Source organism: Phocoena sinus, chromosome 5 (genome assembly GCF_008692025.1).
Source record: "Phocoena sinus isolate mPhoSin1 chromosome 5, mPhoSin1.pri, whole genome shotgun sequence".
Classification (NCBI taxonomy): domain Eukaryota; kingdom Metazoa; phylum Chordata; class Mammalia; order Artiodactyla; family Phocoenidae; genus Phocoena; species Phocoena sinus.
In genome coordinates, this window is record NC_045767.1 from 106,838,306 (window position 1) to 106,965,664 (window position 127,359).

General features: G+C 40.9%; 3 protein-coding genes across 4 annotated transcripts; 2 read left to right on the forward strand and 1 right to left on the reverse strand.

Annotated features, from left to right (window-relative positions):
• The first annotated feature begins 20,107 nt into the window (after positions 1-20,107).
• Positions 20,108-101,038, forward strand: RNF175 (ring finger protein 175). The gene is given in 11 exon segments (XM_032632003.1): positions 20,108-20,275; positions 28,490-28,527; positions 31,266-31,404; positions 57,902-57,948; positions 63,711-63,818; positions 76,654-76,761; positions 81,089-81,212; positions 85,596-85,726; positions 88,957-89,058; positions 96,903-96,909; positions 100,892-101,038. Coding segments are annotated over 11 exon segments (1,092 nt in total). The 3' UTR covers positions 101,012-101,038.
• Positions 101,039-105,040: 4,002 nt separating this feature from the next.
• Positions 105,041-114,669, reverse strand: TLR2 (toll like receptor 2). Of its 2 annotated transcripts, none has more exons than XM_032632591.1 (2): positions 114,571-114,669; positions 105,041-108,042 (listed from the first exon to the last, which is right to left on the reverse strand). In XM_032632591.1, the coding sequence occupies exon 2, from the start codon at positions 108,024-108,026 to the stop codon at positions 105,669-105,671; it is 2,358 nt and encodes a 785-aa protein (XP_032488482.1). In that variant the 5' UTR covers positions 108,027-108,042; positions 114,571-114,669; the 3' UTR covers positions 105,041-105,668. The 2 variants fall into 2 exon arrangements, with proteins under 2 accessions (XP_032488482.1, XP_032488481.1); XM_032632590.1 differs by having other exon boundaries at positions 114,158-114,669.
• A 566-nt stretch (positions 114,670-115,235) lies between these two features.
• LOC116753994 lies at positions 115,236-117,499 on the forward strand. Its single transcript, XM_032632004.1, has 2 exons — positions 115,236-115,239; positions 116,655-117,499. The coding sequence occupies exons 1-2, from the start codon at positions 115,236-115,238 to the stop codon at positions 117,497-117,499; spliced, it is 849 nt and encodes a 282-aa protein (XP_032487895.1).
• The last annotated feature ends 9,860 nt before the right edge of the window (positions 117,500-127,359 follow it).

A 127,359-nucleotide genomic window follows, 5' to 3' on the forward strand; every position in this document is an offset into this window, starting at 1 on the left:
AAAATCTAAACCTTACACGGTATACAAAAACTAACACAAAATGGATCATGAACTTAAATGTAAAATGTAAAACTATAAAAGTTTTTGAAAAAACAGAAGATAAATTTATTATTTCAAGACCTAGGACCTGGTAAAGAGTTCTTAACTTTGATACCAAAAGCACAATCCATAAAAGGAAAACCTGATAAATGGAACCTCTTCAAACTGTAAAACTTCTGCTATTCAAGAAAACCCTATTAAATGTATATCAAATCATCACATTGTACACTTTCAATATTGTACGATTTTGTTTGTCAATCATACCTCAACATAGGGGTGGTGGGAGACCCCATTAGAAAATGAAAAGATAAATTACAGATTAAGTACTTGCAAACCACATATTTGACAAAAGACCTGTATCTAGAATATATAAAGAACTCTCAGAAGTCAAAAGTAAAAAAATCAAACAATGCATTTAGAAAATGTGTAAAGACATTAACAGACATTCAGTGCAAGAGGATATACATGTGGCCTTGATGGTATCTACCATGGGCTTGGGAGGAGGGAGTGGTAGCCACACCCCAGATGCTTGCTACCCAGGCCCTAGCGGGCAAAGGAGACTTGCAGTGCTTGATTCTATGGTGGGCAACACATTGTGTTTAGCGTGCCAGTAAAGCAGGCGTTCTAAAAACAGGACAATTGGGGGAAAAGCATTTGATTTTGGTTTTTGATTTTTTTTAAAAGCATCAACATAGTCACCATAGAAGAAAACCAAACCATTGTATGCTTACTTATACCTTTTTAAATAAGCTAGTGGGTTTTTTTGTTTTGGGGGGTTTTTCTGTTTGTTTTCAGAATGAAAATATGGGGGTGATGTGGGGAGGTCATAACAATATTTTTAGTGTTTTGGACTTCTAACAATCTGAACACTGACTTACTGCTGATATGGAAAGGGGAGAGGTTCTGACTGTACCATGGTCCCTTCATGCTTCCTGACCTAGCTCCTTTAAATTCTTGTCCTTCGGGGGATTAGAATGTGCACACTGGCCTGTGATGAAAGACTAGAAAATAAAATTTAAACTAAAACCAACCCAAACCAGTAAAGTTACCCCCTGCTTAGCAGATCCAGACCCAAAACCTGAATCCTGAATGACTGTTTATGGTATGAAAAGGAGTTATCTAGGCAAAGGAGAAAGTGGGAGGGGACAAAGTGGACGGACAACTCAACAATAATAGAAGCTTCAAAACCCACTTTCAGCAAGGGAGTGAACAAATAGCTGGAAGATCAAAAGCAAACAGAAGACTCCAACACACTATAGGCCAACCAGACAAACAAATGTCTATAGAAGTTTCCATCAAACAACCGCAGAATACACATTTTTCTCAAATTGTTCTATAAGTGACCCCTGTATATTGGCCCTCATGTTGTTTACTTTTTCACAAGAAGTTGGCACCATCAACCCAAAGCCAAACTCAAACTCTTACATATCCAATTGCTTTAAAATATATCCAAAGTAAACATATTTTTAGCCTTTAGAGCCTGCCTGCTTTGTACACCCTGCAAAACTGCACCCAATATCTGCAAGCCATAGAGAAGACAAACCCTGTAGGTGTAAAGGACCCGGAACCACTGCTGCCCCTCAGAGCTCTCTGACTCAGAAACCCCCCTACCTTGCTGCTGAGTGACATCACCTTGACACATAAGTCCCCTCTCCATTTCCCTCTTCTCTGGGAGTTCACTTACCTTCTTCCCCTTTTGGATGGTGGCCCCTGTCTCTGGAAGATCTTCTGCTGTGAGGCTCTTCCCCTCTCATGCAGCCCTGTCCAAATACTGCCCAATAAGCTCACTGTGCACCACAGCCATCTCATGCTCCGGTCTTTCCTTGATCAGCCCCAAAATCCTCAAGCTCAACACACAAGTGAATGCACACGGGACATTCTCCAGGATGGACCATATGTTAGGCCATATAAGAAAGCTCAGTATATTTAAAAGGGCCAAAACCATGTCAAGAATGTTCTCCAATCACAAAAGAATGAAATTAGAAATAAATAACAGAAGGAAATTTGGGAAATTCACAAATATGTGAAAATTAAACATCACATTTCTAAGTGTGTTTGAAATTTAGTTGAATGAAAATGAAAACTCAATATACCAAAACATGTAAGATGCAGTTAAAGCAACACTCAGAGAGAAATAGATGTAAATGCCTATATTAAAAAAGAAGAAAGATTTCAAACCAACAACCTAATCTTCCACCTTAAAAAACAAAAAGAGCAAACTAAGCCCAAAGTGAGCAGAAGAAAGTAAGTTACACAGATTGGAGAAAAAATTGATAAAATTGAGAATAGAAAAACAATGGAAAAAATAAATGAAAATAAAGTCGATTGTTTAAAGAACTCTACAAAACTGACAAAATTTTAGCTAGACTGACCAAAATAAAAAGAGATAAGACCCACATTACTAAAATCAGGAATGAAAGAGGGACATTACTGCCAACCTCACAGAAGTTATAAGGGAATACTGTGAACAATTTTAACCCAATAAATTAGATAATGTTAACACACATTAAAGAAGAACAAACACCATTCATTCACAAATTCATCCCAAAAAATAGAACAGGAAGGAACACTTCTCAACTCATACTATGAGGCCAATATCACCCTGATACCACAATGAAACAAAGAAATCCCAAGAAAATAGACTTCCAGCCAATATTCCTTATGAATATAGATGCAAAAAGCCTCAACAATCTAGCAACATATTGAAAGGATTATGCACCATGACCAAGTGGAGCTCATTCTAGGAATGCTAGCTTGGTTTAACATACAAAGATCAATCAATGTAATACACTATATTAATATAATGAAGGACAAAAACAACATGATCATATCAATAGTTGCAGAAAAACACTTGACAAAATTCAGCACCCTTTTGGGTAAAAACACTTAATTAACTAGGAATAAAAGGGAACTTCTTCAACCTGATAAAGCCATCTACAATTAACATCATACTTAATAGTGAAAACAATAAATGCTTTCTCTTTAGGATCGGGGGAAAAAAGAGTAATATCCACCCTAAGCACTCTTACTCAACATATTACTGAAAATTCTAGCCAGCAGGACAAGGAAAAAAGGACAGCAAAAAAAAGAAGAGGAAGAGAGGAGGGGGACAGAAGGAAGGAAGGCGAAAGGTGGAAGGGAGGGAAGGGAAAAGAAGAGAGTGAAAGAGCACAAAAATCCAGATCAGAAGGGAAGAATAAAACAACTACCTCTATTAGCAGATAACAAGACCCTGTACACAGAAAATCCTAAGAAATCCACTAAAAAACTATCAGAACTAACAAGTGAGTGCAACAAGGCTATAAAATACAAGATCGATATCCAAAAATCTATTGTAATTCTGTACTCTAGCATTGAACAATCCAAAAATGAAATTAAGACAACAATTCCATTTACCATAGAATTAAAAAGAAGAAAATATTTAGGAATAAGTTTAACAAATGAAGTGCAAGATATCTATACTGAATTTGATAAAACATCATTGAAACAAATGAAAGAACTAAATACATGAAAAGACATCCACATTCATGAATTAGAAGGCTTAATATTGCTAATATGGCAATACTCCCCCAAATTGGTCTACAGATTCAATATATATTATCTATATTCCAGCTACTTTTTGCAGAAATTGACAAGCTGATTCTAAAATTCTCATGAAAATGCAAGAGACCAAAAATAACTAAGACAATCTTGGAAAAAAAGAAGAAAATTCGAGGACTCACACTTCCCAATTTAAAAGCCTAATACAAAACTACAGTAATCAAGACAGTGTGGTACTGGCATAAGGACAGAAGAATAAAACTGTAGGTCAAAAGAATAGAACTGAGAGTCCAGAAATAAACTATTATATTTATGGTCTATTTATTTATTTATTATTTTTTTTGTGGTACGTGGGTCTCTCACTGTTGTGGCCTCTCCCATTGCAGAGCACAGGATCCAGATGCGCAGGCCCAGTGGCCATGGCTCATGGGCCTAGCCGCTCTGCGGCATGTGGGATCTTACCGTACCGGGTCACGAACCCGTGTCCCCTGCATCGGCAGGCGGACTCTCAACCACTGCGCCACCAGGGAAGCCCTGGTCTATTTATTTTTGACAAGGGTGCCAAGACAATGATTCAATGGGGAAAGAATAGTCTCCGACAAATGGTACCTGGAACACTGCACATCTGCATGCAAAAAAAATAAAGTTGGACCACTACCTCACACTATGCACAAAAATTAACTTTAAATGAATCAAAGGCTTAAATATAAGAACTAAAATTATAAAACTCTTAGAAGAAAACACAGGAGTAAACTTTTACAATCTGAGATTAGGCAATGATTTCTTAGATATGATACCAAAAACATGGTACAAAAGAAAAAACGGTAAATTTTAAAACTTTTGCACTTCACAGCATACCATCAAAATAATTAAAAGGCAACTCACAGAATGGGAGAAAATATTTGCAAATCATATATCTACTAAAGGAGTGATATCCAGAATATATAAAGAACTCTTAAAACTCAACAATAAAAAGACTAATGACCCAATTTAAAAATGGGCAAGGAAAGACATTTCTCCAAAGAAGATGTACAAATGGCCAATGATCACATGAAAATATATTTGACATTATTAGTCATTAGGGAAATACAAATCAAAATCACAGTGAGATACCACTTCACACCCACCATGGCTAGAATGGCTAGAAATAGAAAGTTAGAGGATGTAGAGAAATCAGAACCCTCATGCTTTGCTGGTGGGATTGTGAAATGGTACTGCTAACTTGAAAAGCAGTTTGGCGGTTTCTTAAAATCTTAAACATAGAGTTACCATATGACAGAGCAATTGTACTACTAGATGTTATAATCAAGAGAACTGAGAACATATATCCACAAAACAAAAACACTTGTATCTGAATTTTTTATAGCAGCATCAGTCATAGAGCCAAAAAGTAGAAACAACCCAGAAGTCCATCAGTTACTGAGTGGATAGCAAAATGTGGTCTAACTGTATAATGGAATATTATTTGGCCATGAAAAGAAATGAAGTACTGTTACATGTTACAACCTAAAACATTATGCTAAATGAAAACATTATACACAAAAGGTCACATATTGTATGATTTCATTTATATGAAACGTCCAGAACAGGCAAAGCTGTATGGACAGAAGGTAGATTAGTGGTTGCTAATGGGTGGAAGAAGGGGGAAATGGGCAGTGACATCTAACGAATATGGGTTTTCTTTTGGGGGTGATGAAAATGTACTGAAATTATATAGTGGTGATAGTTGCACTGCTGAATCATATACTTTAAGAGGGTGAATTGTATAGTATGTGAATTATATCTCAAGTCTATTATTAAAAAAAATGTCAGGTATCCCAAGACTTAAAGTGACACAGTGTGTATGTTGTAAGTGACACCTGCAGCTTGTTTGATTCTGAAACTCACTGTCTTAACTATCAACTATACTCCTGGGCTGCCTTCTTTTTTCACATTGACTTTCAAGACAATGCCATTCATTCTATAGAGTGAATTTGGCCAACACCAGACCTCTATCTCTATCCCTTATTTTTCTCCTGAGTGGACTTTCTCTCACTGTGGACTACTCTGCCTGCGTGTCCTAGAGAGACCTGAGTGGACTTTCTCTCCTGAGTGGACTTTCTCTCACTGTGGACTATTCTGCCTGCGTGGCCTAGAGAGACCTCAAAATCAACACGTGTTAAATTAACTAAAGTCTGTATGAAGGGCAGACACTCAATCCATAAGACCTTAAATAAAATACCTAAAATATATCCTCAATTTATGCATCTGTAAAATTGGAACAAGCATTTCTTAATCCATTTCACAGAATTACTGCTATAAATATGCAAAGATACAAATGACTATAAATAATTAATTATCTGAAATTCCTAACTCAATGTATAACATATCAATGCAATCAGTGACTTGATTTTTATTATTGTTATCATTTTATTCAATGTATGTCTTACCATGATCTGCCTTCGACATCTTTTTCCAGTTATTTCAACTTATGTATTCAGATGTCAATAAAATGATACTGAACATACTTGAAAAAAAAATCAACATGTGTTAAACCAAATTTAACTTCACCTTCCACAACCTTATCTTCCTTTTATGAATAGCTCTCACTGGGAGTTATTCCTAGTTGGCTGCTGTCCTTTCCATTCCTCAGCTATTTGGAAAGCAAAGATAATTAACTTCCCCCAAGTCCAGTAAATGATCAAGTTTTTCAGGCTCATGTTACCAGCTCTGACCATTCTCTTTCCTGACTCTTCACCCAGACGACATATTCCCAAGAGATTTTTCATCCTTATTTCACATTAATAATGCCGTAGGATATGAACACAATAGCAACTAAGGGGAAATGATAAAGACCCTGTCTCCAAAACTTCTAGAGAGCCAGTAGTGGAAGTAGGACCTGGACTCAAGTCTTGCTGTGCACTGGGATCACACACACTTGTCTCCACATGAAACTTCCTTTGAGTTTTTCTCTTAAAGTCATCCCCAAGACTACGGTCATTCTGGCGGATATCTTAAGGAAAATCTTAAACTGGTAAAGTCAAACTATTCCCTGAGTTATACACTAACTATTGTATCTAGGATAGCTTCTAAAATTTTCCTTCTTTTGAGACCTAGCAAAATATGTTTGCTATAAAAATTAAACATACATAAGTAATTTTATGCCAAGATATTAAAATTTAAAAATAGCCATAATTAGACAACATGCCCAGCACCGAAGTTTTGTTTATAACCATTTAGTTACTTGGAATAATTGAAATCCTTCATCCTCCCCCGCAAAAAAGGTGAAATCAACAACAACCAACCAAAGACACTAATATTCCATTTCTCTCATACTCTAAAATAATATAAATATGTGTTTTATTTCCATCCATGCACTATTCCAACTATTATATGATGTGCTAGGATTACTGCATTTATGGAATAAATTAGGAAAGCAACTATGTCATCAACACTCATGTGCCACATATTTTCAGCAGTTATGTGGCTGAACACCAAAATTTATGTTCCTTCAACACAAGGATAAAATAACAAGGAGAATGGAACAGACTCAAGCCTTAACCAGGCACGGCTTTCCTTCTCCCAATCCCATGTCAGCATCTCTAAGTGATGGCAAAAGTATGTCCCTGCCCTGGTGAACAATGCCACATCATAAAGCAAGTAGTATACCCACATTCTGAACTGGATGGATTTATGTTCAGGGCACAGTTTAGGCCTCTTATTTTAAGTCCGTATCGATGTACAGAATTCTCAATTGTTCTGTAGTGGGTAGATAGCAAAAGTCTGTGTTCACAGTGACAGCAGCTCCGTCCCCTTCCTGAAGGAAGTTCTGCAGGCTATGGGCTAAGGGAAAACATCCATCCTATATATACACTACCAAATGTAAAATAGATAGCTAGTGGGAAGCAGCCACATAGCACAGGGAGATCAGCTCCGTGCTTTGTGACCACCTAGAGGGGTGGGATAGGGAGGGTGGGAGGGAGATGCAAGAGGGAGGAGATATGGGGATATACGTATAGGTATAGCTGATTCACTTTGTTATAAAGCAGAAACTAACACACAATTTTAAAGCAATTATACTCCAATAAAGATGTTAAAAAAAGAAAAAAAAAAGAAAATATCCGTCCTGGGAATGTGACCACACTACTAATTCCATTTGGCTCCAGGCCAGGCATCGTGCTAGATGCAGAGGTGGAATAAAGATGAGAATGGGTCTCTGCTCGCCAAGCCTTTGCAGTTGGTGGCTGACAGAGACATATGTGCCAGCACCTTGAACACAAAACAGTCTGGAATAGAGAGGCAAATGCAAAAAGCTGTGGGAGCACAGGATTGAGAGAGATGTGTTCCCACCTGGGATCTGGGAAAGCCTGGTGAGAGACTAAAGTTGTCCAGGTCCTTGGCTGAGGGGTGGGACTTGGGAAGATCCAAATGAGGACAGGAAAGGGCATTATAAGCAGAGAGGATGGCCCAGAAGCCCTTATTTGTCCTTAATTGTAAGTAATGGTAAGAATAGTACACCTACCTCATAGGGTGGTTTTGAGGATTGAGTGTATGTAAAGTACCTGGCACTGGTAGGCACTAGAAAAAGTCTTAGCTTTTATGGCAGGCAGGGAGCAAAGTAAGTAAGGCCAGAAAGGCACAGTGGAAGGCTTTTTACTCCAGAAAATAATAACTGTGTCCTCTTGGCATTGCTTTTATAACTGATCTTGTTCCAAGCCCCCAAGTAGGACAAATATCTAAAGTCAAGAGAAAATAGGAATGTTAGTACTTCTCTTTCACGAGAATGTGACTTTTGTGGAACAAAGGTGCAACGTGATCTTGGCAATTAACCTGAGGTAGAGGAATTACGACGGCAAGTCCTTGGTCTTAACTAGAAATGACAAATACAACTTCCACACCAGGACGGGGTTTCCCGGGGGCACCCCCATGAAGCAGGGGACCTCCCACCCCACCCAGGGATTAGGGCACTAGTGGGGCAGTGTCTCAGCTCAGCATTCTTAGATGAAACAATTACCCTCTTCTAACGTATATGGCTTCATCTGCAAAATGGAGATGCTGATTCCTGTCACTGGGGGTCATTTTGAGGATTAAATGATATTAGACATGTAGCCTGCTTAGCCCAAAGCATGGCATGCTGTAGGTGTTTGATAAGTATTAACTCTTTTGATAGGACAGGGGAGAGGCTGGCTTGCCTGGGACAGGATGTCTGGCTTCTAACTTAGTAAAGATGAGACTTCTTAGAGGAGGCACCAGGAAAGGAAAACAAGGAGAGGGGAGAGGGAAGAACCCCCATCAAGGATTTAAATGTGGTTTTTCCCCCTGCTGAGAGGGCCCCTGTACTCAATAAACCGAAATGACCCAGGTTGAACTTTCAGGCTTCAAAGTATAGTTGGTTTTTAAAAGGAGGTCTTCTTTTTCAAGATCAGTTATTCAGCAGAACTGGAAAGCTTGCCCTCAGAAGAGGCTTAGTCCTAAAACCTGCAGAGAAAACCATGAAGAGTGGGGATGTGCCATCTCTATATAGGAAGCGGGAGCCCCATACATGCTATTGTTTGATCACTGAGACTCTGCTGCCACCTCGATTTTAAATTAACCAGAAAACTGAGAACCTGAAAGCTGAGCTCCAGCTAACATTATTTAAATGAACCAGCTGTTACATGAACTTTAAACCACATGTCATTTGGTAGTGGGGCTGCCCTGGGCCAAGAGACATCAGTACAGAGAGTTCCAAGCTCACAAGTGGATTGTGTTCCAAATGTGCGTTTGGAAGGCTGTGGTTTGAAAGGCTGTGGTTTGAAAGGCAGAATACACTTTCCCAAAGCAGCGATGTTATAAATGGTGATTAGGGCCACACGCCAGCTCACAAAACTCCATGTAACCATAATATAGCTAAATACTGAACACTTTAGCCAAAAAAAGTAGAAGTCAATAATGTTACAATACTAATAATTAAAGGATGAGATAATAAAGTTGAGCATCTTTCATTTGTCTTGAGTACTACTAAGCAAAAGCAGATTTAATTAAAGGAAAATGCAAAGGTCTACCCCGTGAGGCTGAGGGGCCTGGGAACACTGCTACTGTAGTCAGGAGCCCAGGCAGTCGGAAATCAGACGAGCTTGCGTGATTTCTGCCAGTGTCTACACCTGAAGACTAACCTATCATCCAGAGGCAGATGGGGGGATGGGGCTTGAAGTGCTGGGATGGAAAGTCAGCCTAATTATCTCTATGCAGTCACTCCATCTTCCAAGGTAGAACCTGGCTTTGGGGTCGCTTTCCTTTAAGGGATGACTGCCCCCATCAATGACCCAGGCTGCCCCTGACCCCAAGAATCACTGAGTGCAGAACTTTTGGCGGCTCTTTTAATACTGATTTTTGAGACCAGGCAAGCAGTTGATTACTCACATTGCCTGGATGGTTTTGAACTTGACCCCCCTGCCCCATTTAGACTGAATCTGCCATTGCCAGCCCTTCACAGAGGAGAGGCCCCGCTAGGCTCCTAGACTCCCTCCCTCCAGCTTCCTACTCCACGTGACCGGCACTGCACCTGGCTGAAGGCATCCTGAATCACCCATTTTAGCTGTAATGATGAGGATGAAATACAAATTTTATCTATCACTATGAAAAGGGTATGAGAAAGAGGAAAGGGGCACAGGGAAAAAGAAAGTTACTTGAAAAAGATCATTTATAAAGCAATATAGTGGTCTTTTGCAAGATCAAACAATTAGGGGACACCATCAGCCATCAGCAGTTCGGTTGTTCTCAGCAGAGAATGGGGAAAGTAATAGATGGTCGGAATGGGTGGGAAGGTGGAAGGGACGCACTTTGCCTTCAGTAATTTAACATATACAAGGCATTTCCGTGAAGCATGCACTTTAGATTAACTCTTATATACATAAATGCAGTAATTAATTCTCTTTAAATTACAAAAACATCTCATAACTATTTCTTCCAATTGGTTTACATCCCTTGACCTTTTCTAATGATTCAGTTTTTTGAAAAAAATTATTTCTAACAGTTCTGTTTATTCTGACCACTGATCCTTTGACAGCTAGATAAATGCAAATATATTCTCTTAGTCCAAGGTTTGCTTCTTTTTATTTTTTTATTTGTGTGTGTGTGTGTGTGCGTGTATACCACATCTTTTTTCTTTGAATTTTATTTTATTTTTTTATAGAGCAGGTTCTTATTAATCATCAATTTTATGCACATCAGTGTGTACGTGTCAATCCCAATTGCCCAATTCAGCACACCCACACCTCCACCCCCCACAGCTTTTCCCGCTTTGTGTCCATACGTTTATTCTCTACACCTGTGCCTCAATTTCTGCCCTGCAAACTGGTTCATTTGTACCATTTTTCTAGGTTCCACATATATGCGTTAATACACAATATTCGTTTTTCTCTTTCTGACTTACTTCACTCTGTATGACAGTCTCTAGATCCATCCACGTCTCAACAAATGACTCAATTTTGTTCCTTTTTATAGCTGAGTAATATTCCATTGTATATATGTACCATCTTCTTTATCCATTCGTCTGTTGATGGGCATTTAGGTTGCTTCCATGACCTAGCTATTGTGAATAGTGCTACAAGGAACACTGGGGTGCATGTGTCTTTTTGAATTATGGCTTTTTCTGGGTATATGCCCATAGTGGGATTGCTGGGTCATATGGTAATTCTATTTTTAGTTTTTAAAGGAACCTCCATACTGTTCTCCATAGTGGCTGTATCAATTTACATTCCCACCAATAGTGCAAGAGGGTTCCCTTTTCTCCACAGCCTCTCCAGCTTTTGTTGTTTGTAGATTTTCTGATGATGCCCATTCTAACCGGTGTGAGGTCATACCTTATTGCAGTTTTGATTTGCATTTCTCTAATAATTAGTGATGTTGAGCAGCTTTTCATATGCTTCTTGGCGATCTGTATGTCTTCTTTGGAGAAATGTCTATTTAGGTCTTCTGCCCATTTTTGGATTGGGTTGTTTGTTTCTTTAATATTGAGCTGCATGTGTTGTTTATATATTTTGGAGATTAATCCTTTGTCCATTGATTAGTTTGCAAATATGTTCTCCCATTCTGAGGGTTGTCTTTTCGTCTTGTTTATGGTTTCCTTTGCTGTGCAAAAGTTTTGAGGTTTCATTAGGTCCCATTTGTCTATTTTTGTTTTTATTTCCATTACTCTAGGAGGTGGATCAAAAAAGATCTTGCTGTGGTTTATGTCAAAGAGTGTTCTTCCTATGTTTTCCTCTAAGAGTTTTATAGTGTCTGGTCTTACATTTAGGTCTCGAATCCATTCTGAGTTTATTTTTGTGTATGGTGTTAGGGAGTGTTCTAATTTCATTCTTTTACATGTAGTTGTCCAGTTTTCCCAGCACCACTTATTGAATAGACTGTCTTTTCTCTATTGTATATCTTTGCCTCCTTTGTCATAGATTAGTTGACCATAGGTGCGTGGGTTATCTCTCGGCTTTCTATCTTGTTCCATTGATCTATGTTTCTGTTTTTGTGCCAGTACCATATTGTCTTGATTACTGTAGCGTTGTAGTATAGTCTGAAGTCAGGGAGTCTGATTCCTCCAGCTCCGTTTTTTTCCCTCAAGACTGCTTTGGCAGGGTCTTTTGTGTCTCCATACAAATTTTAAGATGATTTGTTCTAGTTCTGTAAAAAATGCCATTGGTAACTTGATAGGGATTGCACTGATTCTGTAGATTGCTTTGGGCAGTATAGTCATTTTCACAATATTGATTCTTCCAATCCAAGAACATGGTATATCTCTCCATCTGTTTGTATCAGCTTTAATTTCTTTCATCAGTGTCTTATATTTTTCTGCATACAGGTCTTTTGTCTCCCTAGGTAGGTTTATTCCTAGGTATTTTATTCTTTTTGTTGCAATGCTAAATGGGAGTGTTTCCATAATTTTTCTTTCAGATTTTTCATCATTAGTGTATAGGAATGCAAGAGATTTCTGTGCATTAATTTTGTATCCTGCTACTTTACCAAATTCATTGATTAGCTCTAGTAGTTTTCTGGTGGCATCTTTAGGATTCTCTATGTATAGTATCATGTCATCTGCAAACAGTGACAGTTTTACTTCTTTTCCAATTTGTATTCTTTTTATTTCTTTTTCTTCTCTGATTGCTGTGGCTAGGACTTCCAAAACTATGTTGAATAATAGTGGTGAGAGTGGACATCCTTGTCTCGCTCCTGATCCTAGAGGAAATGCTTTCAGTTTTTCACCATTGAGATTGATGTTTGCTGTGGGTTTGTCACATATGGCCTTTATTATGTTGAGGTAGGTTCCCTCTATGGCCACTTTCTGGAGACTTTTTATCATAAGTGGGTGTTGAATTTTGTTAAAAGCTTTTTCTGCATCTATTGAGATGATCATATGGTTTTTATTCTTCAATTTGTTAATATCGTGTATCACATTGATTGATTTGCATATATTGAAGAATCCGTGCATCCCAGGGATAAATCCCACTTGATCATGGTGTATGATCCTTTTAATGTGTTGTTGGCTTGTGCTTGCTAGTATTTTGTTGAGGATTTTTGCATCTATATTCATCAGTGATATTGGTCTGTAATTTTCTTTTTATGTAGTATCTTTGTCTGATTTTGGTATTGGGGTGATGGTGGCCTCATAGAATGAGTTTGGGGATGTTCCTTCCTCTGCAATTTTTTGGAAGAGTTTGAGAAGGATGGGTGTGAGCTCTTCTCTAAATGTTTGATAGAATTCACCTGTGAAGCTATCTGGTCCTGGACTTTTGTTTGTTGGAAGACTTTTAATCACAGTTTCAATTTCATTACTTGTGATTGGTCTGTTCATATTTTTCTATTTCTTCCTGGTTCAGTCTTGGAAGGTTATATCTTTCTAAGAATTTGTCCATTTCTTCCAGATTGTCCATTTTATTGGCATAGAGTTGCTTGTAGTAGTCTCTTAGGATGCTTTGTATTTCTGCAGTGTTTGATGTAACTTCTCCTTTTTCATTTCTAATTTTATTGATTTGAGTCATCTCCCTCTTTTTCTTGATGAGTCTCACTAATGGGTTATCAATTTTGTTTATCTTCTCAAAGAACCAGCTTTTAGTTTTATTGATCTTTGCTATTGTTTTCTTTGTTTCTATTTCATTTATTTCTGCTCTGATCTTTATGATTTCTTTCCTTCTGCTAACTTTTGGTTTTGTTTGTTCTTCTTTCTCTAGTTCCTTCAGGTGTAATGTTAGATTGTTTATTTGAGATTTTTCTTGTTTCTTGAGGAAGGCTTGTATAGCTATAAACTTCCCTCTTAGAACTTCTTTTACTGCATCCCATAGGTTTTGGATCATCCTGTTTTCATTGTCATTTGTCTCTAGGTATGTTTTGATTTCCTCTTTGATTTCTTCAGTGATCTCTTGGTTATTTAGTAACGTATTGTTTAGCCTCCATGTGTTTGTGTTTTCCACGCTTTTTTCCCTGTAATTCATTTCTAATCTCATAGTGTTGTGGTCAGAAAAGGTGCTTGATATGATTTCAATTTTCTTAAATTTACTGAGGCTTGATTTGTGACCCAAGATGTGATCTATCCTGGAGAATGTTCCATGTACACTTGAGAAGAAAGTGTAATCTGCTGTTTTGGGATGGAATGTCCTATAAATATCAATTAAATCTATCTGGTCTACTGTGTCATTTAAAGCTTCTGTTTCCTTATTCATTTTCATTTTGGATGATCTTTCCATTGGCGTAAGTGAGGTGTTAAAGTCCCCCACTATTATTGTGTTATTGTAGATTTCCTCTTTTATAGCTGTTAACAGTTGCCTTATGTATTGAGGTGCTCCTATGTTGGGTGCATATATGTTTGTAATTGTTATATCTTCTTCTTGGACTGATCCCCTGATCATTATGTAGTGTCCTCTTTGTCTCTGTAACACTCTTTATTTTCAAGTCTGTTTTATCTGATATGAGTATTGCTACTCCAGCTTTCTTTTGATTTCCATTTGCATGGAATATCTTTTTCCAACTCCTCACTTTCAGTCTGAATGTGTCCCTAGGTCTGAAGTGGGTCTCTTGTAGACAGCATATATATGGTTCTTGTTTTGGTATCCATTCAGTGAGCCTGTGTCTTTTGGTTGGAACATTTAATCCATTCACGTTTAAGGTAATTATCAATATGTATGTTTCTATTACCATTTTCTTAATTGTTCTGGGGTTTTTTTGTAGGTCCTTTTCTTCTCTTGTGTTTCCCACTTAGAGAAGTTCCTTTAGCATTTGTTGTAGAGCTGGTTTGGTGGTGCTGAATTCTCTTAGCTTTTGCTTGTCTGTAAAGCTTTTGATTTCTCCATTGAATCTGAATGAGATCCTTGCCGGGTAGAGTAATCTTGGTTGTAGTTTCTTCCCTTTCATCACTTTAAGTATATCATGCCACTCCCTTTCGGCTTGTAGAGTTTCTGCTGAGAAATCAGCTGTTAACCTTATGGGAATTCCCTTGTATATTTTTTGTCATTTTTCCCTTGTTGCTTTTAATAATTTTTCTTTGTCTTCGATTTTTGCCAATTTGATTACTATGTGTCTCGGTGTGTTTCTCCTTGGGTTTATCCTGTATGGGACTCTCTGCACTTCCTAGACTTGGGTGGCTATTTCCTTTCCCATGTTAGGGAAATTTTCAACTATAATCTCTTCAAACATCTTCTCTGGTCCTTTCTCTCTCTCTTCTCCTTCTGGGACCCCTATATTGTGAATGTTGTTGCATTTAATGTTGTCCCAGAGGTCTCTTAGGCGGTCTTCATTTCTTTTTTTTTTTTGTGGTACACGGGCCTCTCACTGTTGTGGCCTATCCCATTGCAGAGCACAGGCTCTGGATGCACAGGCTCAGCAGCCATGGCTTATGGGCCCAGCTGCTCTGCGGTATGTGGGATCTTCCCAGACTGGGGCACAAACCCATGTCCCCTTCATTGGCAGGCTGACTCTCAACCACTGCGCCACCAGGGAAGCCTGTCTTCATTTCTTTCCATTCTTTTTTCTTTATTCTGTTCTGCAGCAGTGAATTCCACCATTCTGTCTTCCAGGTCACTTATCCATTCTTCTGCCTCAGTTATTCTTCTACTGATTCCTTCTAGTGTAGTTTTCATTTCAGTTATTGCATTGTTCATCTCTGTTTTTTTGTTCTTTAATTCTTCTAGGTCTTTGTTAAACATTTCTTGCATCTTCTCGATCTTTGCCTCCATTCTTTTTCCGAGGTCCTGGATCATGTTCCCTATCACTATCTTGAATTCTTTTTCTGGAAGGTTGCCTATCTCCACTTCATTTAGTTGTTTTTCTGGGGTTTTATCTTGTTCCTTCATCTGGTACATAGCCCTCTGCCTTTTCATCTTGTCTATCTTTCTGTGAATGTGATTTTTGTTCCACAGGCTGCAGGATTGTAGTTCTTCTTGCTTCTGCTGTCTCTCCTCTCAGCTTGCTTCTTTTTAATGGCAACTTTCCATTGTACAGAAATTTTACTTTTGTGTGTGTGTGTGTGTGGTATGTGGGCCTCTCACTGTTGTGACCTCTCCCATTGCAGAGCACAGGCTCCGGATGCGCAGGCTCAGTGGCCATGGCTCATGGGCTCAGCCACTCTGTGGCATGTGGGATCTTCCTGGACCAGGGCACGAGCCCATGTCCCCTGCATCAGCAGGTGGACTCCCAACCACTGCACCATCAGGGAAGCCCAGAAATTTTACATTTTAATGTAGACTAACTTATGAATCTTTTCCTTCATGGTTTGTTCTTCTTGACTTTTGTTTAATATATCTTTACTATATAGATATGACAAAGATATTCTTTTAAATTGTCTTCTTAAAGTTTTGCTTTTTAAACCATGTTTGTCTTGTTATGCTGTAACTTTTTTCACATGGATAAGCTAATTACTACCCAGTCTATCCTTTCCCTGCTGATTTGCCATTCTTCTCATAAAAATAGTTCCTGTCAATGCATGTGTCCATTTGGAGACTTTCTCCTCCAACCCATGGGTCTATTTCTCTCTTCCTGTACAATATACCATATTTTCCTATCTAGGCTTGATTCCACCTTGTTTTTCAAGCACCTTTATGACATTATCTCATTTCTTCTCTTACATCATTGCAATCACCTCGGGGCTCTAGACCAGGAGAGGATGGGGTCAGCAGACTGAGGCTAACATGCTGAAGAAATTACCGCTAAACAACAGAACTAAAGTTCATCTTTTCCACATTGATGATGGAGTCAGCTGCCAACCATTCAATTTGGGAAACAAAGTTGCAAATTACATGGGCTGGACCCAGAAGACAAGACTTCAAGTGATGTCTCAGGGGAAGGCCCAGGTCCTGGAGGAGCACATTGGTGAAGGGGCTCTGCATTCTCCCACAGTGGAGTTTCCCTCCTTTGCCATCTGTGGAGGGGCCGATGGGACTCTACCAGGGAGCTGTCCCACCTGACTGAGGCTGAAGATAACTGAGGAAGAAGGGGTAGGGGGCTGGGCAGGCAGCAGAGGGTCAGTCTCTGGGCATATGGACCATCACCTGAACTCTTGTCTTCTGATAAACACTTCTGAGGGAGAGAACTGAGGAGAAAATGACCTCACTCGTCCTCGCTCCTCTCTCATCTCCACTGCTCACTCTTAGACTCCCTACATCTTATCCTTCCTGTAGCCTGGTAACAGAGCCGCTGGGTCCAGCCCAGAGCACGGGAAGTGGGGTGTGGGGGGGGGTGGCACAGGACGTTTCACTAGTGAAGGCGGCTGATGGAATGGCTACACCACAGAGGGCCCCGAGACCCTGAGAGTCTCCTCAGTGGTGATGGTGACCATCATGAGCGTCCCTGCTCTGCAGGAGGCTCCCCGTGCTGGTACCAGGACCGCACTGCCCGGGGCTGGGCATCTGGGCAGCCCCCGCCCGCAGACTCGGAGACCCTCGGCAGCAGCTGTGTGCGCTGGAGGTATGGCCACGTGGGCAACACGGGGGCTGGAGGCGCCCCCCCAGCACGAGCAAGTACCGGGTGTGGGGCGCGGGCATGGGGGAACACCGGGCTGGGGTCCCAAGGCCTGCACAGGGGCTGGGAGGCCACACAGATAGGTCTCCAGGGTCCCCTGCCAGCACCCGGTGTGAACTGGCTGGGGATGGAGGGAGGGATGACCTTCTGGAAGATGCTGTCTCTTCACCCCGCCCCACCCCACCCCAGGAGGCCGAGCTCCTCTCCATTTCCCTCTCTGCCTCTTTCCTTTTCTTCTCCCCTTCCCCTCTTTTCCTCTCTCCTCCTTCCCTCCATGTCTCCCCACCCACTCTGTCTCTTCCAGCATGAGCCTTCTACTCAGCCCTATCCATTCCCTGCCCTCCGTGCTGGCTGCACCCCTCTCTCTCCTCCTTGCTCCCTGGCGGAACCGGGTGAAGGCCAAGGCACTGGAGGAGGGCAGCTGAGGAATGAAGGATGTACATCAGGCTCAACTCTATGGTTCTCACTCTGGAGCAAGCATCAGAGCCACTTGGAGGGCTGGTTAAAAAGTAGATGTAGATCAATTGCTGGGCTCTGCCTCCAGGGTCTCCAAGCCTCACCTCTGGGGTAGGGCCTGACCATTTGCAATCTAACCAGTTCCCAGGGGGTGCTACTGCTTGAGCTTTGAGAATCACTGGGCTAGCACGTTCTTCCTCCTGCTGGTGGTGATTTCAAACCCAATCGTTCATTTATTTTTCATTCATAGGACAATTCTTAGGTCATGACCAGGTACTGGGAACTGGGGTAGGGAGTGGAGGAAGAATACGATTAGAGGTGGGCCTTTCCTCTCGCAGCTCACATCCTGGAAGGAAAGTAGAACTAGGACACAGCTCATTGAGAGGAGGAAGAAATTACTGAACCAAAAACAGGTTCAAGTGAAGCTTTGTAGGATTTCTAAGAAGCAAGGAATTGCTCCTGGCAGGGGGGATGGGCAAGGCTGGTGGGGGGCATGGCATTTGAGCTGGGCCTTGGAGGATGGGTGAGATCTGACCTTGTGGCCATGAGGGGAATGGAAATTCTAAACGGATGGAACAGCAGTACCAAATTGCTTGGAGGTGAAGAACATTGTTGGGGGATGGAGACCCTGGGGAAAGGGGAGAAGGAGCAGTACTCACTGTGACCCTGGTAGAAATCCAGGGTTCATGAAGGCTTGTAGTGAAAGATAAGGGAGAGAGCTAGGCTGCTGTAGGCCTCGTGTCCCGCACTATGCATTTGGGAGTTCGTCTCCAAAATGGAAAAGCTCTAAGGAAACTCCATGGCTTCCTTGCTGGTTCCAAACCCGGATCATCCAGAGAGAGTTATGGACGAAGACCTCTGCACACCAGGAGGGCCAGAAGACTGGCAAGGGTCACTTTTGCTGCTGCTGTTTGCTCTCCCTTAAGGCTGACATCACTGTCTTGCCGTCGCCCTCAGGAGGCACGGTCCCTCTGTTAACTGGGAGGGACCCACAGCTTTCCCCTTAGCCCCAAAGGCAGAGCTGTGTGGTCCAGGGACCAGAAGCCAAGGTGTCACCCGAGAGTTATTTAGAAGTGAGAGTCTGAGTCCCCACCCCAGACGTACTGAATTAAAATCTGCATTTTAACCAGACCCCTGGGTGACTGCATATCAAAGTTTGAGAGGTGCTGGTTTAAACCAGACTTTACAAGAGCCGGGGAAAACAAAAGAAAAATAGATAGGGTTACTGAGCACCCAGTAAAAATTTACTAACCTCCCTATATATTATGTCACCCTCTCACTCTGAACCTCACCCTGTTTTATTTTCCTTCATCGCCATTGCCACCTGAAGTAGTCTATTTGTGTATTTGTTTCTCTAAGAGCCTCCATCACCTCCCAAGGTCCAAGAGAGCAGGCACTTCATCTGCTTTACTAGCTACTAGGTTTCCAGCATTGAAAAAAGTCTGGCAAATGGCAGGATGTCAAGAAATATTCACTGAAAGAATGAAGAATGAGCAAACAACCCCATGACCTGGGACACAGTCTGCGCAGCTCCCAGCCAACCTCTCTGTGGCAGAGGTCCTCCCCATTCCCCACCATCCTCCTCCCCCCAGCTCAGCGGCACCCCTGGGTTCTGCTGAGCCAGCTAGCCTCATGTGCTTTTGAGACGCCTCAAAGTTGGAGTGCAAGAGAGCAGAGAGTGTGGATTCATGTGTTCCCTCCTCTGCTTGACTGAGGTCTGCTTTGCAGGCTCTATCGTCCCCCGAGAAGACCCACCTCTGCCCCAAAACTGCTCTCTGCCTCACAGCCCTCCCCTTCCCTCTATGCACAGGAATTTTGTCCTCCTCCCGTAACATGAATTCCTTATCGCTGGACGCAGCCCTCCAAACCTAATACCCTTTCCTCCGGCTCACATGTGCCCTAGGGACATCAGTAGTTTGAGTTCACTGTTCTGCTTTTGCCACTCGTTTTAGCAAGATTCCTCTATCAGATGGATTGTCATGAGGGAAGAGTTGAAAGGGAAAGGTAGCAGCTGGGGTGAGAAAGGATGAGAACTGGCACCAGTGGGGGTTCAGTGGTGGCGGGGGGGTGGCCCAGCCCTGCCCTCCTGCAGATTCAGACATGGAAATAGTCATCAATGACGGTGCAGTGTGGCAACAGTGTTCACGGGCCAAACCTGAAGGGCTTCCTGGAGGAAGTGGGTCCAGGGCAACCCACAGGGAGGCTGGCGGTGCAGAAAAAGCATTCAGGAGACAGAAGGTTCTGCTTAGTTGGAGCAGAGGGTGTGCAGGGGCAGTGGACGGAGGTGAGGCCAGAAAGAGACACAAGGCCTCATGAGGGACATTAACAAGGGTGGTCAGGGGGATGTTAATGTGATCAGTTGGCTTTTGATAAGATCACCTCACTGTTTGAAGAGGGGAAAGGCGAAGGCAAGGGCCCCAGGAGGAGGGGAGCACCCTGGTGCCTGGCTCCATCTCCATCTCTCCTGGCTCAGAAAGCCTTCCCCGCCCCCCATCTAGAGTCAGGACCCCTCCCCCAGCACCGGTTATGCTTTATCACACATTGTGTTTATTTTCTTCTAGGATTTACTCCATTAGGTAATTGTTTTGTTTATTTGTTTATTGTCTACCCTTTCTGTCGCACACAAGGCTCTATTCATGAGAACACAACCTCGTCTGTCTTATTCTCCACTGTATGCCAGCCCCACTCAGTGCCTGCCACACAGGAGGTGGTCAATAAATATTTGTTGAATGAATGAAAACATGGATGGTATAGAGGCCATAGAGGTGGAAAGAAGTGGTTTGCGAGGTCTTTAGAGGTAGTGTCAACGGGAGCGTGACAGGCTGGAGGCGGAGGGTTAGATCAACAATGGTGCCCCAGGTTTCTGCTTTAAGCGATTGGGTAGATGGGATGTGGGGCTATTGGGGGAGGTGGGGGGCGCAGAAATGGGAGCAGTTCTGGTGAAATTAATGTATTCGGTTTGGGGCAGGTTGAGTTCGTGTGCCTGAGGGACATCCAGGTGGATTTGTGTAAGAGTCACTTCATTAGAAGAATCTAGAACTCAAAAGTGAGATTTGGCTTACAAGGAGAAGAGAGGTCGATTGGAATGATGATGCAGGGATAGGAAGAAAAGGGCTTGGCAACTGACAGACAAGGAGAAGGGGCAAGGAGAGGACCAAGTAAACACGACTGCTTGATTTCTTTTAAGTGACGTGTTCATGTAGAATATATTCAGTATAGACGAATATAAAAAAAGAAGTAAATATCCCAAGATCCAGCACCACCCACGGGTCATGGCTACGTTTTGGTAACTCTTCTGGATCTCTCTCTCTTCTGGATGTCCCTGTTCTTCATTCTATATAACTGCACATTGACACTGATAGGTTCATATTATACACAGCTGTTTTTGGAGCATGCATTTTTTCTTAACCATACATCATGGAAATATTTCTGCGTTGATAGGTATGGCTCTGCACCATCATTCTAAAGAGCTACATGGATTTGCTTTGCAGAGAGATACCATAACTCAGTAACTGATCCCTCACACACTGACACATAGATTGTTGCCAGTTTTGCGATATTATAAATAAAATTACATGAACACTTGTGTCGTCCTTCCTTGTCTCTTCATTTCCTTAGAGAATACTCCTAGAACATTCTACACTAGAATAGACAAACACTTACAGTTTTGATATGGGTTGCCAACTTTCTCTCCAGAGAAACTGTCTTGATGTACACCCACATGTGACATGTGTGAGAGGGCTATATTCTCCCTTGTCATTCTTTTCGGTGAAAATTATACCTTGTTGTTATGGGAACTTTTTCTTTTTATTGCTAATTTTTATTAAAGTTTTGTACATCCCAAATTTAAAGACTCATACATAATTCTGTAAGACTTAAAACAAACCAAAAAAGCATTCTCACTTTCACTCACCTTTCTCCATTCCTGATTTCCACTCCCCAGAGGCAACAATTTTCAACCCTTCCACCCATTTTTTCTGGTATGTGTTCCATGTCTTCAATAACACGATCACGCAGCATTTCTTGATTTTTAGTCACTGGTGTTATCTGATTGATTCCCTACTGTGGATGATGAGAACTATACTCTCTCCCACCAGCCTGTCCACCCGACCCCCACTGCTTTCCTTTCTTCCATCCTCTCTATTTAGTTACATCACACATTTTGGCTAAGTCTTCACTCACTGCCCACGTTAGCGACTCAAGTGAGTACTAGTCACTCCCAGCCGGGTCACTACACATGCACTCTGTACTATTCTGCTTTCCCTTGAGTTTCATGTTCTGGTTTCCTTAGTTTTCTGTGTACCAGTCACCCGTTCATCCCCAAACCCACTCCTTGAATTGTATGGATCTTCTCAACATGCCAGAAAACACTGGCTGATCTCTCGACTTCATCTTTTTCTTGGAGATGCACTTGGTGAAAACCCCCATGCCTGGTCCAGTCTAGGCTGGCCGCATCCCCAGTCTGAGGCCCAGACACCAGTCCTGGATGCCCCTCCACCGTCCTCCTGGGGCATCCCTTCACCTGGAGGGGACTCTGCTGGTTGCACCCCTCTTTCCTGGAAATCCAGTTTTTCTCTTTCTCACTTTACTCTGTTGTTTCAGTCGAGCGTCCTGAGACAGGACACATGGGAGATGAATGTTTTTGAAATGTTGCATGTCCATAAATATCTTCATTCTGCTTCCAGACTTGATTGGTAGTTTGTCTATAGAAGTAATTTTCCCTTGGAAGTTTGAACACTTTGTTCTGCTCTCTTTGTAACTTGTGGAGATGGTGTTCAGGGGTCAGTGCCATCCTGAGTTTTGATCCTTTACATTTGACCTGCGTTTTTTCTCTGGATAGGCTCTTCCTTCTGAGCCACAATTTTCAAATTTCCAACCGGTGTGACTTGACGTGGCTCTTTTTTCATTTATTGTGCTGGGCACCTGGGAGTCCTTTCATTTGAAAACAGGTGTCTTTCAATCCTTGGGAATTTTCTTGTAGAATTTCTCTTAAATTTCTTACTTTCAGCTATCTTGTTGTCTTGTTCTGGAACTACTCTATTTTGGATTTGAGATTTCCTGGCCAGATCCTCTCATTTTCATATATTTTCTTTCTTCTTTTCCATCTCCTTTGGTGGTTTTTGGTTATTCTTTCTGAGGGAGTTTCATAATTTATCTTCAACTTTTCCATTAGATTTTCAATTTCTGTTCTCAAATTTTTCATTTCTAAGAGCTTTTGTTTGTTTCCATTTTTAAAGCCTGGGGTCCTTGTCATCATTGCAGAACCCTTTCCTGACTCAAGGACTTGGTGATCTTTGGCCATCTGTTTATATTTAAGGGGAGACACTAAAACACTGTTCAGAAGCTCCCGTAAGCAGAGAGAACTTGTTGACAGGCAGGAGCTGGAAGGGGACCTACCTGGGCCTTTTCATGGGAAGAATGATGACGGTCCATGTCTGTAAGACTTTTCTCTTGTCCTGGATGGTTTTACAAAGAGTCCTCTGGTCTTCTATGTGCTGTCTGGCAGCCAGCATCCCCAGCCAAGTGTCAGGCCCGCATCTGATAGGCCGAGGGCAAGAGTACAAATAAAGTCCCACATGCCACATGTCTAAAGACTATAAGCCAAGCTGCTCTGCCAGGCCTGCCTGCAGGGTCCACCCGGGACCTGTGCAGCCTACTTGACCCAGAGCTTACAGGGGTCATGCGCTCCCCACCCGCCCCGCTGCTTGCAAACCGGAGTGTATAAAGACCTGCTGGGGCTGGACATGCGTGTATCCATTTCCCGGAGCTGCCATAACAATAGAAATTTTACTGGAGAGATAAATTGGGAGATTCAGATGACATACCAACACTACTATATATAAAATAGATAACTAATAAGGACCTAGTGCATAGCACAGGGAACTCTACTCAGTACTCTGTAATGGCCTATATGGGAAAAGAACCTGAAAAAGAATAGATACATGTATATGTATGACTGAATCACCGTGCTGTACACCTGAAACTAACACAACATTGTAAATCAACTGTACTCTATAAAAATTATTTTAAAAATACAGAAAATAAAAGAAATATTGATAGAAAAAGGGAAAAAAAATTAGGAATTTACTCTTTCACAGTTCTGGAGGCCAGAAGTCCAAAACCTGCGTATAGGCTGGGCCATGATCCCTCCAAAGACTCTAGGGTGAATCCTTCTTTGCCTCTTCCAGCCTCGGGGAACTCCAAGTGTCTTTGGCTTATAGCTGCTTATCTCCAGTCTCTGCCTCTGTCTTCACGTGGCCTCTTCCTGCGTGTTTATCCTCTGTGCTTATGTGTCTCTGGGTGTCAAATCTCCCTCTGACTTTCTCTTATACGGACACCAGCCATTGGCTTTAAGGCCCACTGTAAATCCTGGATGATCCCATCCCAAGATCCTTAACTTGATCACATCTGCAAAGACTCTATTTCCAAATAAGATAACGGTCATGGGTACCAGAGGTTAAGAATTGTCCATATCTTTGTTGGGGGGTGGGGGGGCGTGGAGGGACATAGTTCAACCCACTGCAGCACGGAAACCAGGGAGGAGGACTGGTGCCATCAGACGCCCCAAGGACCCGGGGTAGGAAGGCCCCCCCCGCACACCTTACCTTCTCACTTCTCAGACTTAGGATTTCCAGGCTGTTCCTAGCTCCTTCCAAACGACCCCACCGCAGTGGAGGGAGAGAGGCAGTGCAGTTACAAGGGGGACCCCATCTGCTTAGACACCAGCTTCGGATGGCCTGGGGGGGTGGACAAATTAAAAACTCTATCTCTGATTTCCCAGGGCTGGAGCTGTTCTTTATTTCCACCCTTCTCCCTCAACCCACCTGAGGGCCTCCACCCTACACCAGCCCTCTTCTGTCAATTTCAACTCAACCAGCGACAAAACTTTCAAAATATTTTCTTAAGAGTTAGAAAAGACAAAAAAAAAAGTTTTTGTGTTTCCAGGTTAGAGATGCACAGGGCCCTGCAGAGCAAGGCAAAGCCCGTGGGGCCTGATTGAGGACAGGGCTGGGATCCCTCCTCCAGACACAGGCTTTCAATGCCTCCGCCCTCCCTCCCAGCTCCTGGCCCTCGGAGCCCCGTCCAATTGCCCTAGGGGTGGGGTGCAGGGGAGAAGGACAACAAAGCCTCCCACCACTCTTAACTGAACCTTCTGTTTTCACCCAGCTGCACCCACACTTCCAGAAGTGCTAGGACCCCTCCACCCCGCAGCCTTCCCAAGGGTCTTCTTTCACAAAGGCTTTTCCAAAGTTTTTACTAGTGAGTTGAAACATCTTTTCATAAATGAGCCATTTGTATTTCCTCTTTTATGAAGTTCTTGTTCACGTGCCTTGCCCTTTGGCAATGTTTTTTCTCTTTTGGATTAAATTGTAAAAGCTCTTTTTCTATTCAAGTTATTCACTTCTTGCCTTCACATATGTTGTATCTTCTCCAGTTTAATTTGTCTTTCAAATATCGGTGATTTTAACGTATTTGATTTTTATGTCCTCAAAATTCATCAATTCTTTTACTTTACAGTTTCTGGGCTCCACGTCATACCTAGAAATGCCTTCTTCACTGCGTGATTATTAAAATATTTACCCATATTTACTTCTAGCCCTTTTAAGATTTTCCTTTTTACATTTAAATATTTGATCCTTCTGAAGCCGGGTATGGATCTGGCTTTACATTTTTCCCAAATGACCAGCTAATGGTCTCAGCACCATTTATTGAACAATCCATTTCTTTCTCACTGATTTCTCACTGCTTATCATAGGGAGTTGGGTCTGTCCCTGGCCTCTGTGTTCTGTTCACTCATCTGTCTTCTTTTTCCTGGGCCAGTAATGCTTTCAATTAATTTCTGTGGCTGTATTGTAGATGTCAGTGGCTCATAGGCCAAGTCTTTAACTCTTCTTCTGAATTTTCCTGGCTATCCGTATGCTTCTCCTTCAGATAAGCATAAGTCTTAGTGTCATTTCAATCTCCAAAATAAATCCTCTTAAGATCCCAGATGGGCTTACATACCAGAAAAGAATTGTCCAAAAGTAGATTCCACCCTAGAAAAAATTATTGTACTATAGGCAACTATTACTAGGAAAGAGATGTCTCCAAGCACATCATTATCATTATCATAATGTGCTTGTTCCCTAGGAAATAAGAATATTGTTTCAATATCACTTGATCTAAGGAAGTTCTTAACTGTATCCAATATTTAGCAGAAATCTTTTCAGCTATAATTTCCACTCCCTAAGCTTTCCTGGTCTTCTGTAGAATAATTTATCATAGTTCTTTTAAAATGACTTGAGAAACAGACTAACAGATATAGAAAAGATATAGATATAGATATAGATATATATCTATCTAACAGATATAGATATCTATATCTAACAGATATAGAAAACAAACTAGTGGTTACCCAAGTGGAAAGGGAGGTGGGAGGGCAAATTAGGGGTGTGGGATTAAGAGATACAAACTACTGTGCATAAAATAGATAAGCAACAAAGCTTGTAAGCTATAAGCTATAAGCTATAAGCTTACAATGTATAAGCTTATAGATAAGCTATAATGTATAAGCTATAAGAGCTTATACATTATGTATACATTATGTATACATACATTATGTATAAGCTATAAGAGCTATAAGAGATAAGCTATAATGTATAGCACAGAGAATTATAGCATTATCTTGTAATAACTTTTAATGGAGTATAATCTATAAAATACTCTGCTGTACACCTGAAACTAATATAATATGGTAAATCAACTATACTTCAATAAAAAAAAAGGCTTAGAATCTGATAGATAGCTACACATTTATGCCTGGGGCTATATTGCTTGTAAAAGTCAAAGGGAATTTATCTTCTCAACAAAACACCCAGTTCCCTGTTTTAAGGTTATCTGAACAAAAAGCACTGTGAACCCAAAGATCTTGAATAGCAAAAGGAAAAGGACCCAGGGAGCCTTTGGTTACAACTTTTACTGAGATAATTGGCCCTTGGATGAAGCACCTTCTTACAAAACTCTCATCTATTGTCTTATTTATACTCACAGTACTCCAGTGAAGTAGACAAGAGCAGCTTTTATGTCAATCTCCAGTCTCTAAGAAGGAAATGGAGACAAACACAGGTTGGTGACGTGCCCTGGGTCACCCAAAGCCCCAGTCAGCTCGATGTTTAGTGCTGGGTGGTACTGGGTGGCTGCATGGCTCAGGGCTCCAAGCCCATCCAGTGTTTTCTCCCCCAAAGCAGATGTCAGACGAGTGGGCCCTATCAGACAAAAGGAGGGGACTCGGGTACCGCTCTTCCCTGAGGGTTGCCACTAAGGTTTTGCTCCTGGAAAGCAGCCTTGAGCCCAGGTGCTGTGACCTCCATTTGGATATCAGGGACCACCTGGTGGGACCACCAGTGGGCAGAGAGCCCGGGAGAAGCTGCCAGCATCCCCTGCTGCTTCACCCACTTCCTCTCCTGGCATCATCCAGCCAGCCTCTGCTTAGCTGTATCACCTGGAGCTTTCATCTCTTATAAGGGAACCTCTCCAGCCTCCGACCAAGGCATAGGTGTTTTACGGAACCTGTTGACTTCAAGTCAGAGAAAGCATAGCCTGAAATACGGATGGTGCTGTTTCTTTCCATCTGTCAGAATTGTTTATGCCATTTGAAGAAAACAAAGGGAAAAAAAGCTGGTTAATGTCAGATTTGTGTAACAGATGCTTTATTTGCCTTCTCTTCTTTGCCATCATTAGGGATTTTTAGCTTTTGATGCTACTGGACTAGAGATTAAGCAGCCTGTGTTCTCCATGAAGGTTATACGATGATGTCTTTTCGAAGACTGGCCTTAAAGGCTTCAAATGACCCAAGGTAGTGGATTACCAGTGACCAACGGAAGGCAGGCAGCATGTGGGAACACTCTGTAGGTCAGCCTAAAGCACTTCCTGGGGATGGTCTCTATGCTCTCCCGCTCAGTGTGCAAGGGCAAGGCCACATTACCCCCCTTCCCTGGGGTCAGGGTTTAAATTAAATTAACAGGAGGACACAAAAATGCTGCAAACAAGTAGCTGGTCAGCTCTGACTCTAAAACCTTGAACTTGGAGATGATATTTACTCATTGGCATCATTTAAGACACCAGCAAAACAGATGTTTTTCAGAGGTTCTCCAATTCACAGATCATATACCAGAAGCCAGGGTAACATTGCCCATTAGGAGGCCACTCCCTACAACCTTGACTGAATTGCCAGACAAAACCACAGGAATGGGGCCTCATCTGGTTCCCTGGCCTTAGACAGAAGAATCAAGTATGTATTAATAGTGACCTGATTACTGTTTTGTTTAGGGTGTGTATGTGTATGCGTGTTTTTGTTCCATAAGCAAATATTTTATTAGCACTTTCATCCTAAATTATTCCAGTACTAAGAAACATCACTCTTTTTCATGGTTTGGGTTTCTCATGTAATGTAAAATGCAAGCTAAGAAAACAAGAAAACTTTGAGAAGTAAAACAAGAAAAATTTTTATGTTTTTCAGATCTCTCAGACAAAGCTTTCTGCAGATGATGAGTGGAAGTAAGTGATTTGTATTTTTTTATAGATGGTATACTAAAAATTAGACTTCCATCTTAACAGTTTGAGAATTTAAATGAAGCCATCATTTTATTTATAAATTTCCCAGTATAGAAGGTGGGTTAGCATGGCCATGTGTGCACAGTGATTGTATAGACCAAAGCCACAGGGATTTCATCTGTTTTCTGCAGTAGGCTCCATGCAGTCCCACAAATGTGTATGTCCCTCAATACATGTCCTTATATGTCCTTGTCCTCTGAGGCACAAGACACATCTGGTTTTCTTTACAGGCTGTTTCCCCTGTGCTATGGCACCTACTGTGGGACCATTGGACCCCTACGGGCACCAAATGAAACAAAAGTGAAATGTTCCTCCTTTTTTGCATTATGGTTATCAATTATGAATATATTCCTAATCAAAGTAGAAATGTTTATTACATTTGTACACTACTTTATACTTTCCAAAGTACTTCCACATAGGTTAACCATCCGAGATGCATTTTACTGTATATGCACAAAATAGATTAATGTCATAAAGTATATTTTGTTTGATATCTATGCAAGCCCTCTTTTAGACTGATGATAAATTCACTCTTCTATCTACATGGCCTAAGTTGAAGTCCACTCATTACAGAGAATATTAAATAGTTATTTGGTATTTGGGGCTGTAAAAACTATAACTAAGTGCTTGTACCCTTTTATTTTTTTTGCACTTCCCATTTCTTCAGAAGAATGAATATATTTTTAAAAGAGCTTCTAGAAATCATTCTCGGCTCCTAAGCTCAGCTTCCAACACAGAAACTAATAGCCATGTAATTTTATTCAGGTTGCTTACCTGATGTGGATTTCAGCTTCTTCCTTTGATAAATGAAGGGGTCTCAGTACATCTATGGTACCTCCCAGCACTAACATTCTCAGATTCCATCTCAGAAAAGTTGAACTCAAGCAGGAATATTTATGAGGGTCTGTGGGCTCATTTCTGTGCATTCTCCAGCAGGGGGCACCCCTGGGATTTGGATGGGGCTCTTACTGAGCAGCTCTGTAGAATTGCTGGTAAAGACAAAGACTCAACCCAGGTACCCAACAAGTGCCTTTAAAAGGTCCCAGAATGTTACCCTGGAGTGCTTTCTGATCAGTGCTCTGACTAAATATATATTGTGACCAGTCATAAGTGGACGCTGAGAGATTTTGTGACTGATGGTTCCCCACTTGGGATGAAAGATAACGCTAACCAGTATTTATAAAATAATTGATTGGCAAGATTCATACTTTTCCCCCTTTTCCCTAATCTTGATCTCAGACTGCTCTCTCCTCTAGGCCAGTGAATCCCAATCTTGGCTGCACCTTAAAATCACACAGGGAACTTTAAAAATTACTGATGCCTGGATTCCATCCTGGAAATCTCTATCGGTTTGCTCAGGCTGCCATAGCAAAGCACCACAGACTGGGTGCTATAACAACAGAAATCTATTTTCTCACAGACTGGAGGCTAGAAGTCTAAGATCCAGAGGTCGGCAGGCTTTGATTTCTTCTAAAGCCTCCCTCCGTGGCTTGCAGGTGGCCACCTTCTCCTTGTGTCTTCCCTGTGGGAGTCTGTGTCCTCACGTATAAGGACACCAGTCATGTTGGATTAGGACCCGTCCTAACAACCTAATTTACCTTAGTTGCCTCCTTAAAGACCCCCTCTCCAAACACAGTCACATTCTGAGGTCCTAGGGGTTAGGACTTCAACATATGAATTTTGAGGGGACCCAGTTCAGCCCAGAACACCCAGCAATGCTCACTTCATTGATCTGGGGTCCAGCCTGGGCACTGTGATTTTTAAAAGCTCCCCAGTGATTTCCAACTCACAGACCAGGTCAAGAGCCTCTGCTCTAGACTCTCTTTGAGACCACTTCTGCTGTAGGAAGTTAAACCAGATGACATAATATTTTAGTGGTTTTCTCTACCATTGTATAAAATTAAAGAGTCCAACTAAACACTGAAGCATTTAGCCATCCTCTGAATGTTTGTGCCTAAGATAATAATTAGGTCTCTTCTTTCTCCTTATAATGAAAATGATTTATACAACCCAGGAGTTTTCTGTAGCCCCGCGGATAATATTCTCTTCACAGGCACCATCTGCAGGATATCCTTGTACTTGAGAATGTTAGCAATTACTTGAAATTACCAATATTTGACTGGTTTTTTTTTTTTACTTTCAAAAATGGCAATTTCATATGATTCAACCTAATAGCAATTATTATTCTTCATCTAGGTACAAATAAAATATATATGTGCTTTACAGTTTTAGACCAATCCTGCGAGATACAGAGGGATCATCATTTGAGATTTGCAAATGAGGAAACTGAGGCTCAAATAGAATAAGTGACTTTCCCAAGGTGATCAACGTGGCAGATCAGGGGCTAGAACCCAGATCTTCCCAGGGCCCATCAGTGAGCTTTTGGCCCCATCACTTTCCTTGAAAGGACAAGGCTGAGACCAAAAGCACACAGGAAAGCTAAGGGCTGAGAGGAATTGGTTTTGCTGACAAACTCAGGCTCCTCCTTTCAGCTGTCCCTTCCCCAAGCCCGGGGAAAGGGAGGAACCAAGAAGGACTTTGGAAAACTTTGTAATCAAAGCTTCAAAAACCCTACATTTGAAATTCCCAGTTGCTTCTTATGAATCCCACCTATTTTTCTTGTTCTGATAAATGTGCAAGAGTTGAGGGCTTTTTCAGCTGACCTCCTTTGCTGGTTCCAGCCCGCGGCAGGAGAGGATGTACAGGATGCACGGCCATGAGTCCGTGCACGTGGAGATGGTCTTGATCTTCCTCTGTGCCCTGGTCATCGCCCAGATAGTGCTGGTGCAGTGGAGACAGAAGCATGGTCATTCCGACAATGTGAGTCACCCCGGGGGCCGCTGGAAGCCTGCTCCTCTTCCCACCACATCCCTCCTTTGTTACCACTTTGAAGGAAATGGTTTGGTTTCAGTTGGTGGCTCTCAACCCAGTACAGTTTTGCTCTCGGAAGCAACATCTGGAAACATTTGTGATGGTCACGTCTTAGCGGGATGGGAGGGGGGATAGGAGCTGCTACTGGAATGTAGTGGGTAGAGGCCAGGGATGCCGCTGAAAATGCACAGGACAGCTCCTCATGACAAAAATGTCAATAGTGCCAAGATTGAGAAACCCTGGTTTAAGTAACCCAATTTTCCTTTTGGGCATGAACTACTTCTGCCAGTGGCCCAGGACAGGAGGATTAGGAATGGCAGAAACAAAAGACTGAGTCTGTCTAACTTTGCTTCATTAGCAATAAACTGTCTTGGCGTTGATGGTTTCCATATCCAAGGAAGCGTGATAAGGCAGACACTGCGCTGACCTTGGCCACACAGAGCGGGATCCCGTTGTCACAGACCAATCCCACACAAGCACACCCACTGAAGCCTATCCATCTCATGGCCTCAGAGTCATACCCTGGGCTTGTTGCACCTGAGACCAGGCTACTGCAATGTGGAGAGAAGTGGTGCTCACATCTCAGGGCACACCAGAATCACCTGGCGGGCTCCTTAAGTCAGATTCCCAGGTCCCACACCCAGAGTTTTTGATTCAATAGGGGCCAAATAATTTGCACATGAACAAGTTCCCAGGTGGTACTGATGTTACTGGTCCTGGGACCGCATGCTGAGAACCAATGGTTTAGACCTGAGTATGGCCTGAGTGGAGAAACGTTGCAGAGGAGAAAGGTCCTCAATTAACACTCTCCATGGTTCAAGTCTTGGACTAGTCGTGTATAAGAAGACTTGCCTGTGACCTATGAAGGGCTGGCTTAGACCAGTATTTTATTTTCTTTTTACTCATCATAAATATTACTTCCTACATAGCATGAGATCTAAAGGAATTCTTTTGAGTTCCCTATAATATGTAAATTTAGGTAATTTTGAACATTTATTTGGAAAGGGGAATCTTGGGGGGGAGGGGTTTGTTTGTTTTTTAAGCAAATGCATCCATGTGCTGCCATGTCACCATTGCTTTGTCAATTAAAATGAACACCCTCTATATTCCACTTGGACAAATTTTCTTCACTGCGTCCGTCAATGTGGAGTTCACACACTGGCTATACCACAGATACACCTGCCCATGAGTCAGAGGTCCCTTGAAGGGCTTGTTGCCATTGGAGGTTCCGTCCCTTGGTGGCTCAGGCTACAACTGTTGATTAGCTGGAGCGGTCTGCCCAAGTTGTTTCCTGTTGCTCACTACACAAGTTGTACTGCCTAGAATGCCTCTCCAGGAACGTTGCTTTTGACTGTTCTCCACTCCCCCCAACCCAAAACTAGACCCCGTTAGTCACCCCACTTCTCCCTGAGTTTCCTGTTTCTGTGTCCTTCTGTCACACATCTGTGCTATTTTATGGCTACCCAGAGGGTCTCTGTGGTCCTAAGGATACCTTGGAGGTAACCAGTGACTGTGATCGTGGCATCTCTTAAGATGACCCAGTCTGGCACTTTGACAAAGCCAGGAGTCTAAAGATGCCCTCGGGGTCAAGGACAGATTTGGGTCTCATTGGAACTGTGGAGCCATTGGAACATTTCTGGGTTGGCTCATAGATACAGCTGAAAATGCAGTGGAGTATATTCTACTTCTTTGCCCATCTGTCCATCTATTACTGTATTGCCCGAAATGAATAGGTGGTGTAGGCCCCTTCCCCTGCATGTCTCTGATGACAATCTTTAGCTCAAGGTGAGATCCAGCACGTGAGGCTGAGCTTTCCCCATACTGCGGCTTTGACATTGCCCCATGCTATACATCCCTACTTGTAGGTTCACTACAAGAGCCAACATCAGAACTCAGCCATTTCAGGAACTCTTGGTGACATCTGCAAACACTGGGCCTGGAAATGGTTCCCAGAGCACCAGTAGCTGATTCCAGCACTGGTTTCCAGCTTTTTTATTGTGCTCTGCATGAACGGGATCCAAAAACCGGAACCTAATACACTGCTCAGTTTAATATCTTTGGGATGGAATTTGCTGAACGTGTTTCCACAAAAGCTGACCTAAATAGCCTTATCATCCAAACATAACCTAACTTTTAACTTGTTTCTCTTGTCATTTAAGATTATGTAGGACCAACCAGAGCTAGAGCTTTGAACATGTTCATGAGGTTCCTGGCTTTTTTCTTTTTCTTTTTTAAAAATTTTACATATTTTTTAACATCTTTATTGGATATAAATGCTTTACAATGTTGTGTTAGTTTCTGCTGTATAACAAAGTGAATCAGCTATATGTATACATATATCCCCATATCCCCTCCCTCTTGTGTCTCCCTCCCACCCTCCCTATTCCACCCCTCTAGGTGGTCACAAAGCCCTGAGCTGATCTCCCTTTGCTATGCATCTGCTTCCCACTAGCTATGTATTTTACATTTGGTAGTGTATATAGGTCCATGCCACTCTCTCACTCCGTCCCAGCTTACCCTTCCCCCTCCCTATGTCCTCAAGTCCATTCTCTATGTCTATATCTTTATTCCTGTCCTGCCCCTAGTTTCTTCAGTACCTTTTCTTTTTTTTTTAGATTCCATATATATGTGTTAGCATACAATATTTCTTTTTCTCTTTCTGACTTACTTCACTCTGTATGACCCTAGGTCCATCCACCTCACTACAAATAACTCAGTTTCGTTTCTTTTTATGGCTGAGTAATATTCCATTGTATATATGTGCCACATCTTCTTTACCCATTCATCTGTTGATGGACACTTTGGTTGCTTCCATGTCCTGGCTATTGTAAATAGTACTGCAATGAACATTGTGGTACATGACTCTTTTTAAATTATGGTTTTCTCAGGGTATATGCCCAGTAGTGGGATTGCTGTATCGTATGGTAGTTCTATTTTCAGTTTTCTAAGGAACCTCCATACTGTTCTCCATAGTGGCTGTATCAATTTACATTCCTACCAACAGTGCAAGAGGGTTCCCTTTTCTCCACACCCTCTCCAGCATTTACTGTTTGTAGATTTTTTGTTGATGGCCATTCTGACCGTTGAGAGGAGATACTTCATTGTAGTTTCATTTGCATTTCCCTAATGACTAGTGATGTTGAGCATCGTTTCATGTGTTTGTTGGCAATCTGTATATCTTCTTTGGAGAAATGTCTATTTAAGTCTTCTGCCCATTTTTGGATTGGGTTGTTTGTTTTTTTGATATTGAGCTACATGAGCTGCTTGTATATTTTGGAGATGAATCCTTTGTCAATTGCTTCATTTGTAAATATATTCTCCCATTCTGAGGGTTGTCTTTTTGTCTTGTTTATGGTTTCCTTTGCTATGCAAAAGCTTTTAAGTTACATTAGGTCCCATTTGTTTATTTTTGTTTTTATTTCCATTTCTCTAGGAGGTGGGTCAAAAGGATCTTGCTGTGATTTATATTATAGAGTGTTCTGCCTATGTTTTCCTCTACTAGTTTTATAGTGTCTGGCCTTACATTTAGGTCTTTAATCAGTTTTGAGTTTATTTTTCTGTATGGTGTTAGGGAGTGTTCTAAATTCATTCTTTCACATGTACCTGTCCAGTTTTCCCAACACCACTTATTGAAGAGGCTGCCTTTTCTCCATTGTATATTCTGGCCTCCTTTATCAAAGATAAGGTGACCATATGTGCATGGGTTTATCTCTGGGCTTTCTATCCTGTTCCATTGATCTATATTTCTGTTTTTGTGTCAGTACCATACTGTCTTGATTACTGTAACTTTGTAGTATAGACTGAAGTCAGGGATCCTGATTCCTCCAGCTCCATTTTTCTTTCTCAAGATTGCTTTGGATCTTCAGGGTCTTTTGTATTTCCATACAAATTGTCATATTTTTGTTCTAGTTCTGTGAAATATGCCATTAGTAGTTTGAAAGGGATTGCACTGACTCTGTAGATTGCTTTGGGTAGTATAGTCATTTTCACAATGTTGATTCTTCCAATCCAAGAACATGGACTATCTCTCCATCTGGTTGTATCATCTTTAATTTCTTTCATCAGTGTCTTATAGTTTTCTGCATACAGGTCTTTTGTCTCCTTAGGTAGGTTTATTCCTAGGTATTTTATACTTTTGTTGCAGTGGTAAATGGGAGTGTTTCCTTAAATTCTCTATCAGATTTCTTATCATTAGTATATAAGAATGCAAGAGATTTCTGTGCATTAATTTTGTAAACTGCTACTTTACCAAATTCATTGTTTAGCGCTAGTAGTTTTCTGGTAGCATCTTTAAGATTCTCTATGTATAGTATTATGTCATCTGCAAACAGTGACAGTTTTACTTCTTTTCCAATTTGGATTCCTTTTATTTCTTTTTCTTTTCTGACTGCTCTGGCTAAAACTTCCAAAACTATGTTGAATAATAGTGGCGAGAGTGGGCAACATTGTCTTGTTCCTGATCTCAGTGGAAATGGTTTCAGTTTTTCACCATTGAGAATAATGTTGGCTGTGAGTTTGTCATATATGGCCTTTATTAGGTTGAGGTAGGTTCCCTCTATGCCTACTTTCTGCAGGGTTTTTATAATAAATCGGTGTTGAATTTTCTCAAAAGCTATTTCTGCATCTATTGAGATGATCATATGGTTTTTAGCCTTCAGTTTGTTAATATGGTTTATCACATTGATAGATTTGCCTAAAGTATCCTTGTATTCCTGAGATAAACTCCACTTGATCATGGTGTATGATCCTTTTAATGTGCTGTTGGATTCTGTTTGCTAGTATTTTGTTGAGGATTTTTCACCTATGTTCATCAGTGACATTGGCCTGTAATTTTCTTTTTTTGTGACATCTTTTTCTGGTTTTGGTATCAGGGTGATGGTGGCCTCGTAGAATGAGTTTGGGAGTGTTCCTCTCTCTGCCATATTTTGGAAGAGTTTGAGAAGAATAGGTGTTACCTGTTCTCTAAATGTTTGGTAGAAGTCACCTGTGAAGCCATCAGGTCCTGGGCTTTTGTTTGTTGGAAGATTTTTAATCACAGTTTCAACTTCAGTGCTTGTGATTGGTCTGTTTATAGTTTCTATTTCTTCCTTGTTCAGTCTCAGAAGGTTGTGCATTTCTAAGAATTTGTCCATTTCTTCCAGGTTGTCCATTTTATTGGTACATAGTTGCTTTTAGTAATCTCTCATGATCCTCTGTATTTCTGCAGTGTCAGTTGTTACTCCTCCTTTTTCATTTCTAATTCTACTGATTTGAGTCTTTTCCCTTTTTTTCTTGATGAGCCTGGCTAATGGTTTATGAATTTTTTTATCTTCTCAAAGAACCAGCTTTTAGTTTTATTGATATTTGCTATTGTTTCATTTCTTTTTCCTTTATTTCTTTTTTTTTTTTCTTTTTTTGCAATACGCATGCCCCTCACTGCCGTGGCTTCTCCCGTTGCAGACCACAGGCTCCGGACGTGCAGGCTCAGCAGCCATGGCCCATGGGCCCAGCCACTCCACAGCATGTGGGATCTTTCCGGACCGGGGCATGAACCCATGTCCCCTGCATCGGCAGACGGACGCTCAACCACTGCACCACCAGGGAAGCCCCTCTTTTTCCTTTATTTCTGATCTGATTTTTATGATTCCTTTCCTTCTGCTAATTTTGGGTTTTTTTTGTTCTTCTTTCTCTGATTGCTTTAGGTGTAATGTTAGGTTGTTTATTTGATATTTTTCTTGTTTCTTGAGGTAGGATTGTATTGCTATAAACTTACCTCTTAGAACTGCCTTTGCTGCATCCCATAGGTTTTGGGTCATCATGTTTTCATTGTCATTTGTTTCTAGGTATATTTTTATTTCCCTTTGATTTCTTCAGTGATCTCTTGGCTAATTAGTAGTGTATAGTTCAGCCTCCATATGTTTGTATTTTTTACAGTTTTTTTCCTGTAATTGATACCTAGTCTCACAGTGCTGTAGTCAGAAAAGATATTTGATATGATTTCAATTTTCTTAAATTTACCAATGCTTGATTTGTGACCCAAGATATGATCTATCATGGAGAATGTCCCATGAGCACTTGAGAAGAAACTGTATTCTGCTGTTTTTGGATGGAATGTCCTATAAATATCAATTAAGTCCATCTTGTTTAATGTGTCATTTAAAGCTTGTGTTTCCTCATTTATTTTCATTGTGGATGATCAGTCCATTGGTGAAAGTGGGGCATTAAAGTCCCCTACTATGATTGTGTTACTATCGATTTCCCCTTTTATGGCTGTTAGTATTTGCCTTATGTATTGAAGTGCTCCTATGTTGGGTGCATAAATATTTACCATTGTTATATCTTCTTCTTGGATCGATCCCTTGATCATTATGTAGTGTTCTTCTTTGTCTCTTGTAATAGTCTTTATTTTAAAGTCTATTTTGTCTGATATGAAAATTGCTACTCCAGCTTTCTTTTGCTTTCATTTGCATGGAATAACATTTTCCATCCCCTCAATTTCAGTTTGTATGTGTCCTTAGGTCTGAAGTGGGTCTCTTATAGACAGCATATATACAGGTCATGTTTTTGTATCTATTCAACAAGCCTGTGTCTTTTGGTTGGAGCATTTAATCCATTTACATTTAAGGTGATTATGATATTTATGTTCCTATTACCATTTTCTTAATTGTTTTGGGTTTGTTACTGTAGGTCTTTTCCCTCTCTTGTGTTTCCTGCCTAGAGAAGTTCCTTTAGCATTTGTTGTAAAGCTGTTTTGGTGATGATGAATTCTCTTACCTTTTGCTTGTCTGTAAATGTTTTAATTTCTCTGTCAAATCTGAATAAGAACCTTTCTGGGTAATCTTGGTTGTAGTTTCTTGCCTTTCATCATTTAAAATATGTCCTGCCACTCCCTTATGGCTTGCAGTTTCTGCTGAAAGATCAGCTGTTAACCTTATGGAGATTCCCTTGTGTGTTATTTGTTGCTTTTCTCTTGCTGCTTTTAATATTTTTTCTTTGTTTTTAATTTTTGATAGTTTGATTAATATGTGTCTTGGCATGTTTCTCCTTAGATTTATCCTGTATGGGACTCTCTGTGCTTCCTGGACTTGATTAAATATTTCCTCTCCCATGTCAGGGAAGTTTTCAAAGGTAATCTCTTCAAATATTTTCTCAGTTACTTTCTTTTTCTCTTCTTCTTTTAGGACCCCGATAATTCAAATGTTGGTGCATTTAATGTTGTCCCAGAGGCATCTGAGACTGTCCTCAATTCTTTTCATTCTTTTTTCTTTATTCTGCTCTGCAATAGTTATTTCCACTATTTTATCTTCCAGGTCACTTATCCGTTCTTCTGGCTCAGTTATTCTGCTATTGATTCATTCTAGAGAATTTTTAATTTCATTTATTGTGTTGTTCATCATTGTTTGTTTGCTCTTTAGTTCTTCTAAGTCCTTGTTAAACGTTTCTTGTATTTTCTCCATTCTATTTTCAATATTTTGGATATCTTTACTATGATTACTCTGAATTCTTTTTCAGGTAGACTGCCTATTTCCTCTTTGTTAGGTCTGGTGGGTTTTTACTATGCTCCTTCATTTGCTGCGTATTTCTCTGTCTTCTCATTTTGCTTAACTTACTGTGTTTGGGGTCTCCTTTTCACAGGTTGCAAGTTCATAGTTCCCATTGTTTTTGGTGTCTGCCCCCAGTGGCTAAGGTTGGTTCAGTGGGTTGTGTAGGCTTCCTGGTGGAGAGGACTAGTGCCTGTGTTCTGGTGGATGAGGCTGGATCTTGTCTTTCTGGTGGGCAGGACCACGTCTGGTTGTTAGTTTTGTGGTGCCTGTGAACTTATGATTTTAGTCAGCCTCTTTGCTAATGGGTGTGGTTGTGTTCCTGTCTTGCTAGTTTTGTAGCATAGGGTGTCCAGCACTGTAGTTTGGTGGTTGTTGAGTGGAGCTGTGTCGTAACATTGAGATGGTGATCTCTGGGAGAGCTTTCACTGTTTGATATTACGTGGAACCAGGAGGTATCTGGTGGTCCAATGTCCTGAACTCAGCTCTCCTACCTCAGAGGCACAGACCTGACACCCAGCCAGAACATCAAGACCCTGTCAGTCACATGGCTCAGATGAAAAGGGAGAAAATATGAAAGAAAGAAAGAATAAAATAAAATAAAAACAAATAAAGTTATTAAAATAAAAAAAATATTAAATTTTTTTTTTTTGCATTATACGGGCCTCTCACTGTTGTGGCCTCTCCCATTGTGGAGTGCAGGCTCTGGACGTGCAGACTCAGTGGCCATGGCTCACGGGCCTAGCTGCTCCGCAGCACGTGGGATCTTCCCGGACCGGGGCACGAACCCGCGTCCCCTGCTTCGGCAGGTGGACTCTCAACCACTGTGCCACCAGGGAAGTCCTAGAGAATTTTTAATTTCATTTATTGTGTTGTTCATCACTGCTTGTTTGTTCTTTAGTTCTTCTAGGTCCTTGTTAAACGTTTCTTGTATTTTCTGTATTCTATTTCAAAGATTTTGGATCATCTTTACTATCATTATTCTGAATTCTTTTTCAGGTAGACTGCTTATTTCCTCTTCATTTGTTTGGTCTGGTGGGTTTTTACTTTGCTCCTTCGTCTGCTGTGTGTTTCTCTGTCTTCTCATTTTGCTTAACTTACTGTGTTTGGGGTCTCTTTTTTGCAGGCTGCAGGTTTGTAGTTCCCATTGTTTTTGGTGTCTGCCTCCAGTGGCTAAGGTTGGTTCAGTGGGTTGTGTAGGCTTCCTGGTGGAGGGGACTAGTGCCTGTGTTCTGGTGGATGAGGCTGGATCTTGTCTTTCTGGTGGGCAGGACCACGTCTAGTGATGTGTTTTGGGGTGTCTGTGAACTTATTATGATTTTAGGCAGCCTCTCTGCTAATGGGTGTGGTTTTGTTCCTGTCTTGCTAGTTGTTTGACATGAGGTGTCCAGCACTGGAACTTGCTGGGCATTAAGTGGAGCTGGGTCTTAACTTTGAGATGGATATCTCTGGGGAGGGCTGTCACCGACTGGTATTAGGTGGGACCAGGAGGTCTCTGGTTGTCCAATGTCCTGGACTTGGTCATCCCACCTCAAAGGCTCAGGCCTGACACCTGGCTGGAGCAGCAAGACCCTGTCAGCCACACGGCCAGGTACGTGGGGAGTTTCTTGCTTTTTGGGAAGTCTGACATCTTCTGCCAGCATTCAGTAGGTGTTCTGTAGGAGTTGTTCCACATGTAGATGTATTTTTGATGTATTTCTGGGGAGGAAGGTGATCTCCACGTCTTACTCCTCTGCCATCTTGAAGGTCCTCTCACTGGCTCTTTTCTGTAAGGGGCCATATAGTGAAGTTTATTTCCGTGATTTGATATTGTAACTTCCACCAGTATATTAGTAGTATATTATTATATATAATGTAATTATAATTACTATAATAATAGTTACTCCATAGTAATAATAATAATTATATCACTATAATAATATACTTACATATGAAATACTATATATAAATTTATATATAACTATTACATCTTATAGTTGTAATAAGTGCTTTTTGTACATTATCTATGTTACCCTGGAAGATAATAATTTTTTTCTTCCCTTTGTGAAATATAGTTCAGAGAGATTAAATAACTTGATCAAGGTCATATCACTGATTAGTTGCAGAGAAGAGACAAGAATCCAACCTCACTAGTTATTTTCTCTCATATCAAGGATCATCTCCTTCAATATCTCTGAATCACGGTTTCCTAATCTGCAAAATGCAAACACTGCAGATAAGAGCCCATCTCCCAGACTTGTGATTCAGAATATTTCCCTGTGAGAATTTCTAGATACACAGTGAGTGTTCAGTACCATTAGTTGACTCTGAATACATTCAAGGGATATGACTTGTATATAACATTTGTGCAAATTTAATTATACACTGTAAAAGCAGTTTACTAATAAAAGAGTCCTTTTCTGAATGCTTTTGTAAAGCTAAAATGAATACACCCCCCATTAATTTACATTCTCTGTTAGGAGATTTTGATGTATTGTTTTTTCAAACATCACACCTGTTTACCCTGCCTTAGCACACCCTCCTACTCTGCCATCTGCTTTGTCTGGGAGTATTCCCCGGGCTGGTTCTGTGAGATGTATTACCAGGAACCAGGAGCAGGCTGTGAAGCCAAGAACACTGACTTAGGAGTTAGACAACTCTAGCTACTCATCTTACCACAGTGAGCCTCAGTTTCCTGATCTTTAAAATGATGGAATTTTTAAAAATAGGAAGACCTTCTAGTTTCAGCTCTAATATGTAAGAAGCTTGAAAGTCATCACTCCCATATAACAAGAAAAAAAAAAAAGCTGAACAAACTGAATGTCAGTGACTTTTCCTGGACCTATCAGAGAATTGAGGTCACAGGGAAAGCCATCACCCACAAAACTGGAAAGACAGGTGAATACAGGAACTCAAAACTAAGATCTGCTTATTGGGAGCAGAAGCTGCAAGAGCCATAAACTGGAGGAAACACTTAATGGGTAACTTGGAAGAATTGCTGGGAGTAGAGTTTAGGCCAGTGTGAGAGTGAGAAACTCCTGGGGCCACAGTCTTAAGGACCGCCCATATTTTTGTAGGTTTTACCTCCAAGGATCCCACCAAGTCTTCTCATGGTAAAAAGCCAAGAAAAACTTTTGTGCTTCTGACAGGGTTAGGGGAAAAGTTAATTATTTTGAACTAGAGTTCCAGAGTATTCACCATGACAAAGACCTGCACCGCAAGGGAAAAGATTTTATCGGAGCCTTAGCCAATGTGGAGAAAGGGATATTACCCAACTCCAGGCCCCTCTAGCCTTCCTGTCTCACCTCAGGGGAAAACAAAAAGTTCAGAAACACTGTGAAGGTCGTAGTATGGGGACTACTAAAAGACCAAGCCTTAATCACAGAATAATAGAACACTTCCACTGCCCATCACCTGATCCCCACATCATCAGGCATCCAGAAAACAGTGGATTACAGCTGAAAGAGCTGCAAGCTACACAAGAATGCATTTCTAGGGAAACCAGTGACAAAAAGGGAGACACAAACACGTATGCTAATGGAAATTGAAGCCTCTAACACATGGCAAACATCAAACACAGCCCAACTCCTAGCCAAATTAACACAAAATCTCACACTAAATGTTCTTACTACCCAAATAAGAACCTCAATAAGAACTTCTCACCCAAAAATTACAAGTCATGCTAAGGGGAGAAGAGTTCAGAACTAGTTGAAAAGCTAGTTCTTTGAGAAGATCAATAAATTTAATAAACCTCTAGCCAGATAACAAAGAAAAATAAGAGAGAGAACACAAATTACTAATATAAGAAAAGAATAAAGGGTCATTATTACTGATCTCATGGACATAAAAAGCAAATAAATGAATATTATGAACAACTGTATTCCTACAAGTTTAGATGAAATAGACTAATTCCTTGAAAGACTCAAACTATACCAGAACTCACATAAGGAGAAACAGTCTGAATAAGCCTTGTATCTATCTTTAAAAATTGAATCAATAATTAATAACCTTCCAAAACATAAAGCACCAGGTCAGATGGTTTCACTGGTGAATTCTACCACACATTTAAGGAAGAAATGATACAAATTCTCTACAATCTCTCTAGAAAGTCGAAGCAGAGGAAATATTTCAGAACGCATTCTTTGAAGCCAGCATTATCCTAATACCTCAACCAGATGAAGACATTATAAGAAAGAGAAACTCTAGACCAGTATCTCTCACCAAAATAATTGTAAAATTCCTAAACAAAATAGAAGCAAATTGAATTAAACCATGCATTTAAAAGAATTATACATTATGACCAAGTGGAATTTGTTCCAGGTAGGTAAGATTGGTTCAACAATTAAAAATCAGTTTATGCAACCAACCACATCAAGAGGGTAAAGAAGAAAACTTACATGATTATATTAATGGATGTAGAAAAAGCATTTGACAAGGTCCAACACCCACTCATATAAAAACTCAGCAAACTAGAAATAGAGGGGAACTCTTCAACTTGATAAGAATATCTACAAAAAACCTACCCTAACATTATACTTAATGGTGAGAAACTGGATGCTTTCCCCTTAAGATAAGGAGGAAGACAAAAATGTCTCCTCTTATCACCCCAATTTGTCATTGTGCTGGAAGTCCTGGCTAGTACAATAAGACAAAAAAGGAAATAAAAGGTATACAGATTGGGAAGGAAGAAATAAAACCATCTTTGTTTGCAGATGACATGTTTGTCTCTATGGAAAACTCCAAAAATATCAACAAAAAACTCCTGGAAATAATAAATGATTATAGCAAGGTTGCAAGAAACGAGGTCAATATACAAAAGTCAATTACTTTCTTATATACTAGCAATGAATAATTGGAATTTGAAATTAAAACACAATACCATTTGCAATACTTAGGAAGGAAATACTTAGGTACAAATCTAGCAAAATATGTACAAGAGCTATATGCAAAAACAGAAGATCTCAAATAAATGGAAAGATAATCAATGTTCATGGATTGGAAAGTTCAATATTGTCAAGATGTTGATTCTTTCCAACTTGATCTAAAGGTTCTATAATCCCAACCAAAATCTCAGCAATCTATTTTGTGAACATTGACAAACTGATTCTACAATTTATAAGAAAAGGCAAATGACCTAGAATAGACAGCACAACAATGAAGAACAATGTTGGAGGATTGATGCTCCCTAACTTCAAGATTTACTATAAAGCTGTAGTAATGACTACAGTGTGGTATTGGTGAAAGAACAGACACATATATCAATGGAACTGAATACAGAGCCCATAAATAGACCCCCACAAATATAGTCAACTGATCCATGACAAAGGAGCAAAAAGGCAATTCAATGGAGCAAGGATATCTTTCAACAAATGGTACTGAAACAACTGGCTATCCATATGCAAAAAAATTAATAATAATCTAGACAATCTAGACATAGAACTTATGTATTTCACAAAAATGAACTCAAAATGGATCATGGACCTAAATGTAAAATGCAAAACTATAAAACTTCTGGAAGATAACATAGGAAAAATATCTAGATGAATTTGCATTTGGTGATGAGTTTTTAGATACAACACTTAAAGCATGATCCAGGAAAGAAAATATTGGTAAGTTGGATTTTATTTGAAGTAAAAAGTGCTCTGTGAAAGACACTGTTAAGAGAATGAAAAGACAAGCTACAAACCGGGAGAAAGTAACTATAAAATACATACTTAATAAAGCACTTCTATCCAAAGTATACTTAAAGCTCAATCATAAGAAACCAACTCAGTTAAATGTCAAAATATCTAAGACAGCTCATCAAGGAAGATATACAGATGGCAAATAAGCATATGAAAAGAAGCTCACCATCATTTGTCATTAGGGAATGGCAAGTTAAAACAATTATGAGTTACCAATACATGCTTATTAGAATGGTTAAAATAAAAAATCTAACAATACCAAACGCTGATGAGGATGTGGAGCAGCAGGAACTCTTGCTGTGTGGGAATGCAAAATGGTAAAGCCAGTTTGGAAGGCAGCTGGGCAGTCTCCCACAAAGCTAAACATAGCCTTATGATTCAGCGATCACTACTAGGTATTTACCCAATTGAATTGAAACCTACATTCACAAAAAAACCTGCATGAAAATATTTAAAGCACCTTTATTCATAATCACCCCAAACTGGAAGCAACCAAGATGTCCTTTAAAATATGAATGAATAAGCAAACTGTGGTACCTCCATACAATGAAGCATTAGTCAGCAGTAAAAAGATATGGGCTATCAAGCCACAAAAAGACATGAAGGGACAAGCCAATATGAAAAGGCTATATACTGTATGATTCCAATTATATGACATTCTGGAAAATGCAAAAACAAAGACAATAAAATAATCAGTGGTTGCCAGTGGCTCAGGGAAGGAAAAGGATAAGGAAGTGAAATGGGAATTTAAGGCAGTAAAACTGATCTGTATGATACTGTAATTTTGCTTACAAGATATTATGCATTTGTCAAATCCCATTGAACTATACAGCACAAAAAGCAGACCTTAAGGTATGCAAATTTTAAAAAATCATTTAGGAAGTTTAGGGAATCCCAGGGAGAAATGCAGACCGTGAAGAGAAAATCTAAGTGCATTACAAGTGTGTGAAACAACCTCATTGAAGGGAATTAGAGGGAAAGTTGCTGCTCTGAGTACCTTTGGAAATGAGAGGAGTCTGTAAGATGAAGTCAATAGGAGCTTCATGTGATCACTAGTGGGTAAGGTTGTTTCCCATGCGGTACAGGTTAACAATTCTGATACTCCTATATTTGTGTACTGGGATGGAACAATTCAGTCAATCAATGATAAATGGTGCGAGTGGGAGTTTACAGATAAAAAAGGGAGGAATTTAGAAAAAAAAGTAGGAAGTACACACACAATAATGTGTGTGAACAGCTTTGTACATTGGAGGTATTATTTATACATAATATTTATGCCCTGAAGGTATTATTTATTATGCATAAAGTATTATTACTTTCACATTATTTCATGCATAATTTGGACCAGGTACTTCAGAGGCGAGAGACCAATCCAAAAGCTCAGAATTTTTTCAGATACAGCTTTTAACAAATTTGTCTGTCTTCTGAAGTGCTCATTTAATTTGTCTAGACTGATTCTGTTGTATGTTCTATAGGAGCTGTGTACATCAGAGAAGCTTATCATAAATACATAAAGCAAAGGAAACAGGTTATTAAGAAAATAAAGTTGAAAAATATAACATAAACTGCTCCTAGATGATGCCAAAAAGTGTGCGTAGAAAGTAGAAAATTTTTCATATTTTGTTTGAGATACTACTAAATACCTGAATGTTTGCAAATACACGATCACATTTTTAGCACAGCATAGACTGAACATCTGGATATTTGAATTTTTCTCTTTCCAGCTGCTAGTGTTGATACAGTATACACATAGGCAAAGCCTCAAAGTTAAATTATTCCCAAATGCTTTTAACAGCATTTAATTAAAAATAAAATTTCATTCAACAACACCCTCGCCACCTTCTTTTATGTATCCTGTTTTTCGTATCTGCAGGAAGTGGAGGAGGGTGCACCAAAAAAGAATCTTTCTACTGCTCTTCAAATCAATAGAAGGCTTGATGAGTAAATACACAGAATTTCAGCTTCAGATACACTGTTAACTTGCCTCAATACACAGGCAAATAATTTGCCACAGATTGAAAATTTGCTTTATTTAAATCAAACTTCCTGCCTATTAATAGCTGTGAAACACTAAAACATATTACTGTACCAATAAAGTGTTATCTATTCGAATCTTTTTAATACACAAATACATACATAGTTGCATACATACTTACATGTATACATATATGCCACTGCAGAATCTCCTTTAAGAATTTAAGTAGCAAAATCAACAGTCAATTGATTTGAAGATAGAAATATGGAGCAAGTGAATTTCTAAGAGCCCTTCATATGCCAGGATTCCGTACTTTTACTTGTTCGATTTGTCCACACTCTCCTTCATTGACTTTGAACTGATAGCAGCAATATTTCCTGGAGCCAGGAAATTATAATTTTCTGCTTACCTCTGAGCACCCCTCTGCTCTCCCTCCAGCCCCACACATACAAATACACACAGACCCACCACAAATGGTTGCAGATAGTTTAGGATTTGTAGCGCAAAGGGAATGGACATAACACAACTTTCTTTCTTTCTCTTTTTCTTTCTTTCTTTCTTTCCTTCATACTGTGTGACTCATTCATCATTCTGTACAATTAGACAAATGAAAAGATTCCTTTGTTTTGACTTGATTAGCAGTTCTTTTCAGATTCATTATGTGCATGGCTGCAAGAAGAAACATGGTACCTTTCAGCAGCATCTTATTCGTCAGGAAATTCCTCCTGCCGTGATGCGTGGGTGGGGAGGACGGGGTGATGTGATCCAGATGCACAGGCTGCCCTTTGCCAGGAATGCAGATGTGTTTTATCTGCACATGCCCAGATGGTGACCCCTCTGGCATTATTAATGTGTCCCAGCTGCCAGGCTTCCTCCTTTGCATGCATGTGCCTCAATTTCACATATTTCATGCGTTTATTTATGAGGCACAACATTCCTACATTTCATATGTGGCAGTTATTATTAAAAATGAGAAGTTCTAACTGCTCTGGAAATTGATAAAGAATCTTTTAAATTGCTCTGAAATGTGGCCCTCATTTCAAAATGAGTTCTTATACAATTATTGAATTCATCATGCAAACTTCTGACCTTTCCCCTTGCATGCTGAGAAAACACGGCACTGGGTATCCACTTTAAAGATAGTTAAGAAATTAAATATTTGCATACACAATACATTATAATGATTTTTTGCTTTCTTTTTATTTCTGATCTCCAAGGCCTATATTTTTTTAAGTAGCATGTGTATAGATTTGAACATTGTTATTTACTGTTAATTAAATCTAGGCATCAAGTAAGAGAAATTTGGAATCTTCTAGAAATAGGTTGTACTTATAGACCTACAGGGAAAGAACTAGTTTTATAAGAATATAGTCCAGTCATCACTTCAAATTGTAAAAGAGTGTAGCTCCACTGATTAGAGGAAATGGATTAGTCTTATAAATTTTGGCTTATAATCTAAAGTATAAAACATAGGAGCATGGTAGTTTCACTAAATTAAACTGAACTGAATCTTAACTTTTTATTTTTAAAAAAAACAGCATTTTATGGGGTAGATATAAAAGTGAATCAAGGGGGGACCTTGAAGATGGCGGAAGAGTAAGACGCGGATATCGCCTTCCTCCCCACGGATACACCAGAAATACATCCACACGTGGAACAACTCCTACAGAACTCCTACTGAAGGCTGGCAGAAGACCTCAGACCTCCCAAAAGGCAAGAAACTCCCCACGTAACTGGGTAGGGCAAAAGAAAAAACAGAGACAAAAGAATAAGGACGGCACCTGCACCAGTGGGAGGGAGCTGTGAAGGAGGAAAAGTTTCCACACACTAGGAAGCCCCTCCGCGGGCGGAGACTGCGGGAGGCAGAGGGGGGAGTATCGGGACCGCGGAGTAGTGCACAGCGACGGGTGCGGAGGGCAAAGCGGGGAGATTCCTGCACAGACGATCGGTGCTGACCGGCACTCACCAGCCCGAGTGGCTTGTCTGCTCACCCGCCGGGGCGGGCGGGGCTGCGAGCTGAGGCTCGGGTTTTGGTTTTGGACGGAGCTCAGGGAGAGGACTGGGGTTGGCGGCTTGAACATAGCCTGAAGGGGTTAGTGCACCACGACTAGCCGGGAGGGAGTTCGGGGAAAAGCCTGCACCGGCCGAAGAGGCAAGAGACTTTTTCTTCCCTCTGTGTTTCCTGGTGCGCGAGGAGAGGGGTTTAAGAGCGCTGCTTAAAGGAACTCCAGAGACGGGCGCGAGCCGCGGCTGAGGGCGCGAGCCCCCGAGACGGGCGCGAGCCGCGGCTGAAAGCGCAAACCCCAGAGACGGGCGGGAGACGCTAAGGCTGCTGCTGCCGCCACCAAGGGGCCTGTGTGCGAGCACAGGTCACTCTCCACACCCCTCTTCCGCGGAGCCTGTGCAGCCCGCCACTGCCAGGTTCCCGGGATCCAGGGACAACTTCCCCGGGACAGCGCACGGCGGGCCTCAGGCTGGTGCAACGTCACGCCGGCCTCTGCCGCAACGTCACGCTGCCTCTGCCGCCGCAGGCCGGCCCCGCACGCAGTGCCCCTCCTTCCCCCATCCCCCAACCCCCGGCCTGAGTGAGCCGGAGGCCCCGAATCAGCGGCTCCTTTAACCCCGTCCTGTCTGAGCGAAAAAACAGACGCCCTCCAGCGACCTACACGCAGAGGCAGGGCCAAATCCAAAGCTGAGCTCCTGTGAGCTGTGAGAACAAAGAAGAGAAAGGGAAATCTCTCCCAGCAGCCACAGAAGCAGCGGATTAAAGCTCCACAATCAACTTGATATACCCTGCATCTGTGGAATACCTGAATAGACAAGGAATGATCCCAAATTGAAGAGGTGGAATTTAGGAGCGAGAGCTATGATTTTTTTCCCTTTTCCTCTTTTTGTGAATGTGTACGTGTATGCTTCTGTGTGACATCTAGTCTGTATACTCTAGCTTCCACCATTTGTCCTAGGGCTATATCCGTCCATGACTTTTTTTTAAAAATTCTTTTTCTTAATAATTAAGTTTAATTGTAATAACTTTATTATACTTTACCTTCGTTCTTTCTTTCTTTCCTTCCTTCCCTCCCTCCTTTAGACAACGAATCACCCCAAATTGAGGAGGTGGTCTCAGGGAGCAGGATTTATGATTTTTCCCCCTTTACCTCTTTTTGTGAAGGTGTATGTGTATGCTTCTGTGTAAGATTTTCTCTGTATAGCTTTGCTTCCAACATTTGTCCTAAGGTTCTATCCGTCCCTTTTTTTTTTTTCTAAATATTTTTTAATTCAATAACTATATTATACTTTATTTTATTTTTACTGTATCATCTTTCTTTCTGTCTTTTTTTCCTTCTTTCCCTCCTTCCTTCCTTCCTCCCTCCCTCCCTCCCTCCTTTCTTTCCTTCTTTGCTTCTTTCTTCCTTCCTTCCTTTCCTCCTTTCCCTCTTTCTTTACTCATACTTCTACTAATTCTCCCTACTTTTTCTCCCTTTTATTCTGAGCTGTGTGGATGAAAGGCTCTTGGTGCTCCAGCCAGGAGTCAGGGCTCTGCCTCTGAGGTAGGAGAGCCAACTTCAGGACACTGGTCAACAAGAGACCTCCCAGCTCCACATAATATTAAACGGTGGAAATATCCCAGAGACCTCCATCTTAACACCAGCACCCAGCTTCACTCAACGACCAGCAAGCCATAGTGCTGGACAGCCTATGCCAAACAACTAGCAAAACAGGAACACAACCCCACCCATTAGCAGAGAGGCTGCCTAAAATCATAATAAGGCCACAGACACCCCAAAACACACCACCAGACGTGAACCTGCCCACTAGAGAGACAAGATCCAGCCTCATCCAGCACAACACAGGCACTAGTCCCCTCCACCAGGAAGCCTACACAACCCACTGAAACAACCTTAGCCACTGGAGACAGACATCAAAAACAACGGGAACTACGAACCTGCAGCCTGCAAAAAGGAGACCCCAAACACAGTAAGATAAGCAAAATGAGAAGACAGAAAAACACACAGCAGATGAAGGAGCAAGATAAAAACCCACCAGACCTAACAAATGAAGAGGAAATAGGCAATCTACCTGAAAAATAATTCAGAATAATGATAGTAAGGATGATCCGAAATCTTGGAAGTAGAATGGACAAAATGCAAGAAACAGTTAACAAGGACCTACAAGAACTAAAGATGAAACAAGCAACGATGAACAATGCAATAAATGAAATTAAAATCACTCTAGATAGGATCAATAGCAGAATAACTGAGGCAGAAGAACGGATAAGTGACCTGGAAGATAAAGTAGTGGAAATAACTACTGCAGAGCAGAATAAAGAAAAAAGAATGAAAAGAACTGAGGACAGTCTCAGAGACCTCTGGGACAACATGAAACGCACCAACATTCGAATTATAGGGGTTCCAGAAGAAGAAGAAAGAAAGAAAGGGACTGAGAAAATATTTGAAGAGATTATAGTTGAAAACTTCCCTAATATGGGAAAGGAAATAGTTAATCAAGTCCAGGAAGCACAGAGGGTCCCATACAGGATAAATACAAGGAGAAACACGCCAAGACACATATTAATCAAACTGTCAAAAATTAAATACAAAGAAAGCATATTAAAAGCAGCAAGGGAAAAACAACAAATAACACACAAGGGAATCCCCATAAGGTTAACAGCGGATCTCTCAGCAGAAACCCTACAAGCCAGAAGGGAGTGGCAGGACATACTGAAAGTGATGAAGGAGAATAGCCTGAAACCAAGACTACTCTACCCAGCAAGGATCTCATTCACATTTGATGGAGAAATTAAAACCTTTACAGACAAGCAAAAGCTGAGAGAGTTCAGCACCACCAAACCAGCTTTACAACAAATGCTAAAGGAACTTCTCTAGACACGAAACACAAGAGTAGGAAATGACCTATAGTAGCGAACCCAAAACAATATATAAAATGGAAATAGGAACATACATATCAATAATTACCTTAAATGTAAATGGACTAAATGCTCCCACCAAAAGACACAGCTTGGCTGAATGGATACAAAAACAAGACCCTTATATATGCTGTCTACAAGAGACCCACTTCAGACCTAGAGACACATACAGACTGAAAGTAAGGGGATGGAAAAAGATATTCCATGCAAATGGAAACCAAAAGAAAGCTGGAGTAGCAATTCTCATATCAGACAAAATAGACTTTAAAATAAGGACTATTAAAAGGGACAAAGAAGGACACTACATAATGATCAAGGGATCGATCCAAGAAGAAGATATAACAATTGTAAATATTTATGCACCCAACATAGGAGCACCTCAATACATAAGGCAAATACTAACAACCATAAAAGGGGAGATCAACAGTAACACATTCATAGTAGGGGACTTTAACACCCCACTTTCACCCGTGGACAGATCATCCAAAATGAAAATAAATAAGGAAACACAAGCTTTAAATGATACATTAAACAAGATGGACTTAATTGATATTTATAGGACACTCCATCCAAAAACAACAGAATACACATTTTTCTCAAGTGCTCATGGAACACTCTCCAGGATAGATCATATCTTGGGTCACAAGTCAAGCCTTGGTAAATTTAAGAAAACTGAAATTGTATCAAGTATCTTTTCCGACCACAATGCCATGAGACTAGATATCAATTACAGGAAAAGATCTGTAAAAAATACAAACACATGGAGGCTAAACAATACACTACTTAATAATGAAGTGATCACTGAAGAAATCAAAGAGGAAATAAAAAAATACCTAGAAACAAATGACAATGGAGACACAACGACCCAAAACCTATGGGATGCAGCAAAAGCAGTTCTAAGGGGGAAGTTTATAGCAATACAAGCCCACCTTAAGAAGCAGGAAACATCTCGAATAAACAACCTAACCTTGCACCTCAAGCAATTAGAGAAAGAAGAACAAAAAACCCCAAAGCTAGCAGAAGGAAAGAAATCATAAAAATCAGATCAGAAATAAATGAAAAAGAAATGAAGGAAACAATAGCAAAGATCAATAAAACTAAAAGCTGGTTCTTTGAGAAGATAAACAAAATAGATAAACCACTAGCCAGACTCATCAAGAAAAAAAGGGAGAAGACTCAAATCAATAGAATTAGAAATGAAAAAGGAGAAGTAACAACTGACACTGCAGAAATAAAAAAAATCATGAGAGATTACTACAAGCAACTCTATGCCAATAAAATGGACAATCTGGAAGAAATGGACAAATTCTTAGAAATGCACAACCTGCCAAGACTGAATCAGGAAGAAATAGAAAATATGAACAGACCAATCACAAGCACTGAAATTGAAACTGTGATTAAAAACCTTCCAACAAACAAAAGCCCAGGACCAGATGGCTTCACAGGTGAATTCTATCAAACGTTTAGAGAAGAGCTAACACCTATCCTTCTCAAACTCTTCCAAAATATAGCAGAGGGAGGAACACTCCCAAATTCCTTCTACGAAGCCACCATCACCTTGATACCAAAACCAGACAAGGATGTCACAAAGAAAGAAAACTACAGGCCAATATCACTGATGAACATAGATGCAAAAATCCTCAACAAAATACTAGCAAACAGAATCCAACAGCACATTAAAAGGATCATACACCATGATCAAGTGGGGTTTATTCCAGGAATGCAAGGATTCTTCAATATACGCAAATCTGTCAATGTGATAAACCATATTAACAAACTGAAGGAGAAAAACCATATGATCATCTCAATAGATGCAGAGAAAGCTTTCGACAAAATTCAACACCCATTTATGATAAAAACCCTCCAGAAAGTAGGTATAGAGGGAACTTTCCTAAACATAATAAAAGCCACATATGACAAGCCCACAGCAAACATCATCCTCAATGGTGAAAAACTGAAAGCATTTCCACTAAGATCAGGAACAAGACAAGGTTGCCCACTCTCACCACTCTTATTCAACATAGTTTTGGAAGTTTTAGCCACAGCAATCAGAGAAGAAAAGGAAATAAAAGGAATCCAAATCGGAAAAGAAGAAGTAAAGCTGTCACTGTTTGCAGATGACATGATACTATACATAGAGAATCCTAAAGATGCTACCAGAAAACTACTAGAGCTAATCAATGAATTTGGTAAAGTAGCAGGATACAAAATTAATGCACAGAAATCTCTGGCATTCCTATATACTAATGATGAAAAATCTGAAAGTGAAATCAAGAAAACACTCCCATTTACCATTGCAACAAAAAGAATAAAATATCTAGGAATAAACCTACCTAAGGATACGAAAGACCTGTATGCAGAAAATTATAAGACACTGATGAAAGAAATTAAAGATGATACAAATAGATGGAGAGATATACCATGTTCTTGGATGGGAAGAATCAACATTGTGAAAATGACTCTACTACCCAAAGCAATCTACAGATTCAATGCAATCCCTATCAAACTACCACTGGCATTTTTCACAGAACTAGAACAAAAAATTTCGCAATTTGTATGGAAACACAAAAGACCCCGAATAGCCAAAGCAATCTTTAGAACGAAAAAAGGAGCTGGAGGAATCAGGCTCCCTGACTTCAGACTATACTACAAAGCAACAGTAATCAAGACAGTATGGTACTGGCACAAAAACAGAAAGATAGATCAGTGGAACAGGATAGAAAGCCCAGAGATAAACCCACGCACATATCGACACCTTATCTTTGATAAAGGAGGCAGGAATGTACAGTGGAGAAAGGACAGCCTCTTCAATAAATGGTGCTGGGAAAACTGGACAGGTACATGTAAAAGTATGAGATTAGATCACTCCCTAACACCATACACAAAAATAAGCTCAAAATGGATTAAAGACCTAAATGTAAGGCCAGAAACTATCAAACTCTTAGAAGAAAACATAGGAAGAACACTCTATGACATAAATCACAGCAAGATCCTTTCTGACCCACCTCCTAGAGTAATGGAAATAAAAACAAAAATAAACAAATGGGACCTAATGAAACTTCAAAGCTTTTGCACAGCAAAGGAAACCATAACCAAGACCAAAAGACAACCCTCAGAATGGGAGAAAACATTTGCAAATGAAGCAACTGACAAAGGATTAATCTCCAAAATTTACAAGCAGCTCATGCAGCTCAATAAGAAAAAAACAAACAACCCCATCCAAAAATGGGCAGAAGACCTAAATAGACATTTCTCCAAAGAAGATATACAGACTGCCAACAAACACATGAAAGAATGCTCAACATCATTAATCATTAGAGAAATGCAAATCAAAACTACAATGAGATATCATCTCACACCAGTCAGAATGGCCATCATCAAAAAATCTAGAAACAATAAATGCTGGAGAGGGTGTGGAGAAAAGGGGACACTCTTGCACTGCTGGTGGGAATGTGAATTGGTTCAGCCACTGTGGAGAACAGTATGGAGGTTCCTTAAAAAACTACAAATAGAATTACCATATGACCCAGCAATCCCACTACTTGGAATATACCCTGAGAAAACCAAAATTCAAAGAGAGTCATGTACCAAAATGTTCATTGCAGCTCTATTTACAATAGCCAGGACATGGAAACAACCTAAGCGCCCATCATCGGATGAATGGATAAAGAAGATGTGGCACATATACACAATGGAATATTACTCAGCCTTAAAAAGAAATGAAATTGAGCTATTTGTAATGAGATGGATAGACCTAGAATCTGTCATACAGAGTGAAGTAAGTCAGAAAGAAAAAGACAAATACCGTATGCTAACACATATATATGGAATTTAAGGGAAAAAAATGTCATGAAGAACCTAGGGGTAAGATAGGAATAAAGACGCAGACCTACTGGAGAACGGACTTAAGGATATGGGGAGGGGGAAGGGTGAGTTTTGACAGGCCGAGAGAGAGTCATGGACATATACACACTAACAAACGTAGTAAGGTAGATAGCTGGGGGGAAGCAGCCGCAAGGCACAGGGATATTAGCTCGGTGCTTTGTGACAGCCTGGAAGGGTGGGATGGGGAGAGTGGGAGGGAGGGAGACGCAAGAGTGAAGACATATGGGAACATATGTATATGTATAGCTGATTCACTTTGTTGTAAAGCAGAAACTAACACACCATTGTAAAGCAATTATACCCCAATAAAGATGTTTAAAAAAAAAAAAAAAAAGTGAATCAAATTCTTAAAACAGAAAGATGAAAAATGCAAATGAGAGATGATCAGATTTTGAAAGATGGAGTTTATGTCCATTTCCTCTTTTAATATCAGAAGTAATAAACTAAGAAAAAAGTCAAAATCTATCATTTATCATAGCTAACAATCTCTATGATCAGCTATGGGAAATGAATGATCTAGATACGGAGGAGATTTTTCAAGGGGCTGCACACTTTCATTATCACTAGTAGAGTCAAATTTGCTGACGCTGAGTGCTAAAGGAACATATCTTGAGTCCTGGTTACCTAGCATGTGGTTTGTGGCCGTCATGAAAACTACTCTACTTCCTTAAGTAAAGCCTGTTTTTCCTGTTTAGCTATATACATCTTTATCTCAATTTCAGAAAGAAAGGTGCAAACTCATTCATTAGCTTTGACGGTACCCACAAAGTAGAATGGAAAATTAAAGCAATGATCTGACTAATTTGGACAGAAGTAAAGAGTATTTACTCTTCCCTGGAAGTACTGCCTGTAATTTAAAGACAAAAAAAGTAAGTTATTGTAAGATATTTTTTCCTGAACTCTCCAAATAGTTACTTCAGATTTGATCTGTGTGTATTTTTGTTCAAATGCATATATATAATAACAATTGTAGTGTTCTCTGAAAGAAGATTTAGAGCCACTCTAAGAAGACTTCAGATCCAGGCCATTTATGAGATGAAGAAATAACAAGAATAAAAAGCCTGGAAGATGTCTTCTTATTTCACATGGAAAGAAGAATGGCTGTGGCCTTGGGCCTTTTTGGTTTAAATCTTGAAGTTCTATCAAATAATTTTGGTTATTGACTTTGAGACTATTATAACCAAGTTCTTATTAAAGGACCCAAAAATATACTCACAAACGTTTTTTTCTAAGCCACTTCTTTTTATCACGAAGATGAAGAAAGTAAACAAACAAATGACATCAGTCTTTTTTATACTCAGGTGACAAACATGTGACATGCGTGCTCTGGCAACTTTTCCCACATCACTGGCAGACATAATTAACTGATCATGATATTCTTTACTGCTAAACTAAGACCCGATCTCATAATCTCCCCAACAGAGTATTGCCAGGTGCCACCACCTATTAAAGTCTACACCTGAGACAAAACCTCTTTGCCAGCCTCCTCGTATATTGGTGCTGAGCATATATAGGTGGTTAGTCTGAATGTGATAAAAAATAAAAGATCAAAGGTTATTGCTATTGTGGTTTTTATAAGGAGGTGAGTAGCTGGCATTAGGCCTGATCTATAGAGTAAGAGTGTCACTATGGTAACCATAACAAGTCATTGACCCGACAGCTCATCAGCACAGTCTATCCTGCTTCCGGCCAAGTGGGATTGAGGCCAGCAAACTTAAAGGACCCTCTGAAGGCTACTTGGACTCAGGTCAGTGGTATAGGCCACAAAGGGGTTACACACAGAGGGACACGAAAGAGTCTGATCCATATCTGGGGCTGCCTGGACAGGGCACCAATAACTGAAGAGAAAAGACAAGAAGAAATATGGTGGGTTGAAGATCCAATCATCAGGGAAAAGGTAACCAAACAGTGGGGATGCGAGAGTAGCCCTGCAGAGCACAGTGAGACAGCAGGCAGGACAGTCCCAGATGCTGCTGCATCGACACCACTCCCTCCTTTGCCACCGCAGTGCATTTGTTTATGTGCTGTCATAGTAACAACAGCCACTCCGCTCCCTGTAGCTCAGTACTGCTTCCAGAGCACTTTCCCAGCTGTGATCTCGTTTGTTCCCCACCTCAGTCAACACAGGGGAAGCAGACATTGTGTCCCCCGATTTTACCACTAAAGTGCAGCTCATTTGTCCAAAATCACATAGCTGTTGCACCCTAAAGCTCCTTTCACCTGAAATATCTGTAGAAGGAGGTGACAGAAGATGCATATTTTGGATTATTTCCCATCCTAACGTTCAAATAACTGTGCCTTCCATAGCTGCACATGTACAGAGCAGCTTGCAGGTTGGTGGTGAGCCAGGTGCATGTTCCAGACAGGATGGTGAAGGTGGCTTCCCCCTGCCCCAGAGTAGCTTCTGAATCGTGTAATAGTAGATGTGCCATCAGGCCCTCGGTCACTGAAGGAGCCTTTCTGTTTATCTCTCTGACAGCTGGTGACCCTGTTGCAGATGTGGGTTGTCCCTTAGTTTTTCACAATAAAACTTCACTGGTGGTGGAGACAGGAGAAGATGGTGGAAGAGTAGGACGTGGAGATAAACTTCCTCCGCACAGATACATCAGAAATACATCTACACGTGGAACTGCTCCTATAGAACACCCACTGAACACTGGCAGAAGACCTCAGACCTCCCAAAAGCCATGTGGAGGACAGTCTCTTGGTGCTCCAGCCAAGAGTCAGGGCTGTGCCTCTGAGGTGCGAGAGCCAACTTCAGGACACTGGTCCACAAGAGACCTCCCAGCTCCACATAATATCAAACGGCAAAAATCTCCAAGAGATCTCCATCTCAACACCAACACCCAGCTTCACTCAACGACCAGCAAGCTACAGAGCTGGACACCCTATGTCAAACAACTAGCAAGACAGGAACAGAGCCCCATCCATTAGCAGAGAGGATGCCTAAAATCATAAAAAGGCCACAGACACCCCAAAACACACCACCAGATGTGGACCTGCCCACCAGAAAGACAAGATCCAGCCTCATCCACCAGAACATAGGCACTAGGCCCCTCCACCAGGAAACCTACACAACACACTGAACCAACCTTAGCCACTGGGGACAGACACCAAAAACAACGGGAACTACGAACCTGCAGCCTGAAAAAAGGAGACCCCAAATACAGTAAGATAAGCAAAATGAAAAGACAGAAAAACACAGAGCAGATGAAGGAGCAAGATAAAAACCCAACAGACCTAACAAATGAAGAAGAAATAGGCAGTCTACCTGAAGAAGAATTCAGAATAGTGATAGTAAAGATGATCCAAAATCTTGGAAATAGAAAAGAGAAAATTCAAGAAACACTTAACAAGGACCTAGAAGAACTAAAGAGGAAACAAGCAATGATGAATAACACAATGAATGAAATTAAAAATACTCTAGAAGGGATCAATAGCAGTATAACTGAGGCAGAAGGACGTATAAGTCACCTGGAAGATAAAATAGTAGAAATAACTACTGCAGAGCAGAAAAAAGAAAAAAGAATGAAAAGAACTGAAGACAGTCTCAGACACCTCTGGGACAACATTAAACGCACCAACATTCGAATTATACGGGTCTCAGAAGAAGAAGAGAAAAAGAAAGGGACTGAGAAAATATTTGAAGAGATTATAGTTGAAAACGTCTCTAATATGGGAAAGGAAATAGTTAATCAAGTCTAGGAAGCACATAAAGTCTCATACAGGATAAATCCAAGGAGAAACACGCCAAGATACATATTAATCAAGCTATCAAATATTAAATACAAAGAAAACATATTAAAAGTAGCAAGGGAAAAATAACACACAAAGGAAGCCCCATAAGGTTAACAGCGGATCTTTCAGCAGAAACTCTGCAAGCTAGAAGGGAATGGCAGGACATATTTAAAGTGATGAAGGAGAAAAACCTACAACAAAGATCACTCTAACCAGCAAGGATCTCATTCAGATTTGATGGAGAAATTAAAACCTTTACAGACAAGCAAAATCTGAGAGAGTTCAGCACCACCAAACCAGCTTTACAACAAATGCTAAAGGAACTTCTCTAGGCAGGAAACACAAGAGAAGGAAAAGACCCACAATAACAAACCCAAAACAATTAAGAAAATGGGAATAGGAACATACATATCGATAATTACCTTAAATGTAAATGGATTAAATGCTCCCACCAAAAGACACAGACTGGCTGAATGGATACAAAAACAAGACCCTTATATATGCTGTCTACAAGAGGCCCACTTCAGACCCAGGGACAAATACAGACTGAAAGTGTGGGGATGGAAAAAGATATTCCATGCAAATGGAAACCAGAAGAAAGCTGTAGTAGCAATTCTCATTGCAGACAAAATAGACTTTAAAACAAAGACTATTACAAGAGACAAAGAAGGACACTACATAATGGTCAAGGGATCGATCCAAGAAGAAGATATAACAATTATAAATATTTATGCACCCAACATAGGAGCACCTCAATACATAAGGCAAATACTAACAGCCATAAAAGGGGAAATCGACAGTAACACAATCATAGTAGGGGACTTTAACACCCCACTTTCACCAACGGACAGATCATCCAAAATGAAAATAAATAAGGAAACACAAGCTTTAAATGACACATTAAACAAGATGGACTTAATTGATATTTATAGGACATTCCATCCAAAAACAACAGAATACACATTATTCTCAAGTGCTCATGGAACATTCACCAGGATAGATCATATCTTGGGCCACAAATCTGGCCTTGGTAAATTTAAGAAAATTGAAATCTTATCAAGCATCTTATCTGACCACAATGCTATCAACTATAGGAAAAAAATCTGTAAAAAATACAAACACATGGAGGCTAAACCATACACTACTTAATAACGAAGTGATCACTGAAGAAATCAAAGAGGAAATCAAAAAATGCCTAGAAATAAATGACAATGGAGACATGAAGACCCAAAACCTATTGAATGCAGCAAAAGCAGCTCTAAGAGGGAAGTTTATAGCAATACAATCCTACCTTAAGAAACAGGAAACATCTCAAATAAACAATGTGACCTTGCACCTAAAGCAATTAGAGAAAGAAGAACAAAAAAACCCCAAAGTTAGCAGAAGGGAAGAAATCATAAAGATCAGATCAGAAATAAATGAAAACGAAATGAAGGAAGTGATAGCAAAGATCAATAAAAGTAAAAGCTGGTTCTTTGAGAAGATAAATAAAATTGATAAACCATTAGTCAGACTCATCACGAAAAAAAAGGGAGAAGACTCAAATCAATAGAATTAGAAATGAAAAAGGAGAAGTAACAGCTGACACTGCAGAAATACAAAGGATCATGAGAGATTACTACAAGCAACTCTATGTCAATAAAATGGACAGCCTGGAAGAAATGGACAAGTTCTTAGAAATGTACAACATGCCAAGACTGAACCAGGAAGAAATAGAAACTATGAACACACAAATCACAAGCACTGAAATTGAAACTCAGATTAAAAATCTTCCAACAAGTAAAAGCCCAGGACCAGATGCTTCACAGGCGAATACTATAAACATTTAGAGAAGAGCTAACACCTATCTTTCTCAAACTCTTCCAAAATATAGCAGAGGGAGGAACACTCCCAAACTCATTCTATGTGGCTACCATCACTCTGATACCAAAACCAGACAAAGATATCTCAAAGAAAGAAAACTACAGGCTAATATCACTGATGAACGTAGATGCAAAAATCCTCAACAAAATACTAGCAAACAGAACCCAACAGCACATTAAAAGGATCATACACCATGATCAAGTGGGGTTTATTCCAGGAATGCAAGGATTCTTCAATATACGCAAATCAATCAGTGTGACACACCATATTAACAAATTGAAGGAGGAAAAACATATGATCATCTCAACAGATGCAGAGAAAGCTTTCAACAAAATTCAACACCCAATTATGATAAAAACCATCCAGAAAGTAGGCATAGAGGGAACTTTCCTCAACCTAATAAAGGCCATATATGACAAATCCACAGCCAATATCATTCTCAATGGTGAAAAACTGAAACCATTCCCACTAAGATCAGGAAGAAGACAAGGTTGCCCACTTTCACCACGCTTATTCAATGTAGTTTTGGAAGTTTTAGCCACAGCAATCAGAGAAGAAAAAGGAATCTAAATTGGAAAATAAGAAGTAAAGCTGTCACTGTTTGCAGATGACATGATATTATACATAGAGAATCCTAAAGATGCTACCAGAAAACTACTAGATCTAATCAATGAATTTGGTAAAGTAGCAGGATACAAAATTAATGCACAGAAATCTCTTGTATTCCTATACGCTAATGATGAAAAATCTGAAAGTGAAATTAAGAAAACACTCTCATTTACCACTGCAACAAAAAGAATAAAATATATAGGAATAAACCTACCTAAGGAGACAAAGACCTGTATGCAGAAAATTATGACACAGATGAAAGAAATTATAGATGATACAAATAGATGGAGAGATATACCATGTTCATGGATTGGAAGAATCAACATTGTGAAAATGACTCTACTATCCAAAGCAGTCTGCAGATTCAGTGCAATCCCTATCAAACTCCCACTGGCATTTTTCATAGAACTAGAATAAAAAATTTCACCATTTGTATGGAAACACAAAAGACCCCGAATAGCCAAAGCAATCTTGAGAAAGAAAAACGGAGCTGGAGGAATCAGGCTCCTGCACTTCAGACTATACTACAAAACTACAATAATCAAGACAGTAGGGTACTGGCATAAAAACAGATATATAGATCAATTGAACAGTATAGAAAGCCCAGAGATAAGCCCACGCACATATGGTCACCTTATCTTTGATAAAGGAGGCAAGAATATACAGTGGAGAAAAGACATCCTCTTCAATAAGTGGTGCTGGGAAAGCTGGACAGGTACATGTAAAAATATGAAATTAGAACACTCCTTAACACCATACACAAAAATAAACTCAAAATGGATTAAAGACCTAAGTGTAAGACCAGACCCTATCAAACTCTTAGAGGAAAACATAGGTAGAACACTATATGACATAAATCACAGCAAGATCCTTTTTGACCCACCTCCTAGAGAAATGGAAATAAAAGCAAAAATAAACAAATGGTACCTAATGAAACTTCAAAGCTTTTGCACAGCAAAGGAAACCATAAACAAGACCAAAAGACAGCCCTCAGAATGGGAGAAAATATTTGCAAATGAAGCAACTGACAAAGGATTCATCTCCAAAATATACAAGCAGCTCATGCAGATCAATAACAAAAAAACAAACCACCCAATCCAAAAATGGGCAGAAGACCTAAATAGACATTTCTCCAAAGAAGATATACATATTGCCAACAAACACATTAAAGAATGTTCAACATCACTAATCATTAGAGAAATGCAAATCAAAACTACAATGAGATCTCATCTCACACCAGTCAGAAGGGCCATCATCAAAAAATCTAGAAACAATAAATGCTGGAGAGGGTGTTGAGAAAAGGGAACACTCTTGCACTGTTGGTTGGAATGTGAATTGGTACAGCCACTATGGAGAACAGTATGGAGGTTCCTTAAAATACTACAAATAGAACTACCATACGACCAAGCAATCTCACTACTGGGCATATCCCCTGAGGAAACCATAATTCAAAAAGAGTCATGTCCCAAAATGTTCATTGCAGCTCTATTTGAAATAGCCATGACATGGGAGCGACCTAAGTGTCCATCAACAGATGAATGGATAAAGAAGATGTGGTACATATATACAATGGAATATTACTCAGCCATTAAAAGAAACGCAATTGAGTTATTTGTAGTGAGGTGGATGGACCTAGAGTCTGTCATACAGAGTGAAGTCAGAAAGTGAAAAACAAATACCATATGCTAACACATATATATGGAATCCAAGAAAAAAAAAGGTCATGAAGAACCTAGGGGTAAGGCGGGAATAAAGTCTCAGACCTACTAGAGAATGGACTTGAGGATATGGGGAGGGGGAAGGGTAAGCTGTGACAAAGTGAGAGAGTGGCATGGACATATATACACTACCAAACGTAAAATAGATAGCTAGTGGGAAGTAGCCGCATAGCACAGGGAGATCAGCTAGGTGGTTTGTGACCACCCAGAGGGGTGGGTTAGGGAGGGTGGGAGGGAGGGAGATGCAAGAGGGAAGAGATATGGGAACATATGTATATGTATAACTGATTCACTTTGTTATAAAGCAGAAACTAACACACCGTTGTAAAGCAATTATACTCCAATAAAGATGTTAAAATAAAAACTTTACTGGTGGTGATTTCTGTCTATGTGGGGAATGTTCTCAGTTATTACCAGCTACATCCTCTTCAGCACTACCCGAAAACCCCTCTCAGGGAGAACACCACAGTATGTATTCCATTCGTTCTTTCCCCACCACACCCTTAATTTTAACCATTAGAAAGTATATTTAATATCCATTTTCATGATGGGGAGGAGGGTATTACACCTCTTTGACCCTTTGTAGCAAAACTGGAGATTTGCTCTACTGCTGTGCATTCACATTCCTATTTAATGGTGATTCCAACATGTCTGTGAAATTTATTATTTTAGACATCAGCTAGTGAAGGCCTGGAGAAAGAGAAGTGAAACTATTGTTTAAATTTTTTAGAGCACTATTTGCATGTTGGCTTTTTCCTCAGCATTTTATTGGATCCCATGCTAAGTCACATCACATACGTTTTATCATAAAGCAAGAGTTGGAAGTTTGTACTTCTAACAACTACGTATGTATTTTATGTCTGATAAATCATGAGTAATGGACAAGCTATTACTCTCATAACAAGTGAAGTTTAATATTCCAGTGCTCACTTTAATTCCCATTGCCAACCTCTTGAAATGTATATAATTCCATCAGATCATTCACAAATCTTTCCAAAGGGCTTATAACCTCATAATGTGCCCACAAGTTTGTCCTTGCTCTCTGTGTTCTTGTTCTGAACAAGATCTGAATCCAATCCAGATAAAACTGATGAGATGAAGAGAAAATGTGTAGTGTTCGATGATAATAAGGCAATGTCAAATTTTGATCTGTGTAGGAGAATAAATCATAAGCTTCTATGAAATATTTTTATGATGTTTTAGCCATTCAGGTATTCTTTTTTAATCCTCTAGAAAAGTGGGAGAGATAAATATCAATTTTTTCTTCTACTTTGGAGAAGGAAAATATATTCAGTGAGAGAAACCAGATAAATAAATGTAAAGATAAAGACTGAAATTCAAATAAATGAATTCTGGTTTATGAGTATCTTAATTTAATCCCATTTGGGGAAGAGCTTTAGGGTGGTATTAAGAGACCTTCTAAATTGGCCAGTTTGGAGTTTTACACAGCCTTTGTAGGGCGTGGTTTATCCATCAGTAAATGGACATATGGTATCCTTCCTCCTTCTTACAAAATATAAGTTGTTTAAAACTTGTGAAAGCGGTCTAAGTTTTGGATGAATTGAAATTTACTTGTTTTCATCCCCTGAACATAATCCATAGTCTATTTCAATGAGAATGGTTCACTTTTCTACTGTATAATGAATTACCTGAGCTAAATGCTGTATTTCTGTGCACATGAAGAGGAACTCCAATACCGAAAGTACCCAAATGCGGCCTCATGGCACTTCACAGCTCCTATATCTCAGATGGCCAGGGCCCATGCTGTCTGCTGCTCATGTTCACCGTGCTCCCACCCCACCTTCTTCAGGCTGCTCAGCTCCGAGCCCTGACACAGTCTGAGAGCCAAGATGCTCCACTGACATCTTAAGAGACAACAATGGGAGAGGCTCATTAAGGTCCCATTTCTTCCTGGATAAAGAAGCTCCAGTTCATGAGAGGTAGTACACCCTAAGGATCTTTATGGATCGTTGCTTATTCATCATATTATAGGTAAGTCCCATATTAGCTATGTTCCATTTGGAAGTGGAAGATTTCATGACAAACAAGAAAAGCTGGTTGGAACAAATTGGCACGGTGCAGAAGGCAAACCCAAGAAGAGTCTCCAGTACCAACGCCATTTAAAAACCGGCTGTTCCACTCCCAGAGTATACCAGGGCTCCTCTGTGGAAAAGAGAACTGAGAAAGGGAAGTGGGTTTCCTCTCTACTAGAGTTGAGTTGTCTGTCAAGCAATATTCAGGCTCAAAAACAGGCCATGGGCCAGCCACAAAGAGCTAGGCTCGATCACATCAACTCCAACTTAAGGCCAAGCTTCCCTTTGTGGAGGCTGCTCTGACACCAACACAATTTCTGATCTAGCATATCTGTGTCCAGTGTAATCTGAGTAGCAAGGAAGTTCTGGGCTTTACAAACTCATACCGCCAATAAGCAGGAAGATTTGAGTGGGGAGAGGGAGGGGTACATTTGGAAAACATAACACAACTATAACAACAATATGACATATTGAGTTACTAAATTTTCTCACATAATCTTCGGGACTGCTTTAGGATCTGGTGCTACCCTCCTCACTTCATAAATGAGGCAATCACAGTTCAGAAATGCTAAATAGGGTGGCCAAGGTCTCACAGGTAGTAAGCCAGGGAGCCCAGAATCAAGCCACGGACTACTGGAATGCAAAGCTTCTGCCCCAAGAACATGCTGTGGCTTAATTATATCAACCAGCTGCTTTGCACAGAGAAAGCCTACAGTTTAAACAGTTATTAATCAGACACACCTCTAATGCTGGTACAACCTTGAGATGGGCAGAAAGTACATGTGGAGTTCAGGGAAGCCCACTCTGGTGCTGCCAGTGTTGTGAGGGTTGGAGGGTATCCTCTCAGAGCTACCACTTTTCCCACTTTTCCCATCATCACCCTTTTTGGCAACATTAACTTCTGCCTTTATCTCGATGCACTGATCAATGCTCCACAGTGCTCAACACTGGCAGGTCATAAGGACTGATGGCCCAAGGAGTCACTGTGGCAAAAAGACCACAAAAGCCCTTTCTGGCTCCCTTTGGAGATGACACAGCCTCATAGTGATTTAAGACACCTTGTGCAGCCCACGTGAGTTTCCTGCTCCAAGTAACTCTCCATTGTTGACCCCTCTGATGAGGCAGGATTACACCTATAGGAGAAGGTGCTGTCTAGATAACTCTTGTATGTCACTTGCTTGAAGTGGAGAAAGCATTTCATCATAGAAATAATTTAAATGACAAATCATTTATCAGGCAAGCCCACAAACCCCCATTTAAATCATATTTCATAAGGTCCCTTCTAACCAGAACTCAGTGAAGCACAGTATCTTTTAAAATAGCAATGACCCCAGCCCACACCCACTCCAGCCATCCTGCCTAGGCAGCCCAGCCCCAGCATGCCCTAGGAAATCCCCAGCCCATGCCCACTCCAGCCCTAGCCAGCCTGCCAAAGCTGTCCAGCACACACAGTCCACACAGGGGTGTTGCTGCACAAGGCCACCTCCTTCAAGACTGGGAAGTAACTATTACACCTAATTCGTAGAAACAAATACAAAAGGCCAAACAAATGAGGAGACAAAGGAATTTGAAAGAACAGAACAAGATAAAATTCCAGAAAAAAAAAAAAAAAACTAATGAAACAGAGATAAGTAATTTACCTGATAAAGAATTCAGTTAATTGTCATAAAGATGCTCACAGATCTTGGGAAAAGAATGGAGGAACACAGTGAGAACTTCAACATATAGTTAGGAAGAGAACCAATCAGAGCTGAAGAATACAAAAACTGAAATGAAAAATACACTAGAGGGAATCAACAGCAGATTAGATGATACAGAAGAATGGATCAGTGACCTGGAAGACAGAATAGTGGAAATCACCCAATCAGAACAATAAAAAGAAAAAAGAATTTAAAAAAATGAGGATATATTAAGGGACCTCTGGGACAGCATCAAGTATACTAACATTCACATTACAGGGGTCCGAGAAGGAGAAGAGAGGGAGAAAGGGACAGAAAATTTCTTTGAAGAAATAATGACTGAACAATTCCCTAATCGAAACAGATATGCAGATCCAGGAAGCACAGAGAATTCTAAACATAATGAACCCAAAGTGATCCACATCAACACATGTCATAATTGAAATGGCAAAAGTTAAAGAGAATATTTTAAAGGCAGCAAGAAAAAATAAGTGATATACAAGGAAACCCCCAATTTTTCAGCAGAAACTTTACAAGCCAAAAGAGAGGGGCAGGATATATTTAAAGTGCTAAAAGGAAAAAAAATTACAACCAAGAATACTCTTCCCAGAAAGGTTATCATTCAGAATTGAAGGAGAAATAAAGAGGTTCCCAGGTAGGCAAAAACTAAGAGTTCATCACCACTAAACCAGCCTTACAAGAAATGTTGATGGGTTTTCTTTAAGTGGAAAACAAATAGCCATAACTAGACATAAGAAAATATGTGAAAGAAAAGAAATTCACTGGTAAAGGCAAATAGATAGTGAAGGCAGTGGATCAACCACCAGTAGTATGAAGGTTAAAGGACAAAATTTGTAAAATAAACTATAACTACAATAAGTAGTTAAGGGATACACAAAGTGAAAAGATATAAAATTTGATGCCAAAACCATAAAACATGGGCTGGAGGGAAGTAAAAATGTAGTACTTCTAGAATGTATTCAAATAAGTGACCATCAGCTTGAAACAAACACACACACACACACACACACACATATATATATATAGTTACATGTATATGAAACTCATGAACCACAAACCAAAAACCCACAATAGAAATACCAAAAAACAAAGTGAAAAGAACTCTAACCTAACACTAAAGAAAATCATCAAACCACAGGGGAAGAGACTAAAAGAAGGAGAAAGGAACAGAGAACTACAAAAATGACCAAAAAACAATTAACAAAATGGCAATAAGTACATACTTATCATAAGAACTTTAAATGTAAATGGACTAAATGCTCCAATCAAAGGACATAGGGTGGCTGAATGGATTTAAAAAAAAACCCAAACCCATTTATATGCTGGCTTCACATCAGATCTAAAAACACACACTGACTTAAACTGAAAAGATGGGAAAAGATATTCCATGCAAATGGAAACTAAAAGAAAGCTAGGGTAGCAATACTCATATCAGACAAAATAGACTTTAAAACAAAGACTAAAACAAAAGACAAAGAAAGGCATTACAAAATTATAAAGGGGTCAGTCCAAGAAAAGGATATAATATCTGTGAATATTTATGCACCCAACATTAGGAGGACTAAATACAATATAACAAATATTAACAGACATAAAGGGAGAAATCGACAGCAATACAATAAGAGCAAGGGATTTTACTGTTCCACTTATATCAATGGATAGATCAGCCAGATAGAAAATCAGTAAGGAAACATTGGCCTTAAATGATTAGATCAGATGAACTTAATAGATATATATAGAACACTGCATCCAAAAACTGCAGAATACACATTCTATTCAAGTGCACATGGAACATTCTCCAGGGTAGATAACATGCTAGGCCATGTGTCAAACAAGTGTCAATAAATTTAAGAAGATCAAAATCATATCAAGTGTTTTTCCTGATCACAACAGTATAAAAGTAGAAATCAATTACAAGAAAAAAACTGGAAAAAATATAAACACATGGATACTAAACAACTTGCTACTAAACGACCAATGGGTGAACAAAGAAATAAAAAGGAAATCAAAAAACACCTCAAGACAAATGAAAATGGAAACATAAAGATCCAAAATCTATGGGATGCAGCAAATCAGTTTTAAGAGGGAAGTTCATAGCAATACAGGCCAACCTCAAGAAACAAGAAAAATCTCAAATAAACAACCTAAATTTACAACTAAAAGGAACTAGAAAAAGAAGATTATACAAAGCCCAAAGTTAGTAGAAGAATGGAAATAATAAAGATCAAAGTGGAAATAAATGAAATAGAGACTTTAAAAAATTTAAAAAGATCAATGAAACTAAGAGCTGTTTTTTGAAAGGATAAACAAAACTGATGAACCTACCTTAGCCAGTCTCATTGAGAACCTACCTTAGCCAGTCTCATTGAGAAAAAAGGAGAGGGCCCAAGTAAATAAAATCAGAAGTGAAATAGGAGAAATTACAACCAATACCACAAACATACAAACAATCATAAGAGACTACTATGAACAATTATCTGCCAACAAATTACACAACCTAGAAAAAATGGATAAATTGCTAGAAAAATACAATCTTCCAAGACTGAATCAGGATGAAATAGAAAATCTGAAAAGACCAATTACTAGTAATGAAATTGAATCAGTAATCAAAAACTTCCAAAAAACAAAAGTCCAGGACCAGATGCTTCACAGGGAGTTCTACCAAACATTTAAAGAAGAGTTAATACTAATCCTTCTCAAACTATTCCAAAAAATTAAAGAGGAAGGAACACTCTCAAACTCAATCTACAAGGCTAGTAATACCCTGATACCAAAACCAGACAAAAACACTACCAAAAAAGAAAATTACAGGCCGATATCCTTGATGATCATAGATGCAAATATCTTCAAAAAATATTTGGAAACCAAATTCAACAATACATTAAAAGGATCATACACCATGATCAAGTGGGATTTATTCCAGGGATGCAAGGATAGTTCAGCATCCACAGGTCAATCAACATGATACACCACATTAACAAAACAAAGGATAAAAATCACATGATCAGGGAGCGGGAAGGGTGAGTTTTGACAGGGCGAGAGAGAGTCATGGACATATACACACTAACAAACGTAGTAAGGTAGATAGCTAGGGGGAAGCAGCCGCAAGGCATAGGGATATTAGCTCGGTGCTTTGTGACAGCCTGGAGGGGTGGGATGGGGAGAGTGGGAGGGAGGGAGACGCAAGAGGGAAGACATATGGGAACATATGTATATGTATAGCTGATTCACTTTGTTATAAAGCAGAAACTAACACACCATTGTAAAGCAATTATACCCCAATAAAGATGTTTAAAAAAAAAAATCACATGATCATCTCAATGGGTTCAGAAAAGGCATTTGAAAAATTCAACATTGATTTATGATAAAAGCTCTCAACAAAGTGGGTATAGAGGGAACATACCTCAACATACTAAATTCCATTTATGACAAACCCACAGCTAACATCATACTCAACAGTGAGAAGCTGGACACTTCTCCTCTAAGATCAGGAACAAGACAAGGATGCCCACTCTCATCACTTTTATTCAACATATTGATAGTTTTGGAAGTCCTAGCCACAGCAATCAGAGGAGTAAAAGAAATAAAAGGAATCTAAATTTGAAAGGAAGAGGTAAAACTGTCACTGTTTGCAGATGACATGATACTATATGTAGAAAATCCTAAAGATGTCACCAGAAAAATACTAGAGCTCATTAATGAATTTGGTAAAGTTGCATGATATAAAATTAATACAAAGAAATCTGTTGCATTTCTATACACTAACAATGAACTATCAGATATAGAAATTAAGGAAACAATCCCACTTATCATAGCATCAAAAAGAATAAAATACCTAGGAATAACCTACCTAAGGAGGTAAATGACCTGTAGTCAGAAAATTGTAAGACACTGATAAGAGAAATTGAAGATGACACAAATAGAGAGATATACTGGGCTTATGGATTGGAAGAATTAATATTGTTTAAATATCCATACTACCCAAGGCAATCTACAGATTCAATGCAATCCCTATTAAAATACCAATGGCATTTTTCACAAACAGTCCTAGAATTTGTATGGAATCACAAAAGACCCCAAATGGCCAAAACAATCTTGAGAAAGAAGAACTGAGCTGGAGGTATCACACTCCTGATTTCAAACCATACTACAAAGCTATAGTAATCAAAACAGTATGGTACTGGCACAGAAACAGACACTTAGATCAGTGGAACAGAATAGAGAGTCCAGAAATAAACCCATGCTAATATGGTCAATTAATCTACAATAAAGGAGGCAAGAATATACAATGGCAAAAAGACAGTCTCTTCAGTAAATGGCACTTGGAAAACTGAACAGCTACATGTAAAAGAATGAAACTAGACCATTTTCTTACACTATATACAAAAATAAACTCAAAATGGATTGAAGGTTTAAATGTAAGACCTGAAACCATAAAAATCCTAGAAGAAAACATAGGCAGTATGCTCTTTGACATCAGTTTTTGCAATATTTTTTTGATCTGTCTCCTCAGGCAAGGACAACAAAAGCAAAAATAAACAAATGGGACCACATCAAACTAAAAAGCTTTTGCACAACAATGGAAACTATTAACAAAAATGAAAAGGTAACCTACTGATGGGAGAAGATATTTGCAAATGATATGTTCAATAAGGGGTTAATCTCCAAATATATAAAGAACTCATACAACTCTATCAAAAACCAACAATCCATTTTAAAAGTGGGCTAAGGACATGAATAGACATTTTTCCAAAGAAGACATACAGATGGCCAACAGGCACATGAAAAGATGCTCAACACCAATCATCAAGGAAATGCAAATCAAAACCATAATGAGATGTTATCTCACACCTGTCAAATGGCTATTATCAAAAAGACAAGAAGTAATAAGTGTTGGCAAGAATGTGAAGAAAAGGGAACCCTTGTGCACTGTGGGTGGGACTGTAAACTGGTGGAGCCACTATGGAAAACAGTATGGAGGTTCTTTTAAAAAATGTTTAAATACAATTACCTTACCACCCAGCAATTCCTCTTTTGGGTATTTAACCAAAGAAAACAAAAACACTAATTTAAAAACATGTGTGCTCCCCCATGTTCATGGCAGCATTTACAATAGCCAATATATGGAAGCAGCCTAGGTGTCCATCAATAGCTGAATGGATAAAGAAGATAGGGTATATACCCATGATGGAATATTACTCAACCATTAAAATTATTGAATTTTGCATTTTGATTGGACAACATGGATGGACCTAGAGGGTGTTATACTAAGTTTAAAAGTCAGACAAAGACAAATATCATATATTACTTATATGTGGCATGTAAAAACAAACAAACAAATGAAAAAACATAACCAAACAGAGTCATAGATACAGAGAACAAACTAGTGGTTGCCACAGGGGAAGGGAGTGGAGGAATGGGTGAAATAAGTGAAAGGAATTAAGAAGTACAAACTTTGGGACTTCCCTGGTGGTCCAGTGGTAAAGAATCCATCTTACAATGCAGGGGACGCAGGTTTGATCCCTGGCTGGGGAACTAAGATCCCACATACCTCGAGGCAACTAAGCCTGCATGCCACAACTACAGATCCCACACACCCTGGAGCCTGCGCGCCACAACTAGAGAAGAGGAAAACCTGCTCGCCACTAGAGAGAAGCCCACGTACCACGATGAAGAGGCCTCGCACTTCAACAAAAGATCCTGCATGCCTCAATGAAGATTCCACGTGCCACAGCTACGTCCCGAGGCAGCCAAACTTAAAAATAAATTAAATAATTTTTTTAAAAAGAAGTACAAATTTCACGTTATAAAGTAAGTAAGTTACAGGAATGCAATGTACAGGCATACCTTTTGCGTCGGGTTCCAGACCACTGCAATAAAGTGAATTTCACAATAGAGTGAGTCACACAAGTTTTCTGGTTCCCCAGTGCACATAAAAGTTTACACTATATATGCTTACACTATACTGTAGCCTATTAAGTGTGCGATAGAAATATATTCAAAAAAACGATGTACATACCTTATTTTTAAATATGCATTGCTAAAATGTGCTAACCATCATCTGAGCCTTCAGCAGGTTGCACTCTTGTTGCTGGCGGAGGGTCTTGCCTCCATGTTGGTGGCTGCTGACTGATCAGGGTGGTGGCCACTGAAGGCTGGGGCTGCTGTGGCTATTTCTTAAAATAAGACAGCGAAGTCTGCCTCATCGATTGACTCTTTCATGGACGATTTCTCTGCAGCATGTGGTGCTGTTTGAAAGCATTTTACCCACATAGAACTTCTCTCAAAATTGGAGTCAGTCCTCTCACACCCTGCTGCTGCTTCATCAACTGAGTTTATGTAATATCCCAAATCCTTTGTTGTCATTTGAACGGTCTCCACAGCATCTTCACCAGGAGAAGATTCCATCTCAAGAAACCACTTTCTTTGCTCATCCACATGAAGCAATTCCTCATTTGTTCAAATTTTATCAGGAGATTGCAGCAATTTGGTCGCATCTTCAGGTTCCACATCGAATTCTAGTTCTCTTGCTATCTCCACCACCTCTGCAGTTCCTTCTTCCACTGAAGTCTTGTACTCCTCAAAGTCATCCATGAGGGTTGGAATCAGCTTCTTCCAAACTCCTGTCAATGCTGATATTTTTTACCTGTTCCCATGAATCACAAGTATTCTTAACAGCATTTAGAATGGTGAATCCTCTCCAGAAAGTTTTTTATTTACTTTGCCCAGATCCATCAGAGGAATCACTATTTATGACAGCTATAGCCTTGTGAAATGTACTTCTTAAATAATAAGAATTGAAATTGGTCCTTGATTTATGGGCTGCAGAATGGATACTGTATTAGTAGGCATAAAAGCATTAATCTCATTGTCCATCTCCGTCAGAGCTCTTGAGTGACCAGGTGCATTGTCAATGAGCAGTAATATTTTGAATCTTTTTTTCTGAGGAGTACTAAGTATTCAGTAAACCTTGTTGTAATCAGATGTGCTGCCATGTAGGCTTTGTTGTTCCATTTATAGAGCAGAGGCAGAATAGACTGAGCATAATTCTTCAGGGCCCTAGGATTTTCGGAATGGTAGATGAGCATTGGCTTCAACTTAAAGTCACCAGCTACATTAAACCCTAACAAGAGCGTCAGCCTGTCCTTTGAAGCTTTGAAGCCAGGCATTGACTTCTCTTCTCTAGCTGTGAAAGTCCTAGAAGCCATCTTCCAATAGAAAGCTGTTTTGTCTACATTGAAAATCTGTCGTTTAGTGCAGCCACCGTCATTAATTATCTTAGCTAGATCTTCCGGATAACTTGCTGCAGCTTTCTGGTGCAATAGCGCTTGCTGCTTCACCTTGCACTTTTGTGTTACAGAGCTAGCGTCTTTCTTTAAATCTTATGAACCAACCTCTGCTAGCTTCAAACTTTTCTTCTGCAGCTTCTTCACCTCTCTCAGCCTTCAGGGAATTGAAGGGAGTTAGGGCCTTGCTCTGGATTAGGCTTTGGCTTAAGAGAATGTAGTGGCTGGTTTGATCCTCTATCCAGACCACTAAAACTTTCTCCACATCAGCAATAAGGCTGTTTCACTTTCATTTCTGTGTTTATTGGAGCAGCACTTTTAAATTCCTTCAAGTACTTTTCCTTTGCATCCACAACTTGGCTCACTGCTTGGTGCAAGAGGCCTAGCTCTCAGCCTACTTCTGCTTTGACATGCCTTCCTCACTATGCTTAATCATTTCTAGCTTCTGATTTAAAGTGAGAGACACGCAACTCTTCCTTTCACTTGAACACTGGGACCACTGTAGGGTTATTAATTGGCCTGATTTCAATATTGTTGTGTCTCAGGGAATAGAGAGGGCTGAGGAAAGGGAGAGAGATGGGCGAATGGCCAGTGGATGGAGCAGTCAGAACACACACAATATTTATCAATTGTTTGCCATCTTACATGGGTGTGGTTTGTGGTACCCCAAAACAATGACAATAGTAACATCAAAGATCACTAATCACAGGTCATCATAACAAATATAATAATAATAAAGTTTGAAACCTTGCAAGAACTACCAAAATGGGACACAGAGACAAAAAGTGAGCAAATGCTGTTGGAAAAAATGGCATATATAGACTTGGTTGACAAAGTGTTGACACAAGCCTTCAATTTGTAAAAACAAACAAACAAAAAGCCCCTGCAGTATCTGCAAAGTTCAATAAAGCGAGGTCTGCCTGTATAGTTGATAATATAGTAATAACTTTGTATTGTGATAGATGGTAACCAGACTCATAGTGGTGATCATTTCGTAATGCATAAAAATGTCAACTCACTATGTTGTACACCTGAAACTAATAAAATATCATAAGTCAACTATACTTCAATAAAAATTTTTTAAAAATAAATAACGCTGAAACATTGCATCAGTAATACCATAGAACACAAACATTTGGTGCAATGTCTCCAACAGGGAGGAAGTTGGGGAAGGTGAGAGTTGGGGACAGGGCTCCAGGGGTCAGAGGTAAAAGGGGGGGCCAGGTCTTTCGAGGGAGACTCTGAATGAAGTGTGGGGTGAAATGCAGGAGAGGGGCTTCAAGAGGATGAGGAGGGAAAGGGCTGAGGGCGAACAGGGCCCCCTGCCATTGTTCACCCTTGTGTGCAATGTGCCAGCACCCCCTATCTTCTCTGGGCACCAAGCCTGGGGCCCCCAGCCCTCCTCCTTCCACCCTCTCTTCTTGTTCCAGTGGGCAGGGTCCTTGTACCATGGTGTCCCAGGAATGACGCTGTGCCTCCATCCTCTTCCCACATTCTCTCGGGCACGAAGCAGCCGTGTGGCCTTTCTGTAGTTTTTCTAAGGGCTTTTACTGCCTGGAATGAGGGAAATGAAAAGGGTACATGGCTCCTTCTAGATCATCTCCACTCTTGCCCTCATTCTCTATACTCTTCCTTCTCCATTTGGACCCTGTGGGAAGAGGGAAAGGCCTTAGAAGTCATCATGGTGAGTGTGGGACACACAAAGGACCCATCCACATAGCAGAAAAAACAAGTCTGAAGCACTCTTGCTCCAGGACTGGGGCATGGGGTGCTGTTTGAGTGGAGAGGCGATGGGGTGAGGGCTGGTGATGCCTGCCCTGGGGCTGGGGCAGCAGGAGGGAAGAGAAACTCCTGGGGGTCTCCCCTCTAGACTTCTCTTCCCATCTTTTGCTTGCCTCCAAAGTACTCTTGCCAAAACCACTCTAAGCTAACCTAGGGCCAAATGAGAAAAGGAGGAGAGGAAGGTAGGCAGAGTCCCATATAGAATAACCAGTCCTGAAGGCCATTTTTACATGAGGAACATAAATAAGTCACAATGAATTTACATATGCATATACACAGAAACACATGTGCATGATAGTACTGTTTATATACTGCTTGTTGATAGTGTATTAAAACTCGAGATAATTACGGGGTTTAGCTGATATAATATACTCATGTTCTGTATATTGCATAATGAATAGAATTTTAGAAACTAAAAATTGACTTATAACAATGTTCTAAAAAGGTAAAATATTCTATAGTACATCGTGTTTTGTGATTCTCCCCATTTTTCACTCCACAGATTGGTCTACAAATGGTTTCTTCTCATCCAAAAAGGCAGCTGTGCATTTGGTGCTGTGGTTTATTTGGCTATCATGTTTACAATGTGTGGATTCAATTTATTTTTCAAGTAAGTATCTCCAATTAAGACATTCATATCTCCAAGCACTTGCTTATAACATTCACCTGGTCGAGTTCTCTGTCTCTGGAAGCCATGTTTGGCCCTACACTTTTCCATGCACACGTTGTTTATAGGCCTATCATTGGTATCGTAGATATCACTGGGGAAAACCAGGAGAAAAGGAAGAGAAAACCCACAGATTTAAAAGTTTTCCAAAAATTATAAGCTTTAAAGAGAATCTATACGTGGTCTATAAGTTTAAAAGATCACCATTAAAAGCAGGCTGACAGGGCTTCCCTGGTGGCGCAGTGGTTAAGAATCTGCCTGCCAATGCAGGGGACATGGGTTCGAGCCCTGGTCCGGAAAGATCCCACATGCCGCGGAGCAACTAAGCCTGTGCGCCACAACTACAGAGCCTGCGCTCTAGAGACCATAAGCCACAACTACTGAAGCCTGCACGACTAGAGCCCCTGCTCTGCAGCAAGAGAAGCCACCCAATGAGAAGCCCACGCACTGCAATGAAGAGTAGCCCCCGATCACCGCAACTAGAGAAAAGCCAGCGCGCAGCAACAAAGACCCAATGCAGCCAAATTAATAAATAAATTTAAACAAACAAACAAACAATAACGTAGGCTGACATTTACGGTAAAGTAGTTCTTACTGAACTACAAATTTCCCTTCCACAAAATCCTGAAGTGTCATTTCCTTCTATAGATCTTCTTCCTTAAAACCTCTAGAAGTATACTATCCAATACAGTAGCCACTAGCCTATGTAACTACGGAGCACTTAAATTATGACATAAGAGGTGCTGTAAGTCTAAAATACACTTTGGATTTCAAAGACAGCATAAGAAAATAATTCTTCTATCGATTATATGCTGAGATGATAGTACTCTGGATGTATTGGTGAAATTACTTCATGTGTTTCTTTTTACCTTTTTAGTGTGGCTACAAGAAAACTTTTAATTTTGTCCAATCTATATTTCCACTGGACAGCACTGCTCTGGAATTTTGTTTCTGGTATCCATGAAATCCCTTTTGCTGGGAGCAGTTAGGAAAAGAGGAAACTGAGTACTGAAACTTTCACTGAAAGAGAGGTGAAGAAATAAAAAAACAAGAAAGTCTAAGGAGAAATAAAGGAAATTGGGATAATAATATTTATGACTCAGAACCATGCTCCCATTGCGAAGATGGTTGCTGAGATGTGCTACGGGTGAGGGTCTCACGGGCAGAGCTGAGGCTGTGTAATCAACCTATGTCCTAGAAAGGGAATGTAAGACATACTGCACAGCCATGGAAAACATGTCAAATGAAAAATTTCCTGGAAGATCTGTCACATCAAAGTTACTCTAAATCTCTAGGATCTTAACAGAAATTCAGAGGCAGAGGCCAGCAACTCTTAACTCATAAAATAAGGAAGACAGGGCTTCCCTGGTGGTGCAGTGGTTAAGAATCCACCTGCCAATGTAGGTGACACGGGTTCGAGCCCTGCTCCAGGAAGATCCCACATGCCGTGGAGCAACTAAGCCCGTGCACCACAACTACTGAGCCTGTGCTCTAGAGCCCGCGAGCCACAACTACTGAGTCCACATGCCACAACTACTGAAGCCTGCACACCTAAAGCCTATGTTCTGCAACAAGAGAAACCACCGCAATGAGAAGCCCGTGCACCGCAACGAAGAGTAGCCCCAGCTCGCTGCAACTAGAGAAAGCCCACGTGCAGCAATGAAGACCCAACACAGCCAAAAATAAAATAAAGCTTAAAAACTACTTTAAAAAATAATAATAATAAATAAATAAAATAAGGAAGACAATCAGATTAAGAGCCAGCCCTGGGAGGAAGGGCTCTTCCTATGGCAACATAGCAATCTGATTTTATAAGTATTTCATGAAACTTTCAGAGCAGGAACTCCTACCATTCTCTAGCAGGAAAGGGATAGAAAATAACTGTACAGATCTATTATTATTAGTTTAAGCTATAGAAAGACACGGATTTATTTTTTCAGCATACTGTCTCTATTACTTTAATGAATGTAAAAGTATTCATAAGGACTTTTATGAAGTTACTTGGGAATAGAGTTGCCCCAAGATTATTATCCATATAATTTTAAGGTCCTTAACCAGGAATTCTCCTATAGTGAGGCATTCAAAGAATCTAACCCTTCAGATGGGAAGGAACTATTTTTTTCACTACTAATTTTTGTTGAGCATTATGGTATTAAGATTCTTTTCTGTGGAACCACGAGTTCATTGCTACACTTTTTATCAATTAGATTATAAATACGTGCTCCCCTGGGTATGGAGGGAAGGTCGTCTTCATTCTTCCTCACTGCCCCAATTCTCAAATATTGAAAGGATGAAACCACCCGCTGTGTTGGAATTCCGGTTCGCATTACCAAAAGATGGCTGCCCTCTAGGTCTACACAGCTCTCTGCCTTTACCATTTCCTCCTCAAATTAAGAGTACAAAAACTACCAGAAGAAGGTTCCAGAGACAGACTTCCCAATGCCTCTCCTCTCTCCACTTCCTTCCCAACTCAGTCAGACCCACCTATATCCATTGCTAGTATTTGAGACTGTTTACAGAGATAGCACATCAAAAGTGCAATGATTAAGATCCAGACATTACATTAGAAGCTAATCATTTACTTTCTTTTTGAATTTTTTTTAATACAGCAGGTTCTTATTAGTTATCTATTTTATATGTATTAGTATATATAGGTCAGTCCCCATCTCCCAAATCATCCCACCACCACCAATCCCCCCCTGCCCCCGCTTTCCCCCTTTGGTGTCCATACGTTTGTTCTCTACATCTGTGTCTCTATTTCTGCCTTGCAAAACTGTTCATCTGAACCATTTTTCTAGATTCCACATATATGCATTAATGTACAATATTTGTTTTTCTATTTCTGACTTATTTCACTCTGTATGATAGTCTCTAGGTCCATCCACGTCTCTACAAATGACCCAATGGAATATTACTTATGGCTGAGTAATATTCCATTGTATATATGTAACATATCTTCTTTATCCATTCATCTGTCAATGGGCATTTAGGTTGCTTCCATGACCTGGCTATTGTAAAGAGTGTTGCAATGAACATTTGGGTGCATGTGTCTTTTTAAATTATGGTTTTCTCTGGGTATATGCCCAGTAGTGGGATTGCTGGGTCATATGGTAGTCCTATTTTCAGTTTTTAAGGAACCTCCATACTGTTCTCCATAGTGGCTGTATCAATTTACATTCCCACCAACAGTGCGTGAGGGTTCCATTTTCTCCACACCCTCTCCAGAATTTGTTGTTTGTAGATTTTCTGATGATGCCCATTCTAACTGGTGTGAGGTGATATAATCATTTACTTTTTAAAGAAACATTTACCTTTAAAAAAGAAATAGGGGTTGTCACAGAGAATCCTAGTGCATTTGAAATACGATCCAACTTGCAAAAATATTTTTTTTATTAACACACGGCAACCACGGCATAGCAGCAAAGGGCATCAAAATTTGCGCTTGATTCCTGGTTTCATTTTGTACCAATTGTCATGTTAAGCAAATCACTTTTTCTAAGTCTCCGTTTTTTCAAAGGTAAATTGGGGATAATAATATCTATCTCAAATATTTTTAGGAAAGATAAAGTATTTGAAAGCATTCTGTAAAATCTAAGTTTGATAGCAGGGATTCTCAACCCTAGCTGCTGCCCCGACCTCACCCCAGGCCACTTAAATTAGAGCCCCTGAAAGTGGGCTCGTGTATCAGTATAGGTCTAAATCTCCCCCAGGTGATTCCAATCTACAATTAGGGCTGAGAATCATTGGACTATTAAAGAGGTTCCTAATGTTAGTGGACCACTGCAATCATCTGGTGTCTGGAGAGCCTCCAAAAATATTGCTGCACAGGCCCCACCCCCAGAAAGCCTGATGTAATTGGCCTAGGGTGCAGCCTGGAGATGGAGGTTTTTACAAGCTGCCCAGGTTTTTCTACACGCAGCCAAGCTTGAGAACTGCTGGTTAGAGTTGGCTTGTCTCAGCACTGCAGTCCTAAGAAGCCTTTAAACATTCTCAATAATGACTTTGTCCACTTAGCCCTGAGTAGTAAAATTTGAATGGAATTTTAAATTCCTTCATTAAAAAAAAAATTAAACAAATAAGTGGGGGGAAATACCACCAAGGCTCTGTTAGATACCATGGCAGGAAATACTGGGTTGGCCAAAAAGTTCGTTTGGGGTTTTTGACCAAACCAAATGAACTTTTTGGCCAACCCAATACTTTCCAAGCTGCAGCCCTCACCCATCCCCACAAATGCCACATCCTTACATCCCTTCACTGTTGTTCTCAGTAGAATCAAGGCTAGAGATTCCATGGATTTTGGCATCATGCCCTCGTTCTATGGCCTCTACTATGGAGTAATGGGGACAGACTTTGCAGAGATCTGCTCAGATTACATGGCTTCTACTATAGGGGAAGCGTTGCTTTCATTCTTTGAAATCATTTATGGTACATGGAAAAATGGTCTCATCTTACACATTTGCATCCATTTTCAAAAATAGATAAGTCTTTTTTGGTTCTGTCAGCCCAACTGCTCCCTGGATTCTCCTGGCATCAGATTATCTGAAAGCAACCATGTCTAGCATACTCCAATTGCCAACATATAAAGGATTAGTAAAAATTCAGCAATAACAAAAACACTTGATCTCTGCTAATGCAAATAAAAGTCATATTTTATGCACATAAAACACTTTAGAATCAACCAATGCCTCATCATAAAGATATGATGTTATCATTATCATTATACAGCAGTTATCATTATACAGCATTTGAAGAAGTAGAAGACAAAAAAAGTGTGCTAAATGTATTCTAACTGTAATATTCTTCCCTGGAATTTAAAAAAAAATCCCTAGTAATTTTTTTTTAACTCTCTTAAAATTAAAACTCAGAATGGACATACTTTCTGGTTAGATGGATTCCAGATTCAGATATTAGGAGTATCCATCTGTGTCTAACACATGCACATCTCTTAAAAACTTGCATACCAAGGGCTCCAGGGAAGACCCAGTGGTTTCAGAAATTCCACATCTCTGCCCTCTACCAGTCTTTTGGTACACAGCCAGATGTAAAATGGAAAAACCAGTGTGAGTGACAAGAGAAGAGTGAACTTCTGGACTATTGTTCTCCCTCTCTTTATGGGACAGGACTGAGTAAACAAGACCTTGACTTCACCTCCCATCTCTGTAGGCTCCATCTTACTCTTTTCCTAGAGCCTGGAATCCAACTTCTATAGTGAAATTCTGGAATTGCCCTGCCATGTGTAATCTCTGAGACAACTGCCTTTCTTATAAGGTTTAAGGTGAACACAGGAGGGAGCATTTTTGCTCCTACTTCCTCCAACAAAAACCAGAGCCATCCCCCCTCTAAATAATTCCCAAAGCCTCTTGTGCTTGTTTAGGGACAGGAGAGGAAGAGAAGAGTTGTATGTCCTCTGTTCGCCAGTGAACCAGGAAGAAGAGACTTAACCTGGCAAGACAACCAAGTCTTTAAGCACCAACATCCTGGAGATTTCTCACCTGACCCCACCCCACCAATCTTCAACATCTTGTCATCTCCTGTCATCCTCTTTCCAACCACCAGAGACATAAAAACCCCTGCCTTGAGCCACTGGCACAGCCATCTGTGACTTAAACCGATGGTGTGTGTGTGTCTGTGTGTGTGTGTGTGCGTGCACACTTGTGACAGAGGTAAAGAGGAAGCAAAGGATGAGCACTCTCCATTCTCACCCCAGTGCCCAAGCCCCACACTAATTGTCAGACTCTGGGAGTGGAGCCAGTGCATCTGCTTTGTTTTAAAAGCTCCCTAGGAAAAGGAATGAGCTATTAAGCCATGCCAAACTTGGATGAATTGTAAATATATATTGCTTAGTGAAAAGAAGCCAGCCTGAAAAGGCTACATACTACATGATTCCACTTCTATGACAATTTGAAAAAGGTACAGCTATGGAGACGCTAAAGAGATCTGTGGTCGCCAGGGGGTTAGGGAGGGAGCAGGGTTGAATGTGTGAAGCACAGGTTATTTGTTAGTGTGGTGAAGTTATTCTGTGTGATACTCTAATGGTGAATACATGACACTATGCATTTGTCAAAATCAACAGTATTTTATAGTGGAAAGGGTAAACCTTAATGTATGCAAATCTTAAGAAATCATTTAGGATGTCAGGGAATGCCAGGATAGAATGTAGACTGTGACAAAAGAGTTTAACTGTATTACAAATGTATGAAATAACCTCACTGAAGGGGGTGGGGGGAAAGTGCTGACCTAAGTCACTTTGAAATGAGTGGAGATATAAGATTAAAAGCAAAAGGAACTATACATAAGCACTGCATGTTAGTTCATAAAGTAGTTTCCCTCAGGGCTACGGGTTAACTATTTTGATACCACTAAACATGTATTCTGGAATTGGACTACCAAGTAAATGGAAGACCGATTGTGGGAGCTACATTTCTTACTCTCAGAAGCTTACATACAAGCAAGGAGAAAAGGCTAGAATTATCTATGTAGTAATGGATGAGTCAAAGACATCAGTCTGAACTCATGTTTAGCTTAATGTATCTTAATGTAGATGATACATATAGAAATATTTATAGATATGTGTATACACATGGGTTAGTATATACAGACATATTTCCTTGCTCTGTCAGCTACGAAGCCCTAGAAGCAATGACACCTCAGTAGCATTGAGCACACCGAGTACCCAGATCTTGGTTTCTAATACCATTCTATAATAAGAGGAAGCAGTGCTTCTTAGAAAAATGACTGACTCTGATCTTGGCAGGGAATATACAATATGAGCCTGGAGTATCTTGTAGTGTCAGAAAGTAAGGAAGTGCTCAAAAAAAACCCCACACAAGAAAAAACCCACAATGATGGGGATATGTCAAAGAGACACAGAAGCCAACTGAAAGAGAGCCCAACGGCCAAAGCTGAAACAATTTGAGCAACACAATGGTAGGTAGTAGTAGTAGTAATAGTATTGGGTTATAACTCAAAGTATAGAATAAATATCCATGAGTCCATAGTGACATAAATAAATGATTGGATAGATAAATAAATTAAATAAATAAATAAATAGAGGAGAATAGACAAATCTCCTATGCAGAAGAATTCCACATAATTTATGTAGATACTCCACCCTTAAGAAGCTTGTGTGGTTAAATGTTATGTGTCAACTTGACTAGGCTCTGGTGTCCAGTTGTTTGATCAAACACCAGTCTATGTGTTGCTTTGAATGTATTTTGTAGATATGATTAACTTTAAGGGAAAGAAAATACCCTTGAAAATATGGATGGGTCTTAGCTAATCAGTTGAAGGCCTTAAGGGCAAAAACTGAAGTTTCCCTGAGAAGAAGGAATACTGCCTTAAGTCTGAAATAACTCTTTTCAGAGTTTACAGCCTGCTAGCCTGCCCTCCAGGTTTCAGACTTCCCAGCCCCAAGTCTTTAAAATGAGTCTCTCTCTCCCTCTCCCTCCCTCCCTCTCTCTCTCTCTCTCTCTCTCTCTCTCTCTTTCTCTCTCTCTCCACACACACACACACACACTCATGCATATCCTATCAGTTCCATTTCTCTGGAGAACGCTGACTAATACAGAGGTGGAGCATAACTTATAACTTCTCACTCCTTAAGTGTGAGCTGCTCATGGTGATGATGACTTCCTTCCAAGGAGTACAGTATAAAAAGAAGTAAAAGAACGAGTAGCTTTATAGTGGAGAAATTTGACAACCACTATCTCAAGCTAGGCAATCAAGGTCAACATCAACAGTGACGTCATGTTGACTGCATGTACCCTTGCTACGGTGTGGTAAGAATGGCATTTCACCTCTGTTATCTTCCTCCCTAAAACCATAACCCCAGCTTAACCAAGAGAAGAAACATTAGCTAAATTCTGATTGAAGGACATTCTACAAAATACCTGCCTCCAATACTGTCAAAGTCAGAAGGAAACCAAAGTCTGAGAAACTGCCAAAGCCAAGAGGAGCCTAAGGAGACACGATAATTAATGGTATCCTAGGTGGGGTTTTGAAACAAAATAAGGACATTAAGGGAAAACCAAGTAATCTGAATAAACTATACACTTTATTTCATAATAAGGTATCAATGTTGGCTCATTAATTGTGACAAATGTACCATACTGATGTAAGATGTCACTGATAGGGGAAACTTGGTATGGGAACTCTGTACTATCTTCATATCTTTAAGTGTAAAGCTATTACAAAATACATATTTTATTTTTAAAGGAGCTTCTGAGACATTCTAATGTGCTGTTAATGTTGAGAATCACTCCTCATCCGCAGCCCTGGGGAGACGCAGTGTCTTAAATTAGGGTTCCAGATGCATTGCCTTCTAATGGGATTAGTCTGTGTGCTCCGTATAATCACTTGGGATTATATTAAAATTTTAATTATATTAAAATTAGTTAAAAGATACATAGATGCCTGGGTTTACTCCAGATCTATGAATCAGAGTCTCCAGGAAAATAAAGGGAAGGGTCAGGCTCTGGGTGAACTTAAAAAGCTTCCCGTGTGAGTCTGCACTTACAGCTCTGGATAAAAACTGTTCCTCTCAAAGGATTCCTTGGTGGGGAGGTTAGGTAGTTATAATTAGCGATGTGCTTTGGGTCCATTTGGGGTGCAGTGGGGTTTTGCCTAGAAACCTTTACCCCACAGTAGCATTGTCCCTATGGGAAAAAGTGTTTCAAGTTCTAAACCAACAGAGAAACAGTAAAGACTATGTTCCCAAGCCTGGCAGTGGCTTCCCCGTGTTCCGAGAATGGTGTTGCTCTGTGCCTTTCCCCCAGCAGTTCTACAGAGTCAGTGGGATGCCCGCCAGGAGCTCGTCAGACAACATCGGTGCCGCCTGTGGGCAGATCACCGTGGTGCTCGATGAAGAAGGACTCACTGAAAACACCTACCAGCTTTCGTGCAAGCATGTGTATCCTTTCCATGGGAGACCCTTTGGTCTTCATCAAGCCAGTGCCAGGAGGCAGTTTTCAGATAATCTGTGTCAGGCGTGGGCGATAGCCAGTCAGAGAAGACTGTCTCTTCACTTCCCTCCTCCTTCCTTTCCTCCCTTTACCCCCACCCTCTGCCTTGCTTAACGCTCATCCCCAAACCCCAAGCCTTTATCCTCCCACCCATCTTCTTTTAGAGACTTTCTGGCAATCCCTGCTGAATAATGAACTGCTCTTAATTAGCAAGAGGTGAACCTCCTCCAGTAATTTCTTTTTTAAAAAGGAATCTTCATGCCACACAGACAGGAGGGCTGCAGCATCTGTGCAGAGGCTGGCTGGGAAAGCTGGCGAAGCTATAAGCGAACAGGTAGCCAAGAAGGACAAGAGAGAGAAAGGGCTGGGGAGTGAAAAACAGAGTGAAGTTTCAGGTGCAGGGAGGAACTCAGGACTCTCCAGGTGGAGCCCGTGTCTGAGTCTCACAGGAACAAGAAGGACAAAGTGGTGTTCTTTGCCTGGAAATAATCCTTAGGAACCTGCTTGTGTCAACAGTGGTGATGGGGGAAGCCAAGTATCAGCTTTGGTCTTGAAAAGAGGATAAGGTCACAGGCAGCAGGACACCTTAAGTTACACAAGGAGGGACCAAAATGTGAGCACCCAATTCTTGGACTATTTGGTTCCTCTGCCTATGGGTTGTACCCCAAATTGCTATCTATTGGCTGAGGGATCTTTAGGTATTAGGGACCAGACCAGCCTGGGCCTGGAAACCAGCATCCTCTGGGACTCCAGTAACCGTGAGGAAGATCTCCACTGTGCTGAAAGATACTGAGGTCAAGAACCCAGCAGCCTGCCCTGCCTGAGCAAGTAACTCTGGATACCAGAGTCGTGTTTGCGTTGGCCAACAATCAGTATTTTAATTCTTTTCTTAAGAGAAGGCATCATTTATCTTTATTTTATAGTACAATATCAATTTTATAATATTGCTATGCACTCAGTCAGTTCAAAGCTCTGGCATTATGAGGTGGTTAAACCATCTGTCTTTTGCCTCTGAAGCCCACCTAACTCAATCAGTAATGCCCTAGATGTGCAGCACTCATGATTTGATTCTGTTTAATCTGGACAGATTCCATTTATTCAATCCTGAGAGTCAAAAACTGGACCGGGGCTTCCCTGGTGGCACAGTGGTTGAGAGTCTGCCTGCCGATGCAGGGACATGGGTTCGTGCCCCTGTCCGGGAAGATCCCACATGCCGCGGAGCAGCTGGGCCCGTGCGTCATGGCCGCTGAGCCTGCGCGTCCAGAGCCTGTGCCCCACAACGGGAGAGGCCACAACAGTGAGAGGCCCGCGTACCGCAAAAAAAAACTGGACCAAATGCATCTGAAATGTATTATTCCAACATTTAAGTTTTAACATTTTAAGGTGAGATACACAAAGATACCCCATGTGGAAGTCTATGTGGTTTCTCAGTGTGATACCTTTCCCAAAAAACTATCATTCTTAGTAGAAATTTTCCAAGTCTAGTCCTAGTTTTAAATATGAATTACTTTTCAAATGTTGGAACAAAACCCCTTCTGCCATTTGCAAGTGGAGGTATTTTCTCTCTCTTCACCTTTAAAAGCCCTTAGGGATTGTTGTACACGTGCGCATATATAATCAAAAATGTAGTCGCCTTTAAATTTGCTTTGCAGGGAGTATTATTAATGGCCCATTTTAGCATGAGTCATATTAACAAGGAGTGGGCAAACCGGAATCATATTAACAAGGGGGCGGGAATCTGAGTCTTGCTCTCCGGCAATTCTGCCAGTGTGGAAGCTTTGCAGATGAGATTTTGAAGATGAGAGAATATTAAAGAGGAGATGGACATTTCAATGATCGCTAGATGATCCCTGAACTCCATACCTATCTGGAAGATGGGGCTGTACTCCAGCCCTTCTGAATGAAGAGCTGTATGGGTTTTGACTCAGAATCTTTGTTATAATACACTATATGTTAACCCAAGCATGTTGCAAAAGTGACCCCAACGCCAAGAATGTAAAAGAGTGGGAACCCTTAGTTGCACACAGATCTAATATTGAGGAATCATCTACATGGCCTTGACTTGCCTCTGCCTTCATATCCTCCGTCTGTTAGAGAGGGAACATCATTTTTGTTCACACAGGTGTGTAGCAGGCCAGACAGAACATCGTGTGATCTTGATCCAGAAAGCCACACTGGGGTCAACGACTGTAGAAATAAATCAACATGATGGATCTCATTATAGTTAATCATTTTACCCAAATCTATAAGCTGTGGAACCTGGGGGAAATACATTTGCAAAAGTAATCGGTTTTGAATGATTCATTCAAATATTTGTTCAATAAATAGGCACTTAGGCACTGCTTAATGTGCTGAGCACAGAGATGAATGAGTCATGGTCCCACAGGTAACATATTGCCCAGGAGAGACATGTAAATACACAGAAAGTCATGACACAGAGTGACTTGTGCTCTGTTAAGACTCCGTCCCTGGTGCTGCAGAAAAACATACAGTTCACTGGCAACTTCAGAGCCAAAGGGTCAAACTTTCTGGACAAGGGGTTGTATACAACTGAATCTGTAAACGCCTAGAGTTTTAGATGTTCATTATAGGTTTATATTCTATTAAAAATAACTGGTCCCTTATCAGTAATAAAAAGTTGAGAAAAAACTTATGAAGCTAACAGAAATATTTGTACAAATTCTTGACCACAAATAATTTAAATTTGTCTAGTGCCTAAGACAAGTCTGGTTACATACATAGTAGGTAATGAGTAGGTGCACAAAAAGCCGAATGGAGAGATGCTACGGTAAACACAGAAAAATGCATGATAAGCGAGACAGAGAAATACAATGATATGTTGTTTACATAAGACATTCCTGTAAAAAAGCATGCCCACATTCTTTATGTAATTTAATCACAAGAATCGAGTGAGGTAAGAACACATAAGGCCAAGAAGATCAGTAAATTCCTCAGGGTCATAAGCTATTGCAGCTCTGACTCCAGGCTCCTCTGGGACTTGGTGGTTCCCTTGTCCTGCAGAATCTCCCTAAAAGAGTGATGGACACAACTGAGTCATAACCGAGAGCAATTCCCACCTCCACCACTCCACCCTACAGGTGGGATCACTTCCATTACAGCATCATGAAGCAGATTTTGCCCTTTAATATCCAGAAGCTTCCCTAACAAGATCCCTAAGCTTTCATGAATTCTGCATCCGAGGTTGGTGTATTGTTGGTAAAAAGCAGACGTTCCCTTACTGCAAAGAGAAGGTCGATTTGAAGAGGATGATCAATAACCTGTATCCTTTTTTATAAAGTTATGAAATATTATCTCAAATTTTTTTCTGGCGATGTATTCTTTAAACTTTCCTTATCTTCATTATAGGTACAGCAGAAAACGTTCTGTTCTCCCTAACCACCTATTTCAAAACAATTTTCTGGTTTCTTTTCTCCCCTGTGCCTACATTACCATTCTAGTTAGGAAGTTAAATGCCAAAAAAGATACAGTGTACTGTTTTTATTCCAAATATTCCACTATTAGGACTTTAGTGGAAATGTGATGGGACATTGCAAAAGATAGGTGAATATATGGAAGGATAAGATAGGTAGGTAGGTAGGTAGGTAGATAGATAGATAGATAGATAGATAGATAGATAGATAGATAGATAGATATAGATAGATAGATAGATAGATAGATAGATAGATAGATAGAGAGGCAAACAGATAGCAGATAGCAGGCAAACAGAGAGATGATAGGTAACAGGTGGATGGGACGAGTGGGTGGGGAGACAAATAGATTAGAATTCAGGGCTTCCCTGGTGGCGCAGTGGTTGAGAGTCCGCCTGCTGATGCAGGGGACACAGGTTCGTGTCCCGGTCTGGGAGGATCCCACATACCGCGGAGCGGCTGGGCCCATGAGCCATGGCCGCTGGGCCTGCGCGTCCGGAGCCTGTTGCTCCGCAACGGGAGAGGCCACAACAGTGAGAGGCCCGCATACCGCAAAAAAAAAAAAAAAAAAAAAAGAATTGAAATTGTAAAGGTCCCAAATGTGAGCTAGAATAGAAAAGTATTTTGAAGGTGTACCAAATTGTTTTATTTCCAGACATGAGTAGGGGGTTTTTCCCCCTGAATTTTGGCTTTTTTAATTCCTTGCTACAGCTCATCTTTTCTTAGGCTAACCTAAGTAATAATAATATTGAAAGGAGTGAAGACCTACTATAGATTTGCTCGACAAATGGCAGCAAAAGGATTTTTATAGACAGCAGGGATCCCCAACTGAATAAACCCAAATCTCCTTAAGGTCACAGGAAGGGAATGTCCCCACCCAGAGCTGACTACAAAGACTTAGCCCTCAACCCCTCACTGGCCCAAGACCATAGTGTATATCTTCCAGGGGCGTAAATGGAACTAAAACATATCCCCCCTTAAGCAGAAGAGCACTGAGGGGATGGTTTCTGCCTGCCAAGTACTCGATCTTCTCCTAAGTGACAGCCTTACTCTTCCTTCTGAGTTCCAGTCACCTGCATTCACAGTGCTAAAGGAGACCCCCACCCTGCTCCCTGCCCCGCCGACTCTTCAAACCCTGTTTAGTTTGAACCGGCAGCGTTGGCAGCAACGCCCCCATCTCTGGGGACTGCAAACCAAGGAAGGACTTGCAAGCAGGGCAGTGGAGGAGGCAGCGTGCGTGGGCTCCTGGATCTCGGAGCCACACGCCAACAACAGAGAGCACCCCCTGCGGCCACCAGCTCCCTTCCCAGACCTGGCCTTCCTCACAGAGTCCGTGCTAGGCAGGCACAGGCAAGGCTGAAAGCCTGTCATGCGCCTTCCTCTCTTCCACTCATCCTAACACAAGTCCAGAACAGCTTTTGTTTAATAACTTACTCATGAAACTGCAGTACATAAATCTTTATTATAAAATTGGCGACATGATCATAAATGTTACCTTAACAATCATTTAAATAACAAAGGACAATTGGTTTCTCTGAGAGAAAGAAATGGTCTTGAGAGAAGAAACTTTTGAATACTACATGTAATCTTTTATTTTTCCCTATGAGATACAGAACTTTATTTCTGAATGTAACATCCTAACAACAATCGTCATTCTTCTAAGGCAGCTAAAGAAATACATGAACTCTTTATTGAGACTCAGTGTAAGATAAAAGCTACATGTGACAAATCTGCCTTTCTGTGTGGAACATTGCTAACAGAGATAGAAGGTATTAATTAAGTTCCCTTAGTACAATTTATCAAAGATACCAGGATAACATACGTATTATCTATGAACTAATGTTTTTCTTTGAAATATGCAATGAGTTCTCTCTGATGAGCTGAAGGCAGGAGAGCCCAGAGCTATTTTTGCTCACTACGGTAGTTCCCATTATTCTTGGTTTTCCACTGTAACCATTCCCCCCTTTCCTCTTTTTTTTAGTAAGTGACCCTTGCCTTTTATTCTTGTTTGGGATTATGATATTTGGGGATTTTAACATGGATGGATTCGATTTATTTTTGGAAATTGGGTGTAGTGTAAATAACAATGACTATTTCTGCTACATGGCTGTAGGTAGAGCAACCTACTTAACTGAGATTCATCTCGGAGCGCACACACTATTTTTAAACATCTTTATTGCAGTATAACTGCTTTACAATTGTGTGTTACTTTCTGCTTTATAACAAAGTGAATCAGTTATACATATACATATATCCCTATATCTCTTCCCTCTTGCGTCTCCCTCCCTCCCACCCTCCCTATCCCACCCCTCTAGGTGGTTACAAAGCACCGAGCTGATCTCCCTGTGCTATGCAGCTGCTTCCCACTAGCAATCTATTTTACATTTGGTAGGGTATGTATGTGCATGCCACTCTCTCACTTTGTCCCAGCTTACCCTTCCCCCTTCCCATATCCTCAAGTCCATTCTCTAGTAGGTCTGCATCTTTATTCCCATCTTGCCCCTACGTTCTTCATGACCATTTTTTGGTTTGTTTTTTAGATTCCATATATATATGTTAGCATACAGTACTTGTTTTCCTCTTTCTAACTTACTTCACTCCGTATGACAGACTCTAGGTCCATCCACCTCACTACAAATAACTCAATTTTGTTTCCTTTTATGGAGGAGTAACATTCCATTGTATATATGTGCCACATCTTCTTTATCCATTCACCTCTTGATGGACACTTAAGTTGCTTCCATGTCTTGGTTATTGTAAATAGAGCTGCAATGAACATTGTGGTACATGACTCTTTTTGAATTATGGTTTTCTCAGGGTATATGCCCAGTAGTGGGATTGCTGGGTCGTGCAGTAGTTCTATTTTTAGTTTTCTAAGGAACCTCCATACTGTTCTCCATAGTGGCTGTATCAATTTACATTCCCACCAACAGTGCAAGAGGGTTCCCTTTTCTCCACACCATCTGCAGCATTTCTTGTTTGTAGATTTTTTGATGATGGCCATTCTGACTGGTGTGTGGTGATACCTCATTGAAGTTTTGATTTGTATTTCTCGAATAATTAGTGATCTTGAGCATTCTTTCATGTGTTTTTTGGCATTCTGTATATCTTCTTTGGAGAAATGTCTATTTAGGTCTTCTGCCCATTTTTGGATTCGGTTGTTTGTTTTTTTGATATTGAGCTGCATGAGCTTCTTGTAAATTTTGGAGATTAATCCTTCATCAGTTGCTTCATTTGTAAATATTTTCTCCCATTCTGAGGGGTTTTTTTTGGTCTTGTTTATGGTTTCCTTTGCTGCACAGAAGCTTTTAAGTTACATTAGGTTCCATTTGTTTGTTTTTGCTTTCATTGCTCTAGGAGATGGGTCAAAAAGGATCTTGCTGTGATTTATGTCATAGAGTGTTCTACCTATGTTTTCCTCTAAGAGTTTGATAGTGTCTGGCCTAACATTTCGGTATTTAATCCATTTTGAGTTTATTTTTGTGTATGGTGTTAGGAAGTGTTCTAATTTCATTCTTCTACATGTAGCTGTCCAGTTTTCCCAACATCGCTTATTGAATACGCTGTCTTTTCTCCATTGTATATTCTTGCTTCCTTTATGAAAGATAAGATGATCATATGTGCGTGGGTTTATCTCTGGGCCTTCTATCCTGTTCCATTGATCTATATTTCTGTTTTTGTGCCAGTACCATATTGTCTTGATTACTGTAGCTTTGCAGTATAGTCTGAAGTCCAAGAGCCTGATTCCTCCACCTCCGTTTTTTGTTCTCAAGATTGCTTTGGCTATTTAGGGTCTTTTGTGTTTCCATACAAATTGTGAACTTCTTTGTTCTAGTTCTGTGAAAAATGCCAGTGGGAGTTTGATAGGGATTGCATTGAATCTGCAGATTGCTTTGGGTAGTAGAGTCATTTTCACAATGTTGATTCTTCCAATCCAAGAACATGGTATATCTCTCCATGTATTTGTATCATCTTTAATTTCTTTCATCAGTGTCTTATAATTTTCTGCATACAGGTCTTTGTCTCCTTAAGTAGGTTTATTCCGAGATATTTTATTCTTTTTCTTGCAGTGGTAAATAGGAGTGTTTTCTTAATTTCACTTTCAGATTTCTCATCATTAGTGTATAGGAATGCAAGAGATTTCTGTGCATTAATTTTGTATCCTGCTACTTTACCAAATTCATTGATTAGCTCTAGTAGTTTTCTGGTAGCATCTTTAGGATTCTCTATGTATAGTATCATGTCATCTGCAAACAGTGACAGCTTTACTTCTCCTTTTCCAATTTGGATTCCTTTTATTTCTTTTTCTTTTCTGACTGCTCTGGCTAAAACTTCCAAAACTATGTTGAATAATAGTGGTGAGAGTGGGTAAACTTGTCTTGCTCCAGATCTTAGTGGAAATGGTTTCAGTTTTTCACCATTGAGGACGATATTGGCAGTGGGTTTGTCATATGTGGCCTTTATTATGTTGAGGAAAGTTCCCTCTATGCCTACTTTCTGGAGGTTTTTTTTATCATAAATCGGTTTTGAATTTTGTCAAAAGCTTTCTCTGCATCTATTGAGATGATCATATGGTTTTTCTCCTTAAATTTGTTAATATTGTGTATCACATTGATATTGAAGAATGCTTGCATTCCTGGGATAAACCCCACTTGATCATAATGTATGATCCTTTTAGTGTGCTGTTAGATTCTGTTTGCTAGTGTTTTGTTGAGGATTTTTGTATCTATTTTCATCAATGATATTGGCCTGTAGTTTTCTTTCTTTGTGACATCTTTGTCTGCTTTTGGTATCAGGGTGATGGTAGCCTCGTAGAATGAGTTTGGGAGTGTTCCTCCCTCTGCTCTATTTTGGAAGAGTTTGATAAGGATAGGTGTTAGCTCTTCTCTAAGCGTTTGATAGAATTCGCCTGTGAAGCCATCTGGTCTGGGCTTTTGTTTGTTGGAAGATTTTTAATCGCAGTTTCAATTTCAGTGCTTGTGATTGGTCTGTTCATATTTTCTATTTCTTCCTGGTTAAGTCTCAGAAGATTGTGCATTTCTAAGAATTTGTCTATTTCTTCCAGGTTATCCATTTTATTGGCATAGAGTTGCTTGTAGTAATCTCTCGTGATCCTTTGTATTTCTGCAGTGTCAGTTGTTACTTCTCCTTTTTCATTTCTAATTCTATTGATTTGACTCATCTCCCTTTTTTTTCTTGATAAGTGTGGCTAATTGTTTATCAATTTTGTTTATCTTCTCAAAGAACCAGCTTTTAGTTTTATCGATCTTTGCTATCGTTTCCTTCATTTCTTTTTCATTTATTTCTGATCTGATCTTTATGATTTCTTTCCTTCTGCTAAATTTGGGGGTTTTTTGTTCTTCTTTCTCTAATTTCTTTAGGTGCAAGGTTAGGTTGTTTATTTGAGATGTTTCGTGTTTCTTAGGTTGGCTTGTATAGCTATACACTTCCCCCTTAGAACTGCTTTTGCTGCATCCCATAGCTTTTGGGTCGTTGTGTTTTCATTGTCATTTGTTTCTAGGTATTTTTTCCTTTCCTCTTTGATTTCTTCAGTGATCTCTTAGTTATTGAGTAGTGTGTTGTTTAGCCGCCATGTGTTTGTATTTCTTACAGATTTTTTCCTGTAATTGATATCTAGTCTCATACCACTGTGGTTGGAAAAGATACTTGATACAATTTCAATTTTCTTAAATTTACCAAGGCTTGACTTGTGGCCCAACATATGACCTATCCTGGAGAATGTTCCATGCGCACTTGATAAGAATGTGTATTCTGCTGTTTTTGGATGGAATGTCCTATTAATATCAATTAAGTCCATCTTATTGAATGTATCGTTTAAAGCTTGTGTTTCCTTATTTATTTTCATTTTGGATGATCTGTCCATTGGTGAAAGTGGGGTGTTAAAGTCCCCTACTATGATTGTGTTACTGTCGACTTCCCCTTTTATGGCTGTTAGTATTTGCCTTATGTATTGATGTGATCCTATGTTGGGTGCATAAATATTTACAATTGTTATATCTTCTTCTTGGATCGATCCCTTGATCATTATGTAGTGTCCTTCTTTGTCTCTTCTAATAGTCTTTGTTTAAAGTCTATTTTGTCTGATATGAGAATTGCTACTCCAGCTTTCTTTTGATTTCCATTTGCATGGAATATCTTTTTCCATCCCCTCACTTTCAGTCTGTATGTGTCCCTAGGTCTGTAGTGGGTCTCTTGTAGACAGCATATATAAGGGTCTTGTTTTTGTATCCATTCAGCCAGTCTGTGTCTTTTGGTGGGAGCATTTAATCCATTTACATTTAAGGTAATTATCGATATGTATGTTCCTATTCCCATTTTCTTAATTGTTTTGGGTTTGTTATTGTGGGTCTTTTCCTTCTCTTGTGTTTCCTGCCTAGAGAAGTTCCTTTAGCATTTGTTGTAAAGCTAGTTTGGTGGTGCTGAATTCTCTTAGCTTTTGCTTGTCTGTAAATCATTTAATTTCCATCAAATCTGAATGAGATCCTTGATGGTTAGAGTAATCTTGGCTGTAGGTTTTTCTCCTTCATCACTTTAAGTATGTCCTGCCACTCCCTTCTGGCTTGCAGAGTTTCTGCTGAAAAATCAGCTCTTAACCTTATGGGGTTTCCCTTATGTGTTATTGTTGTGTTTCCCTTTCTGCTTTTAATATTTCTTCTTTGTATTTAATTTTTGATAGTTTGATTAATATGTATCTTGGCGTGTTTCTCCTTGGATTTATCCTGTATGGGATTCTCTGTGCTTCCTGGACTTGATTAACTATTTCCTTTCCCATGTTAGGGAAGTTTCAAGTATAATCTCTTCAAATATTTTCTCAGTCCCTTTCTTTTTCTCTTCTCCTCTGGGGCCCCTATAAATCGAATGTTCCCTTGTTTAATGTTGTCCCAGAATTCTCTGAGCCTGTCCTCAGTTCTTTTCATTCTTTTTTCTTTATTCTGCTCTGCAGTAGTTATTTCCACTATTTTATCTTCCAGGTCACTTATCCATTCTTCTGCCTCAGTTATTTTGCTATTGATCTCTTCTAGAGAATTTTTAATTTCATTTATTGTGCTGTTCATCTCTGTTTGTTTGCTCTTTGGTTCTTCTAGGTCGTTGTTAAACGTTTCTTGTATTTCCAAAATTTTGGATCATCTTTACTATTCTATTTCCAAGATTTTGGATCATCTTTACTGTCATTATTCTGAATTCTTTTTCAGGTAGACTGCCTATTTCCTCTTCATTTGTTAGGTCTGGTGGGGTTTTGCCTTGCTCCTTCATCTGCTGTGTGGTTCTCTGTCTTCTTATTTTGCTGTACTTACTGTGTTTGGGGTCTCCTTTTCACAGGCTGCAGGTTCGTATGTTCCATTGTTTTTGGTGTCTGTCCCCAGTGGCTAAGGTTGGTTCAGTGGGTTGTGTAGGCTTCCTGATGGAGGGGACTAGTGCCTGTGTTCTGGTGGATGAGGCTGGATTTTGTCTTTCTGGTGGGCAGGTCCACATCTGGTGGTGCGTTTTGTGGTGTCTGTGGCCTTATTATGATTTTAGGCAGCCTCTGTGCTAATGGATGAGTTTGTGTTCCTATCTTCTAGTAGTTTGGCAAAGGGTGTCCAGTACTGGAGCTTGCTGGTCATTGAGTGGAACTGGTTCTTGGCATTGAGATGGAGATCTCTGGGAGATTTTCGCCGTTTGATAGTACATAGAGCTGGGAGGTCTCTTGTGGACCAGTGTCCTGAACTTGGCTCTGCCACCTGAGAGGCACAGCCCTGATGCCTGGCTGGAGCACCAAGAGCCTGTCATCCACATGGCTCAGAATAAAAGTGAGAAAAGAAAGAAAGAAAGAAAGAAGAAGATAAAGAAAATAAAATAAAATTATTGAAATAGAAAATATTATTGAGAAAAAAATTTTTAAGCAATAAAAAAAAGAAAGAAAAAACCGACAGGCGGAACCCTAGGACAAATGGTAAATGCAAAGCTATACAGACAAAATCACATACAGAAGCATACACATACTCACTCACAAAAAGAGATAAAGGGGGAAAAATATATTTATCATTGCTCCCAAAGTGCACCTACACAATTTAGGATGATTCGTTGTCTATTCAGGTATTCCACAGATGCAGGTACATCAAATTGATTGTGGAGCTTTAATCCACTGCTCCTGAGGCTGCTGAGAGAGATTTCCCTTTCTCTTCTTTGTTCACACAGCTCCTGGGGTTCAGCTTTGGATTTGGACCCGCCTCTTTGGGTAGGTCGTAGGAGGACATCTGTTCTTCGCTCAGACAGGACGGGGTTAAAGGAGCAGCTGATTCAGGGACTGTGGCTCACTAAGGCCGGGGGGGAAGGAGGGGTATGGAATGCAGGGCTAGCCTGCGGCAGCAGAGCCCAACATGATGTTGCAACAGCCTGAGGCGCGCTGTGCGTCCTCCCAGGGAAGTTGTCCCTGGATCACGGGACCCTGGAAGTGGTGGGCTGCACAGGCTCCCAGGACGGGAGGTGTGGATACTGACCAGCCACACAGGCTTCTTGGTGGCTTAGCATCCCATGCCCATCTCTGGGGTCTGCGCTGATAGCCACGGCTCGTGCCCGTCTCTGGAGCTCCTTTAAGCAGTGCTCTTAATCCCCTCTCCTCACGCACCAGGAAACAAAGAGGCAAGAAAAAGTCTGTTGCCTCTTCTGCAGCTCCAGAGTTTTTCCCGGACTCCCTCCTGGCTAGCTGTGGCGCACTAGCTCCCTTCAGGCTGTGTTCAGGCAGCCAAACCCAGTTCTCTCCCTGGAATCCGACCTCCGAAGCCCGAGCCTCAGCTCCCAGCCCCCACCCGTCCCAGTGGGTGAGCAGACAAGCCTCTTGGGCTGGTGAGTACTGGTTGGCACCAATCCTCTGTGCGGGAATCTCTCCACTTTGCCCTCTGCACCCCCGTTGCTGCACTGTCCTCCGTGGCTCTGAAGCTTCCCCTCCACCACCCGCAGTCTCCGTCCATGAAGGAGCTTCCTAGTGTGTGGAAACCTTTCCTCCTTCACAGCTCCCTCCCACTGGTGCAGGTCCCGTCCCTATTCTTTGTCTCTGTTTTTTCTTTTTTCTTTTGCCCTACCCAAGTACATGGGGAGCTTCTTGCCTTCTGGGAGGTCTGAGGTCTTCTGCCAGCGTTCTGTAGGTGTTCTGTAGGAGTTGCTCTACATGTATATGTATTTCTGATGTATTTGTGGGGAGGAAGGTGATCTCTACGTCTTACTCTTCCACCGTCTTGAAGCTCCTCAAAACATATTTCTCTAAAACTCTGAAGCAATTCTTTTGTTGCCCAGATTATGTAAATAATTTGCTAGGCAAAGTTCCAGTGGTATTAACACCTGCTTCTTCCTATGTGTACCTAGTAGTAAATCTTCTTTTGTAATTTGGAGGCATGTGTTAAGGCCAACAAGCAACCAAATTTCGCCTGCTCCACCAGCCGCGGTGGGGGACGGGGGTCAGAGGGCCTAGAGAATTTTTAATTTCATTTATTGTGTTGTTCATCACTATTTGTTTGGTCTTTAGTTCTTCTAGGTCCTTGTTAAACGTTTCTTGTATTTTCTCCATTGTATTTCCAAGATTTTGGATCATCTTTACTATCATTATTCTGAATTCTTTCTCAGGTAGACTGCCTATTTCCTCTTCATTTGCTAGGTCTGGTGGGTTTTTACCTTGTTCCTTCGTCTGCTGTGTGTTTCTCTGTCTTCTCATTTTGCTTAACTTACTGTGCTTAGGGTCTCCTTTTCGCAGGCTGCAGGTTTGTAGTTCCTGTTGTTTTTGGTGTCTGCCCCCACTGGCTAAGGTTGGTTCAGTGGGTTGTGTAGGCTTCCTGGTGGAGGGCACTAGTGCCTGTGTTCTGGTGGATGAGGCTGGATCTTGTCTTTCTGGTGGGCAGTTCCATGTCTGGTGGTGTGTTTTGGGGTGTCTGTGACCTTATTATGATTTTAGGCAGCCTCTCTGCTAATGGGTGGGGTTGTGTTTCTGTCTTGCTAATTGTGTGGCATAGAGTGTCCAGCACCATAATGCTGGTCGTTAAGTGAAGCTGGGTGCTGGTCTTGAGATGGAGATCTCTGGGAGATTTTCTCTGTTTGATATTATGTGGAGCTGGTAGGTCTTTTGTGGACGAATATCCTGAACTTGGCTCTGCCACCTGAGAGGCACAGCCCTGATGCCTGGCTGGAGCACCAAGAGCCTGTCATCCACACGGCTCAGAATAAAAGGGAGAAAAAGAAAGAATATAAAAGGAAATTAAATTTAAGTTATTAAAATAAAAATTATTTTTTTAAAAAATTAAGTAATAAAAAAAGGAGAGAGCAACCAAACCAAAAAACGAATCTACCAATGATAACAAGTGCTAAAACTATACTAAAAAAAAAAAAAGAAGACGGACAGACCAAACCCTAGGACAAATGGTAAAAGCAAAGCTATACAAATTCACACACAGAAGCATACACAGGCACACTCACAAAAAGAGCAAAAGGGAAAATATATGTATATCGTTGCTCCCAAAGTCCACCTCCTCAATTTGGGATGATTCGTTGTCTATTCAGGCATTCCACTGATGCAGGGTACATCAAGTTGATTGTGGAGATTTAATCCACTGCTCCTGAGGCTGCTGGGAGGGATTTCCCTTTCTCTGTTCACACAGCTCCTGGGGTTCAGCTTTGGATTTGGACCCGCCTCTGTGCGTAGGTCGCCTGAGGGCATCTGTTCTTCGTTCAGACAGGACGGGGTTAAGGGAGCAGCTGATTCGGGGGCTCTGGCTCACTCAGTCCGAGGGGATGGAGGGGTACGGATGCGGGGCGAGCCTGCGGCAGCAGAGCCCAGCATGATGTTGCACCAGCCTGAGGCGCACCGTGCGGCCTCCCGGGGGAGTTGTCCCTGGATCCCGGGACCCTGGCAGTGGCGGGCTGCACAGGCTCCCCGAAAGGGAGGTGTGGAGAGTGACCTGTACTCGCACACAGGCTTCTTGGTGGCGGCAGCAGCAGCCTTAGTGTCTCATGCCCATCTCTGAGGTCCTCGCTGATAGCCGCGGCTCACGCCCGACTCTGGAGCTCCCTTAAGCGGAGCTCTTAATCCCCTCTCCTCGCGCACCAGGAAACAAAGAGGAAAGAAAAAGTCTCTTGCCTCTTCCGCAGCTCCAGACTTTTTCCCGGACTCCCTCCCAGCTACCCATGGCGCACTAGCCCCTTCAGGCTGTGTTCACGCCGCCAACCCCACTGACCTCCGAAGCCCGAGCCTCAGCACGCAGCCCCGCCCGCCCCAGCGGGTGAGCAGACAAACCTCTCGGGCTGGTGAATGCCGGTCGGTACCGATCCTCTGTGCGGGAATCTTCCCGCTTTGCCCTCCTCACCCCTGTTGCTGCGGTCTCCTCCGCGGCTTCGAAGCTCACCCCTCCGCCTCCCGCAGTCTCCGCCCGTGAAGAAGCTCCTAGTGTGTGGACCTTTCCTCCTTCACAGCTCCCTCCCACTGGTGCAGGTTCCGTCCCTATCCTTTTGTCTCTGCTTTTTCTTTTTTCTTTTGCCCTACCCAGCTACGTGGGGAGTTTCTTGCCTTTTGGGAGGTCTGAGGTCTTCTGCCAGCATTCAGTAGGTGTTCTGCAGGAGTTGTTCCACATGTATATCTATTTCTGATGTATTTGTGGGGAGAAGGTGATCTCCATGTCTTACTCTTCCACCATCTTGAAGCTCCTCTAAACACACTTTTTATATGGACAAATCCTGGACTGGCTTCGTTATCTGGTGGCCTGGCAACCCGTGGTGATAGGAATCGTCCAAGGCATTAATTATTCACTAGGGCTGGAATAGCATGGCACACCTACCCCAGAAGCAATGTATTGCATGTTGAAATATTTTCTAATCCTTAATCCTACATTTAATATTGATATTCTTTTCTAATTTTTTTATTATTATTATTATTATTTTGCGATACGTGGGCCTCTCACTGTTGTGGCCTCTCCCGTTGCGGAGCACAGGCTCCGGATGCGCAGGCTCAGTGGCCATGGCTCACGGGTGCAGCCGCTGTGTGGCATGTGGGATCTTCATGGACCAGGGCACGAACCCGTGTCCCCTGCATTGGCAGGTGGACTCTCAACCACTGCGCCACCAGGGAAGCCCTTCTTTTCTAATTTTAGAGATGACCCCAAGAATTTAGAGAACTGAATAACAACTGGCACTTTGTCTTGTGGAAAGAATTTAAAGAGAAGCTGAGCAATGGAATAAACAAATAAAGCGTGCTTTGCATCCTTCCGATTACAATCGTTTTCTAATCATCGCATCTGACACATTTGGTACAACCCACTGTGGACATCCCACCTCTACTTTGGCTTACAGTGATCTCATCTGAGGCGTGTTTCAGAGGTTTGCAAAGTACTCCTCACGTACAACGTTGAGTTACAACAAGTACCTTCTTATCAGTTCAACATCTTCAAAGAAGTAGGCAGAGTTGTCAAATCTATGGTTTTAGAACAGAGTCTTTTGTGTTCTTTGTGCTTGTTACCACGTGGCAGCTTTGGCACCACAGAGCCCTTCTGTGTAGAGAGCACTCCTGAAGCCTCTAGCACCAGTGTGTTGCAGTCCACTCAATGGGTCAGAGCTACGCTGGGTTTCCTGGGGCTGCCCCATGCACTCAGCCCACCCAAGGGCTGCACTAAAGGAAAGAGAAGCACTCTCTTCTTCTGTGCCACTCTGTTCACACACACGCACACGCACACGCACACACACACAGTCAATCCATGGCCATACTCTGCTTTTATTTTCTTCACAGCACTTCCTGAAATCATATCATAGACTCATTTGTTTACTGTTTGTCTTCACCTCCATGAAGACTGGGAATTTTATCTGTTTTGTTCCCTACTATCTCTCCAGCACTTGGAGCAGCACCTGGCACATAACAGGCACTCAATAAATATTTGCTGACCAAATGAATTAATCCAGCAAGAAAGAAAAAATTAACAGAATTGGGAAGACCAGTCAGAACAAATTAACCCAAGAATATGTTGAACTCCCCAAAATTAATTCATTTCAAATTACTGGTCATTTGTTAAACAGCCAACACTGTCTACATCACACCAGACATCTATTCTGCAATACGTGAAGACATTACACTTGTATGAAGTAGAAAAGAAACAAATCTATTGTCGGAAACATTGGCGACGCATTGCAGCAACTTGGATGGATCTAGAAGTTATCATACTAAGTGAAGTCAGTCAGAAACAGAAAGACAAATACCACATGATATCACTTATATGTGGAATCTAAAATATGACACAAATGAACTTATCTATGAAACAGAAACAGAGTCACAGACATAGAGAACTGACTTGTGGTTACCAGTGGGGAGGGGGAGCGGGGTCAGGTTGGATTGGAAGTTTGGGTGAGCAGATGCAAACTATTATATATAGAATGGATAAACAACAAGGTCCTAGTGTACAGCACAGGGAACTATATTCAATATCCTGTGATAAACCATAATGGAAAAGAATATGAGAAAGAATGTATATATGTATAACTGAATCACTTTGCTGTACAGCAGAAATTAACTCAACATTGTAAATCAACTATACTTCGATAATTTTTTTAAAAATATCAGCAACGCACTTAATGCTATACAAAATTCCATTGTAGTTGTAATGACAACAACTCACATTAAGATTTTTCTGGTTGGTAATATTCCTTCTTGAAACTGCTCAGTGCTTCAGTATTACAACTGGCTCATCATCCAGATTATTAGAAGATCTAACTCTGCTTTATTTCTCTACTCAGCAAACATTTCAACAATTCAACATTTATTATGTACCAGGCATGTGCAAGGATTGAAGAGATAAATCAAGATTTTTGAATTTACAGGCTACAGACAAATAAAAGACCTCACAGCTGGATAAAGCACCAACTAAAAATTAGTTTTTCTTTTGTAGCAGAGCCCTTAAATGCACCTCTGATGTATTTGCCATCTGCCTTTTATGTAGAGCATAGTGAAGACCCTTTAGGACTCTGGACAGGTAAAGCATGTGTCTTCATGGAATTCTGAATGACCCTCAGAGTTCAGAAATGTTAGATAATTACTAAACAATATCAGAAAAAAATAAAGATGCTATTTCCTTTACGCAGTTTAGGCATTTAAAATCTAGTCTCAGGGGCTTCCCTGGTGGCGCAGTGGTTAAGAATACGCTTGCCAATGCGGGTACACAGGTTCGAGCCCTGGTCCGGGAAGATCCCACATGCCGCGGAGCAACTAAGCCCATGCGCCACAACTACTGAGCCTGTGCTCTAGAGCCCGTAAGCCACAACAACTGAGCTCATGCAACACGACTGCTGAAGCCCATGAGCCTACAGCCCGTGCTCCACAAAAAGAAGCCACTGCAATGAGAAGCCCATGCACCACAGTGAAGAGTAGCCCCTGCTTGCCACAACTAGAGAAAGCCCGTGCACAGCAATGAAGACCCAACGCAGCCAAAAAATAAATTAATTTTAAATAAATTAATTAATTAAATCTAGTCTCAGTTTTGTGAAGTAATATGTATATACTACTCAGTTACCAGTGGTTATCTCAAGGTAAAGGGATAAGAGCTGATTCTTAATTTCTTTTATATGCTTTTTTTCTTGTCCAAATTTTCTACAATTTAACATTTGCAATGAGAAAAATAGATTATTTTTAAAATATTATTTTAAATCTATCAATTAACTATGAAGCTTTTCTATTGCTGTTTAAATTATTGAAATTAAATCTACAGGTCAAGTCCACGTTAAATTTGTCTGGTTCTCATGACAATTAACATTGTGCTTAATGTAGGAAGGAAATAAGGGGACTAAAGCAAAAAGCCCATTTTGTGTTTGGTTTCTGTGACATCTCAAGTCTCCTTCTCCTGAACTTGTCTATTTTTTTCTTAGGCTGGGTACTCCATTACACTCTCCCAGGAGTTTGTGTGAGATGGAAGAACCCACTGTTTGGGTTTCCCAAGGACTAAAGCCTGTCCTGCACTTAATGAACTTATTTCTTTGAGATAACTTTCTGCAAACGACAGAAAATATACCCTAGATCCCTGCTAGTACTCATAACACAAAAACATTCATTTACAAACCATAGTATATAAGAGGAATTCCTTCTTGGAAAATAATAATAATAGCTAACACCTACCACAGGCACCTGTCACCCTGTGCGAGTACCCCATGGTACCCATTCTCATAGGGTTGGTCCTCATCCAGGGGCACATGCCAGTGCTTTACTGATATTACTGCACATTGACATCTATATCAGACCCTACGATGTATTTATTATTATCCCTATCTTAAGGACAGGAAAATATTTGGGATCAGATTGAGTTGCCCAAAGATACATGCATACTAACCCAGGTCCTTCTGATTCCAGACCCCAACTAACCACACAGACCCAGTTCTGGCTGAGGACTGAGCAAGGTCACTTCCTTTCACATGTGGTTCCCAGCTTAAGGAGTGAGTTGCATGAAGTCCATAAAAAGCTCCTCACTTTTAAATTTAATATATTCACTTAATGTCTTATTATCTAGATTCTAAAAATTAACATATGGAAGTAGTATCTATCTTTTAAACTATTGTGTATCAAATATTTCTGAGTCATTGTGAAGAACCTCTATGTCTATACTTGCTTAAAAATCTATTTAGCTCATACGTACTTTCATAATGTTTCAAAAGGAGAAAAAATCAGAAACAAGACTTTTCAAAGAAGGAAAAAGCAACATGATGCAAGGGAAGCCGACTAGAAGATGGGGCTGAAAGCAGAGTAACCAGACACTAAATAGAACTTCACACATAGTTAAAGGCTGAAGATCCGAGTCAGGGATATAGGGGGATTCTTTCAAATCCTTCAAAACTGAGTATTTATTTCATTAGTTTCATTTTCATAGAAATACATAATTTACTGCATCTTGGGTTATATACCCTCTCTCAAGTAACTATGGCTGGAGAAACTTATCAAATACCGAGAAAGACAGATTCAGTTCATATGAAAATATACCTTCTAGGGGTTTTTGTATCCTGTGAAGCTTAATGAGGACACACAGCACTTTTTTTCTAAGAACAGCAATAACATTTTGCCTTGCTGCTCTTGAGAGCAGTCAGGCACAGAAGGGACAGCTGGCGGGATGGAGAACGACCTCTACAGACATGCATGAGTCTCCTGGCAGAAAGCTGACGGACACAGTAATTTGAAATCTTCTGCTCATTTCTGCTGTCTCCTAGTGAACTAAGTCATTTGGCACAGGTAACTCAGATATCAATAATGCAGTGAGATCATGATTATCTCATAGGATAAAGAAAAGCCCAGAACCACGTTTTTCCAATCTGGTAGCAGTTTTTGAACAGTTTTAGTTGTTTCAGTCAGCAAGTCCTCATTCATATAGTTTACATATAATTGGGTCGGAATGGACTTAGTTATAAGTAGTGATAGAAAGACCACCACCAGACCAAGACTGACCCTTAATGAAGGATCCTAGGACTTTATTGCAGCTCTCAAATTTAACCAAAACCCTTCCTGCTGCGTCTCATCAGCGGGCCACTCCAAGTAGGTCTTGGTGTTCATGATCTTCCGCAGCTTACAAAAACGCTGGGGGATGGCCTTTTTCTCAATGGGCTCCAGCAGAATGAGAATGGCAGCATCGTCGTTCTCATCAAAGAGACGAAAATGGGAGAAGTCCAGCTCGTACTTGCACCACTCACTCTTCACGAAGTTCTCAGAAAGCACAAAGATGGTTTTGTGGCTCTTTTCAATGGAGTCAATGATATTGTCGATAATCCACTTGCCAGGAATGAAGTCCCGCTTGTGAAGACACAACTTAAAGGGAGGTCTGAAGTGCTCCAGCTCCTGGACCATGAGGTTCTCCACCCAGTAGGAATCCCGTTCACTGTAGGACACAAAGGCATCATAGCAGATGTCCCTGCGGGGGGCCTTCCTGGGCTTCCTCTTGGCCTGGAGCCAGGCCCACATCATCTTCATGTACCACAGTCCGTGGAAACGGTGGCACAGAACTCCCACGAGCAGGAGCGACAGGAAAAGGGCACAGCACACGGCAGACACCACGGCTGCCCTGTGGCATTCAGAAGGCGAGAGCCGGGTGTCCTGAACCCGCTGGCCCCGCACGGGAGATGGAGAGTCACACAGGTATTCTTCTGGCCAGTCGATCAGGACCTGGGCCAGGGCCTGCTGCCCCTGTGTGAAAGACAGGAAGTCACAGGAGCAAATGAAGCTGTTGCCACCAGCTTCCAAAGTCTTCAGTTTTTGAAAAGAATCAAGTTGCTCCTTAGAGAAAGTATTTATTATATTTCTGCTGATTCTCATAACTAATAATACAGGTAAAAAGGAGGCATCTGGTAGAGTCTTCAACTTATTTCTGGAAATATAAAGTTCTTTGAGTTTTGGCAAAATCAAAGAAAATGAATCGAGATCATTATTGCTAATATCTAAAATTTCCAGTGTCTGGGGAATGCAACGGGTTAAACTTTGTATTCTTGTGCTGGATAAGTTCAAGTATTTCATTTTTCCTGGCCACTGACAAGTTTCAGGCATTGAATGAAAATTATTCTTACTGATATCAAGGTTAGTCAGGTTTTTCAGAGTAAGCAAAATTTCTCCAGTTTTTTCTAATGATTTCAAACGATTCTGCCTTAAAACTAAGGTTTTTAGTAAGGGCCAGGCATGCTCACAGGCAGAGTTTTTCAAGGTTTCTTCAGACATTAAGTTTTCACTGAGATCCAAATATTCTAATGATTTTAAATGTTGTGAAAGTAAACAAGGAACCAGAAAAACCTTACTGTTTTCTATTGTGATTCTTTTAACTTTTCCTGTGAGTGAATATATATCACTCAGATCATGAAATAAGAAAAACTGTGGAATATGCAACTTCCGTATTGTTAATGTCTCCAAGTCACCTACGTGTTCAATTGTCTCCAGAGTCAATGTCCTAAAATCACCAACTCCATCATAGGTACAGTCATCAAACTCTACTTCTAAGCCTCCAGAAACATAATTAAGCAGTTTCACAACTTCAGGAAAACTTTCGTCAGTGATTTGCACATTTCTAAATGTAAACTTTTTAATCGATGTATTCGTTTCATTGATGGATACTTCTGAAAAATGAAAAGTGTTCAAATCAGTATCTCTCAGCTCTAAATGTTCTAAGGAACTTAAAGTATCTACAAAAATCTCCAACAGTAAAACAGGCTGCTTCAGATGAAGAATCAGGTGGCTGATGTTCTGGATTGACTTTAAACTCTTTGGCGCATATGTCTGCAGATTTGGAACATTAATCTCAAGTTTCTCAAGAAGCGTTAGCCCAGCGAAATCCTTTTCCTGAATCTCAGTGAAGCTGTTACTATTTCCTACTTTCAGGATTCGCAGATTTGGGAGATGAGAAAAAAGAGATCTTTCCCCGAGTGTTTTGTATAAATTTCCCAGTAAGTTTAAGAATTTCAAGGCAGAAAGGGATCTGAACCAGGAGGATGAGAAGTAAGATAAACGATTATAGGATAAGTCCAAATATTCAAGACTCCTCAGCGAAAAAAAAGAATCTTCCTCCACCGTGTGAATTTCATTGGCCCCCAGCCTCAGAGTCCTGAGGTTCACACACCTCCGCAAGTCGCTGTTGCTGACATAGGTGATCTCATTGCTGGACAGGTCAAGGCTTTTCACAGCTGACGTGAGCCCTGAGGGGATGGAGTTTAAAGATCTGGAGCGTCCATCGCAGACACCAGTGGGGTCACAAGACAGAGAAGAAGCCTGATCAGAGGCTCCTTCCTTGGGGAGGCTGATTACAGACCCCAAGACCCACACTGTCCACAAAGCAGGTGGCATTGTCCAGTGATCTCACCTACAAAGAAAAGAGGTTCAAATGAGTGATTGTGTTTGACAGCATAGCTTAATTCCAGTTCTTCAGAAACGTTTTGTAAGATGTAGCACGTGCGTCCACACACACACACACACACACACACACACACACACACACACACACACAGACATAACTGACAGGGAAATGGAATGTATGAATAAGGATAAGGATAAAAAATGAATTCCCTGACACATCCAGCAACAGGCCGCCACTGAACAATGACTTAAAGGCACAGTACCATCTAGGAATATGCAGCAGGACCAAACGTGGGTTGAAAGATGAAAGTAAATGAATGATGGAGGATGAAAAAGCAAGCAGTTTAAGGGCTAGGCTTAACCATATGCATTTACAACCTCGTATTTGTATACTTCAGATCTTATATTGGAGCATGCCCCTTGCCTGTCCTGATGCCCCCATGAGTTAGAGATCTCACAGTGCCAAACCACAGCTCTCCTTGAACAACTTTCACTGAATACAGCTCCAGGTGGAGCATGCTCTTTAACCAAAAGAAAAAGGTCCCATGCTTGTCAACCTGTCTTGCACTTGGCACTAGCAGGTGGAAGGGGTGCTGAGAACCCCAGGCAGAGCAAGGTGGTTTGTTGGGCGGAGGGACAATCAGACCATCAGAACCTTCTCATCTGCAGTGAACTAAGTGCAGGAAGCAGTATTTGACTTAGCACATTTTTCAAAAGATCATTTTGGGGAAACAATCAACAGTATTACCTTTGCCAGTACTCACGTGTCCATCTAAGGGTCAGTCTGTTTCAGGGCTCTCTAATCTGATCCAATGTCTATTTGTCTATCCTTGTACCGGTGACACACTATATTAAATATATGACATATCTTCATATCCAGGAGAGCAAGGCCTTCCTCCGTTCTTCTTTAAGTGAGTCTTAGTCTTGGTGCTTTGCATATTCTTATAAATTACAGAATCAGCTTATCAGTTTCAAAAACAAAACCCATTGATTTTTTAAAAATAAATTTATTTATTTTATTTTTGGCTGTGTTGGGTCTTCGTTGCTGCACGTGGGCTTTCTCTAGTTGTGGTGAGCAGGGGCTACTTTTCACTGCAGTGCACAGGCTTCTCATTGCAGTGGCTTCTCTTGTTGTGGAGCACAGGCTCTAGGTGTGTGGGCTTCAGTAGTTGTGACACTCGGGCTCAGTAATTATGGCTCACGGGCTTAGTTGCTCCGCGGCATGTGGGATCTTTCCAGACCAGGGCTTGAACCCGTGTTCCCTGCATTGGCAGGCAGATTCTTAACCACTGAGCCACCAGGGAAGCCCAAACCCATTGATTTTAGTTGGCAATGCCATGACTCTATAGATATTTTGGAATTATTGACATCACTACAATATTGAATCTTTCAATCCACGAGCATGATATATCTTTCCATTTATTTGGGTCTTCATTACCACAATAATGTCTTATGATTTTCTACACAGAGGTCTTGAGCATATTTTGTGAGGTTTATTTCTAGGCATCTGATACTTTTGAAGTTTTGAAAATAGTATTACTTACTTATATGTGGCATATACCTATATATACAGAGAGAGAAATTCAATTAAGTTTTACACATCTACCATGCATTGAGCAACCTTGCAAAACTAATTCAACAATTTCACAGTTTGTAGATTCCTTTCAATTTTCTACATACACAATCATATCATCCAGGTATAATGATGGTTTTATTTACTTTTTCCAATCCTTATACCTTTACTTCATTGTCTTGATTGGTGAATGTTGAATTTTATCAAAATTCTTTTTTTCTTCCTTTAACTATTGAGATAAGAACATTTCCTCCTTTACTTTGTTAATAAATATTGGTGACTACAATGGATAAATGTGTTAAAGCAACCTTGCATTTTTAGAATAAACCCACATTCGTCTGGATGTATTATCCTTTTTATATATTGCTGGATTTTATTTATAATATTTTGTTTAGAATTTTTTAATCTATATTCAGAAGTAAAATTGCCCTACAAATTTCTTTCTCCTAATGTCCTCATACAGTTTTTGTTGTTGTTTGTTTTTGTTAAATACATTAATTTAACAGCTACAGAATGATTCAGATTTTCTTTTTATTCTTTTGTCAGTTGTGTTTTTCAAAGAATTTATCATTTTCTTCCAAATTTTCAAATTTACTGACATAGTTGCTTTCATCCTCTTATTGTTTTAATGTCTGCAGGACCTCTATTCTATTCCTTAGATGATATTTGTGCCTGCTTTCTTTCTCAATTGTCTTGCCAGAGGTTTATCGTTTTTATTAGCATTTTAAAATTTTTATTTATTTTATCCATTTATTTTTGGCTGTATTGGGTCCTTGTTGCTATGTGCGAGCTTTCTCTAGTTGCAGCGAGCAAGGGCTACTCTTCGTTGCGGTGCACGGGCTTCTCATTGCAGTGGCTTCTCTTGTTGTGGAGCACGGGCTCTAGGCACGCGAGCTTCAGTAGTTGTGGCGAATGGCCTTCAGTAGTTTGCGGCACACGGGCTTCAGTAGTTGCAGCGCACAGGCTTAGTTGCTCCATGGCATGTGGGAGCTATCTTCCTGAACCAGGGATCAAACCTGTGTCCCCTGCATTGGCAGCCAGATTCTCAACCACTGCACCACCAGGGAAGTCCTATCAGCATTTTTGAATAATCAGCTTCTCACTCTACAGAGCCTCTATTTATTTTCTATTTCATTAATTTCTAGTCATATTACTATTTACTTCCTTCTGCTTTCTCTAGATTTATTTTACGGTTCTCATTCTAATTTCCTGAGATAGATGCTTCCTCATTAATTTTCAGCCATTCTTCATTTCTAATATATCCATTTCAGGTCATGCATTTTCATCTAAACACTAGTTTAGCTGTATTGTCCATGTCTCTTTCTCTTCTGTTCTTTCCATACTTTTTGTCTCTTCAAGTTTCATTCTAGGTATTTTCTTCTGATCTATTTTCTAGTTTATTTTCCTTTCTTCAGCTATGTTTAATTTACTGTTAAATCCATCCACTGCTTTTAAATTTTTTGATTATTACAGTTTTCATCTATGTCATTTCTATTTGGTTCCTTTCCACTTCTGCTATGTCATTTTTATAGTTTCAAATTCTCTGCCGGATTTTTCAGTTTTGTCTTTCATTGCGTTGAACACAGTAAGCACAATCTGACAGCTGCAGAGCACTTCTGACAGCCTTAGAAAACAGGGAGTTAAATGTTAAGGTCTGGGGCAGTCACGGATGGGATAGATAAGGCTGAACTAGAGGAAAACAAGTCCTCACAGGTTGCATCACAGCTTTGATTTATCTGGATGGCTTGGGCAGCCTTGATCTCTGAATAGGGACTAAGATTATTTCTGGAACGCTAGTGCTCATGGGTACCTACAGAAGCAAAGGAAAATTTTCTCCAGAAGAAGAAAACATCATCCTAGCCCTTACATTTCTTTCTAGAAACAATTTTTCAAATAGAATGTCCAGTAAAAACTGAAAAACAACTGGACACTAACGAAAGCAAGGTGACAAGCAAGAGAAAAGCAGAAACAGAAGACAACAGAAACTAACCCATAGAGGCCGCAGATCTAGCGTTGTCCCCACCTCTAAAACTGACAGGGTTAAGATGAAATGGCTATTACTATTTGGCACTATGTCTATCCCATTGTCTTTCTGCTTAATTGGTTGTTGAAAAAAAAATCCTCTTAGTATAATTGTACTGGAGAACCAAAATTTACCTGATTTTTTCCACTTCATAACATATTGCACAAATCTTAAGAAATCTATACCAATTTTTGGCTAAGATTTAAGGTCAAATGCGTTCATTTTTTATTTTTCCTGGCTTTTTCTCTTTAAAACGTAAAATTTATAAGAGCAGGGATCTTGGGCTATTTCATATACATATTATATGACACCTATTACATGGTCGGTTTTCAACAAATAATAATTATTGATGATGCTAAAACTACAGTTAACAGCTTGACACTTTAGGTCAGAATTACTTGTCTCTCCTCCCATTTCCCCAATACACTACAGGAGCGGGCAGAGAACTCCTCAGTGTAAGACACTGAGAAAGGGAAGGGCGATGGCTCAAGTTAGATGGAGTGGAGTCAGATCTAATAAAGGCTACGGATCTGCACAAAGTATAAAAATCATCTGCTTAAAGAATTCAGAAAGTTGCCAGAGTGGTGAGGAATTATTAGTCCAAGACTTGGGATAGGATGGAAGTCTGAGGAGTAAGCCTGGTGTTAAAGGCGACTTAGCTGAGAGGAAGTTGAAGCCCTGTGGCCCAGAGTGAAACCAGGAACAGACGCCCACTTTAGGGCGAGGGCTGAGATGCCTGGGTGAAGCCATACTAGAGAAGGACTCATGGCCCAGCGCATGGTAGAGAAGTGACAGTGGGCTCTCCATAAAGCCAAGCACAGAGAAAAGGCTACGCCGTATGTGAACAGGGGCCTCAAAAATCTCTGCCCTCTGACCCAGGGTCTCCACCTGGCTAGAAGCTAGCCTCCTAGAAATCTCCCATAAGAAATCAAAACCCAGGCCTGCCACATATGATGGTGTGGATCCAAATATTAAAAGATATAATAACTAAGAATTTTTCAGAACTGAAGAAAAACATAAATTTACAAATTATAAATGCATATTGAATCCCAAAGAATAGAAATTCCTCATCTAGCCCCAAAACAATGGAATAACAGCCTCAAAGGGCTGAGAAAACATACCTGTTAGTCTAGACATCTATACCCAGTTAAATAATCATCCAAGAGTAAAGATAAGACATTTTCAGACATTTGTAGACCTTCATTGAAAGAAGTACCCCAAAACATATGTTCTTCAACACATGGAAAATAAACCAGGTAAGAGTAGGCAACAAGAAGCAACAAGTGGATTTTTTTAGTGTAACGATAGATAAGAAAGACAGCACTCAGAAACTCAGACATGGGTTTCCTGCATGAGGAAAAAGTAATGTAAATTTTAAATGACATTGTGGAGATAAAAAAAAATTTTTTTTTTTTGACAAGCAAACCTATTTGGGAGGAGTAAATACAACTTAGATTTACTAAAATATCTTTATGAGGTCACACCCAAGGTGCCACATACAATAAATTATGCTCAGTCACTGAAATCAAAACAAGATATTTAACCAACCAAGCCAAATTCTTAAGTAAAGCAATGAAAAAAAATAACTGATGGCTTAGAAACTTCCAAAACATGTTGTCAACTTCAGGTAATTTTCATAAAATTGATACATTATAAAAAGTTTAAAGAAGACACAAAGGTTCTCTGCTTAGAACAGGAAGAAGAAGAAACTTAAAATATTGGTGAATAAGTCATTTTCAAGTAATCAGGTCAGGATATTTGCCTTTTTCTTTTCTTTTCTTTTCTTTTTTTTTGGTGTCTACTTTCAAGTCAGCCATCCTATCTCCCAGTTGCTTTTTGGTAAAGATCTGAGTTAGTAACAGTGCAGACAAGACCTTCTGCAAGATTACAAGCATCTCACCCGGCTGAATTGTTTACACCCTGAACAATTTCTCTCTCTCTCCCAGCCCTTTTTTTTTTTTTTCTTTTTTCAAACAGGAAAAACACTATCCTGGCTGACATCCAAGTTCCAAACACAAGTTGTCATTTATAGACGTTGACGAAGTTTTAATGGCGTGAAGCCCCCCCGGAGCAGAGACCAGGCTCGGGGTTGGGGAGCGAGAGTCCTAGGCAGATCCGAGTCCTGACCCTGTCCCATTGCTGAGCCCTGGTGGCCGAAATCCCACCTTTGGAAGTTGGGTCCCAGCGGTAAGCAGTGAGCGCAGACGCACCGCCAGCAGGACGCACCTATGCAACCTTGAAAGCCTCTACCTGAACCTCGTCACCGCCGCTCCGAGTGAAGGGGGCAGGGGCGACCGGGGCGCCCTGAGCCTCCGGCGAGAGGGCTGCCCTTCGGGAACTGGAGCCACTGGCCACCCCGCCTCCCGGAACGCGGCCGGCCGCAGCGCGGAGCCCGCGGAAGCTTCCCGCGGCGCCCCATCGGAGGCTGGATGGCCCCGCCAAGGCCCGCGGGCACCGGGACGCCAAGGGCTGGGCGAACCTCGGCCGCACCCCCGTCCCTTTCCGTGAGGTCCCCGCTTCTCTCACCTCGGCGGGGCGGGTGTCCACATTGCCGTGCGGGGCCTAGCAGACAGGGCTGCAGGAGTGACGACGGCCTCGGGGCCAGGGACTCCCCCCTTCCCCGGGCCCGCGCCGCACGACTGGGGTCCCGGGTGCCGCCGACTGGGAAGCGAGGATGCCCAGCGCCCGCGTCCGCGCCTCGGCCACCCTGGGACCCTGCCCGCCCGGTCTGGGAAGGGCTGCGGAACGAGGAAGCCCGCCGAGCGTATTTTCGGCCCGATGTATCCGGAGAATGCGCAGCTGCCGCCAGGCCGCGCCTTCTGCCGCCTCCGGCCCGGACCTGCCCGCGCCCCGGAAGAGTGCGCGGGGACGCTGCGTGTGGCCGGCGCCCCCTTCTCCAGGGTGCGGGGACCACCCGTTCCGCGGAGCGCGCCTGTCACCTGTGGCCTGGGGCCCGCCGCCGCTTCCCTTTCCGCGGGCTCCGTCGGGTGACCGTGACCCACGTGCTACCCCACCGCCGCCTGGTGCCCGGACCGGGTCGGAGGCGGGCGCTGGGGCCAGGGTGTGGGGAGACGCTTAAGGCCTCCGCGTGGGATTTCCCCAGCACAGAGTTAGATTTCGAAACCAACGAGAAGGCTTATTACCCAACCACTATTTTCTTGAAGCCTCGGGCACCTTACAGGCCTCTTACTGCCCTGAAACACGCCGTCTCCATTCTTCTGCGTCCTTGGACGCCCAAATTCAGGCTCACGAATCATGCCTCTCATCCACCTCCCACCCCCACCACGACCTTTTAAACACAATTTCCCGGTCAGTATATCTCCAGGGTCCACTTCCACCCGCAAGTCTATTCTCTCTTGCATTAAAATAACTCACCAGTCACTATCCAAACCAACGCAGCAAGATTTTGCCTGAAGAGCAGATAAGGACAGCCCAGATTTTTAAAAAATTTCAATCTTGTGGCGGTCCCCTGGTGGTGCGCTGACTTTCCCTAGCACCCACCTCCCATCCCTGCTCTTACCGTGAAAAGATGTGGGCTCCCCCTTATGTCTAAGATTTTGAACCTAAGTCCTTCCCTTGCGCGTTTCCATCCCTGTTTCTCAAAATGGGTAATTCCCAAAACGAACAGTCTTAGATTGGCTTTCTTCATTGCCACAGAAACTAGTGAGACATGTTTGTAAGGGAAACTAGCTACCTTTTCAAAATTAAGCTGCCTTAATATTCATAAACTATATTTTATTTTCATAATTACATTTGACCTTCCCAAATTGAGATTGGAGGCTGAAGAAGCATTCTAGTTCCTCTTTGACACAGGAGGAAATGCCATGCAAATTCTAAGTGGCAGAATTGAGATTTGAAACCAGAATTTTACCCTAAACCCAGGGTTCTTTGTGTTGCCCTATTCCACATGCCTAGTCTTCATCAAAGGCTCCAGCCTTAGGCAAACTTAATCTATAGGCATGAATATGAACTTGAGGGGATGGATTCTGTTTTTCTATACAGTTTACTGATTACCGTGGGGACATTTCTCTGCATCCCTGACCATCCAGGCTCTCCAGCTGTCTGAAACACTTTCTTCTTATGACTTCAAAATCTCCCCCTCTCTTCCTCATGATTTCTCAAGTGTGTCCTTCAGAAAACTTCTTTCCAATTTTTTGCCCTGAAACTGAAAACCTCTGTTCTTTCTCTATATATCTTTTCTAGTTGAGCTGCCTGGATTGACTGATGTTAGTGCTCTGTAATCCCAAAGTTGATTAGAATATTCTGACAAAGTTAAGTAGAAATTATGTATTTACCCACAACTTACTACCAGTGTCATCTACATGCAGTGTATTTTTCTCTACACTCTCAGCAAAGCTATTAGCACCTTCTACTAAGGCACATCCTTATACGTGTTCAGTTCTTCACGTTTTCGAAGCACTTTCACATAAATCTTTTCACCTGAGTCTTATAATAACACGTGAAATAAATAGTTCTGATATTATTACGCCTTCAGTTCAAGTGATTAAAGAACTTGCCTCAAGTCACATGGCTCCGAGCCAAGTGGCAAATCCCAGGTTAGACTCCAAAACGCCTTAGCCTCTTTTCAGTATAAGACCTCCTCTAACTGCCTACACAACTTATTTTTTTTTTAAAAAAGTTAGAAAATGAACACAATATGAAAAGATAATTCGGTAAAAAGTAACTCTCATGGTATCTATTTTTTGAGAATCTGACTGAAATTCTAAAGTGAAGTTATCAAAAAACACTGTCTTGTTCACATAAAATATTTTGTAATAGAGAAAATAATAAATATATCCGTCAAAAATCACTTAATGAAAATCTGCTGTAATCCTTGCACTAATACACAGATTGTTGTACGCAAATGCTCATTCTTCAAAATTTTTCTACTTTGAAGAGACTTCAATAACATCTGTAACTTTTGAAGAATACTGTTTATTAGCGCCTATGCGAAATGATAATAGTAAAACTCTGAATCAACATAGAGCTGAGTTTTGAAACCTGAGAATATTTCATTTAGTAGATATTTTTCTTTTAAAAACGAGAATTGTCCTTCAACTGAAACCCTTCCTGCTGGGGGATGGCCTTTTTCTCAATGGGCTCCAGCAGAATGAGAATGGCAGCATCGTCGTTCTCATCAAAGAGACGAAAATGGGAGAAGTCCAGCTCGTACTTGCACCACTCACTCTTCACGAAGTTCTCAGAAAGCACAAAGATGGTTTTGTGGCTCTTTTCAATGGAGTCAATGATATTGTCGATAATCCACTTGCCAGGAATGAAGTCCCGCTTGTGAAGACACAACTTAAAGGGAGGTCTGAAGTGCTCCAGCTCCTGGACCATGAGGTTCTCCACCCAGTAGGAATCCCGTTCACTGTAGGACACAAAGGCATCATAGCAGATGTCCCTGCGGGGGGCCTTCCTGGGCTTCCTCTTGGCCTGGAGCCAGGCCCACATCATCTTCATGTACCACAGTCCGTGGAAACGGTGGCACAGAACTCCCACGAGCAGGAGCGACAGGAAAAGGGCACAGCACACGGCAGACACCACGGCTGCCCTGTGGCATTCAGAAGGCGAGAGCCGGGTGTCCTGAACCCGCTGGCCCCGCACGGGAGATGGAGAGTCACACAGGTATTCTTCTGGCCAGTCGATCAGGACCTGGGCCAGGGCCTGCTGCCCCTGTGTGAAAGACAGGAAGTCACAGGAGCAAATGAAACTGTTGCCACCAGCTTCCAAAGTCTTCAGTTTTTGAAAAGAATCAAGTTGCTCCTTAGAGAAAGTTTTATTTTCTTGCTTACGTTCCAAGAAGAAGGAAGTACCTGGGAGCATCTTCGACATGTACCTGAAAATGTAAAGTTCTTTAAGATGTGACAAAATAAAAGACTATATTGCTAACATCTAATATGCCTAGTGTCTGGGAAACATTGAGTGTTAGATTGTATAGTTTGACACTGGATAAATTCAAGTATGTCACCTTTTCTGGCCACTGGTAAGAGTTCAGTAAAGAACCAAGTGTACACTGACAAAGATCAATGTTAGTCAGGTTTTTCTAGAGAAAGCAACATTGTCCCGAGTTTATAGATTATTTTGTCTTAAAATCAAAGTATGTAGGGAGAACCTTTGAACTGATGGTTTCAGTTATTCTCCAACCATCAAATGTTCACTGAGGTCCGAGTATCCTGTGGATTTTAAATATTGAGAAGGGAGATATGGTATTAAGCAAGTTTTGGCAGTTTCAACTGTGAATACCTTTAGTTAATATAAAAGCATGTTTTCAAAGTTCTGTCATTGTGGAAAATTCTCATAGCTAAGCTCTGTTGTTATTACAGTTTCTGTTGGGCCTGGTCTGATCATGGAACCGCAGTCACCCCATTTTCCATTTTCCTGAAGTACAGTCTTCCAGTTCTGTATTCAATAACTGATTTTCAAATCTTATTGTTTAATTACTTCGACTTGTTTTACTATTAGTTTTTTCACTGTGGGCCTGAGTGTAAGAGTGTCTTCTGTTACTTGTGATCTCATATGAAGAGCAGTATTTCTGAGTTCTAAATATTTTGGAAACTTGAAAGATTGACAAAACCTTTCAGAGTGGAATTGACCTCTTTATATGTGGTCAAAAGGTACAAATTTCCAGTTATAAGATATATACTTCTGGGAATGTAATGTACAGCATGGTGACTATAGTTAGTAATACTGTTTTAGTAATACTGTTATTATACCTTCAAAAGTTGCTAAGAGTAGATCTTAAAACTTCTCATCACCAGAAAAAAATAGTAACTATGTGAAATGATGGATTTTTAACTCAACTTATCGTGATGATTATTTCACATTATATATACGTATATCAAATCATTATGTTATACATCTTAAACTAATACAATACTACATGTCAATCATATCTCAGTAAAACTCGGGCAGGGGGTACACACTGAGATACCACTACATGCCCACTAGAAAGGCTAAAATGAAAGACTGACAATACCGAGGATGTAGAACAACTGAAACTCTCATGCATTGCTGCTGGCAATGCGAAACGATACACCCACTTTGGGAAAGTTTGACAGTTTCTTATCAAATTAAATATGCACTTAATGATGCAACAATCTCAATCCTAGGTAATTACCCACGAGAAATGAAAAAATAAGCCCACACAAAAGCATGTACTTTATTCAGAGCTAGAAATGACCCAAATATCTATCATCTCATGAACAGATAAAGAAATCGTTGTATGTGTATACGATAGAATACCACTCAACAATAAAAAGGCAGAGCTCCTGAAATCTGCAAGAATATGGATGATCTGAAAAGAATTATACTAAGTGGAAGAAGTCAGACACAAACAAATACATACTATAGAGTTCATTTAAATGAATTCTACACAATTCATTTAGATTTAAATTCTACACAAAGCAAAACTATGACAGAAAGCAGGGGTATCAGGGAGCCGGGTTGGGGAGGGGATTGACTGCATAGAGGCGTATGGGGACTTTTGGGGGTGATAGAAATGTTCTGTATCATGATTGCGATGGTGGTTACATGACTGTATCTCTTTGTCAAGTTCATCTAACTGTACTTTTTACATTGATAAATTTTATTATATATAAATTATATCAATAAAACCGACTTTAAAACATCCTCTTCTCTCCAGAGCAAAGGATGGATATATCAGGCCTGCAAAATAGAGGAGCTAACCTTTTGCTTGCCTTTTAGAGAAGGAAGGAGAAAACACCTAATTTCTCTAGCAGGTCATCCTGCCTTGCTTATAAAATGTCTCCTTTTACTTTAATAAGTTTACATTAATTTCTCTCACTTGCAACAAAAAGAGACCTGACTAAGATATTTCCTGATGGAAAGAAAATTGTTTCTTAAGTAACTCAGGAAGTCCAAACTACCTAGAAATACAAAATCTTCTAATATCATATTCAGATGGTTTTATCCCTTCTGGAATGCTCATTTTCAGCTTTCTGCCTTGGAATACCACTCCATGTGTAATCAGAGCAATTCATCACCCAAATTTTACAAAGTCCATTCCAGGACTAAACCCATCAGACTATAATGATTCCAGAAATTAAGATATTCCTAGTAAGAATGGTCTAAATGTTCATTTTTTAAAAAAAAGAAAGGAAGAAAGAAGAAACAAAGACCAATAAAATCTCTTACAGTAAAATTGACTGCTTCGTCTGTCAGCCCAAGTGACTGATCTTCTACATTGATTTCAGACTTCTTGGTACCTAACTCCAAGGATTGGAAGCATCAAACTTAAGTTAATTCAGAACAGAAAGTCCATAAAAGTCTTGGTTGTTTTTTTTTTAATTTAGAGAATCTGTGAATATTTCAGGAATCTAAAACTTGGGAAAATAAAAAAAGAGAGGGAAAGAGACCTTACTTCAAGTTCTCTGATGCACTATCCCAGATGCAAAGGGCCAAACCATGAAGATGATATATGAGGTAAGTTTGTACAGGTTAGGTCCAAATATACAAAACTCTCAAGGACAGTGCAAATAACTTTCATCTGTTGCAAGACTGGAAGTAGATGATAGAAAAGGAGATTTCAAATTCACACAGAGCTGCTGAATGTGGCTGGATGTAAATTTCATGAGGTCATGGACTTTGTTCTCCTTTGTGCAGGGAAGTATTCCCAGCCCTGAGAACACAGTAGGCACTAATCAACTATTACTTGCTTTTTTAAAAAAATATTTATTTATTTGGCCGATTCGGGTCTTAGTTGCAGCACGCGAGATCTTTTGTTGTGGCACGAGGGCTCTCTAGTTGCGGCACGGGAGCTCCAGAGCACGTGGGCTCTAGTTGTGGTGCACAGGCTTAGTTGCCCTGTGGCATGTGGGATCTTTGCTCTCCAACCAGGGATCAAACCCGCGTCTCCTGCATTGGAAGGCAGACTCTGAACCACTGGACCACCAGGGAAGTCCCAACTATTACTTGTTGAGTGGTGGATTGACATGCCTTTTCAGAGCATCAGTTGGGTCTGGAGGAATGGAGTATGGACATTGCAGACACAGGTGGGCCTGCAAAGGAGAGAAGTCTGACCAGTGGCTTCTCGCCCCAACTTCCTACCCTTGCCGCACAATAGCTGACCTTGTTTAAAGACGAGAATGAAGAAATATAGTGTATTGTTTCCAAGCACAGAGTCAGACAAAACCATGAGCGAGCAGCTGGTATCATTTTAATATCTGTATGGCCTCATCAGTCAGGAAGAATATGAAAAGAAGGCAGAATTTTATCAATTTCTAAGTTCTTTGGAGTGCCTTGGGAAATATATTGAAATATCTTAAGAATCAAATAACTGCTAAATCCAACCATGTGATGTGGCAGTCTGGGTAGAAGTTGCTGCCTTCCATGTGCATGGAAAAAATGAGCTCATGATAATAACTCAGAGCCAGGGACATGAGCTGTGTGACCACTGCCTTCTCTAGGTTCAGTCCTGTTACAAAGCATAACTAGGGTTCAGTGTGTACCAGTCACGGTCACAGACAAGAATATTGCCAGCTTCTTAGGCCATATCATTGGCCACCTCTCTATGAATGAATTCCCAAATTATGTATGATGATGTAATGGTTTCCTACGTGTGTGTAAGTATCTTTCAAGCCTGAAGGTTGCTGTCTTCTTGGCCATTGCATGGACAGTCATACTTGACCCAGAAAGTTTCTGGATGCAATCTCTGGAAGACTTATAATTAGTATTTATATTAATATTTTGTGTTAAGGAATCTATGAATATTTGGGTTTTAAAGACTTGTCACATTTTTTAAATTTGGTGTGTTAGAGTCAAGGTCAAGCTTGTGATTCCAACTTAAAATGTATATTTCATTTATACTTGTGATTTTAAGTTGAAATTTTTCATTGTTTGTAGAAACACGGATTGAAACATTCATCATACATTGAAACATTTAAGAGAGCTTAAATTTTACCATATTTATAAGTGTATTAGTTATATTAGAATTGTTTAAGAACTCAGGAAAGTTTTACTAAGTCAAACAATTGACACTTAAAGAGAACATCAAATATATTACATTTATAAATGCTGCTAAAATTAATTAGCTAAGTTTGTAAATGGGACCAAACAAAAGCCAAAGTCCCTTTTAAACTGATGTTTAAATTTAGTAGATTTACGAATAGTTAGTCAAACCTAAAAGCTTAAGGAAGGACAAGGTTTTTAACTTAGCAAATTTAGTTATTTAGATATTAAATCATAAAGCCAAAGCAAACTCCTGAATTATCTCTTCTGCGGACAAAAAATTATGAGGACTTTTTAAAAAAAAAAGCCAACATTGACAAAATTAAATTTGTCACCAAAGAAAAAATTTGCCATGTGTTTCCTTCCTCTTCTACTGCCTATGGCCACGGCTTCCTCCGGCCTGAGTCAGTTACGGCCTCATCTTCTGGTCTGATCCTGTGTGTCCTGCCAGTGTCCTTCTGCTCCTCCCTCAGCTATGGCTTCCTTGAGCTGTCAATCACTGGAACAGATTTGACTGTGTATACATTATTTACCATGTGCCAGCTCTAGCCCTTTTAGATTGCTAAGAGATGATTTGTACTAAATGTTGGTTTATATGATGGGATTAAATCTATGGGATTAAATCCATGGTTAGGGTTAGGGTTAGGGTTACAGTAGGTTAGGGTAAGGCATCATCAGATCCAGGAACTCCACTCCCTGATCAAATGTGTGAGTCACTGACTTATCTCCCCAACCTTTTGTAAGAAAACCAGTCCCTCTGAGGCTCCCAGCTCACATACGCCATTTGCCCTCATGCCCTCCTCTGTCTCTCACCATCTGCTGACCTCCTACTCCCTTCCTCTCACTTGTCGAAGACTTTGGCATCTGCTCACAGACTTCTTCTTAAGATCTTCCAGGAGCCCAGCTGCTTCACTGTTCACAAAGATGACCCACCCATCACCTCTTGGTTCCTATACCCCCTTGTCCCCCGAGCTCCTCCCCGGCACTACCTTGGTCTCTCCCTGGACCCGGGGATTACAAACAGTTGTCCAAGTTCAAAATGACTAACTCAGCCTCCTGCATCTTGCTCAGAGTCCACTGGTCCCTCCCTTTCCCCCAACCCATTGGTCATCTCCTGCCTTGTCTTTCTTCCTTATTTAGTGTAGATTCAGGCCAATGCCTGGTGCAAGCTGGAGCTCACAGGTGGAAGGGTCAGCAGAACCCAGGGTTCCCATCCTCTAAGCATTCTGTGGAGAGTCATACTTGGCCCCAAATTTCTGGTTTGCTGGGTTCTTCCGCCTTTTTTACAGGGAAAATACCAGCTTGGGTGTGGCCACCGGATGGTCTGAATATGCAATGCCTGTTGCACAGGGGCACTGGGGGTGCCAGAAGGAGGTCTTGGGGAATTGGGATGATGCAGTCTTTCTTACCTCAGAATCTCCAAGACACCCTTACCACCCCCGCAAACGCTCTTGCCAGTGGTGTCACCAAACACGGAGTGGAAGGAGAGGGCTTTTCCCTCCCCCCAATCTCCAGAAACCTTCCCTGCCCTTCCGTATGAACAGCTGGGGTATTCTCACTATCATGTAATGGAAAATAGTGTACAAAAAGCTTCAAGCCCTCTCACCCCTGAGTCAGATCACCACTTCTAAATAGAACTTCTAGAGCCACCACTCTCTTTTCCTTATGTTCCTATTCCTCCTGTGTGACAAAGTCCTAAACCTGAAAGGTCCCTATGGACTTAGAGGAGACCAGGCACTTTTATTACGCTTTTCTAGCCAACCCACCTCACCCTCCACCCTCCTCCAGCCACCGGCATTCTCTGCCTCCCCACATGCTCTCGGGGATGACTTTGTCTCTTATTTCGCAGAGGAAATTAAAGCCATCCCCTCAACTTCTCACTGCTGAGCTCCTCCCCACACCCACCCTCCCCTCCTGCTGCAGTAGGAGAGGGCTCCCTCCTAGAATGGCCGCCAGCCCCACCTGGTTCAGTCGAGATGCTCCCTCCCTGCCATCTCAGGAACCACGTGCTGCTTGGTATCCTTTCTCTCTCCTGTATTTTCCACCGCTCCATCTCAACCAGATCATTCCTACCAGTGTTTACACATCCTCAAGTCTTTTCCATATTTATTTCAAATAAACAAACAAAAACAAATTCTCATCTCCCTCAAGCTTCTCTCTCTCTCTCCTCCTTCATAGAGTAACTTCTGGAAAGAGCTCTTTATTCTTCCTGTCTCTGTTTCCTCACCTCTTGCCCAGTCTTTAGTCTACTCCAAGCTGGCTTCCACCCCTATCACTCCAACCAGCACTTGCAAAGGTCATCAATGACCGCCGTACTGCTAACTCCCAGATACATTGTATTCTTCCTGTTGCCTAACCTGTCAGAACAAATCTCCTTGCTGACACTCCTTCCTTCTTTGCTTCTCCCTTGGCTTCCATGACCCCACATACTTAGGCTTCCTTTTCAATGCTCCTTTACAGACTTATCCTCCCTTACCCTCTTTCCCAAGTCTAGGTCCTAGGCCACTCCTCACTGGCTGCTTTCTTCCTAAGGAGTCTCATTTATTCTCATCTCTATGCCAATAACTCTCAAATTTAAGTCTCCCATGCAGACATCTCATCCGAGCTGCAGACCTAGACGGGCAACTGCCTCCTGGAGACATGCGTCCACGTGGACGTCTCAGAGCATGTCCACTCAGCATGTCCAAATCTGAGCTCATGGTACTTCTTGCCAAGGCTGGTCCTCTCTTAGTGTTTTTTATTTCAACATGTGGCACCACCATCTATCCAGAAGCATCTGCTACAAGACTTAGTTCTGCTGATTTTACCTCGAATCCATCCAACTCCTTTTACTCCCACTTCCATCAACCTAGTTAGAGCTACCTTCACCTCTTGCCTGGACTATGAAAACACCTCCTGATGGTCTCACCTGCTTCGCCTTCTCCGTAGCTCCTTCTTCACGCTGCCTCTAGAGAAGGCCCCTCTAATGAAAATATCATGGGAGCTGCTTATGTAATTTTAAATGTCCTAGTAGTTACATTTTAAAAGGTAAGCAAGAAACAGGTAAAGCTGATTTTAATTACACCATATTTAACCCCAAATATTACCATTCCAATATGTAAAGATTATGAAAAAAGTAACAAGATATTTTACATTCCTTTTTTACACTGTCTTTGAAATCCAGTGTGTATTTTACATTCACAGCACATTCCAACTAAGACCAGCAACATTTCAAGTGTTCAATACCCATGTGTAGCTAGTAGCTACCATTACTGGACAGTAGAGATCTAGAATGATCTTTTAACAATGCAAATCTGATCATTTCACCCCACCTCACGTTTAAAATGCTTCTGTGGCTTCCAAATTGTTCTTAGGATTAGGATCCAAGTATTTAACATAGGCTACAAGTTCCTGCAGGGTCTGTGGTGTGGCTTGTGCTTCAAGTTCTGGTCTCTGCCTCTTCTCACCCTCACCGTCTGTGTGCTGCCACATCAGCTACATCAGACTTTCAGGTTTCCAGATCCACGGAGCTTCCACCCACCACAGACCCTTTGCATATGCTCTTCCCTGTGCTGTGGATACCATCCTCTACTACCATCCCCTCCACCATCACCAGCACCTCCACCACTAGCACCAGCAACCCCACTGCACCATCACCACCACCTCCACCTGCACCATCACCTCCATCGTTACAGTATCACCAACACCTCCACCTGCACCATCACCACCACCTCCACCTGCACCATCACCACCTGCCATAGAGACTCACTTCTCCTTCAGGTCTCCACTCACCTTCACTTCCCTTACTCTTCAGCCTAGATATGTGTTCCTTTCCTTCATAGCATTTAGCTTAGTTTGTAACTATATCCTCCCACATGTGTGATTAGTGCCTGTCTCTCTCATGAGGCCATAAGAAGAATTGTTTAGCTCACTATTGTATTCTCAGTGCTTACCCAGTGACTTGTATATAGTATGTGTTCAATAAAAACTTTTGAATAAATAAATGAATAAATCAAGATAATCAGGAAATAAAGAACCATAAAATGGGGCACACAATAGAGCTTGAAGAACGGAGGAGAAGTCAGGGAACACTGTCAAGGTTGGCAGGTAGGCTCCAAAGCGGGATGGAGGGGTGGGAGCAGACGCTTAGACTAAGACTGATCTTGTGTTAATATCTCCACTTGAAGTTTAATGTATGTTTGTTCAATGCCTTAACAAGTCTATGAGGCAGGCATTATCTGCCCTTTAAATTTAAAGAGGCTCAGAAAGGTTCAGGACTTGTCAAGTGACATAAGTAGGACTGGAACCTCACTCTGTCTGATTTCAAAGTCCCTGCACCATGCATTTCACTAGATCTCCATAGACAAATGCCTATGCTTCATAACCTTGCTAGTTTTACTCAATGAGAATAATACTATTCAATGAGAATGTGACTGAACCCTCAAATAATAGAAAAGGCTAGATTTTTTCATACTGCGTATGTAAGTGCCCCTATTTTGTTGCAAGATTTCTTCATACAAATGTTGCCCAAATGCATTGCACAATTCAAGTGTGATTGTCTCATATGAGACACTTAAGCAAAACAAACCTTGTCTGAAATGATACCATTTACTATTTTGAGAAGGAAGCTAAATGATGATTGTATGGAACCTTCTCAACACCAGTTGACTTTCCCTCCTGTTTAAGCGAGTTTATGCATATAATGTGCTTAACAGAAACCTGGCATACAAAGAGATCAATAACTGTTAGCTGGTATTATCATGATCATGATCGTTATCCTTCCTGGCTCATAACAGCTTTTCCCTTATTTCCTGCACACATACTAAAATATAGGTTCATAAGAATATGCTATTCCAGCTCTAAAGGACTCACGTGAATCGCTGCCATAAATCAGCTTCTGGACTGAATCAGTTCAGCCGCCCACCGTGGCCCATGCACCACAGAGCACAGATCCAAAGCCGAACCCGACTGGTTTCCAGGGCTCAGCATAACAGAGTCCTACCCCTCGTCCACAGCGTTATGGGGACAATGGAGCAAAAGGGCCAGAGCTTTGTCTTCGGAGAGACCCGCGTTCAAACCTCTTCCACATGCTAGCGTTATGACTGAGCAGATCACTAGACTCAGTTTTTACATCTGTTGAAGGGGGATGATAACTCCTAGCCAGGGTATAATGCCCAGAAGCTGGTACATGCTCAGTGTTAGCTATTATTTTTTAAGAGGCATTTAAACCGTGGGAACTTAGTTCCTGCTCTAGTTTGCTGTAGGTCAGCCAGTCTAATCCAATTGTTGATGGATCAGGAGAAAAATAATGAGAATGGGGGAAGGAATCTCACACAGTCACTTGTTCTACCCACAGCCACCTTTCCATTTCCTGATTCAAGGGGCCATTGCCCCCAACCCCCCAGTATCTGGGGGGACAGCAGAAATATCACCTCGACAACCATGAACCTGCCATTGCTACAGTGGGGTCTGGTCCTCCCTTAACTGTCCATCTGTCCAACAGTCCAGATTGACTTTTAGAAAGTTAGGATACTATGACTCTTGTTTGTTTTGAGAAATAATATCTCAAAGTCTTTTTAAAACAGGTCTTCCGTGAAAGTACAGTAGGGAGGCAGTGTGTGCTGTGGTTACAGATAGAGGTTGTGGGCCCCCTTGCTAACTGCGTGATCCTCTCCAGTTATCATCTCTGTAAAATGAACTTAATAGGGTTGTTATGACGATTAGGCAAAGTGCCTTCTGCAAAGCACAAGCAGTGCCTGGCCTTTGGGAGTGCTATGAGT

Coding starts and splice junctions, on each gene's coding strand:
- TLR2 (XM_032632591.1), bottom strand. CDS start 108,026: ATGCCACCTGCTTTGTGGACAGTGTGGGTCTTGGGGTCTGTAATCAGC.